This window comes from Vicia villosa, linkage group LG1 (genome assembly GCF_029867415.1).
Source record: "Vicia villosa cultivar HV-30 ecotype Madison, WI linkage group LG1, Vvil1.0, whole genome shotgun sequence".
In the NCBI taxonomy this organism is placed as follows: domain Eukaryota; kingdom Viridiplantae; phylum Streptophyta; class Magnoliopsida; order Fabales; family Fabaceae; genus Vicia; species Vicia villosa.
Window position 1 is genome coordinate 128013595 of NC_081180.1, and position 121103 is coordinate 128134697.

Here is a 121103-nt window from a genome sequence, read left to right on the forward strand (position 1 = left end):
TTTAATGGATATTTGTTAAGTTCTTCAGGAACTATATAACAAACACGTTATTTTGTAATCATTTAGAGAATATTGATAATCTAATAAGATATAATATCAAAATTCAACACGGATAATGAGAAAGAAAAATAATAAAATAATTACCTAATATTACCTCTAACACTTAGGACTTCAAAATTTTTTTCTTCCAAGTTTGGTAGAGCTTCGTGCTGATAACGTGTTATAAAATTAACCAAAACAATATAGAGATGAAGGAGAGAAAGAGTAGAGAAAATGTAATATTGTATTATCATCTTTCAAGTAGTTCTCTTTACATTGCAAAGTGGTATCTATTTATAGGATATTAGGAAGATGAAAAATCATAACCTTACTATACCACTTAATAAGGAATATGAAGATGAAAGATAAGAATATATATGGACATCCACAATATTTATTCATAACAGCTTCAATATTTTTTCATGATTTTTTGCGTGAACTTTATCATATTTTAATGATTTATCAAAAATAAAATAAAATAATGGACCCTCTAGATTAATAATTTAAATATATTTTTATATCATTTTATATTCATTAGTTAATGAGACCACTTAGTTTTCAAACATTTCAATTAACTTATTAAATATCAGTCATCAATCGTTAACTAATAACTATCAACTATAAACTACCAATATCAAATATTTATCAGCTAGTTTTTACTAGAGAGAGCTTAGGTCTTAAAATTTTGATTTTTTTAAATTAATAATAATAAGATAAATTAATACCCTAGGTTCTCTAAGCATGTTATCATTCATTTAAATGATAGATTAATGTCTAATAAGGAGATTATGAGCACTAATCTAATCATCCTAATCCATATTTAGTGAAAGTGGCATGGTTTAGTAATTACCCTTAAGAAGCAAAAGTGATAGTGGAAATTCCAAGACCAACTATAAAAGCCCGAAATAGGAAGGATTTTCTCATTTTCCAAAATCACTTCTCACTTTAAAGTTAAGAAATTTCTCAAAGAGATGAGAGAGATAGAGATAAAGAGACAAAGAGATAGAGATAGAGAGAGAGATAGGCCATATAGAGAGAGAAGAACGAGAGGAGGTTTTGGATACATGAACGAGTTTAATAGCATGTGAAGATTGATGGAACATTAAGAGTGCATACAAGCTAGTAAGAGGTTGTTTATCAAAGATCATCTCAACCTTCTTACCATCATCTCCAAATTTGATTTTGAAACTCTAAGGTGGGGTTCCCTTAAGGTTTCAATTTGGAATAACCATCTAGTTTATTGCATTTTAGAATTTAGGTTTTTAACCTTTATTTTAATGCATGTTTGATTAATTCCTTGACATGATTATGTGTTAAAACCTATTGTCATGTGAACTTGTGGGCTATATATGTGTTCTAGTTGATTGTTATGCATTTGGAGCTGAGTTGGATGATTAAGAATGATGTGGGAGGTTCTGAAAATGAGTTGTATGCAAAAACTAGGTATTTTTAGTTTGGGTGTTGTGATAATCAATTACCTGCATAAGAATAGGGTTTAGAGACCGTTTTGGGGGCTGGTAATCGATTACCACATATTGGAAATCAATTGCCACTTATTGACTTGGAAAATTTGAAGTAGAATTGGAATTAACGTATCTTGAGTTTCATAATTAAAAATGAGATGCAATCAGATGCATTGGAAAGCTAGTTTAAATCTCTATCCTATGGTGATGCTTTGATAATGCTTGCATGCATGTTGGTTCTTTGTGAGTTGACCATGCCTTTTCATGCTTATTTATGTGCTATGTTTCTATATAAAATAAATGAAAACAACATGTATTTGTGTATAACTCAGGCTGGCACGCCCGTGTTGGGATGCGCGACCTGACCATGTTGACCCCAAACTTAAGGAAACTTCTTGATTCATTCAAACAAAGTCATAACAGTCATCGTGCCTTGTTCCAATGGATTGAATCATATTGGTATAACATTCAAGAATTTAAATAAACATAGGGTAATCATTATAAGACCCAATCGTGTGTAATTCAAGTAACAAAGTAAAGTGAACAACTGAGGTGATAATAACCCTAGTAGGAAATGTGAAGTGTCGAGTCGTACTTTGATCGTATGAATATGTACCTATCCTGAATGAGTTTAATCGCACTCTTATAAGGGTGCGATAAGAAAATCTCACTTCGAAAGGGGGCGTAATGTGGGATCGCACTCCCAGACGGGATGTAATGCGATAATTGCACTTCCTGACAAGGGTGTAGTACGATGGGATGAATCTCAAATGAGACGATTTTACTATGTGAGATATGTATTCAACTTGCACTTCTATGTGGCACGTAATGTGATGCCCGCACTCCTTGATTTGGGCAAAATGCAGTTAGTTCTTTGGACAAAAAACCTTTCCTGGAATGGCCGTAAAGGTGAGTATGTTGGATACTCTCACATAGATAGTAGGAGGTTTTATACCTCAGTTGTATTTTATTACAGTTAATTCCGTAAGTATTATGACTAGAGAGTCGTGATAGTTTTAGGCAACCCTAGAGCCGAGTCGACTTATGATTTAATTGGAACTTCACGCTAAGATGTAACATCTCACCCTATTGTTGTTGATTATTTTCAGATAAGCAGGTGACGAGCAAAGGAAACGACAAAATGTCGTAGAAAGATGAATAACTTGTCTCATTTATATTTATTTTGCTATGTATTTTTATTATCAAACATCTTATACTATAAACGTACTTATGTTATGTATGCGCGATGTTCAAGTACTCATGGTGGATGCGTACTATTGTATTATGTCCAGTGTCAACATTAACACCTTAAACTTGATAATTCTAGATGTATGAATTTGGAGTGTTACATCTTTGAATTGGGTTATTTGTTTATGCAAAAGTAAATTTATTTTATTTTGAAAAACCTCATTATAAAAGTTTTTTTCTTCTAAATTTTCAGACAACATTAAATATATAAGAGGTTGTTTGTTTCACTTAAAAAAAGATTTTTTTGAATATTTTTAAAATATATTTTTTTTTTAAATTTGCATTTTATAAATTAAAAGATAAATTTTAATAATTTGTAACATAAATATGGACTATTAAAAATTAAAATATAGTTGAAATCATAATTTTTTTTTAAAATATATCTCAAAAATATTTTTTATAAAAAATTATTTGAAATAAATTAAAATGAAATATTTTAAAAAAAATTAAAAAGAATTATAATAAAAGATGAATAACTAAAATAACTAACGATAATTATTTAAACTAATTTTTTATGTAATTTTTTTTTTAAATTTATGTACAATTTCTAAATAAAAATATAAAACACTATAAAAACTATTAAAAAAAAATTAGAAGATAGGGAATTTTTTTTTTTGATCAAAGATAGGGAAATTTTTAGATAGACACAAACATAATATAACATATTTACACATAATAAATTACAATTTTTTATTAATTATAAAATAAAAATAAAATTTATAAGTAATTTTATCTGTAGCGCTTTAGAAACTTTTGCTTCCACGGTGATAATAACCGATAACGCTGGCAAAACCAAAAGCTACCTCAACTCAATTAGCTTCATCTCAACGCACGTTTAAACCCTCGTTTCTGTTTGTTTCCGCGCGCAGTGCACGGAACCTAGGTTTTCTACCTTCCCAAAATCGCAGCGAACCTTGATTCAATTCCTTTCCTTCACCAAAACCCTAAAAACGAAAATAACTCACCATATTTGAACCTCTTGCATCTTCTTCATCTTCCATCTTCTTCCTCAGTCGCTCGCATTTTCTTCCATCCACGACCTATTTCCTATGCTTCACACCGTCCGCACTGTGTCTTTAGGACACACTTCCACTTCATTCTTTCCCTTCAAACCTTCTCACCCTTCTTCTTCATTCGCATTCCACATGGAGCAAACTCCTATTTTATCTTTCAAGATAAAGCAGTCTAACCAACCCCGCATCACTTGTCAGGCATCATCACAAAAACACGAAGCTAATGCAGTTTCTCCGAGGTTCAATTTTGCATTAGTATTCACGGCATTTGTTTTATACTTGTCACAAATTAATGCAATGTTTACAATCTTAATGTTGTGTGTGTAGAAATGAAGAATCAGCTGTTCATGGACTATCAGAAACGATTGTTGGGGTTTTGGGTGGAGGTCAACTCGGTCGCATGCTTTGTCAAGCTGCGTCTAAGATGGCAATTAAGATCGTGGTTTTAGATCCTCAGGAGAATTGTCCGGCTAGCTCTTTGTCCTATCAACACATGGTTGGAAGTTTTGATGATAGTGCAACAGTAGAGGAATTTGCAAAGAGGTTCATGTTTTTTTTTGGGCGTGTTTTTGTAATATATGTTACTTTGAGACTTTAAGTTGTATGTCATTTGACTAGTATTGGATTGAAATGGTGTTCAGGTGTGGAGTTTTAACTTTTGAAATTGAACATGTCAATGTTGCCACGCTGGAAAAACTTGAGAAACAAGGAGTTGTATGTCAACCTAAAGCCTCTGCTATACGAATTATTCAGGTATTATATTGGTGGAGTTTTTGAAGTTTTGGTTTGCAGAGTTAGATGAGAAAATTACGGCTAGATGTTTTTATTTTTAGCCTTTATAGTGAAATCATTTCGTGCTCCTCATAGGCTTGTTAAGGCAAGAATAATGATGATGTCGAACTCTTAATTATTTCTTTGATGATACAGGATAAGTATCTACAAAAGGTTCACTTTTCAAAGCATGGCATTCCACTTCCTGAATTTATGCGGGTTTGTAATGTTTTTCTCAGTTCCAATAATATTTGAAAATTCATCTTTAGGATTCAAATTAATAGAATGAAAAATGCATGGAACAGTTAGATGATCTTGAAGGTGCTAAGAAAACAGGGGAACTTTTTGGCTATCCTCTTATGATCAAGAGTAGGAGACTAGCTTATGATGGACGAGGAAATGCAGTTGCAAAAAGTGAAGAGGAACTAGCTTCTGCTGTGGATGGTAATTAGTGTTTAGCTGTATGTTTATTCTTTCTTTAAGAAAGTGAGAAGAGGAAAAACTTTTCTTTGAGTTAATACAAGTTGTCTTTCAAGTAGTAGAAGAAAAACGTTTTCTGCCTATTTGATAGATGCAAATTTATTTTGTTTTAATTATTTAAATTCTGCCTATTTGATATATGCAAATTTATTTTATTTTAATTCTTTAAATTCCCCCCAAACTTTGCAGCACTTGGAGGATTTGATCGTGATTTATATGCTGAAAAATGGGCACCTTTTGTCAAGGTTTGTATCTAAATCTTGTTATTGACCGTGATAGTGAATTGGTTCCAATTCACGATTCACAATTTGTATGATGTAAAACAATATTTCTGGCATTAAGCCAACACATCTGAAATTTATGTATGCCGTGACCAATTTATTTGTGATGACTATGGTATTGGTTCTCAATCAGATAACCGTGCCTTCTTTTTTATTGTGTAATCTCTAGTGTTGACCTCCTATATCGGGTTTTCTTTCAATAAATGGGAATTGTTTTAGGATGTTACTTATTCAAATTCTATACAGTGCTTACACCACATGCTGAATGCTCTTATAAGTAAACATTCTTGTCATATTCTTGAGTGATTTAATGTATTTTCCTGTGTTTCTTTGTCCTAAATTAATGGCAGGAATTAGCTGTCATTGTTGCGAGAGGGATAGACAATACAATTTCATGCTATCCTGTTGTTGAAACTATTCACAGGTAATACGCAGAACAGGTACATGTTATTAATGTGGAACATTAAAAAAAAATGAACCAGATTCAAAACATAAATCATGATAAGACTAATAAAAAATGTACAATTTCAGCTTTCCTTATACATCTGTTTAAGGATTTTTTTGTTTGTTTTAGGGACAACATATGTCACATAGTTAAGGCTCCAGCAGATGTAAAATGGAAGATTAGGGAGCGTGCCACCGAAGTTGCTTTCAATGCTGTCAACTCTTTAGAAGGCGCTGGTGTGTTTGCTGTTGAATTGTTCTTGACTGGCGACGGACAGGTTGTGAATTTATTAGTTCATTAACTCTGAACGTGCCTCAATATTTTGTTCTTCTAAAATTCTATAATAGCTTCTTTATACTAGTAAATTTTTATGCTCCTGCAATTGTGTTATGTTGTCTGTTAATCCAAAAGTGATAATGATTGTGTGTGTTTCTCGGCAGATTTTATTAAATGAAGTTGCACCTAGACCTCACAACAGTGGGCATCACACAATTGAATCTTGCTACACCTCACAATATGAGCAACATTTGCGGGCTGTCGTTGGTCTTCCTCTTGGCAATCCATCTATGAAAACTCCAGCTGCGATCATGTACAATATATTAGGTGAAGAAGAGGTATTATTAGCATATAAGTTTTATCCAAATTCATTTCTTTAGGAGTCTCAATTGTAAGGTTAGCGGAAGTTTCATTTTCGCCCATTTTTGTGGGACACTAATATCATATTCACTTGGGATTGACAATATTTCATCATCATCATCACTAGGCACATTGTTTGAAGGGAATGGTGCAATTCCTAATGACTATTTAAAAATGAAAAGTAATTTAGTTATTTCTGTTATATTCATGCTAAAGGAATAACACAATTTCTAGTTAAATGCTTGTTAGAATGTAAGAACACTAAATCAGGTGTCAAATCTTTGTGCTAGAACCCAAGCAAAATATGTCGATTTCCCCCGTTTTTCTTTTGGTCCGGACTCCGGAGTTGGATGACAGTTGTATACTTGTAATCTTTAGTTTTAGTTCATTCATTACTTGTTTGAAGATCATTCTATTCATGTATCACTTTTTAAGACTCTTGTCCATCAAATCTTAATGATTTTAGGGGGAGCTTGGTTTTCAATTGGCTCATCAATTGATGACGAGGGCATTGACCATCCCTGGTGCTTCTATTCATTGGTATGATAAGCCAGGTAAATTTGTGGTTAAGTGGCAATTTTAGGTTGCTTAGTTCCCTCTGATTTGTTGCTGCTTGATATAACCTGTATGGCCAAATATACAATATTTTGTAATGATAATGTGTCAGAAATGAGAAAACAACGAAAAATGGGCCACATAACAGTTGTTGGGCCTTCCCTAAGCAATCTTGAAGGCAATCTTGCAACAATAATACAAGGGGAAAAATTAGATGACAAGACTGCAGGTTATTGACACAAACTCTTTATGTTAATATATTTGAATTTTAAAGTTAAAAACTTGTTATTCCCGCACATAACAATTTTTTTGTTTATTAAAATTAAATGTAGTAGCTCCACGCGTGGGGATTATAATGGGCTCTGATTCAGATCTGCCTGTTATGAAAGAAGCTGCTAAAATCTTGGAAATGTTTGGGGTGCCTCATGAGGTAAGATTGTTTAAATTTCCTCTGGGGAAGGGACCATCCTGTGTCAAGTTGTTTAGTGATACCTAGATGTTCATTTCATATATCAAATTTCAGGTAAGAATAGTTTCAGCACATCGAACTCCAGATCTGATGTTTCATTATGCCTCATCTGCTCATCAACGAGGCATTCAAGTTATAATTGCTGGTGCTGGTGGTGCAGCACACTTGCCTGGTAAATTGCTTCAAGTGTGTTTGTATAATTAACGCAAAGATCAACTGTCTTAATGGCATTTATTATTGATTAAGTTTCCAAATCTCAGGAATGGTGGCTGCTATGACCCCCTTGCCTGTAGTTGGTGTTCCTGTACGTGGTTCTACCCTCGACGGAGTTGATTCACTCTTGTCAATTGTCCAGGTACAGATTTCAGTGATCTTTACATATTCGATTCTTACTTTCTGCGCTCCATATAATTGCTTTTCTAATGAAATAAGATAATATTTAGTATTATACTTCTTTTTAAAAGATTACGATCAATGTTTTTTTTTTAACTGGGAATCCTCGTGAGTGAACGATTTTATGTCGTTTTTTTGTAAGTTGACAGAAAGACTAGTAGAATTTCTATAAAATTTGTACTATCTTTGAAGTCTCTATCACCACTAAGGAGTCTGGTAATTTTATGAAGGTTAATATTGTCGGTTATTGTATGTCAATGAAAGATGCCTTTATTCAAGATCAAGACTAAAAAATGATCAGTAGATGTTTTCTTTTAAAAGGTTGTATTTTTAAAAACAAAGTTGTGAGAAGCATAAACAGTTCCAAGAAATTGGTTAGTGATGAGTTTGGCAACACCTAAATCCTGAAGCACTTGAGAAGTTGTTTTGATAATCAGTTAATCCACATTTTAAGGCAGATTTTCAATCACTATACTTGCTAGATGCTAAAAACCAATCAAGACTTATCTTCACGTTTTCCCTTGCACCCCTTTTCTTACACATTTCTTGTAACAATATCCTCCCATCCCTTCGACACTACCCTTGTGTTGCCTTGCTTTGCTTTGTTTATGTTTATGCTTTGAGGAAGTGATTGCACGACGTGAATGAACCAAAGACGTGAGATCATTGCCATATATAGACTGATAAAATCTTCTAGCAGACTAATCAGGATTCATGTCCACTGTAGGAATGGTATTTTTGCAATTACTTATACTCTACATGTAATTGTTTCTTACAAAAAAATATGATTGTTGGGTGTGTAGATGCCAAGAGGTGTCCCTGTTGCCACCGTTGCTGTTAATAATGCAACAAATGCTGGGCTGTTGGCAGTGAGGATATTGAGTGTTGCAGATGAAAATCTAATGTCAAGGTCAGCCTCTCTCTGCCTCTCTTCCTTCATGTGAATCTGTGATCTAAAATTTGTATATTGAAATATAAAATTCACATAAAGGAAAAAGCGGAATTTTTTTTACACTTCCCACTTACATTGATGTAACATTTATATTGCTATGCAGGATGATCCAATATCAAGAGGACCAAAAAGAAAGCGTATTGAGGAAAGGAGAGAAGTTAGAAAAAATTGGTTGGGAATCCTACTTAAACCATAGTAATTAGTTGAACAACCCATTGATTTTGTGCTTCTTTTTGGTTTAGTCACATTTTTGGACAAGTACAGAGTTTTTAGACCCGGTGTATCAGTTAGTAGTTAGCAGGAGAGGAGAAAATATAGTCTAGTAGAATTAGTTTCCAGAGTCTTTGCATCTATTTGTTATTCCACTCATTGTTGTAATGTTGCTTTAAATGTTTTTGTTGGTTAACTGCAGAATTAAACACACCTAATTGAGGCTTAATTCAGGTTATTTACTTCCTGTAACTTTTTGTAGTGCTTGTTGTATTTCTGAGGTAGGTTTCTCAAATTTGCATGGCATTTAAAATGTCAAGCCAATGGCAACTGAGTATGCTGTACGGATACTAATGGAGAAGTTAAAAATATGTTATATTTTTTTGTACTTTTTTATCAAGCATGATGCTACCAATTTCAGAGTTATGGTAAAACTGCAATTCATATAAAACTGGATGTAACCTTTGTTGGTTATCCTAAATTATTATTTAAAAAAAAAACATTTCGCAAGGATCAAAACTAAACACAATATCGAATCTAAAGCTTACACATAGATACCTTATTTTCTCAGAAACTACTAGGTATATCATCAATCTTAACTACTTGATAAAGCTCTTGATACAATTATGCAATCTTTTACAAAAAAAATATTATGCTTTATTTATAAATTATTAATTTTATAATATAAAAAATGTATCTTACAAAAGCATCTAAAGTAATGAACACATTGGTAAAATCTACGGATAAATTATGTGCATCACATTTAAACATCAATTCATTTACACAGTTCAATTTAAATAAATAAACTATCATTGAATATTTTGAAAGGATTTTACACAGTCCCATAAAGCCTAAGAGTGTCGGGGTTCTGGCCAATTCAAAATTGTTTGAAATTTTTTCGGATCTGATGCAACATATCTAACAAAAATCACATGACCTAAGTAATTAACTTTATCCACTATAAAAACACACTTAGATAACTTGGCAGCATAAACATATGATTTTAATAAGTTAAAAACAACTTTCAAATTAACCTAAGTAATTAATTTTATCCATTATAAAAACACACTTAGATAACTTGACAGCAAAAGCATATGATTTTAATAAGTTAAAAACAACTTTCAAATGAACTAAGTGATCGCTCATGTTAGAACTGTAAATCAAGATGTTATAAAAAAACACTAAAACAAACCATCTTAAGTAAAGGTATAATAAATCGTTCATTGGTAATAGAAAAGTAGATAGGGCATTAGTGAGCCTGAACGACATCGCAAGCAATAAAGTTTATGTGTATGAGTTGACATATTTGGGGAAGGTTGTAAGATTTGGGTGATATTTTGGATCTCCCTTCAAGGTTACTGCAGTGTTGTTGTGGGTAATTGTGATGGATGTGATTGAAAAATATTCCTGAATTAGCCCAATAGGTAACAAGTAAAAAGGGAGGGCAAAAGGTTGATCTTGTAGAGTAATCTTAAAATTATTGCAGATGACTTTGACATTGTAAATGAGATCCATTACCAACAATCACGGAAAATTGTGGGATGGCGTAGCTATTATGTTGGGATGTTTTGCAATGTGGGGTGTCAAATATTATGAGTGCTTCCAGTGTCAACGAGGACCATCACTGACAATCCTCCGATTAGGCTTTGGAATTTAAGAGTTTTGGAGGGGGGGGGGGGGGAATTGACCAGTCAAAACTTGAGTTGAAACTTAAAAATAAGTATCACTATGATTCGCTTTAACAACTTCTGTTTTGATGTAAACCTCATTCAATTGGTCTGATTGTTGTGTGTCCTCCTCAACCAAGAGTAGGAGAAACCTACTAGAAGTAAACTTGTGTCTTGGAATAAAATTTTCAACACAATTATACCAAAGACCTTGGACGCGTTGTTCTTATAATTGAGCTTGTGATATGTGTTTAATGGCAAGTTTAGGTGGTTGGGATTAGGGTTAAGGTTTAGGATTTGGAGTATGTTGCGTAAAAATTAAGACTTGGGCTTTGGTGAGATGTGAGCTTTGGAGGGCAGGGTTTGTGCAGGTGAAATTTTTGGATCAATTGCCTATCACTACGGTAAAAGCAATTAATGTTAATAAGGATGCATCTATATTTTCTTATAGCAAATAGCCCTCAACAAGATGCGCGTAACATATCCTAGGCGCCATGAGTTGGGATCTTAAGCTCATTGAATCACATCAGTAAGGCTGGATAAATAAATCCAACAATCTCCCCTAGTGACAGTCGTGAGGATTAGAACCCATGCTCTTGCTCTGATACCAAAATTTGGATCAAACACATACCACAATGCTAAAAGAAATTATTGTTAGTGAGGGCACATCTATATTTTCTATAGCAAAGAGTCCTCAACGGGCTGCGTCTAACACATCCTAGGTGTCATGGGTTGGGGTGTTAAACCCATCAAATTACACCAGTGATGCTGGATAAATAAATCTAACATAAAAGAGGTGAGAAGGGTTTTTGGAATTTGAGCTTGATATCTTTTAGTTTGGACTTAATGAGTTTGGCAAGGCCAATTGCTTGTGAAATTGATGTTGGTTTATGAATGACCATTTCATTTCTAATTTCTCGTGCTAGACTGAATATAAAACAATTAAGAATGGCCTCTTAAGGCAAACCCACAACTTGATTTCCCAATCTTTCAAATTTAGTCTGATAATCAATAACGGAACCCTCTTGTTTCAACTTAAATAATTGACCTTGATGGTTAACATAAGTTGAGGGGCCAAATCGTAATTCTAAAGTTTTTTAAAGGAAAACTAATCTAACAAAAATTAATTCGGATGCATCCATTTAAACCAACATAACGCTTTTCCCTTCATATAAAAAGCACCTATTGATACATAATTTTCAATAGGTAATTGATAAAAATTAAAAAAACTGATCAGCTTGAAACAACCATTCTAAGGTGTATGAGCAATCAAATACAACAAGCTCCAACTTTGGGGTTCTAAATGGGGGTTGTTGTTGGGTATTTTGAAGGATAAGCAGTGAGGGATATTGATGAGGGGTGGCAATATTGTAAATTGATGTGTTTGAAAAGACATGACGGGGGATTGATATAGGTGGTTCCCATATAGGTGGGGGAATGTGGGTGGTGGTATTGTTGTGTTTCCCAATGTAGCAGTAGTATTAGGGTAAATGGGCTTGTTTGAGTGAGACACTATATGGGTAGGAATGAGAGTAGCATTAGTAAATATAGGGTAGTGGGGGAAACAATATATGTAATAACAAGTCAATAATCAGGAGGTTATGGAGAGATTGTAGATATACCTGTAGAAGTTGCAGTTGTGTGTGGTGGCTGATTGTTGCACTCCACTTTGAACCATCGATTTTGTGAGGAGAGTCCTAACAAATTCATGTTTAGAGTCAAGGATTGCTGCTGATTATCCATTCTTGTGTGAATATTCCTCAATTGCACTTCAAAATTTTGACTAGCAACTTGAAATCTCTCATCAATTTGATGATGAGAGTGGTTAATGACATCATCAATATGAAGATGTGCAGTTTGAATGACATCGTCCAACTCTTTTAAGGATGAATTTGCGAGTTTGGGAGGCATTGAATCAAGAAATGAAAGTACCAGTGATAGATTATACTAAGACTAAAATAGATCCAGGGTTGCAATAGGAAGAGAAAACATAAAACAAATTTTTGATCTTTCATTGCTTCACACAATTCAGTATATTATAATATACCACACTGTTTTTTATTATAATTCACTTTGAACTTTTCACACGTATTAAGAAAAATAATTATTGTTGTATGAAAAGGAGAAACTATGAAGGTTTTTACAAAATTGTCTTTCATTAATAACACGGGGAAGATAAATTTACATAATTGAAAAAGAGAGAATAATAAATATTCATTGGTATTGTAAAGTGACTTATATTGTGATACAAACATTTTTTTTTCAAAACGACTTATAATAAAAAACGGAGAGAGTAAATAGTTAGAGTTTTCTAACACATTGGACCAATGTCCTTTTTTTTAAACATAACAAAATTACTAGATAGAAAATTACTGAATATACCCCTTTTCTAATACAAATCTTTTAATAAGACAAATCTTTTCCGTTCTCTAATGTGTCTATTAGACATTAAAATGGACTGCTTTACAAGATGTTACCTGTAAGCGATACACCAAGAGCACCGATCAACTAAGGGTAGGAACATTTTAAAGAAATACGACAAATATCTTTATGTCATTTTAAATTGTGGAACTACGATTTAAAATGTACTAGTATGTTTTAATTTTAAAAGTTTCATTTACCATTTTATGTATTTAGTGCATCGAGAATAAAAAAAATCAACCTCTTTGACTTTTATTTAAATAGTAAAAATTACAATGAAATTATTTGTAAAATAGAATAAAAAAAAACTTCGAGAGGCATTTGTGGAGTGTTTGGTGTTGCAAATAGTTTTCACCTTTTCTCCCTTGTATGTTTCCTAAAAATCTTTTCCCTTTAGATTGGCCAAACCAAACTCCGTGGAAAACACAAGTTGATTCACAAGACTCAAGAAAGAAAAAAAAGAAAAAAAACAGAGTGAGAAGTATTTCCCCAGCTTATATTGCGGGGAAGAGTGACATGCGTTTGTCTTGGTTTGACATAGTCTATCACCTTGACAAATAAGCACGGCAAGTCAAAACGTATGAAAAGCTTCACAAAATAGATATATATCTTTGAACGTGAAATCAATATTATGAATTCTAAGACTCATTCAACTCTTAGCAATTGAAAGGAAACTTCACAAGTGTTTCATCCCCAAAATTTATTTTCAGTCAAACGTACTTTATCATCTCATTAATCCTACCTATAAATATAATTAACATTTCATCATAGTATCATATTCATACACTACATCACAAATAATGAGTTGCTACACCAAAATGTTAGTACTTGTGACAATAATTATGCTATTGAGTTCACAACAAATAACGGCAATAAGACCGTTATTGATAGAGAACCAAGTGTTATTGTTGTATAAGAGTGTAGCAATACAGTCACTACAACGAGGTCCTGTTCAAGGTTCCCAGAAAAATCCATGCTCCACCGTTCCTGGCCGCAGCCACGGAAATTGCACGTAGTGTCGCCGACGATGTTGCTCATCCACCACCACCATCATCACCACCGTGCTTTCCAGTTTAGGTGTAAAGTTTGGAACATATTCATTAAATTATAGTCTACTACTTGTACATAAACTTATAGGCAATAATTTTACAATTCAACTGAATAAATCAATTTCATTTTTTCTTTATAAAACAATCTCCATGGCTTTCTAATATATATTCAATTTGCCTTGGGAATTAATTAGGGTATTTTCGCTTGATTTTTGTTTATATACTATAGTATTTATATTTTATATTCAATTTATTAATAAATTACGGTGATGAGAGAGAAAGTCCCAAGTTCTCTGTCCTCTCTCTAGTTTTTTCTCTGGCTTTTGTACTTCCTTTTGCGTTTTTGGGTATGGCCGTTGAAGGATCTGTAGGAGCAGGTGGATGGAGGAAGGTGGATCATGGTAGGAAGGTGTCTTCAAGGTGGGATATTGCGGATGGTGGTAAGGGGAAGGTGAAGACGACGGACGCAACCTCTGTTACATCCTTCTTTGTGTCGGAGTTTGGTGTTAGATGGAAAGCTTTAGATCTGTTTTTCGAATTCAAGGCCTTCGGAGACATCGTGGAAGTTGTGGTTCCTCCCAAGAAGGATAGATATGGCAGGAGATATGGTTTTGTGAGGTTTGTTAACGTGCCTGATGTTAAAACTCTTGAGACCAAGCTAGACAACATGTTTCTCGATGGTAGGAAGCTGCATGTCAACTTGACGAGATTCCTTAGACCTGATATGGGGAAGTCAGCTCCTGTTCAGAAGGCTAGAAGGGAGTATGAGGGGAAACCGGCAAGAGAGAAGAGAGGCGTATGGTGCAATCAAGTGGGCGGTAGTAATCAGAGCCGATCCTTTTCAGATGTATTACAGAACAAGATCCCGTCTAGGGTTCATAGAACGTGGTCAAAACCTATAGTTTTTTCTCCTAATGCTGATGATCTTAGTCAGTGCTTAAGGGCATTTACAGGGGTAGTCAAGAACCCAGGTGCAGATGTAAATCTCAAAAAGCTCTTTTTAGAAGAAGGCATCTTTTCCATAAGAGTTACTCTATTAGGGCCTAATCTCTGTCTGTTGGAGGACCTGATAGAGGGCGAGATTTTAGAGTTCTTGGAGGAGAGAAAAGATTGGTGGCAGCTATGGTTCAGTTCCATCAGACCGTGGAACCCGTCTGATGTAGATTATGAGAGGTTGACATGGATCAGGGTCATGGGTGTCCCATGCCACGCATGGGGGGAGTCTTTCTTCAAGTTGCTTGTTAACTCGTTTGGTTGCTTCGTCAAATGTGATGAAGGTACCACTCTTAAAACCAGAATGGATGTCGCACGTATCTCCATTAGAACCAGAAGTTTCGCTTTTCTGGATGAATATGTTAAGGTGGAGATTGACGGTGCGGTTTATTCTATAACTATTTTAGAAGACGTTGACTGGGGGAGATCTAAGACTTTCGAGCCGAGAGATATGGATGGTGAGGATTCAGAACCGTCCCAGTCGGAGGAGGAGGAGTTTGCGGTGGGGGACGGAGGGGAGGAACAGGCGGCGCCGTTTGACCTTTCGCTTTATGGTAACAGTGATGGGATGGGGGACACTAGTTCCTCTGTAGCAGAAAGAAGCCTAGGGGTTGACAGAAACCTTTCTCCTAAAAGGTCTCAGTTTCAGCCTGGTGAGGAAAAGGCTGTTTTTGACTCTATTGATAGGGCTGGTGTTGTTTCTTCCGAGGCTGTCTTGTCTAAAGCTTTTAAGGATGACGTGGCTTGTGAGGACCTTAGTTGTGTGGGGGACTCGTTCGAGAACGCTTTTAGCAACGTGGGACCCCTTACAAGCTATGGTCCGAATCAGAAGCTAAAAGGGCCAGAAATTGCTGTAGACGAGTTGGGCCAAAAGGAACAGGTTGGGCCCATATCCTTTGATAAGGCTTGCAGAGACTTACGATCCAATTCCTCTTTTCCTCCTCCAAGGAATAATAGGAAAAAATCTGTGAAATTTAAAAAGGTGGCTGAGTTGGGAAACAAGGTTGAAGCGGCCCCATCCTATTTTACGTGCATCGCGCCCAGAAAACTTCCTTCGAAGGAGGCGAAGGTCGGTGGTGCCTCTGCGTGTGTGGAAGACGATTCAATTTCTTCAGGTGAGTTTTCTCCCTCTTCTAATCCTGGGGATTCTGACATTGGTCGTTGTAACGATAGAATTCGAGAGAATTCTCAGATTGGTATCAGGGTGTGGAATCCCATAGCTGGTTTGGGTGTAGTAATTTCAAAGAAGAATTCTGATGTTGTTAATTTTATCAATGTGTTAGAATTAAGAGATAAGGAGGGAATTTCTGGAGTGAAGGCGAAAACTACGGTGGTTCCATGAATCTGTTTTCATTAAATCTGAGGGGTGGAGGACTGTCTTCCAAAAGGAAGAGAGTCAGTTTTCTGATCAATTCTCACAAGATTGATATTTGTTTTCTGCAAGAAACTAAGATCAAAGCTTTTGATGAGTCATTGGCGCGTGAATTCTGGGGTTCTAAGGAGGTTGAGTGGACGGCTTGCAATTCTGTTGGAGCGGCGGGGGGCATGGTTATTTTGTGGAGGAGAGGTTCTCTTTCTCTTAACTATAGTTTTGTGGGAAAAGGTTTTGTGGGAATCAATATTGATTGGAAGGGAGTTGGGTACAATTTGGTGAATGTTTATGCAGCGTGCAATAGGACGGAAATGCTTTGTACTTGGAATTCTATCTTATCCTTGAAAGGTTATAGAGGGGGGGAGGAATGGTGTGTGGTGGGCGATTTCAACGAAGTTCTAAGGAAGGAAGAAAGAAAGGGTGAGGGAGTGTCTAGATGTACTAAAGGTATGGAGGAGTTTAGAAGCTTTGTGTATAGTATGGAGTTGATAGATGTAAATTGCGTTGGAGGTAAATTCACATGGTTTAAAGATAACGGTAAAGCTTTTAGTAGGATAGATAGATTTCTTCTTTCTAAAAAGCTTATTGAGGATTGGGAGGTTTGTGATCAAAGGATTGATAATAGAGACTTTTCGGACCACGCCCCTATTCGGTTAGGTGTGGGGAAGCTCGATTGGGGCCCGAAACCGTTTAGGTTTAATAATGCTTGGTTTAAACATGAAGGTTTCAAAGAATTTGTGGAGTTGGAATGGAAGAAGTTGTTTGTAACGGGAAGGGGTGATTTTATGCTCTATGAGAAAATGAAGAGTTTCAAAGTGATTCTCAAAGGGTGGAATAAGGAGATTTTTGGGTGGGTCGACCTTAAGATGGAAGAGGCAAGGGATAGCATAAACATGTGGGACAAGGTGTTAGAGGAGAACATAGGAGGAGATAATGAAGTGGAGGTTCAGGCTAGAAGAAATGCGTCGGCCGATCTTTGGAGCGGCATGCACTTAAAAGAATGTATGCTTAGACTTAAGTCGCGCAATCTATGGTTGAAGGAGGGGGATAGGAACTCTAAGTTTTTTCACAATTCCATAAAAGAGAGACAAAGACGCAATGCAATTACTTCTTTGGAAGGAGAGGAGGGTAGAGTTGAAGGAGTTTCTAACATCAAAGAGGAGATTCATGGCTATTTTCAAAACTTCTATAAAGAAGAAGATTTTGAAAGACCGGTTCCGGAAGCCCTTTTTTTGAATCGGTTGGAGGGTGATGATGTGGTTTGGTTGGAGCGGGAATTCTCCGAAGTTGAGATCAAGGAGGCGGTTTGGTCTTGTGGTGGTGACAAAAGCCCCGGTCCGGATGGATATATGTTGGAGTTCTTCAAACTTAATTGGGAGATTTTGAAGGAGGATGTGTTCAAGTGTGTTAGGGACTTTCATGAAAAAGGGAAACTCACCAAAGCTTGTACGTCCTCCTTTATTACCCTTGTCCCTAAAACCAAAAACCCTCAATCCTTGAAGGAATATCGTCCCATTTGTTTGGTGGGTAGTTTGTATAAGATATTGGCTAAATTGTTGGCTAATAGGCTTAGAAGTGTGGTGGGTAAGGTGGTTTCGTTTAATCAAACGGCTTTTATACCGGGTAGAAATATATCGGATGGTGTGCTTATTGCCAATGAGGTGTTAGATTTGGCTAAAAGAGAGAAGCGGAGTTGTATGGTTTTGAAGGTCGACTTTGAGAAGGCTTATGATAGGGTGAGTTGGAATTTCGTTAGATATGTTTTTAAAAGGATGGGGTTTGGGTGGAGATGGAGGAGATGGATGGAAGGTTGCATTTTTTCCAACACTACGTCCATTCTTGTTAATGGGAGCGCTACTAAAGACTTCGTTGTGGAGAAAGGTCTTCGGCAAGGAGATCCTTTGTCTCCTTTTGTGTTTGTCCTAGTGATGGAAGTTCTTTCGGCCCTTATGAAAAAAGCTAAAGAATTGGGAGATTTCCGTGGTTTCAAGATTAATCATTGTAAAGAGGTGGATTTACTCCAATTCGCGGACGATACGTTGATCTTTGCCGAGTGTGATTTGGCTAACCTATGGAGTCTAAAAGCGATCTTTAGAGGGTTTGAGATGATGTCCGGTATGAGGATCAACTTCCACAAAAGTAATTTATATGGGATTAATTCCAGTGATTGGTTTATGGAAGCCGCAGCGAGTTTCCTCTCTTGTAAGGTGGGGTTGCTTCCTTTTAAATTTCTTGGTGTCAAGGTGGGAGATAGTCCGAGGAAATTATCTATGTGGAGAGAGTTCATTTTGTCGTTCAAAAATAAATTATCGGTGTGGAAAGGTTCCAATCTTAGTATGGCGGGGAGGGTAACTCTCATTAACTCGGTTATTAACGCGTTACCTATTTATGCGCTATCCTTTTACAAGGCGCCTAAAAAGGTGTTGAATGAGGTGTGTTCTATTCGACGCAAATTCCTATGAGGAGGTGGAGAGATGAAACGTTCCATTAATTGGGTCAATTGGGATACGGTTTGTAAGTCCGGAAATGAAGGCGGTTTGGGTGTCAAAATATGGAGATCATGAATGTGGCCTTGCTTAGTAAGTGGAAGTGGAGAATTCTTAATGATAAAGAGGCGGTTTGGCATGATTTTTTGGAAGCCCGGTATGGTAATATTAAGCTCAAAGTTTTGGTTGGAGATTCTTCGGTGGTGCATAATAATGATTCTATTTGGTGGAGGGATTTAATCACATCGGACAATTATGATAATCTTCTCTTGGATAATTTTTCTAGTTCAGTCCGTGTTTGTGTGGGTAACGGGGAGTCTACTCCTTTTTGGTACGCGCATTGGATCAGACAGCACTCTTTGATGGCGAGTTTTCCGGATTTGTTTGCTAGGGCCTGTGACCATATTATTAATATTGCTTGTGCAGGTTCTTTTCACAACAGTGGCTGGAGGTGGGATGTGAATTCGATTTTCCAGCAAGCCAATTCTGTTTCATCGCTGGCTGATAACATGACTGTTGGGGCTGGTTTAGCTGATTGGATCAGTGTTGTTAATGAGCTGCAGCAGGGTGGCAGCAGTGGATGTTTGACAGCGGAAGAGGTTGGTTCCAGAACAGCCGCCGCTAGCAGTACTGAGCAGCAGCCTCCCACCGTTTTTGGGGAGCTCTTGCGTAATACGGAGTTGCTTAAGGATGTTCCAGATTCTTTCTCTTGGTCTTTAGGTCCAGATGGAATTTTCTCGGTTAAATCTTGCTATGAATTTCTAAAAGCTAAACTGTCGGGACCGGATTTGTTAGCGGACAAAGTTCGGGCTCCTTCCAAAGTCCTTTTCTTTTGCTGGAGATTTATACATAATCGTCTTGCAACTAGAGACCTCTTAGTGCGCCGAGGAATTTTAAATGAGGGTAGTGAATCTTTTTGTGTTCTTTGTATGAAGGAGGAAGAATCTCGGACTCACCTTTTTTCGAATTGTGACGTTTCAATTACAGTTTGGCGTCGGGTTTATATGTGGCTTGGAGTTGGGGATTTCTTGTCTTTAGAGGAATTCCAAGACTTTCTCTATCATTGTGACAAGATTTCTTGTCTTTCTAAGAGGGCTATTTTGTCGGTGGCTTGGTTGGCGACGATTTGGACTTTGTGGCTCAAGCGTAATGCTATCATCTTCAAAGAGGAATCTTTTAGCTTTCTAGAGTGTATGTCGGAGATTCTTATTATTTCGTGGAATTGGTTGGGCTCTTTTTATAAGAAGGCGCCTTTATGTAATTATTTTGGTTGGAATACCCAACCTCTCTTGTGTTTTACCTTGTAATTCTCTTTCTCGGGCGGAGCATCCCTTTTGCTCCTTTAATTCCATTGCTTATTGAAAAAAAAACGAACGTTCCGTTCATTACAACCGATGTCCCGTGATGTACACAATTGAGGATTTAAAATTTTCAATACTTTTATACTATAAATATTTACATTAAGAGTGCATCGATACTTAAAAATTAAAAACAATTATTTTCCGTCATAGAACCGAAAATGGAGTAATGATCAAAATTAGGGGTGACAAACGGGCATGTCCGTTCCGTTTATTCGCCTTGCAAAAGTTCGCAAAAAACAGGACAGAATGGGGCATGCATAGTTGACGGTGCAAACCTAAAATCTTACCCCGCCCCACAGAAAAGTGCGGGCGGGACGGGGAATGTCTGTAGGCACTACACCTTTTAGGCCTAAAAAAACATAAAATTGTGTTAATTCACATACCCGCAAAAGCCCGTAACAAAACGGGCCGAGGCGAGCAGTCACATTAAAGAGTGAGAGCCTAAATCTTTGACGCGTCCTACACTAAAGTGAGGGAAAAACAGGCATGCCCAACGGTCCGGGTGCGTTTTTCCACCCCTAATCAGAAGTGATGGTGGTTATGTTCTTCCGACGCAGTGTAGGGGAGTCTGCAAAGTTAACACTCCAATGCTCAAATCTATATGTGAGAAAAAATAGTGAAATTGAAATTGTGATTGAAACTTGTTATTTCAATTTGGCGTCTTCTTTAAATATAGAGATAGAAAATAATGAACTTACTATTTATTATGAATGGATTGCAAAGAGCTGTTGGATGCACTTGCAGATGAGATCTTTGTTAATGTCATGAGAACAATTCTCGTGTACTAAGAAGATTACGAAAGGGTTACTGCTCCCTCTAAGTGGTCGATAGAAGTAGATATGACCAGTCCAGAATAGTTTCCCTCGAGTTCGTGCCTATGCTTGGCAAAACATGAGTTTATTATTTCAACATCGGTTGCCAACCACTCTCACTTTTATGTTTGGGAGATCAAAAGAAAGTGTTTCGATTTTCTGGAGATTCATGATTTTAATGCTTCATACTTCAAACGTCTTTTTGGACGTACCATCATTACAACTATGGGGAACCAAATCACTTGAGTGTTACATGCAAATGATTTGACGCGTTTCATAGAGTTTATTTCCTTTTGCATGCTAAGATATAGTCTTCGGAGAGTCACCATTTGTTTTCTTTGAGTCATTTTCCCAGTTTAGCAGTTATCTTCCTCTTTGGTACTTCTCTTTCATGTATCTGAAAGTTATTGCATAATGGATAAGAAATTACATAAAAGTTCTCACAAATTCCAAAAGAGTGCTCAATCTTCTTCAGTGGATTCTGCATTCTCATATAGTGTTTCTATTTTTGCTAGAGTAGGCGGTCTTGATGACGTATTTACCGAAGTTGGTCCATCTTCCTACTAGGGAGTCTTGAGACCCACTGAAGATGAAAGGATATGCAACAAGTATGGAGATTTTATCATTCTCTTTTGCGAGTGAACTTCCTTTGTATTTGGTCTTTCCTTACCTTTCAATGTCTTTGAGATATAAGTCTTGAAACATCTCGTGATAACTCCTTTCGCAACTTCATCCTGCAAGTTAGGCACATGTCAAGACTAACCAGTATTGGTGTGAGTACTTGAAAGGAAAGCCTTTTGTAACTCTTTTCTTTCATCTCTTTAAATTTCGTTCTAGTCATGTGGCTCAAGGGCGTAGTAGAAGGTTAATTTCTTTGGATTCGACTGTGTGTGGCTTTGGGCCTCTTCCCAAGCTACAACTTTTTGAAGATCAGTTCTTTCTGTCACCCCATCGGCTCCGAAGCTCATGCCACAATTTACGTTGTTGGGGACGAAGTGGAGGATCTATGCTCTGAGTTGTTCCCCAAGTACTAGACTGAGAGTCACTTCCTTATGGGGAACAATGTGTATGTATATAAAGAGGAGGATATTTCTGATAAAGCTTTGTATCAGAAGAAACAAATGATGAGTTTTATTGGGAATCTCGGTTACTTTAGAGGAGGTACCCCATGGATGAATTCGACCAGAGACGCTTGTCGTGTCTCGTTAATGCTTAATTATTGCTAGATACTCATTCCCAAGAAGAAAGGAAAGTCATCTTTTGTAAGTTCCGGAAACTCATGGTTTCTTTTATTTTTAACATGCTTGTTCATGATGTATTTGTTGTGACACTAATTATGATGGTGTGAAGATCATATGAAAATGAAGTAGCTTTTTGTATTTTGAAGCAAGGGATATGTTTGACCACAAGTGATGATGCTGCTTCGAATAAGCTCCCGATGCTGTCGAATATTCCGGTCGTTGACAAGGCCAAGTTCTCATTCCTTAAAAGACCGAAAAACCCCTCCACTAAAGAAGATTACACTTATCGATCCAATTTATCCGCGCTCATCCTGAAGGAAAAACTGACTACTATGGCTCGGTATACCCAAATTGCTTCTGCTGGTTTGGCTCTAGGAGGAACTGAACATTAGGAGGCTTTTTGGTCTGACCCACACCGTCCTGAGAAGCAAAGCCTGGAGGAGAGCATTCGTGTTCTAAAGCTTCAAGGCGATAAATACCTACAAGGAATAGAGAAGGCTTATACCTATCTTACGTGTATGAGGGATGCTTTACTCCCCCTTCATCTTGCTGGATCTTTTGCCAACCAGGTGACCCGTTTGATGAGGACGGTGGCGAGGAAGAACCTGGCTTTGGTTTCTGCTCGGGGCATTTTTTTCATATGTTCAGCAGCACACCGAGTGTACGAGTGTTACTCTTGAGGGCGTCTTGTTGTCTTTTGAGTATGCTTTTGTAACAAATGGAGCATTTTCACTAGTTTTTGGTTTTCATGAGGGAGCGAATTCGGGTGGATCCAATGATCAAAGATGGAGAGTGTCATACCCCAATTTTTTCTTCGGAAAGGGACATTAAGAAACAACGAATTTACCGTACAAACGTATTTTTTGTTGCCTACTGATCAGGACTCTCCGTCGACGTTCCAGCATCCTTTTTGTAGGCATCATCATCTTGGCAATTTTCCTCTTCATAGTCCCCTTGGAGGGGAGATTTGCCATATGTGTTCCTCTACTGATGGTGGAGATGTATGGATGCTTCCCTATGTTGGTCTCTTTTCTCTTTCCGTTGGTCCTAACATCTACAGTCTTCAAGCGATATTTTCCTTTAGGAGACTATTCCCTGTTTCTTTTGCCTTCTTTCATGTACTCGCTTAGTTGGCCCCTCTTAATAAACCATTCAATCGCATCCTTCAGCTGGATGCAATTGTGAGTCCTATATGATAGTGAACCTTATGAAAACGGTAGTGTTTGGACTTGTCTGTTTGATATGTCTCTCTCAAAAGGTAAGTGAGACAGACTCCTCCTTTCCAGAACTCTGTGTTAATATAGTCATAATAGATATTTTCTCGAGAAACAGTCAGAGGAGTGTATTTATCGTACCGTACTTGCATACATTGGTCATAATCGTCCTTCCGTCAGTGGTACTCCTTCTCTGTCGTGCGGAAAGAGTTAGTGTCAACGGATACGGGGTTGTCAAAACGTGTGCTCGACTTCTCTTCCACTATTATTGCAAAGTAAAAAAATACCCGATTGAACAAATTCTCAAATGACAATAAAGTCGCCACCAAAGTTTATTTTTAAAGGGGATAACATTGATACAAACTTTAAAAACAAAATGTAGTCCTCGCAACCAAATTTGAGTTCGATAGTCGATTATACGCGAGGAACATATTACCATCCTGTCAGCATTGATTATGCTCTCAAGAAGAAAGTGTATGAGAAATCCATGAAGGAATAACTTTAGGCTATTGAAAGAAACATGATATAGGAATTGACTGCTTTGCAAAGAACAAGAAAGCCATCAGTGTGAGGTGGGTTTTGAAGATAAAGTTGAAGCCAAACGGGTCAATTTCCAAGCTTAAAGCAAGGTTAGTAGTTAGAGGATTTCTACAGAAATTTGGTTATGACTACTTTGAAGTATTTGCACCTGTAGCTAGACATGAAAAAATCTGACTGGTGATTGCTACAGCTGCAAATAGGAATTGCCCTCTGATATATTCAGATGTGAAGTCAGCATTTTTGAATGGTCCATTGTAGGAAGTGTGTGTGTGTGTGTGTTACAAACTCATAGATTTGTGATAGAGAACAAAGAAGTGAAGGTGTACAAGATGCATAAAGCTTTGTATGGACTTAAGCAAGCCCGAAGAGCTTAGAATCTAGAAATTGAATCATTTTTCAAGCATAAAGGATTCGTATATTGTGAAATGAAGTATGGTTTGTATGTGAAGCATACCTCTGACGGCAATGTGATTCGGGTGTGTTTTTATGTAGATGACATATTACTAACAAGAAGTTGTACTACTAAGATAAACAAGTTCAAAAAGGTGTTGATGAATGCATTTGATATGTCTGACCTTGGAAATATGGAATATTTTCTAGGGATGGAGATCCCGCGCTCTGAAAAAGGGAATCATTATGCATCAAGTGAAGTATGAACTTAAGTTATTGAAGAGATTTGATCCAATGAGTAGTAAGTTTGCAGTCACACCTGAAGAAACAAACCACAAATTGGACTTTGATCCAAATTGTGAGGATGTAGATGCTACAACCTTCAAACAATTGGTTGGCTCTCTGAAATATTTGTACAATACCAGACTTGATATATGTTATGCAATTAAAATGGTGAGTGGGTTTATGAGTAAACCAAAGTGACCACATTATCAAGCTACACTCAGAATCCTTAAGTATGTAAAGGGAACTCTGAAGCATAAAATTATGTTTCCATGTGGAGGGTCAGATGCTGCTGAACTAATTTGCTATTCACACTTTAACTGGTGTGGAGACATAGTTGATAAAAGAAGCACTACAGGTTACATATTTATGTATCTAGGTGCTCTCATTTCTTGATGTTACAAGAAGAAACCAGTGGTTGCATTGTCAACCTGTGAAGCATAATACATTGCTAGAGCATTGTCTGCGTGTCAAGTTATTTGGCTAATGAATTTGTTGCAGGAATTGAAGTTCAAGGTGAACAAACCAGTCAAGCTAATGATTGACAACAAATCTTCCATAAGTCTTGCTAAGAACCTAATGATGCATGAGACAAGCGAGCATATTGAAACAAAGTTCCATTTCCTACGCAATCAAGTTAAGAATGAAATGATAGAAGTTGGTCACTGTAGCACTCAGAAGCAACTTGCATATGTGTTAACCAAGGCGATGAAAACTGAACACTTCATCAATTTGAGGGATGAAATTGATGTTGTTGATTTTTAAACCTGAATATGGATTAGGGAATGGTGTTGAAATGTAATTCAAATTCATTCTAGCTTTAGTTTCATTTGCATTAGAGTTTAGTTTGTATTTGAATTTAATTTGGTTTGCATTTACATTTAGGTGTTAGTATATAAACTCATTGATAGTTGCATTTGTAAGAGAATTTAGTTTCCACATTTGAGATAGAAAGTTAGTTATAGTCTCTCTCTCTCTCTCTCTCTCTCTCTCTCTCTCTCTCTCTCTCTCTCTCTCTCTCTCTCTCTCTCTCTCTCTCTCTCTCTCTCCCCTCTCTCTCTCTCTCTCTCTCTCTCTCTCTCTCTCTCTCTCTCTCTCTCTCTCTCCAATTCTTTCATCTTCATTTTCTCTCTCTTGTGCTTCAATAGAGGTATTTTGCTATTAACACCAACAAATATTACAAACCGAGGTGATAATATTACTCTATTACCTTGGTTTACTTTCAAGTGAGAGCAAATTTTGAAAATAATAAAAATATAGTTGTTGGAGATTGAACAAATGTGCAAAAAACTTTACCCATCGATTAATAAAAAAACAGAGGGATAAAGTGACAAGTTTTCATGACGTCCTTCGTTATCTCACTTGGATAATCGAGATTAAATCTCCTTCGTGCCCAATAATCAAACTCAATGATATTTACACGATAATGCAACTATACGCAATATTTACATGATAACGAAATATAAACATATTTACATACAAGTTGAGAGTTATTTATTATATTTCAACAAAATAAGTCAATAAATGTCACAAATTAAAAAATTAATGTTCAAAATAACAAAAATATTGGCACTTATCACTTGTGTCTCAAAAGCACAAATTAAGAGATAAAAATAATAAAAAGTTTTTGAAAATTATATATTAAATTTAATAAAAATTTATAATTAATAATTTTATTTTTTTTAAATCTTTATTCGTGGGTTGTTTAGGACATAAGTTAGCATTAACTAAAAAAAATGTATGTAAATAATATTAGTTAATAGAGTTAAAAGAAGTGAAAATTAATATTATAATTGAAATTGAAAGAATAAGTCATTCTAATTTTTTTATAAAAAAATTAAGTATCTATTCCAATTTTCATTCCACAACAATGCATTTCTTTTACAAAGATTTGATGGAAAAAAATAGTGGGATGAAAGATAACATGCATATGGGTCCCATGTAAAGAGTTATGTTTTTGTATTGGGTGCTGAAGTCATGTGAATAAAACCAAGATAGTATGTAAAATTAAAATGATGTCAGTATATATTTAATTTTGTTATATATGCAGATATATGCAAAGTGTTATAAATAAATAAGTAAAATATGGTATGTTCGAATTTATTCTTCTACGACTAGATATTTTTTCACAACAACTATCAATTTAATTAATTTGACGGAATTCATTTTTTAATAGGTGTATATTTGATTCAGAAATAATTTTGTCCTATCAAAGACATGACTAAACCCCAATTTACTGTTGATGATCCAATGGCATAGCATGGCATGGTACAGTAAGTATTATGTGTAAAGATGGGAAGAAAATTACAAAGTTATGTAGGGCATTTACAATAGGTCACATGGGTAAGAACAGAGAGATAAGAGAGAAAAACAATAGTACTGAACATAAAGGCCAAATTGAGTGCAAAATAGTTTGGTCTTTGGTCTCAGAACTGGACCATGCATGATGTGGTGTATACAAAGTACGTTGCTGTAGTAACTAATGCAAAAGCAAGCAACTGTGGTGTATATTGTTCACATTGCAACCAACACCACACGCATTTAAGCATCTTGTATTCACCTACACTGATGATTTTTCTTGATTGTTTTGTCCTGGGTGAAGATGTGAGGTGAGCGCGTGAGTTATATGGATTTGTGATGAAGGGATGAGACCCTACGTAGAAAGGCAACATATGGCTGAAAAGACAGGATTGGAATTTATGCACACAAATCAATTGACACACCCTAACCATCCATCATGTTTTAGGACCACATATCTTGCTTTTTTTGGATTTGACTCCATTTCTATTCTTACATAACCAACACAGTGTTTTATGTCTACTTTCAATAGTAATATTGGTATACATACACATCCATACCTTTGTTATTTATATTCTCGTAATTATGATTAAAATAAGTCGAGTCGAGTCGAACTCGTCTCAGCTCAGTTCGACTCGTTAAAAATTGATCGAATTCAAATTTAAATTTATAATGATTTTTTTTTTTCAACTCAAATTCAACTCGCTAAGAATTTGTCGAGTTCGAGTTCATCACGAACTTTTTTTCAGCTCAAACTCACTTGTTAGAAGTTCACGAAAATCTCGGTTCAACTCGTTATATTTATCTTATCAGGTTCAACTCGCTTATTTCACGGACTTAAAAGTAATTTTTTAAAGTCTACTTATATATATATATATATATATATATATATATATATATATATATATATATATATATATATATATATATATATATATATATATATATATATATATATATATATATATATATATATATGACATTTTAAACTAATATTTTTTAAATAAAAAATATAGAAATAAAATAAAGTTATAAGATTTAAATTTATACGGTGTTAATTTTATTTGTAGAAATATTTTGGCAAAATACTCTTTTTAGTCCTTAATGTTAACATCGGGGTTCATTTTGGTCCCTTAACTTCAAAAACTATCATATAGATCCCTTAACTCTTCAAAAGGTGTCATGTTAGTCCTTTTTATCATATTAGCGACCGATTTTTGAGTTTTTCCGTCGCTAATGTGACAAAAAGACTAAAATGAGACCTTTTGAAGAGTTAAGGGACCAATATGACACTTTTTGAAGTTAAGAGACCAAAATGAACCCCGAGGTTAACATAAGAGACCAAAAAGAGTATTTTGCCAAATATTTTGCTCACTTGAAAATATAAATTATCATTTAAAACGGTTAGATTAAAAGAAAATATGATACTAAAATTTAGAAGAAATCTTTAAAACTACTCTTAAAAACAATATAATCTATCTCATATATAATGAAATTGACTCTTGAATCTAACGAACCGAACTATGTATAGTTCAAGTTCAGCTCATTTAGTTAATGAATTTAGTTTTTAAACTCATTTTCAGCTCATTTGGTTCATGAATCTAGTTCAACGATTTAATTTTTTAATCGAGTTTCGAACTATTTTTTAGTTAATTTTGTTCATTATCGGCCCTACTCTCAGAAAACTGTCATATTAGATAGATGTGTGATTCTTATAAAATGATTAAATATATTAATTTTAATGATAAAATTAATACAACATCATTTATTAGAATATCTTTATTAATTAAGTTGAATAAAGTGAAAGTTAATAAATATGAATATAGTAAGAAAAATAATAATAAATACTGCATTAATATTGTAAAGATAATTATTTTGAGTAAAAAAAGGTGTCAATGAGACACTTTTTATAAGAAAAAGATAGTATTTAAAAGTTATTATTTATACTGCATTCAATTAAGACTAGTTAAGTGATCTACTAACAATATATTGGTGAAAACTTAGGTTTTGAGGGTGTGCTTCGAATTCTGTTAGGTGTTAACAATTTTTTGTGTTTGATCAGTTCATAATTCATTCATAGTGTTGCTCTGGCTTTAAATGGAGCTTTCATTAGTGGACAATAAAATTGATTCTTTTGAATTAGTCGGTCGCAAAGTCAAATACTAAGATTTTAAAATAATAATAATAATAATAATAATAATAATAATATAAATAATAATAATAATAATAATAATAATATAAATAATAATAATAATAATAATAATAATAATAATAATAATAATAATAATAATAATAATAATAATAATAATAATAATATAAAAAAGTTGATTAACTAGTTCACATATACCCGGTTGTAATTAGAACGTAACCTTGTTTCTAATGATTAGTATTTAAAGATAAATTTGTTCTACATATGTTAAGTGAAAAATATATTTCTAATATTTTTTATAATAATCAATTTTGCACTATAACGTCAAAAAAAGAATTATTAATAAAAATAATAATATAGATATAACAAATAACAATATTTTATATATTTGTCACACCAAAGGTATTATTACAATAAAATCATTATAAATTACACTTAATCTCAATACAAAACAAATTTCGGTACTCAATGGTGTTAGGAGATTTACATAAAGATGAAGAAAAAATGGAGTTGTGTGAATGACTTCAATCTTCAAGATTGATGAGCTCCATTTTGATCAAAAACTTCATCTTCTTGTCTCCGAACTTTTCTTTCTTCAAAATATGTGATATCTCTAAAATTCAGACCATGACTTCTATTTTTATGGAAGCAACTCTTGAACACATCACCATTAACAACTTTACCAACTATATGTGCACCTTCCTCTATTATCAGTTTCTTTTGCAAATTGTCTCAATTGTATTTTCAGTTTTTTTTATGGAAGCATTAGTATTATTTCGGTAGGCCATGTATGCTTGCATGATCTGATTTAATGTTTTCTCAAGCTTTGAAATTTTCTTAAGATGAGAATTTTGGTTATATGGTCAGTACGATACGAGGATTGCCTCTAAAAAATTTATTTGTTTCTCCTATAAAAGTTGTTTTTTGCATTGATTAGCTAGTTATGGTATTGGTCTTATCTTTGTCCATATTGATTGCTTAATTTGACATCTTCCTTCGTTTGATATAAATGATCATCACTACATTCTTGGTGTAAGTTTTAAAGGTCGATAGTAAGTTTTAAAGGTCGATAATTTAATTATATTTTGATATTTTTTTGAATTATCTATTTGTTAAAGTATGTCTTAAAATTTTAAGTGATGAAGAGAATAAAATATATTTGAAGATTACATAAACTATAAAGTCGAAAATTTATCCAAAAAGTCGTCAGAACGAGTCGTTATTGTAAGAGAGTTTTTCATCAAAGGTGACTAACAGCTGGAAATTATACAAAAATTGGAAGGCCAGACTCCCAGAGCTTCGGCGGCAGGCTAGCGCCGACGAGTCGTGGCAGAAGATCGGCGGCAGCAGAGTCGCAAGTTGGTGGTGGCGAAGGTTAGCGCGACGGAGGAGGCGGCGTAGGTTGGCGCAACGACGAAACCGGTAGCAAAGGTTGGTGCGGAGGCGGGTTGGGGACGGCCCGCAAGTTGTCTGAGTTTTTTTTAGATTATCTTGCTAGTTTTCTTGGTTCGCGTGTTTGGGACTTTTAGGTTCTGTTCATGAATTCATATGTTAATGGGTTGTGTTTTGGGCTTTGTTATCAATCTGTTGGATTTTAACAATTATATATATATATATATATATATATATATATATATATATATATATATATATATATATATATATATATATATTGTAACAATCTTGAAAACTTTAGGACTGAAGAGAGAAATAATGGTTTAGGGTTTTGGAAAACTTTTGAAGTTATCTAAGGGGATTAGGAAATCTCGTGTAACAACTTTTGGAGTATAGTGAATTGGAGAGTTGCTCTCTCCCCTTGACGTTGATCATTTGATCAAACTCAGTAAACAAACATTTTGTGTTTCTTGCCTTATTTTATCTTCTTCTACCAAGTTAATTCATTATCTTATCTCATTGGAAGTTATTATTGTTGAATGTCATTTATTTTGTTTGTCATTTTTCTTTGTGCCACACGTAAAAAAATTTATTGTGATTGAACTCTGAATACTTCAAGTGATTTTAAATATTGCATCAATTTCACAATAATCATGTCTTGGAGGTTCTATGTGACACATCAATTTCATATTTTAAAAAATCAAATATTTGGAAAACCCGCAGGAAATTTCTTATGAGTAAATTTTTGCAAGAAAATCCACAGAAAATTAACAAATAACTAAAAAATAACATAGAACTTCCAAGACATTGGGCGGGTCCTATTACATTTTTAAAGAGTTATCCAAAGCATTTAGCAGATATTTAGTAACAAAAACAATTTTGTTTTAAAATATGGTAGTTTGGTAATGAGAGGGGAAAGTATGATATCATGAAGAATAAATTGGGAAATAATGGTATTTGGTGCGAAATTCCCTAACGCAAATTTTCCACTATTCGTAAGTGCCACCATAGTCAATCATTCGGTGTCAAGGATCCTCATTGACGATGGAAGTTCGTGCTACCTAACGTATCTTGAAATCTTCAGGAAGTTATGGTTACACATGTAAGATCTAAAGTCGTGTGAAGGATAAAGTCTCTTAGTGTGTAACAATTCTTCAAGTCGACCATGCAGAACAGTAGGCCTATCGATTTCCTTCGTAGAAGGGAAAGACAAGAGGAATGTGAACATGTTTTTCTTCCTGATTCCTTGTGAAAATGTCTACAACGGCATTCTTGGGAGATCATTCTTAGTTACGTTGGACGTAGTGGCCTCTACGACCCATTTAAAGATGAAATACCATAATGATTCGGATCAGTCAATCCTTGTTACACGAGGCAATGCTAAAGAACTTTCTACCATTCTCCTTCGTCCTAGAGGAAATGAGGAAAAAGTTTGATGAAATCACCAACATAGTAAATCTCAACATACAGGAGGATACAACATTACAAGAGAACGAGCTAAGCATTTCGACCAGGAGCATGACGAATAGCTTTAGGCCAATTCTTGAAGGTGAGTTCAAATTCGTTCAACCATAAAGACTGTTTAGGACTTACTCGATGTTAGCTTCATCTATGAAGTTAGATATACTAAATGTCTCTCCAATATCGTGTTGGTCAAGAATACATTGGGGAAGTGGAGAATATGTGTCGATTAAACAGATCTCAATCGAGCATGTCCTAAAAACTCATATCCACTTTTTAATATAGATAAACTAGTAGACAATTCAATTAAATACAAACTTTTTTCATTCATGAATGCATATTTTGATTAATTTTATATATCCAAATACGAGCTGAATAGGGAAAAAACAACTTTCATGCCGAGTGACAAAAATAATATAAATTTTTTAAAATGCTAAGTGACTAAGCAAAACAGAATGAAAGAAAAATGGAGGGTAAAATTTTTTAATACCACTGTTGATCTTCTTGATAGCCAAAAATTCATTTAAACTTTATAAAAAGAAGAATACATTTATTTAATATTGAAATTAAAATAATTAGGTAGATAAAGTGTTTGGCTACGCCGACAAAAAACAGAATCCTTTTTATATTATTTTAAATAATTTTATAAGTCTATAATCTATATATAATCTAATCATAAACAGACTATACCATAGGTACTTTTTTTTTAAAAGGAAATTTATACCTTAGATACTTGTACATGTTTTATTCGTGAACAGGGTAGTATATTCCCTGAACTATTATTTTATATTCTCTGAACTATAAATTTTATTCGGAAACACATGTAACTAAATGGAATATAAAAATTATGACTAGTTAAATTATAGTATATAAAAGATAAAATATAAAAAAGTTGCAAGTGCCGTCAAAAGATTCTTACATTCTTTTGAAATATAAAATAAGTTAAATATTTGTTGGAGAGATAATATTTGTTACATCGTCTACTTCTTTTAACAAAGGTTTAATGGCAACTTTGATCTCATTATTTTGTGTTTTTTATTTTTATTTAGTCTTCCTATTTTTAAAATTACAATTTTGGTCTCTCTTTTAAGTTTTTTGTGCAATTTTTATTTCACTGCTTTACTTTTTTTCAGCAAAATTAATCCTTATTTTTATTTATTTTTTAACATAAAACTCAAAAGAGGACCAAAGTCGTGGTTTTAAAAATGAATGACTAAAATTAAAAAAAAAACAAAATAAAAGGATCAAAATTACAATTAAATCTTTAAAAAATATTTATTTTTATGATTCATTTTTAAAGTTTAAAATAATACCAATTATTATTTTGTTAAAACAATCTCTAACTAATAATCTCTCCTATGCTAACTTAGTTATGCATAGTCTCAAATAAAATGACGGAGTTGTGTTAGACAATCGACAACAAATATAAAATTCAATCAAAAACTTTGCGGGCATTTTTGTCCATCACTTCATCATTTTGCGGATATTTTGTGTTAAATTTTTTTTTTATAATTAAATTGTATTTTTGGTTTTAAATTGTACTTTTGCAATTAATTGTACTTTTGATTCTAAATTGTATTATTTTGGAAGTATTTTGTGTCTAAAATTTACTTTTTATATGTGTAAAATAATTTTACACTGTCGGTGCATGAGTATTATTCTTTTTTTAATTCACAAGTAAATTAGTTTCTAAAATATATGTTATTAGTCTAATTACGTGTCTAATGTTTGTTATGTGTCAAAATCAAATTCTATTATTAATATAAATATTTTTATAAATGATGCCCAAAAAATAATATTTGTGTACATGGTAAAATATATTTAATTCATGTATTTTTATTAATGGTGTTATTTATATATGGTAAAAAATATATTATTGATTTAAATATTTTTATATACGAAAATTTATTATTGATCCAAATATTTTTGTAAATGATAATTAAACATAAAAAATATTTGTATACGAGAAAAAATTTATTATTGATCTAAATATTTTTATATTGATCTAAATATTTTTATATACAAAAGATGGTATTTATGATCTAAACATTTATGATTTAAAAATGATATACGGAAAAAGATTTATTATTGATTTAAATATTTTTATTTAAAAAAAAAATTATTAATTTAAATATTTTATTTTTTTAATTTTCTATTTAAAATAAATATATTATGTAAATAAATACGCGTGTCAAACTAGAACACGTGGACATACACAAATTTGTTAGTTATTACTATTGAGATGTGTAATTAAATTTAAAGTGACCATAAACTTATCTAAAGTTAAAGACTCAATTTATCTTACATGTTAGTACCTCTATAATAATTTGAAGATGTAAAATGTTGATTAGATGAAAATAAAACGTATAGAAAGAGCATGATTGTGAATGAAACGGACTACTAGCATTCTAGCATTAGCAAATTAGCATGTGCCTGCATGGAATCAAATATCTAAAAACACAAGAGTAATCTGCACGAAGGTCAAGGAAGGTGAGAGCGCGTGATACGATGCAGCCATGGGTGCAGTACAGTACTGTGCAGCGACTGAGAATCTCTTACACAAATCCAACGTCATCATCTAACATTAATAAGTGAGACCTACGCTTTTCCAAAACATATAATAAGTGACACCTAGGCTACAACCTCTCTTCTTTGTCCTCTTCATTTCTTTGTCGTCTTTAATTTAACTAGGAGGAGTGTAAATTTTTTTATCAATTTACTACACTATTTGAAAATATAGAAGTACCGGTAACACTCTCTCAAACACTCATTTTTTTATTGGATGAAACGTATGTAGGTCTTTCACTTTGAAAATAGGTGCAATATAAAGTGGTAGGATCCACACATGTTTCAACTAATAAAAGAGTGAGTGTTTGAGAGTAGGGGTAGCAAAATAGACTACGGCCCGCCGGACCGACCCGCTCACCCGCCATAAAATGGCAGGTTGGGTTGGGATTTTCCTTCCTCTGCCGACCAAAGTCCGCCCCGCCAAAACCCTCCGCCCGCCAATGCTCGCCTTGCCTAAACCCGCCAAAACCCGCATCGCCTATTCTTTCATCCTATTCAGCCTTAAGTCCGCATTTTTTAGTTAATTCTAATACTTGATAGTTTAATTTATACATGTATACATATGCAACATTTTTTTAAGTAAAATTTGTTAAAGAAATATTTTATAAAAAAAATTATTTTAAAAAATAAGTGTAAAATTTAATTAAAATATAAAAAGTCTATTAATTTATTAAAAAATTAAAAGTAAATTAATAAAAAAATAGGCGGGCAAGCCCGCCGCCGCCTACCCGCCATCTTGGCAGGGCAGACATGAATTTAAGGCCCATTTTGATATGGCGGACTTGTCTGCCCCGCTCTTTTTTTTGGCGGGCATAAGGTAGGGCGGCCGGCCCGGTTTGCCACCCCTATTTGAGAGAGTGTTGAAAAGAGAATGTTCTTAGCATTTCTCTTAAAAATAATATATCAAAATATCACACTTAAAAAAAAAAGTCACTTTTTCTTCTTAGGTTTGTTTGTTAATTGGCTGAATTAATACTAATTTTTTTTCTTTATAGATTCGTCCATGTATTGGACGAACGTTTGAAAAATTGTAAAAATTGCAAAAAAATTGTTAAATCAGATAAATAGGATACCTAATTTAACAAGTGCAGAATCTAAAATTTTCACTTGTTAAGTCAGGTATCGTGTTTAATCGACTTAACAAGTTTTATGTAATTTTTCAAGCGTATATCCAATACATGGATGAACCTGTTGGGAAAATAACAAACATAGAGAAAAAAGATGAACACTATAACAACACAAGAGATTAACGTGGAAACTCCAAAACCGGAGAAAAAATCACGGTCATTGTCAATAGATAACCAGAGAATAACACTATGTGAAAATTGTTACAACACATAATATACCCTCAAATACCCCAGGCCCCCAGTACACTCACATCCTCCAAAACAAATATTTAATTGCATCTCACAACACTCTAATACAAGAGCATAAGAGAAAAAAGAAAGTCAAATAGAAGCTTAAAGTGATTTTGACTGGTGCATCTTGTAAACAAAAACTTGAATCCTATATATAGCCTTGGATTCCCACTTCCATCATTAAACTAAGTAATGTGGAACTAAGAAGAACTTTTAATCCTGTATATAGCCTTGGATTCCCTTTTCCTTCACAAAATTAAGCGACGTGGGACTTCTTCAAACATGTATATTTTCGACCAACCCAACAATCTCCACCTTGATTGAAAATAATACATAAGCTTTCATTGTCTTCGCCGACAATCATACTCCACCATAAATAGTATAGTCACTTGAAGCTACATCACTCCAAGAATTTTCACATTGTCTTAACCAACAATCATAGTTTTAAAAACTATCATACTCTCTCATGAAATATATATTTCACTTGAAGCTAAACCACTCCGAGAATTTCACATTGTCATCACCAACAATCATATACTTTATCATGAAGAATAAAATCCAGTTGAAGTTAAACCACTCCAAGAATTTCACATGCCGAAAACCAGGTTGAAAACTTATGGTGTAACTTCCTTGTTGGCAGGAAGCTCTTCAACCACCGACATAATCTTGCACCTTGTGTAATCTTAATTGTATCAACACATCTTTGACTTGAACTTTCCATAAGTCAAAAAAATCCTTCCAATTTTCTTTAATTCAAACTGCACAGCGGAACTTGCATTACGCCAAATTTGTCTTTTAGCAGCACCCCTACGAAAGCGCTTTTAGGAAAAAGCGCTGCTATAGGTTTCGCTAAAAACAAAACTAAAAATGAAAGGAAAAAAGCGCTGCTATAGGGGGGCCTACGAAAGCGCTTTTTAAAAGCGCTGGTATAGGGCTGGTTACCAAAGCGCTTTAAAGAAGCGCTGTTATAGGGCAGGTTACCAAAGCGCTTTTAGAAGCGCTGGTAAAGGGGTATGTTACCAAAGCGCTTTCTATCTAAAAAGCGCTGGTATAGGGCTGGGTACCAAAGCGCTTTTTAAAAGCGCTCTCGTAGGGTATTTACAATTATATTTTTTAAAACAAAACATTCCCAGGTTATTACGTTTTTCAGAAATCAGAATACCATTCTTCTTCCCCAAACGTAAACCTAGCATATCTCCATGAAAATATCTGCCTTCCACGATATTGAATCACCATTCCATCCTTGAATTTCGTTTGGGGCTGAATTTCAATACTGAATCTCTGAATTTCGTCTTCTCCTTCCGCCTTCGCAAAGCTCTTCGTCTCCTCCTTCACTTTCGGATGAATCTTCGTCTCAGTCAAAGGAACCTTATTGCTGAAACACTCTCTCCGACAAAGAAACCTCTTGCACGCATTCACAACTCATAACTGAGTCCGTTACTCGAGAATTGCTGACCACCATTGTAAGTCTCTAAAACCATCTCTCTATGCATCTCTTGCTGACCACCATTATGCTTCTATATGTGGTGCTCATCTTGCCCGCAACTGCTTGTGTTAGGATGTGCTTTTTGTTGCTCTTTATCTGTTTGAAGAAATACCCAAATGTAAAAAAAAAGATTTTTTTTTTGTTAGTTTGTCTGTGATTTGTGATTTTCTGCATTTTGGGGTTTCTGATTTGGGAGTTTATGTACCTTAATTTTGTGCTTTTAGCTTAGGAATAGATTAATGGTATTTAAATTGATTGGTACTTCAGAATAATAAAACAGTATTTGAAAAACTAAGAATTTTAAGATTACTCTAAAGTAGGATATTGATGATAAAGATGATTCATTGTTCCACTTCATGTGGCTGGAAGGATTTGCAATTGTTTCATACGATTTATGTTATGAGAGAAAGACAGAAATTTTTTGTTGCATGTATCTTTCATCATCTGTGCAAAGGTTCATCAACTCTGCCTAGAAATAGAATGTGTGCTTATGTTTCTGCCACATTTTGTTTTAGTAGCCATATGGCGCATTTTGATATAAAATAGATAGGCAAATTGTTGAAGTTGGTTCTGTAAGGGAATAGCAAGAAACAGAAAGTGTAACACCCCAGACTGCTTTCGGGATGATCGACTGACCCCACAAACCAACACGGGTCTTTTCAGCATGCTTTGACCTCACTCGCACGCTTTCCGGGAAACTTCCCAGAAGGTCACCCATCCCAATACTACTCCAAGTCAAGCACGCTTAACTGTGAAGTTCTTACGGAACGGGCTCCCGAAAAGAAGATGCATCTTGTTGGTATAGGTAATACCCATCAATCCTTATAAGCTTTCCTTCAACCATGCAGTCCCATACCTGCACAGCCTTAGGATCCCTCTCATTCCGATGTGGCGACCACCCTTGCCATCTCAGGCCTCATGTGTTCCATGCGGTGCAACCACCCCTCGCCTTCTTCGGCCTCGGGTGTTACATGCCCACCAGCTTCCGCATGGTTCGTCCTCGAACCACATCGTACTGGTAGTGGGAATGGAATGAACATGTACTTGAACCCCAGGGTACAGGGTTCGATTCCCACGAAAGGCAAAAACTCTACTAGTGAGGGGGGTAGAGAAGATCGTGAGGTGACAGTGCCGGGAACGCCGAAGGCTTGGGCTGTTACATAAAAAGGCGCCTTTTTAATGTAACACCCCGATATCCGCTGCACGCATCAACCGTGTCGGCCAACCGAGCATGTTACCCGGCTTAATCAATAATCCCCCCTAGGTCCGCTTATCGGCTGCCCAGGAAATATTGTTTTTGCCTCCCGCAGGAATCGAACCATGTACCTAGGGGTTAAGTACATATTCATAGCAATTCCTGCTACCAATTGACCATATGGTCAAGTGGTAGCAGGAATTGCTATGAATATGTACTTAACCCCTAGGTACATGGTTCGATTCCTGCGGGAGGCAAAAACAATATTTCCTGGGCAGCCGATAAGCGGACCTAGGGGGGATTATTGATTAAGCCGGTAACATGCTCGGTTGGCCGACACGGTTGATGCGTGCAGCGGATATCGGGGTGTTACAGAAAGAGTTCCTGTTAGCTGAACCTTGTTATATTTGGATTTATTCCATAGATTCTCCATTTGAAAAAACATTAACTATTGAGATTTGAGTGTTTATTCTGTGTAGATCATTTTCTTCAATCATTGCTTGTGTAGATCATATATGCGATTCGATGAAAATTCTATATGACATCTCAATTTTCTGCAATCATTTACAGATTTTGTTTTTAATTTCTTGCGTGGATTTTGTTTGGCTTGTTTTGTTACTGTACGACTTAGTTAATGATTTGAGATTATGTTTTATTGTGTTACAATCAGTGTCTCAGAATTTTTATTACTGTGAAATTTGTGAGTCTTTATCAGAATTGTTTATTCTGTGATTGTAGTTGGCTTTTAGTATTTTCAATTTTAATGGTGTTAACTTTTCATGATCTTAGATTTGGTTATAAAATAATATTGTATTAAAGAATTCAACACAAGTTTTTCCTCAAATGTTTTGGTTGTTGTGTTAACTTTTATGTAGTTGTTTTTCTTTTGTTTTTGTTTTGTTTTTATATTTTAATTTTTTCAATCGATTATACATATAAATTTATTTTTAATTGATTGAAAATTAAAAGGAAAGTTAGTATTTCAAATTTCTTTCAATCGATTTTGTCTTGGTGGTTACTAACTTTGTGAATTTGCTATAGGGGTAACTTGTGTAGAGTGAAAGTTTGATCGTTTCCCGGCCTAGTTCGACGTTTGGCGTTTTCTTGAGTTCGGTAACATCCAAGGTAAATTTCTTTCTCAAATTACTGGTATTATGATGAATTATTTTGAAATTGTGTAATTAAGACATGAGTGATAGATTCTAAACTGTGTTAATATTTTAATGTATTGAAGTTTTAACATGAGTGATAGATTCTAAACTGTTTTAATATTGTTTTAATAGATAGATATAAGAGAGGTTTATGTTATAATATATTTGTGGTAGACTAGAGAGGTTGCATGTTAAATCTAATAGTTCTGTAACATAATTTTTCCCTACCAGCCTGTGGCTTATTTTCTCTGATTCCAGACTATAAACAAAACAAAACACTAACAATTGAAGTGCCATGTCCCTTTGTGTCATTCTCATTTATGCTACTTGATAAAATAAGACAACTATAAAATCTTATTTGTCTTTCTATGTAGTGTCTGATACAGCGAAACAGTTCAGATTGCGGATACTATGTTTTGAGGTTTATGAAAGAAATCATTCAAACGAATCAATTAGAGATTCCAATCACGGTATGGATTTATAACTTAAGATAATTTCTTATAATTTATTACATTTAACTAAATCATTCATATTATGTTTATGTTATGTAGTACTTTGATGACTTCTATGCTGCTTTTTACACGAGACTTAAGTTGGAAGAAATCAAAGAGGAATTGTGTCAATTTTATATTCAGCAACTATTCATATAGGTATGAATACATTATTGTGTGAACAGTTTTATGACTACATTATTTTGTTATGTAGTACTTTGGTGGATTGATTTGAAACTGATAGTTTGTTTCATGTTTGTTTTTGTTGTTGTTGAGCCTTTTAATTAACTGTGTTGTTCTGTTCATACTTTGCAGGACCAGGCCGAGAAACGATCAAACTTTTGAAGTATAATATTATAGTAGTCTAGGGTGGTTACTACCTTTGTTCATACCGTTGCCAATATTTGAAGTATAATATTGTTGATGTTACTGATTTAATTTGTTTGACATGAGTTAGTTACATGTGAAACTTTCTGTATATATATATATCATACTTTACATGATTTAGTTTGTTTGACAGGAACTATAATGATGTATATATATAATTTTGGGTATTATAATGGTATTATATTAATATATATATATATATATATATATATATATATATATATATTGTCCTACCTATGGTTGAAAATATATCGCCGAAAATATATTACAGGTCAAAAATATTACAGGTTGAAAATATATTACAGGTCGAAAATATTACAGGTCGAACTGGGAGGCTTAAATTACAGGTTGCACTTTAAAATACCTCATATAGCAACGACAGCGCTTTTAAAAAACGCTCTTAAAGGGCCACCTACTAAAGCGCTTTATTACTAAAAGCGCTGCCTAAGATTAAAAAAAAGCATAAAAAAAAAACGCAACCTACGAAAGCGCTTTTGGAAAAGCGCTCTTATAGGGGGGCTACCAGAGCGCTTTTTTCAGAAAAAGCGCTCTGATAGGGGGGGTTACCAGAGCGCTTTTTCTGGAAAAAGCGCTCTTATAGTGGGGCTACCAAAGCGCTTTTCTGGAAAAAGTGCTCTTATAGGGGGGGCTACCAGAGCGCTTTTCTGGAAAAAGCGCTCTTATAGAGGGGGATACCATAGCGCTTTCAAAAGTGCTTTCATTACCTACGGCAGCGCTGGCTTTGGCAGCGCTTTAAAGCGCTTTAGTAGCCCAAAAAAAGCGCTTTGGTAGCCCTTTTCCGTAGTAGTGTTGTGACTGTAGCTCAACAACTCTTTCACAACATCACCTATCTTTTCTAATGTGGAAGATCAGACAAAACTGCAACCACAAAGCATACTAAGAAATTCTATCCCCAGATCAAACCAAAAGCTTTGATACCACTGTTGTAGAGTCCGGGAGAGTCGGGAACACCAACGAGATCAATGCTCCAGGAGCACAAGACAGGGAGACACCACATCTCAACCCAAAACCTACCTATGAATGGGTGGAATGTTGGTGGGGAAGCGAGAGCTGAATCTGGTGTAGGATCCTGTTATAGGATGTGGGGACTCACACTTGTGGTGGAGAATGTTGGGTGCAAGTGTGAGTGATTAAAGTCCCACATTATCTATGAATGGGTGGAATATTTGATTTATAAGAGAGATGACTCATTTACCTAACACCTTAAGGTTTTGGGTTGAGATGTTGTGTTTCCCTCTCTTGTGGTCCTGGAGCATTAGTCCCGTTGGTGCTCCCGACTCTTCTGAACTCCACAATAGTGGTATCAGATCCGTGGTTCAGCTTGGTGGGGGTGCGGGAGCTGGATCCGATGTAGAATTCTGTTATAGGATATGGGGACTTACAGTTGTGGTGGAGAATTTTGGGTGCAAGTGTGAGTGGTTAAAGTCCCACATTGCCTATGAATGGGTGAAATATTGGTGGGGGAGACGGAGCTAGATTCGGTGTAGGATCCTGTTATAGGATATGGGGACTCACACTTGTGGTGGAGAATGTTGGGTGCAAGTGTGAGTGATTAAGGTCCCACATTGCCTATGAATGGGTGGAATGTTGGATTTATAAGAGAGAGGACCCATTTACCTAACATCTTAAGATTTTGGGTTAAGATGTGGTGTCTCCCTCTCTTGTGGTCCTGGATTATTGGTCCCGTAAGTGCTCTTGACTCTTCCGAACTCCCCAACTCTGGTATCAAATCCGTGGTTCGGATGGGTGGGGGAGCGGGAGCTGGATCCTGTGTAGGATCCTGTTATAGGATGTGGGGACTCACACTTGTGGTGGAGAATGTTGGGTGCAAGTGTGAGCGTTTAAAGTCCCACATTGCCTATGAATGGGTGTAATGTTGGATTTATAAGAGAGATGACTCATTTACCTAACACCTTAAGGTTTTGGGTTGAGATGTGGTATCTCCCTCTCTTGTGGTCCTGGAGCATTAGTTTTGTTGGTGCTCCTGACTCTCCCGTTCTACCCAACAGAACCTATGAAGGAACAAATTTTTGGTATCGGTTCAGCCAATGAATGGACGAACCTATGAAGAGAAAGTGACATTTTGGATTTTTTTCTTCAAAGAGTGGCATTTTGGTGAATTATTTTCAATAGTGTGGCATATTGGTAAAAAACTCGTAAAAACCAGTAAAAAGTACAAACTTATTCAAGTTGTGGAAATCAATATAAATCAATTAAAAATTTGAGCACATTGAAATGGTTAATTTATGATATTTTTGTATATTTTAGGTGTTATTGTTTTTTTAAAATCTTTTAGATATCGAGTTTTTCTATTCAACTAAATTTAATATTTATACAACTTTGTTATTAGTATCAAATTATGTGATCGAATCATGTGATTTTATTTGACTGAGTCATGTGATTCAACCATTACTCTTTCATCTCAATGATTCTGTGGGATTGATGGCCAAACTAGTTTTAAAATATTGAGTAAGCGTACTTTATTTTTACTCTGGTAACAATAGAACATACAAATATTGAGTAAGAGTACTTTGTTTAATTTAATAAAAATATAATTAATTAATACCTATAATTGAAAAAAATCTTCAGTAAAATAAATAATTTAAAAATTTAAAGTAATTTATTTTTTTAATTATAGTAATAATTTAGTATTATTATTAGAATAAAAAAATATTAAAGCTTGTAGATAAGTAAGATAAGTTTGGCCCTAGAGATGTCATGGTTTTGATAATGACAACATCTGATGGCAATGAGTTTGAAGATTGAAGCGATTAAAGATGCAAAGGATGATTGATCTAGCTATTCCTCATAATCAAGCTAAAGAATTAGGGTTTATGGTTAAGAAACGGTATTTTTTGGTGATGACATCTAACTTAAAAATATCTCAAGCCTCATCCATGAGAAGATTCAGGTCAAGTGTTTTTATGCATTGTACATCCAACAAAAGGACTTGAAGTTTTAGAGTATGAAAGAGAGGAAATTTGAAGCTCGTCTGATCGTGTCTAGTGGAGTGATCAATGGTTTGTAAAAACATAGTGACGTTTTTGAAAGCATCATGGCTAAATCACATATACACTAAAACTATTTTTGAAACCTTTATTTTTTAAATAAAATCACCTAAAATATTTTTAAAGCCTAGTCAGATGAATTAAAAACTATAAAATTGACTTGGACAAGTTTTTGAATTCTCTAATAGATTTAAACAAATGCCTAATCGATTATACAAAGGCGACTTAAGTTCATAAAAGATCATGGCAGTGTTTTAATGAATGGTAATATATATATATATATATATATATATATATATATGAAAACCTTCCAATTTGGACATTAATAATCAATTATTGTATGTTCCTAATCGATTATGTCATTAATTTTGCTCATGGATTATTTCCTAAAATGAATCATTCTTTGACCTATAAATAGATGTATTCCTCTTTATTTCTAACATTCAGAAAATGTGAGATATCTCACTTTCCTCTTTCTCAATCTCTCTCTAAATTGTTTATCTTTCTCTCACATATTTTTTAGCTGTAGTGCTTTAAGAAACATTCTTGAGTTTAGTGAGGAAGTTGTTCTAGGTAAGAGAATTATTGTAATTTTACCAAGAGTTCTTTTTTATCCTGAGTAAAGTATTATTACTTAAGAAGTAGTTGTTTACGTTTGGAGTTCAATCTATTAAAATCTATTTTGGGAAATTATTGTAAATATCTGTTTGGTTCGTGAGCTCCGCCATTTGAAGAAAAGTTCACCTTTTAGGTTCGTGAAGAATGCAACAACAACAATAACTTATCCCACTAAATGGGGTCGACTACATGGATCAACTTTCAATATAATATACTATCAAGGGTCATGCTTTTATCCAAATTGTTAATCTCGAGATCTTTCTAAATAACTTCTCTTATAGTTTCATAGGTCTTCCTCTACCTTTAACTATTTGCATCCTGTCCGCCTGATATACTCTCATTACCATAGAGTCTACATGTCTTCTCTCTACATGCCCAAACCACCAAAGTCTATTTCCATTATTTTTTTACTACAGGTTCTAGGCCAACACTTTATCATTGGCTTCGTGAAGAATAACTAGTGACAATTTTTCACACCAGTTGTTAAGCTCAACCCTGTATAAAAGCTCAATCGATTCGAGATCGGCCTGGTATAAAATCTTGGTTCAATTTGTGGTCAACACGTGTAAAACATCAGTTCAGTTATGATGATAGCCAACTTAAAACACCAACTTAGTTTAAGAATAGAGAGTGTAAAATCTCACTTTGGCTTAGAGACTAACCGTTCGAAGTTGTGCTTGCTATTCGGGGTGAATACTAACTGTTTCATTTCTTTGTTTGTTATTTGGTTAGAAGTTAACTTGAAACTTCATTTTCATTGTGTAAGGGGGTTTATGGGCTTAGCCTGTAGGTAGAGAAAAACATAAGAAACAGGGGTTTGAATTGGGTTTTCAAAACTTTGCCCCTTTAGAAAAATATTCGTTTAAGATAAACAATAACATATGCAATAAAGAGAAAGATGACACATTCATTTCCTTATGTCAGATTTAATTCTTTTAATTTTTCCATAGTTAATATTTTAAGGGATAATTCTAAACTATTAGAGACTTGTCTTTATTTTTATCGCTACTCATTTGTTTCATCTTGATATTCTTTTTTTCTCGTTTCTTTCTCATTTTTTATGGGTACCACGTTTTCACCATTTTTTCCCAAGTCTCTTTATTTAGCATTTTATTTTAAGAACGCCACCCTAAATTTAAAATGTTATTTCATGAGCCACCTCAAACTTACAATTTTCTCTTGGTTAGAATTTTTCTCATTACTATCTAACTCCGTGGAGATAAAGACAAACATAAGTATTTAAGGCAAAAGCATACAATTTAGTTTGTAACACAGAGAGAGGGATAAGGCTCAACGGAGTTAGCAAGAGATATTAAATAATAAAATACAGGAGTAGTCCTAAGGGGTACAAGGTACCCAAAAACGTTGCCTCGTGTGTGGATAATTTGACAATTAACTATAGAGAAAAGATGGAAGTTCTAGAAAAACTCAAATTGCATGGATACTCTCATATTTAAAACAATAAGTAAACAATAAATATATAATACAAACCTCACTTGTTTAGGTATTTGAAAGTTGAGCCGAAGTTGTGCAAGACTTTAGTCTTTATCATTCCCTTGGTTATTTTTAATTTTCATAGGTACTAATGCAGTCACATCTCGAACCTAATTTATTTCATTATCAAATTCTTATTTATCATTTATAGAGCATAGAGAGCTATATAACTATCAAGTATAAAAAATAAACAAGTTCATAAATCCAACAAGCTCATTAATTAATAAGAAAAATATTTAAAATTTATGGTGATGTGAGTACTACTTAGTCAATTACTTAAAAATAAAAACAATGAAACAAAAATAAAATAGCAAAAATTAAAATGCACAAAATAGAGAAGAACAAACAAGCCTGACTTTGATGGATTGTCTCTCATCAAACGCTCCTTTAACATCATTAGCTTGATATCTCATTACCCATGTTAAGGTGATATATATGACATAAAGATGTATTTTCTTCTTATTTTTGTTTGGTAGGAATCTCATAAACTTGAGATTTAGATGATGATGATTCTTCCACATCCTCTTCAATTTGATATTGGTGAAGATGACATAAATGAAATAGTTTTTTTATTAACTTATTCTCTTTCCTTTACCTTGTTGTAAAAAGATTGAAATATTTTTTCTCGGATGATTTTCTTATTTGATATCTAAACCTTGACAAATTTGTGAATTTGGAGTTTTGTTTTAAACTAGATTGTCCTCGACTTGGATTCTTTCTCTTTTCTTATATTTATTTTTTACCTTAGATTCTTCTATTCAAGATTTGTCTTGTTCTTCTAAGACTTGTACCTTTCTTTTTCTTTGCCATTTTTCTCTTTAAACTCATACTTTCACAAAAAATCTATGGACTCTTCTTGCTCAATATTTTTAATAAGGTATTTGATTTCTCTCTTATATGCTTTACATTTTTTAGTCGCCTATTCCAAAGTGATTCCTAAATCATGTGACCAACATATGGTAAATGAAGGTGGTAATGATTTAAAATAGCTACAAATCTCAAACACTCTATTAGTAGTAAAATATGACATAGAATAATTCATGAAAAAACTAAAACTAAAAATAAAAATGAAACTTACCAAAAAAATTTAAAATAATAATAAAATTAACTTAAATTAATTTTTTTAATAATTTTTTTTTAAATGGTTGCAGAGCAAAATGTTTCAACAAATATACATAAATTAAAATTCTATAAATAATTGGTCGTCAGTGACAACAACGTTAAAAAATTGATTGTGAATTTGTGATGTTAGAATTGTACAAAATCATTGAAAGTATTAAAAAAGAGAAATGCTAAAAAGATACTCAAATTTGACATCACACTGTATTTATTATTTTTTACTTTTTCTTTTATTTTATTATTTTTTATGCATTGGAATTTGAGTCACAGTGAAAATAATGTTTATGGCTACGGTGTAAAACAAATACAGTGTCATAGTTTGGTGTAACTATAGCATTTCTCATTAAAAATGGTAAAATTACCTAGTGTCAAACTCATAGATTGATAAATTTATAGTATTTTTTATTCCCTTAATTAGTTGAACAACACATTTTTAATGTATGAGAATCGATAGATGAAGAATTAAAGAGGAAAATAAAAAATAATAATAAAATTCTACGATAAAAAATGTCAAAGATGAGATTGACTTTGTTTATTCCAAATATTTTAAAATATCTTCGCAATGAATTTTCTTACTCTGTATGATTATCGATTCCTTATATTATTTATCCATACTTTCATGTTTAAATTTCGGTTCTTCTGCATGGCGATTTTAGTCCAAACAGTCCGGTTAAAGTTTTGGTTCTCTGTCCGACCAATCGAATCGGTCAGTCCGGCCCGATTTGATTATCATAGTATTTTTACTCGCTATTTTCTATCCTTTTACATTTTGAATTAAACTTTGACTTATGTATGAAATTTATAATTTCATATATTATCTTTCCTTTTTTTCACCTCAACAGGACTTACAAAAGTCAATATATGGTTAGGATACTACACATAGGCAAAATCTGAATTGCACAAACAAGTCACATTCTTACTCCAACACGTTGTGTTTTGGGCAAATGTGCTAACATGGTAGATGTGATGATTGCACAATGAACCACACTCCCTTTTCTTGTGTGTCGCGTTGTGTCAGTTACATTGATGTGGCAACTATGAAGATTACACAACACAACAAGTTGTGTTGCCCTGCGCCCCACATTTTTTCAACTCAAGAAATTTTGCCAATGACTCAGTTTTTCCTATTTTATTCCAATTCCCCTGTCCAAGTCTTCTCCAATATTTGTCATCGTAAATTCTTTAGTAAAAACACTATAAAATTTTGGTGGTTAAGATGATTTTGTCGCATATTGAGATTTTTCACAAATCTTTGATATTTTAATTAAAAACTTTTTAAAACATAAACGATTAAAAGCAAACACAATCAAAATTAATATAAAAGATGCTAAAACAATATGCAATGACCGCTTGTCATCAATCCTCTTTAAAAATAATTTGAAGAGTGAAAACACAACGAAGATGTCTTAAAATTAATATGCCTTCTTGTCAAAATTTATATCAAGTGCATTAATCTTAAGTGTGCGTTCTCTTGTATAATTGGGGATATAACTTTCCAAAAAGATCTCATTGATATTGATTGCAATGTAAGTGTAATGCCTTTACTTCTTTCGAGAAGCTAAGTAATGGAATATTTAGAGACACAAGGTTCCGCTTCAGTCTGTTGACAACTCCATCAAACGATCATATGGTATAAAAAAGATATGCTAGTAAAGGTACACAAGTTCACTTTTCCAGTAAAATTTGTGGTATTAGACATAGGAGAAAATGAATACATTCTATTGATAATTGGTCGGTCGTTATTACTAATAAGTATATTCAGTATCGACTTAAAAGAAGGCACACTCACTCTAAAGGTATGCAACGAGGTATTAACATTAAATATGCTCAATATCAAGAAGCAGAAAAAATTTAAAAAAAATGTGATTTTTATGAAGTCATCATGATCAACTTGTGTGTTGAAAGCCAATTTAAAAAACGGTCACCTTAAAGAGTCGCAAGTATACCATTCAAAGTTGTCCAAGAAAATCACGAAGATGCAATAGACATTCTTAAGGTTATAAAATTTTATGGACCACGAACTCTTCCGCAGAACACAGTCCAAGCAATGACTCGTGGTAACAAGCGAGAAAAAGAAAAAATGACATCAAAGAAGTCATATCGAAAACAATCAACATGTGACAAACAATGTCCCTTTTCGCTTTAATGAACAACACCATCATCTCAAATAAAGTCAATTTCACATGAAAGATTAAGTACCCACCCTAATTTGGGTGATGAGTCGTTTAGCTAATAACATTAAACAAAATCAACGAATAGTAGATAACCCATTAAATTTTTATTATATTTTTTAATTTTGATATTTGATTTTGACATTTTCTTTTGGTTTTGTAGCTAAAAGAGGTGGGTAAATCAAAATGCGAATGTAGTGCACCCTATGTGGACAATGTATGTTCCCTCAATGGTATACAAACATAATGTGCCAAAGGGAAACACAATGTGTTCGCCAATAGTTTCAGGTCGTAGTACATTTTCACAGTTTCAATAAACAGTGAATTCAGTGCGTTTATTCACCATACCTTTCATTTTCAACCTTTCTTAATCATATATATATATATAAATATATATATATATATATATATATATATATATATATATATATATATATATATATATATATATATATATATATATAAAAATAAAATTTTATAGTGTATATATCCAAATGAATACACATCTTAGAGCTACTAAAGCTTCCTCAAGTGGTCACCAGTCATTCGACCCACATTATTTTATCGATTTTCAACATTATGAGAGATCAGGGCAATTGATAAAATGAAAGTTTAATGATGAGATGACATTTGATTTTGGATTCTCTCAATGTATATAAATCATCAGACTTTCATAAAAAACTTGATTTAAAATTTCTAACTTGCGATTTAGGCTACACTCAACATATTATCCAAATTGCTTAGGCTAAAAACACACTGCCAAGGGTCCAAAATTACTTTATTGAATGTAAGGGTATTTGAAAGGTACACATCTAATCGAATAATCAAAATAAACAAATTACAATTAAGCGATAAATCAAATTATACACTGATCAAATTTAAATAGAACATCAAAATAAAAATGATAGCGGCTGCAACTTCAGAAGCATCATAATTTCAACTTGTTCATACTAGTAGGGAGAAGGATCTTCACGAGTGGAAACGAGGATCGACACAACAAATGACGTTGCCATGATCGGCTGAATGAGTTACTTTGAAAGCTACCATTCTTAGTTCAGAAAACCGAAAACCGGCTGTGATCTGATTAGTTAACAAGAATGGTCGCAACAACATAACCGAGAAAATTAGAAGAGTTCGATGTGGATTTTTTTTAGAATCAAGATTTGATTCCCACATACGCTGCCATTATTCCGACATGGAATAGGAAAATAGTCATATGTTGATGAAATTCACTGTAGAATCTCTTTAGTACGACGATAAAGTCTTTACCAATGTCCAAGTCAATGAGGTCATAAAGATGGTAACTTGCAAAATAAAAATTAGTAGATCGTACGGTATGACGCGCAATCACGCTCCTTATGAGTAAGACATGAAATTCAAAAGATCACTATATTAATACCAATGGCTGAATTTATCACATTGTCTGAGTGACATGAAATCTTATAATAAGAATCTAGTTGTTTGTCAATCTTAAAAAACGGTTTTAGATTGAACTATTTGAATTGAATCGATCTTTATTGACCTCCTTGGATGACTAAATCATTGCATCAATTATTTTTATACAGTAATGATTAAGCATTTTAATTAAAATTCTATTAGTATAGATTTTGATTTCTATGAAATAAAAATTACATAACTTAGAATCTTATATCATCTCAAGACATGAATATTACAAATTACTAACAAATCAACCATTTTTAAATTAAAAATAAGGCATTGAGAAGTTGAAAGCATTTTCCAATAAAAAACGACAAGAAAATGTATATGTATGATATGACGAGGGCATCACGTGAGTTGGACAGTTTTGGGAATTTGGAGAGGGAGAAAAAGACACGCAGCTCCTTCTAGTTCTTCTACTTGTAGAGGCACACCTCAATCTCATTGCCATTGCAGATAAGAAAGAGTTTCTTCTCACTTCACCGCCTCAAACCATTCCCTTCATATTCTCTCTCTTTCTTGTCTCTGATAACAACTAATAACAGTGTAGTTTAGTAGCATCATCATTCATCAGGACAGAGAAAAACAGAGTCCTCTGTAGTGTTGTGTTCTGTTTCCTGCTCTCTCAGGTCACTCACAGTCACAGGCTCACCTTTGTTTGGATTAGCTGATATTTGAAAAATGCAGCAACAGCACCTGATGCAGATGCAGCCTATGATGGCAGCTTACTATCCCAACAACGTCACCACTGATCATATTCAACAGGTTTTTCTCATTCACCTTCTGTTCAAACTCCATTGGACACTCTTTCTCTTTCTCTGTCACACCTATGGCACTTTTTTGACTTTTTTTTCTTCTTTTTTCAAACAGTACCTGGATGAAAACAAGTCCTTGATACTCAAGATTGTTGAAAGCCAGAACTCTGGCAAACTCACCGAATGTGCCGAGTAAGAACTCTTTTCTCATATGTGACTTTCTATATTTTGCAGCCTTTTTCTAAGATGTGAGATACATTATACATAGTCATACCCCACAAACCTTATAAAAAATTGATTTTGACAGTTCTATAATCATTGACAAGAGTTTCAAAGAAAAAAAGTTGCAACTTTAGGACAACCCTTTTGGAAACTGGATCTTCAAGTTTTACAAAAACTCTTGTGTGTGGGGGAGGGAGGTTTTATAGAAATCAAAAAATCTTGGATTTTTCCCTAAACATAACAATGATTTTTTTGCTACAATTTCAGGAACCAATCAAGGCTGCAGAGAAACCTCATGTACCTAGCTGCAATAGCTGATTCTCAACCCCAACCACCTACCATGCCTGGTCAGGTACATACATACATACCTAGCTATTTCCAGAATGTTGATACAAGTACATGTGGTCACTAATAAACCACTTAACCTAGCGACGCAGTTTGCTGTCCGTTTGTCTGCTATTTCTGTATAATCTGTATCCAAAAAGAAAATATTTAGGCTCACAATGATTTGAACAACACTGCAGTATCCTTCAAGTGGAATGATGCAGCAGGGAGGGCACTACATGCAGGCTCAACAAGCTCAACAGATGACACAGCAGCAACTAATGGCAGCACGTTCCTCCCTATTGTATGCTCAACAACTTCAACAGCAACATGCTTTGCAAAGCCAGCTTGGTATGAATTCCAGTGGAAGTCAAGGTCTTCACATGATGCATAATGAAGGCACTACTAATGTAGGAGGTTTTCCTGACTTCGGTCGCCTCTCGACCGGGGACGGTATGCACGGTAGTGGGAAGCAAGACATTGGAAGCGCGGGCGATGGACGCGGCGGAAGCTCTAGTGGTCACTCGGGCGACGGCGGCGAAACCCTTTACCTGAAATCTTCGGGTGATGGGAATTAAGGAAGTAATGATAAGATTAATTAGGTAAATGCCTTTTAGTTAGGAGAATTATTAGGCAATTAATGAAGGATAAACTTGGTTGTTAGGGTTAATTAAGATGTTATGTTTTGTTTGTTTTATGTTTTTAATTAAAAGACAATGTTTCAAAACATTGCCTAATGCCTATGTTTGTGTACTAGTACTAGTAACTTTATGCATGTTCTGTTTTCTTGTGTAAAGGTTAACAATTTTTCTTCCCCTCTTTCCCCTTCTGTTTTTTTATGTTCACTGTCAAGTTACTTTCTCCAATTTTGTACTATGTTGTGGTTTTGGTTTCAATTTCAAATTGAGTTCTGATTTGGTGTTGTATTTCCTATGCATGCATGTTCATCTGTCTCGTGACGTGTGTGTGAGATTTAGGTTTCAATTTACGATGTATGCTTGTCTGAGAATTTTATGTTTTGTGTTGTTTGTATACAAATTGTTTAATGATTAAGTGTTCTTGGTTCTATTTGAGTAGGTTATTTAATCTTAAGTGTTTAATAGTGGTCCATGTTTTGTTTCATGTTTGTTTATTAGTGGTCCCTAATATACTTATTTGATTTTTTTTAAGGGGTTCTGTGGTCCATTTCAATTTCCCTTTTTGCTTCCTTTTCAATTTCGTATAAAACATGTTTATTGCTTTTTTTTAATCGATGATACTCACTCATGTCATGTAGTCTATATAAGAGACAAATATATATATATATTTTTTTATCCTTATTAAAACAAAGATAGCTAAATTGTTTTTTAACCTGTATTAATTTTACACTAACAACTAATTCAAGTCCAATTTCTGATTTTTTTCTTATTTCCTCAAAAAAATACTATTGGTTAGCTTTAGCATATCCATTTTTCGTGTCATCTCGCACATTAAATTCAAATCTCTAAACTGCTCAATTAAATTCAATTCTTTAGCCATTGCTTCTGACATATGTAAAGACTTCATACTCAATGCATCTTCCAGTACATTCAGATGATAACTCAATTTAAAATCATAATTTTTAAAAAATTCTAGTTATCTTCTCTGTCTCATATTTATCTCTTTCTGATCGAATAAATATTTCAAACTCTTATGGTCGCTAAACACCTCGAACAAAACAAGTAATGTCTTCGTATCTTAAGTACAAACACGACATCTACCAACTCTAAATCACGGATAGGATAATTCTTCTCATGACTTTTAAGTTGTCTCAAAGTATAAGCAACAACATACCCATTCCGCATAAGCACACCACTCAAACCCATCTTCGAAACATTACAATACACAATAAAAGATTCTTTCGCACCTAGTAAAATCAAAATTGGCGTTAAAGTCAACCTTTTCTTCATCTCTTAAAAATTATCTTCGCACTGAAACTGAACACTCCACACATAAGCTTGCCTTTTTCGAGTCAACTAAGTCAAAGGCAGAGCTAACAATGAAAAACCTTCAATAAATCTTCTATATTAACCAACTAAATCCAAAAACTTCTAATCTCAGTAACTGACTTAAGAGTATTCAACTACAACGCCGTGTTTACCTTTGACGGATCGACATCTATCCCATCATTAGAAATAACATACCAAAGAAACTCATTTCCTTCAACCAGAACTTACACTTAGACAACTTAGTATATAACTTCTTGTCTCATAAGGTACTCAACACAATCCTTAGATGTTCTGCATGTTCTTCATCTGTCTTCGAATATACCAAACTGTCGTTGATGAATACCACAACGAATTGATCCAAGTACGGATGAAAGATCCTATTCATGTACTCCATGAATACTCCTCGCGCATTAGATACTCTGAACAACATTACCAAATACTCATAATGATCATATCATGTTCTAAACGCAGTCTTCGATATATCTCCAGCCTTCAACAAAATCTGATGATAACCTAATCTCAAGTCAATCTTGCTGAACACACTAGATCCAACTAACTGATCCACTAAGTCATCAATTCTGAGAAGAAGATACTTATTCCTGATAGTAACTTTATTCAGTTGTCGATAGTTAACACACAACCTCATGCTACAATTTTTCTTATTAAATAACACTCGCGTTCCAAAGAGTGAAACACTAGATCTGACAAACTTATTTTCTAACATGTCTTCTAACTGTTTCTTCAGCTCACCCAACTCTGACGCAAACATTCGATATGGTGCCATTGATACAAGTCTAGCACGAGATACTAAATCCATCACGAACTCAACTTTACGCTTCAACAATAAATCACTAATATCCTCAGAAAAACACCAAGAAACTCACACACAATAAACAGCTCAACACTTGCAGCCTCACTCTCTACTCTCAAGGAAGCAAACATTATAAGCACCTGATCATTCTCCTCCAATGACATATCCACTTGACGCGCAGACATGAATCTCAAATCCACACTCTCTTCGAATTCGAGAAACAACACAACCTCAACAACGCCTGCACTCTTGCAATCAATGGTACACAGAACCAACTCTCCACACCTGAAATACCTTAGAGAAGGAAAAGTTTTCCCCCGTTTGTTTCAATCCCGCTTTTGTTCACAAGCGATTAGGAATGAAAACCAAACATCGCAATATTTACACACATGTCGTATGCTAGAGAAATAAACAAATAAAAAAATTATAACCTTGTCTCCTCACACCCTCACTACCCACCACACCCTCACCCACTTTATTTTATTTAATTTTTAATAAAATTATAATTTTAATTTCCAATCTCTTCAAATTTTAATATTCAATTAAATTAATAAATTCTAATTTTTCTAACATCCAAATCAAATAATTATCTTAATTCAATTAATTTTATCTAATTAATCTAATTAAATTACTCGTACCTCCCCAATTAATAAATAAATAAAAATTGAAATAAAATAACACCAAAACACCCAATACATAAATAAAAGAAATTCTAACTTGATTAAAATAGAAATACGAAAGACGGTGTATTACATTCTACCTCTGATTTATGGTTTAATCGATATGACCGACCAAAATGATATGGGTTTTCATAATATATATAACTTAATTTTATTTAATTTAATATGACCGTTGAATCAATTATTTTAATGGTTGAAATTTGATGTCAAATTAAACTTTGACATCTTGATGTCATTTGATATCTCTCTCTCTCTCTATATATATATATATATATATATATATATATATATATATATATATATATATATATATATATATATATATATATATATATATATATATATATATATATATATATATATATATATATATATATTAAAAATTTTATAATATATATTTAGAAATATTTAAATTAATTAAAATTACATAGAATATGAGCAGATATGGTATGAATTCTTTTCTATTTTATCATTTATTATTATATTTCTTTCCTTTCAATTTGAGCACAATGAAAATTTTGTCTTCCTCTATCATAAAATACTTAAACAATATAATAAAATTTTCATTCCGAGTTCCATTTATTTTTTCATAACTTCAATGTTTATGATTAAGATTAATTTTTAACCTATTTTTTCATTCAATTATATAGTTTATGAGAATAATTTAAAAACTCGATTTTTTTCAAAAAAAAAAATTTGAATTTCACTATTTGTGTAACAAATTAAGAAAAGAATAATTTAAGAAGTGTGTAACTATTTATTCATTCATAATAAAAGAATGCGAAATTAATTTTTATAAAAAATGGTGAGAAATTGGGTTAATAGTAGCCACGAGATGGCGCGAAAGCAAAGGGGAAGAAGAAGAAGGTGCCGAAGTTGTAGAATGTCCCTTCACGCCACGGAGCTACTGCACCTCCATTCTTTCTCTCCAAAAATTCATCAACAGTGGCGATTACCGATCAAATCCCTAACTAGTCCATTCTTCAATTCATGAACCCACTCTCTCGCACAAACCTCCCAACTTAAACCTCTACAATGGTACCGTACCGTACCCTAATTTTCAATTTCAATGCTTTCTTTGATTCAAATTAATTATGTCAATCATGAAAGGGAACTATGAATCATCTTTTAAGGTGTTAGTTAGGAGATGATTTATCATTTACGAGTTTGTTTTAAGTTTTAACTTAAGATTTATTCGATTCTTTGTAATGCTGATCCTCCTTGATCAATGTGCATTGTTTGAAATTTCAAAAGAGTAAGAAATAAGGGTTTTGGGAGTTCATAGTATTTGTGTGTGTAATGTGGAAGACGTTGCATTGAGATCAAATTTGCCTTATGTTTGGTTTAGCTTTGAAATAGGCAAAAACAATTCTAGAGGTGTAGAATTGATTTTGGAATGATTTTGAGATGTTTCATTCTTCTAAAGTAGAATTGTTCTACCTCCATAATTGATTATACTTGAAGATAGAATTTATAGCTTTTAAATGTAAACGTGATTTTTACATTGAAACTTACTGTTCAACTTAATTTTTTTGCATAAAGTTATTCAAGCATAAATCACTTTACATTTAAATCACTTTTAGCTAGAATTAATTTTACAAAACAATTCACTCCAAATCATTTTTTTCACCGTAAAACCAAATATACGTATAGTAATGCCAGAGGATGATGGTGCCCCAAATTTGAAACAAAAAAGAAAGTGATAATCATTTCATGCAAAGTAGACAAATCACATTTGCTTCTTAATGAAGTGGATGGACATACATAATTAGGGAAACAGATTTTTTCCTCTACTTTTCTTTTTCTTTTAGTGATAGGTAGAAGAGATATTTATTTTGCTGCGGCATTAAGATTCTAAATAACATTGACTTCAAGATTCCAAATTGTGACCTGTGGTGGTTTATTTGAACACGAACTTCCACTTTTGATTAGCATTGTTAAACTAGTGGATTCTGATTTGCGGTGGTAGTGCATATATATTTGTGGGGCTTTCAAGATTGAAAGACTCAAATTATCTCGCGATAATATGCAGTAAAGGATGGATTGGGAAATAAGTATCTATCAGTTAACACACTGCTGGTAAATTGTGATAGAACTGACTTTTTTATAAGTGTGGTTTCCAGTTGGTTTTCATTAAGCTACACTGTTTGTAGGAACTGTGGTGTAGATTCTCATATTTTTTATTTTGACTTCAGTATAAGGGCTCTTTCTTATTAGAAAGCAGAAAATACAAGGCATATTTTGTACATATTTTACTTTAGTTTGGAATTTATTAATCTTGAACATGTGTAAACTTTTTGTTAGCTTTTCTTGCTGACAAAGTGGTGTTAAAATCAATATCTAGAACAAAAGTGAGATCTTAAAACAAATTGTAATGGGAAAAAATAATGATTCTTCATCTCCATCTGCAGGGGACTCCAGAGAATATTATTGTGGGTTCTCATGTCTGGATTGAAGACCCAGAGGTAGCTTATATTGACGGACAGGTATTAAAAATCAATGGAAAGGATGCTGAAATTGAAACTTCCGATGGAAAAAAGGTTTGTAGGTTGCCAGTAACATGTTTCCTGTTTATATTTCCCGCCCTTTTGAGGACCGATTTATTTTAAGAAACATCTGTAGGCTTACTGCAGATTTTAGTCAATGATAATCTTGTTAAATTAAATCAGGGTTGCCCTCTGGAGTCAATTTATGCTGCACTGACTGGCTAAGTATTTCACATAGGCACATTGTACGACAACAATTGCAACAAAAGAAAGATAGACTAATATTGGCATGAACGATTTAACTTTCCTTTAGGAAGGGAAAAATGCTACTGAAGGGAGCCTTGGGTTGGGCCCTTCCCTTTTCTTCTTTGCGAAACAATGGCTTTTTTTTGTCTGTATAATTTAATTCCAAAAATTAAAATTAATTAGACTCCATATCTATTTGAGTTTGGCCTAACTTGTCCTTACAAAACCGGCTTTTAAGGTGAGGAGTGTCACTCTATGTAAACTCTTTCAATACTCTATCTCCAACCAATGTGGGACTTGGAATATTTCCAATAATATCTTCCTTACGCTCAACCTAGGTTTATACTTAACAAATGCTTTCATGGCCAAGTAAATAAAACAATGCAAGTCAACTGTATTTGAGTTTCAAGCTTATCATGGAAAGAGTAAAGAAGGGGAAAAGAAACACCCAAAAGGGACTGGGGAAGAGATGCACAAGGAAACATTCTTTATTTCTTTCACTGTCGACCTTCCGAACTCAGTATTCTGAGGCTCGTTATTATATATGGAAAAATTATTTAACTATATTTTCCACTCTATCCTTGTCTAGCATATTCCTGTTTTTTCTTTACTAGCTGAACTCTACAATAGGGAAATATAGTTCTTTCTCATGCTTGTATTGCCGACTGGTAAAGGTGAAAAGTATTGCAGTAATTTATCAAATCAAAGATTACATCTGAAATATATAACCTGTACTACTATTTTGTCTATTTCAAGGTTGTTGCAAATTTATCAAAAATATTTCCCAAGGATACGGAAGCTCTTCCTGGTGGAGTGGATGATATGACTAAACTTTCCTATTTGCACGGGCCTGGAGTCCTGCAGAACTTAAAGGCTAGATATGAATTGAATAAAATATATGTAAGGATTCGTCCCATTGATGCGATAAGATTCAGGAGTTTATCAATAAGACATTGTTACCTATATTCTTAACTTCTATGGCAGACTTATACAGGAAATGTTTTGATTGCAATAAATCCATTTCAAAAACTGCCTCATATTTATGGTGCACAAATGATGCAACAATACAAAGGAGTGCCAATTGGAGAATTAAGCCCTCATGTATTTGCAATTGCTGGTGTTGCCTATAGGTAATCTTTGAACTTTCTTATTATGATTCAAATCTCATTTCTACCATTGAAGCAAATATTAGTTGATGAATATATTTAATATCAGGGCAATGGTTAAGGAAGGGAAAAGCAATTCCATTCTGGTCAGTGGGGAAAGTGGAGCTGGTAAAACGGAAACTACAAAACTGCTTATGCAATTCCTGGCTTTCTTAGGGGGTAGAGCTGTAACTGAAGGCAGAACAGTTGAACAACAAATTCTTGAAGTATGATTCAAATAATGACACTCATAATTGAACTCATAACAAAATATCTATTCTTGTTTTCTTTTTACAAATAACATTTTATTTACTTTGGGTATAATTTATAAAGAATTTTAAATTTGAATGCAGTCAAATCCAGTTCTGGAAGCATTTGGCAATGCTAAAACTGTCAGGAATAACAATTCCAGGTGAGATTTTCTTGTATCCGGGCAATAAGGATTCCGTCAGTTTCAGTTTGTGATTGTCTGGTACATGTAACCTAACTTTCTTGTCTGTCTTTTTGATAAGTGGGTGATAAAGGGTTTCCTGATAGTCTGATGTTATAAATTAACTTGATCTTCAGTTTTGTTTCATTTCACTCCATTAGCATTTCCAAAAGGTAGTTTGAAGTCAGTATGGACTGTTAGTATGATGACTTTTGAATAGTTTTATCATATTGTCTTTCAAAAAAGGAAATGTTTTTGCCATATAAACAGATACATGCTATTAGTGTCTAAGCTGTTACCTAAGTTCTTAATGATGCAGTCGTTTTGGTAAATTTGTTGAGATCCAATTTGACAAGAGTGGAAGAATCTCAGGAGCAGCCATCCGAACATACCTTCTAGAGAGATCTCGGGTCTGTCAAGTTAATGATCCTGAACGAAACTACCACTGCTTTTATCTTCTTTGTGCCGCACCACAGGAGGTAGCCCTCCGTTTACAATATACTTCTTGTTGATTCATTCAGTAATGTAAACTCATTGTAAATTTTGCTAACAGGAAATTGAAAAATACAAATTAGGAAATCCGAAATTGTTCCACTACCTTAATCAGTCACAATGCTATGAACTGGCTGATGTAAATGATGCTCATGAGTATCTTGCCACCTGTAGAGCGATGGGCATTGTTGGAATAAGTCAAAAAGATCAGGTATTTCTTTCCCAAGCACGAATTTAGCTTTGTTCTTGCGAGAATAGAGAATGATTGCTTTTTTACTTTTCTGCTTTCATGTGCCGTCTTTTTTCAGGAAGCCATTTTCAGAGTTGTTGCTGCAATTCTTCATCTTGGTAATATTGATTTTGCCAAAGGAAAGGAAATTGACTCATCAATTCCAAAAGACGACAAAGCCAAATTCCACTTGAAAACAGCTGCTGAACTTCTGATGTATGGATGCTTTTCGTATTATTACTTCTGTCCATATGATATTCAACTGCCTTTCAATATGATTTCTAACATTGAATCAGGTGTGATGCTGATGCCTTGGAAGATGCATTATGTAAGCGTGTCATGATCACTCCTGAAGAAGTTATAAAGCGGAGCCTTGATCCGGGAAGTGCTACTGTCAGTAGAGATGGACTGGCAAAAACAATTTATTCTCGGCTATTTGACTGGTAGGATACTGGAAATGGGAACTGACCAATTTCTTAAAACCTCTATATTATCTAATTAGTACAAAAAGCCCTTAAGATAAGGATACAGAGTTCTGATTTTGATTCATGCTGCATTTGTGTGTGCTGTAGGCTGGTGGACAAGATCAATAATTCAATTGGACAAGATCCCAATTCTGAATGTTTGATTGGGGTCCTTGATATCTATGGTTTTGAAAGCTTTAAATTGAACAGGTACTATTATATTTTAGAAGTGTAAATATACCTATCTGTAAAGTACATTCACAAGATTGCATTACTGAAGATAATGAAAGCATCCATATATGCTTGTTTTCAAATTTCATTGTTTTGTAACTTATTTTCAGTTTGTCATGCTCTGCAGTTTTGAGCAGTTCTGCATTAATTTCTCAAATGAAAAATTGCAGCAACACTTCAATCAGGCAATGTTTCGGACTAAATTATGCACTTCAAGTTCCTTTTCGTATTTCCCTATTTAATATGGTTTTGATGACGAATTTCAGCACATGTTCAAAACGGAACAAGAAGAATACACAAAGGAGCAGATCGATTGGAGCTACATTGAATTTGAGGACAACCAAGATGTTTTGGACCTTATTGAAAAGGTTTTCTTTCCCCTTTTTCACTTTCTCTAAGGCATTGAGCATACTTAATTCATTTTGATTTGGAACTCTTTGTTAGAATATATGAAAAAGATCTTTTAATATCTTGAATTATCTCCTGAGATTAATTTCTTATCTTAGTATCTCTTAATATTAGCTTCCATAGTAATTAGTTAGTATCACATTTTGTTTCTCTATTTAATTAGGATTTGGAGATTTGTATTAGGGTCAATGCTTAATCTATATGTATCATCAAATTATTAATCATAATCATATTTTAGTCTTTATTCTTTCTCTCTATATATCTGAAACCTCATAACTTCAACTTGGTGTCAGAGTGGTACTATTTTCCGTAACTTGTCATATGATATTATGTTGCTGAGTTCTCCAAAGTATGAAAGATTTCACACCATCTTCTCAACCATACACAAATTCTACAGGTTTTTTAGTTTTTCCTTCATCGTGCCATCCTTCTAGCGTGTTTAGAATACCAAGTGTAGATGTTTCAAGAATTTATTCTATGTTGTGTCATCTTTCTGGCGTGTTCAAAAAGTTAATAACCATGTTTAGAATAGTAACATGTTGCTTTCTAAACAATATGGGGTAGGATGAGATATACGAGGAACATAAAATCATTTGATCAGCAACACGAGAATCAAGTGTCTAAATATCTTCAGGCATAGTACTAATGGCATTAAGAGAACTCAAGACTAAAACATCAACAGATATGTCCTCTGACATAGTGGAGAATGGCCACGAGCCCGCTACATCGTCTTGCTGAAAACGGCATAAATAGGGCTTTCAAACAACCATAAAAGCAGTCAATATTAGGGCGAAGCAACCCCTGAAATAAGACTAGAAAGGCCCGCAATCAAGTTTGTCCAAGTGGTGTTGAGAACAACACCTGAAATAAGACTAGAAAAGGCCCACAATCAAGTTTGTCCAAGCGGTATTGAGAACAGAGCACGAGAACATGCTCATGACTTTCACACACCAAAAAACAACAACATTTGTATTGATGCGTGAAAGCATACGCCTAGGTAGATGGGCACAAGGTTTTGAGCTTTGGAAGATCAACGGATGTTGCTTCAATTGAGCATGGTTTATTTGGAAAAATTGGTAGGAAAATATTTCTGGAGAAAGTAGGCATGGTTGCTTGGTAGAGATAGACAAAATTGGTTTTGGGCACAATGAAGGTACAAGGGAGCAATGAAGACACAAGGAAGCAGTGAAGACTGAAAGTTGTTTAGGACGACTACAATGAAGGCAGTTAAGATATTTGCATTGAAGGCGACAACGTTTTTTGATGTGGAAGTAGAGTCCCCCCAAGAACTAGAAGTTTGATACCAAGTGAAAATATAAAGATCTGAATATTGTTTGACATTTTGAGGTACAAGCTATAATTTAAAAAATTTGGATTGAGCCTAACTTAATTTTTTAAAATTGTCTTGTAAGGCTGGAGATATCTCTCCGTTATAAACATCTTGTGAGAATTGGATCGAACTCTTGTGGGTCAAAGAGTAGCTTCTTGTTTCGACAGAGAATGTGTCGAAGACTTTCATACTGTAGTCGAAGTGTGTTCTAGTATGTGGGTGTCGAAATGCTAGGGTTGTTAGTATTTTGAATTGGACCTGTTTGTTATGTCTAATTGTTTAAGTTAACTTGTCCCCTAAGTTGGCTTGTAATGAGTATTTGTGAAAAACCCCATCAGTTTAGTATGTTAGGTTTATTATAAATAGCATATTAGTCTCTCATCATTGCATACTGCAAATCCTAATTTAGGGTGAGAGGGTTATTTGTTATTCTTGTAACACTTGTAATCTTGAATAAAGAGAAAGTAAAGAATAGCAGTTATAACCAATCCTTGTTGTTCTTCTTGCCTTTCTATTGTGTTCCCTATTATACTCTGTTCTTGGCATCTTTTTCCCAACACATCTTTTAGGCCATACCATCTAGAGCTTGCCCATAGGTGGTGGATGGCACTACAGATCTATGATAGGCTCCAATACCTTGTTGAAGTTATGACTTTTAGATAAGAGAAGAATAATAAGAAATATAACTGGTGAAAATGATTGATAAGGATTTGATACAAAAGACTAGCACTAACCCTTATATATAGTTATAGGGATACAAGACTCCTAATCCTAAATAAGTAGGGTAATCGGAAAACAATTCATCATAATAACCTAATAATATATAGAAATTAATCTTACTGGAGATACTATGATACTCACTTAATATCCAGATATGCTATGATACCCACATTAGAGCAATCACATATTCACAACATAAGCTCTATTTTTGAGTAGTCTGATAGAAATCTATACCAAAATACAAATTAATAGTAGAAATTGACTTTTATTTATAGCAGAATATGTTTACAGTAGACACATAATTACAAACACTAGAGAATGCATAATACACATATAAACTAATCTAAGAAATTTGAGAGTCTCGGTGTCTCCCTCCAAGCTCTCCCATCCAAAACCATTCAATAACTATACCCTAATTTATTTCTCTTTTTCTTTCTCTATTTATTCTAAAACAGAAACCCACATAACCCATAACTTCCACTCATAACTGACATCAATAAAAATAACTATCCATAACTGCTCATCAATAAAAATAACTACCCATAATAAGAAGTTTATCAATACTTCCTCCCCAAAAGAATCACCTTGTCATCAAAGTGAAATGAAGGAAATTACTCCATTGATGGTTGCAACCGGTTCTCAAGTGGCTTCAAAATCTGAAAAATTTCTATTTCCTCCACCTTTCTTTTGGGTTTCTAAAATCGAATAGAAGCATTGTCCAAATATGTGATACACTTCCTCTACGTTCTCGTTCAGACTTGTGGAACAAAAAATTCTGTATGCTGTTTCAGCCATGGTTTATAACTGTTTTCGTGTTTCCAAGCGCTCCTTGCATTCCCTCATATTCAGTTCCAGATTTGTCGCATAGCAAGCAAACCTTCAAAGCCACACTCTAAAGCATCAATGTATGATTCTGTTCACCTTAATAATACCACCATTTCCCCTTGATCTTACTGCTCTGATACCAGTGATAGAAACCGGTACTAAAATACAAATTTATGATAGAAACTGACTTTTATTTATGGCAAAATATATTTACAACAGACATAATTGCAAACAGTGTAGAGAATGCATAATACACACATAAACTAATCCAACAAATTTGAGAGTCTTGGTCTCTCCCTCCAAGAATTAGAAAGTCTGGTCTCTCCCTCCAAGAATTAGAGAGCTTGGTCTCTCCCACCCAAAACCATTCAATAACTATACCATAATTTGTTTCTCTTTTCTTTTCTCTATATATGCTAAAACAGAATCACACGTAATCCATAACTTCCACACAGAACTGACATCAATTAAAATAACTACCCATAACTGCTCGCCGATAAATAACTACCTATAATAAGAAGTCTATCATTGTCTTCCACTAGGTTATTGCTTTTGGCTTATTTCATTGTCTTATTTGATCCTTGGCGAGGCTTTTCTTTCCTTTTGCTCTCCTCCCTTCTTTTACTATTCTTTTACCTTGATTGTGCTTTTGCAGAAACCCGGAGGAATCATTGCTCTTCTCGATGAAGCATGGTAAAATATTGTTACTTTCCAAAAACTACTTCCTTTTAATTACTCGCTAAATGGTTTTAAATTTTCTTCTTTTTTTACTTTAGTTTGGTTAATTTAGACTTGATCCAGATTTGTGTGATTTTGTTGAATCTAAAGCTTCTTGTTACATAACATTCCGAATCTACATTTGTTACTCTCTTTTTGTTATCTCCTTTTTCTTTCAGCATGTTTCCAAAGTCAACACATGAAATGTTTGCAAACAAACTTTATCAAATATTTAAGTATAACAAGCGCTTTATTAAGCCAAAATTTTCGCAAGCAGATTTTACTATTGCTCATTATGCTGGAGAGGTATGCCTAGCTCTCTTCAAATTGGTTCATACAACTTTTTTTACTGCTTATTTATTCATTTTTTCCGTCAAAAATATGCAGGTGACATACCAATCTGACCAATTTTTAGACAAAAACAAGGATTATGTGGTTCCTGAACATTCAGATTTATTGATTGCTTCCAAATGTCCTTTTGTATCCGACCTTTTTCCACCACTCCCTGAAGAGACATCCAAATCTTCCAAATTTTCTTCAATAGGTTCTCGTTTTAAGGTATCTTTCTTTTCCTAAACTTCACTGGTAAACTTGTGGAGTTTGCCTCAAGTAACAATTGACAAATTTGATAGAAGCTCTTGTCAAAAAAATTTATCTGCGTCCTTTTCATCAGGAAGCTAACAAAATTTGAATGGTGCAGCTACAACTACAGCAACTAATGGAAACATTAAGTTCTACAGAACCCCATTACATTAGATGTGTGAAACCAAACAACCTCCACAAGCCTGCAATTTTTGAGAACGTCAACATTAGGCATCAACTTCACTGTGGTGTGAGTATACTTTTATGCTCTAACTATATTTTATTCTTTGTATAGTATCTTGAAGCACGGATTCTGACACAGACAACTGACACGACACAAATAGGTGGACACTGCTAATTAAAAAATATAGGACATTATCTATATTTTTAAATTATGAACATTATCTATAAAAGATCTATAGATAATTAAAATATATATGTGCATCTAAATTGAGTAATTTGTTTCATTACCAAAAATTTCTTAAACAAAATACAATAGTTTTTCATCTTCATTCATCCATCAAATGTTCCGGAAAGTTAAAAATTATTTAATCAAATTTAATGTCTTTAACTCTTTTACTGTTTATTACTACTTTGACATATCCTTAACTCTTCTAAAAGTGAATGAGAAGTCCCAAGAAGTATCCCAGGTGTGTCAAAGCAAAGAAAGCAAGTTTTTTTGGAACACTTGTCTGACACAGCGAGACGCTAAATCCCATAGGTGTCCATGCTTCGGAGATAGTGTTTTATACAAAACTATAGTTTATGCAAGTCTTCTACCCTTCTTCAGCTGTCCCTAAGTCTTTCCTCTACAGGGTGTGTTGGAGGCTATCAGAATCAGTTGTGCTGGCTACCCTACACGTCGCCCTTTTGTTGAATTTGCAAACAGATTTGGTCTCTTTGCCACAGAGGCCACGAAAGCAAAGTAAGTATAGTTTTAGTGTATATTTTATGCGCGGCAGGAAGTAAGCTTTGATTTGACATGCCAAATATTTTGGGCCAAACTTGGGCATACTCTAATTTGGCTCGTTATTTCACTTATGAGCAGCTGTGATGAAAAGTATGTTTGCCAAAAGATTTTGGAAAAGACAGGGCTTAAAGGATATCAGGTAATTTGAAATGTTTCAGCAGAATAATTACTGATTTTGTGTTCTAGTGCATAGTTTTATTATAAAGCTCTTAACACCTTAGCAACAACTATAACTCATGCTCATTGTAGCATTCATTTATAATACCTTTTTTAGATTTAGCTACAAATATCAACAGGAATCTTGTAGTCTTATAACATGCATCTGTGTATAATATTTATTCACATAATTTGTTCGACTGGCTGTTCAATGTTGTAGATTGGAAAAACAAAAGTATTCTTGAGAGCTGGTCAGATGGCTGAACTAGATGCTCGGAGAGCTCAAGTACTTGGTAATGCAGCAAAAGTTATCCAACAGAACATACGGACCCATCAAGCTCGGAAACGTTATCTTGCATTGCAAAAGAAGACCATATATTTGCAGTCTCGATGGAGAGGTAAGATATTTTAAAAGTGGAACAGCCTAATTCATTTCTGAGGATAGATGTATTTTTATTTTAAAAAAGTATAGACGTCTTTAATTAGAACAGTGTAGCTCAGTGAATCATTCTCCCTTCTCTACATAATATAATTTAATACGCACAACGTACTTTTTTGTAGGAAGACAGGCATTAAAACTCTATGAGAAAATGAGAAGGGAGGCTGCTGCTGTGAAAATTCAAAAGAACATACGCAGTTATGAAGCTAGGAAGGCATATAAAGAACTTCATATGTCAGTACTTACTATGCAAACAGCTTTAAGAGCCATTGCTGCTCGCAGGGAGTTCAGATTTGGGATACAGACCAAAGCTTCCATCATTATTCAGGTTTTGGTTAAGAACTAATTTAGATTCTAGTAGTGTACGTTATTTCAAGTTCTCTTTCCCAATAAAATGCAGGCTCGGTGGCGGTGCCACAAAGCGGCTTTATATTATAAGAGGCTCAAAAAAGGTTCAATAGTTACACAATGTAGATGGAGAGGACGTTTAGCTACGGGAGAACTTACGAAACTGAAAATGGTATATTTCTATATTTACCATGATTCTTATACATTAACTAGAACCTTAAAAAAAAAGTAGAACTTTCATAAATATATGACTGAATATGTATTGTACTCAACCTGCATAACTTTTTTTTTTAATAAGCAATGATTATAAGAAATCGCACTAGGGGTGCAACCCTTACAACAAGAATACACTAGTAAATGTTGTTACAACATAATGGTAATTTATATCAATCATAAAAATTAATCCTACGTGATGGTTCCCTAATACAAACCCATCTCCAAGAGTAATACATGATGTTAGAAATCACCTCATCAAAGCTAAAACGAACGTTATCAAAAGTGACGGTGTTTCTCATAGTCCAAATGCACCCTATTGTAGCCAACCAAATTGTATTTAGATTAGCTTTAATATTGGTATTTTTCACCTTGTCTTGGATACACCCAAAGCTCTTGAACTCTTCCAACGAAAGAGCAACCTCATTACCCAACCAAATAAAAATTCTATTCCATACCGCATTTGAAACGTGGCATTGGTAGAAAAGATGCTCCAAGGATTCCGGATGGCTATTGCAAAAAGAACAATCAATGGACGGAAAGTTAGACACACCTCTATTTGCTAGAAGAACTTTTAGCGGTAGTCTTTTTATGAAAAATCTTCAAGAAAAAATCTTGATTTTTGCCAGAATGGTTGTCTTCCAAATAACATCCAACAACATGATGGTTGGAATTGGCCAAGCTAGGTTCTTTGCATTAGACACCAAATGCGATACACTAGACACCGAGAAAGTTCCGTTAGAGGTTAGATTCCATTGGAATTCATCCGTTGCCGAATTGTCCAACACCACTCCATCTAGAAGCTCCTTTAAATCCCTCAATTCATTCCCAAGAACCGAGCCCGTGCCAAGAATATTAAAAGAAGAAAAGTTCGGAACCGGGGTAGTCAAAAGATCATTACCAAAAATAGCTTCCAAGTTCCAAGAAATGGCACCGTTGTTCCAAATGATAAGATCACCCACCGCACCTAGTTTATTGGTTGTCCGATCAAACAAATACGGAAAGGAAGCTCGGAGAGTTTGATCACCCAACCAACAACTATGCCAAAAGGGAATGTTATTACCATTCTTTAACTCACATTTTACCCAATTGGTAAAACCATCTTCCGATTCATCCTCTTTGAAATCGTTAAGAATTATGTCTCTCCACCATCTAGAATCATCCCGGTTTAAAGAGTCCTTGCAAGAAGCTAACACTTTAAGTTTCGGGTTAAGGTATCTCAAAATTAATAATCGACTCCATATAGCCTTGTCTTCCTTCAAAATTCTCCACTTCCATTTAAGAAGAAAAGATTTGTTCATTTCTCCCACATCTCTTAAACCTAACCCTCCTTTCCCTTTTGCCTTGCAAACATTCTCCCATTTTACCCAATGAATGCATCTTGTTTTCATATTCCCACACCACAAAAAAGTTTCTAAGAATACCTCTTATTTCATGAACAATTTTACTCGGAGCTTTATAGAAAGATAGAGTAAAAATAGGGATAGCGTTAAGAACGGATCCAATGAGAGTCACCCTTCCACCAATGGATATGTTTCTACCTTTCCATTTTGAAAGTCTTGATTTGATGTTGTCAACCACTTCCTTCCACACCCTTTTCTTGTTAGCCCCCTCACCCACCCAAATACCAAGGAATTTAAACGGAAAGGATCCTTTTTTGCAAACGAGGAAAGTTGTGGCCGATTTAAAAAACCAATCTCCTATGTGAGTTCCGAAGAGGTTACTTTTGTGGAAATTGATTTTCAAACCGGAGACAAACTCAAAACCTCTCAACAACACTTTCAAGCTCCAAAGATTATCATAAGTGGGTTCGCCTATAATGATGGTATCATCCGCAAATTGAAGGATGTCCACAAAGTCATTTTCTCCGTACTTGAAAGGTTTAAAGTCTCCCACCTCCACCGATTTCTTAGTTAAAGCGGTTAAACCTTCCATAGCAAGAACAAATAAAAAAGGAGATAAAGGATCACCTTGGCGTAATCCTCTTTGAACCTTGAAGTCTTTTGTTGCGCTACCGTTGACCAACACGGACATGTAACTAGTAAAAATGCAAGACTCCATCCATTTCATCCATCTTTTGCCAAATCCCATTTTCACCAAAATCCACCTAAGATAATTCCAAGAAATCGAATCATACGCCTTTTCGAAATCTACTTTGAGTAATAAGCACCCCTTCTTTTTCTTTTTAGCCCAATCAAGAATCTCATTAACCATTAAAACCCCGTCCATCATGCTTCTACCCGGAACAAAAGCGGTTTGGTTGGAAGAGACCAACTTGTCCACTACTCCTCTCAATCTTGCCGCTAACATCTTAGCAATAATCTTGTAAATGCTCCCCATTAACAAATGGGACGGTATTCAAACAAATCTTGCGGATTCTTCTTTTTAGGTATAAGAGCAAGAAAAGAAGAAGTAATGGATTTTACAAGAGTACCTTTAAGGTAGAAGTCATTGCAACACTTCATCAAATCTACTTTGAGGAGAAGCCAAAACCTTTTGTAAAACTCCAATGAGAATCCGTCCAGCCCCGGACTTTTGTTACCATCGCACGACCAAATGACTTCCTTCACTTCACCTTCGGAGAAAGGTTTCTCAAGGTCCAAAGAATCATCATAAGTTAGAGAATTCAAATCGATCCCGGTAGGCTCCGGCCTTAAGAGGGTTTCTTCTTTAAAGAAGTTTTCAAAATGTTTGAAAGTGAACTCTTTTATTTCATTGACCCCTTCCATTCTTCCCTCTAAAGTCTCAATGGAGCAAATAGAATTCCTTCTTCTTCTTTCTTTTAGAGAGTTGTGAAAGTATCTAGTATTATCATCTCCTTCGGAAAGCCAAAGTTGCCTCGACTTTAATCTTAGAAGTCCTTCTCTCTTGTTAATGTTATCCCAAAAATCCTCCACCACTTTTATTCTTTCCATGACCACTTCTTCCGGAACGTCACCTGCAAAATGAACAAACTTGTTATCTAAAGAGTGCATCTTTTTTCCATCTATGTCTATTTTTAGATCTATCCACCCATAGACCGTTTTGTTCCACCAAGAGATCCGGTTTTTGAGAATTTTCATCTTTTCGACCATGCAATAGTCACCCCTCCCTTTGACATCAATCTTTCCCCACTCCTCCTTCATGAAATTATCGAACTCCTCATGTTTGAACCACATATTATTGAATTTAAAGGGTTTAGGGCCCCAATCCTTTCTATTATCTTTCAACCAAATTGGGGCATGGTCGGACACATCCCTCTCACCAATGTGTTGGCCATCCACTTTTCAATCTTCAACACAACTTTCCGATAGAAGGAATCTATCTAGCCTACTCATAGTCCTGCCATTACTTTTCATCCAAGTAAACTTGCCTCCTATAATAGGTAGATCCACCAACTCCATATCCTCTATGAACTCTTTGAAAATCGTTATCTCCCTCCTATAACTTCGAGATGACGTCCCAACTCTTTCTTCAGAAGAGGAGATAGAATTGAAATCTCCTCCGATGCACCAAGATCCTTTAAAGTTGTTGTTTTTGAATGCACATAACCTATCCCATGTTCTTTTTCGAATGGCTAAGTCACAAGAAGCGTATACATTCACAAAATAAATGAGTTTGCCATCCTTCTCCACACATAGACCCAAGAAGCCTTCCCCTCTAAAGCTGAAATTTAGGGTGAAGAAGTCCTTTCTCCACATCGTAAGAATGCCTCCTGACGCCCCGATGGCATCCAAATACGACCACTCAACATGAACATCTCCCCACATATCTTTTACTACATTAAAATCTATGCCACTTAACTTTGTTTCTTGAATAAAGCAAATATCAACATCCCCTTTTTGAATGTGGTAACCGACTCTCTTCCTCTTGGCCCGGCTACCTCCACCTCTCAAGTTTAAGGAAAAAATAATCATGGAGGTGCATGATTATTGGTCCCCGTCGTCACCAACTTCCCTTTGTGGTCCCTGGATTCCATTTCCTTCAGTTTTGTTATAGGATCAAAATTGTCAGAAATGTTCTTGATGCCCAACTTAACCATTGAATTCCATAACCCCTCAGCCGCCTTGTTCAGCACTCCATTAGATAGTCTCTTATTACAGTTTGTGATATCACTAGAGATTGAATCACAAGATAAGGGAAGGTCTCCTGATAAGTAATTCGACTTTGCGAAACGCTTGTTCTACTTAGATGGAGGAGAAGCTCCCTTCAGAGTCGATTCCATCCCATCCTGTAGTCGAGTCTCTACTGGATAAATGAAGTCTTCTGTTGGTTCCCCAAGATCCAACACCTCTCTTATCTTTCTCCTAGCTTTTTTTGAATTCTTCACCTTTTGACAATGATCATCAAAACAAATATTCTGGTTCCCATTATTACTCACTTCCTTCTTCTTTTTAGTTTTGATCGCTTTCTTCATTGGAACAACAATTCTTTTTGTGACTTTCGTTCTGTTATATGAAATATGATTCTTCCCGAAAATGCATGCACCATGTTCCTCCTTAGAAATATTAACGTCCCTCTCTCCTTGGCTCACATTATTATCATAGTGGGCCACCTTCTCTATTAATGGTACTTGAAAAAATGTATCACATTTTGTCCTATCTGCATCTCTAATGGGCTCCACTTCCGCTACTTTAGCTTTCCCCACTAAAAGACCGCTTTCTCTCACCTTGACTTCTTCCATCTTTTTCTCCACCGCCAGCTCATTTAAGTTAGAATGGGAAATAAAGGAATTATTGTGAATAAATAAACCAGCGGGCCCCACTATCTCAACTTTGTTATTTGTTTTACTCTTCACGCAAACCTGTTGCGGCTCTTCCCCTGCTCTGCTTAAAGTTTTCAAAGAAATAGGATCTGAGTAGCTGATAAGATTTGAAAGGCTGTTAGTTTTATCCTCAAAATGCTCATTGCAATTAATGGTAGATTCATCCCCGAACCCTTCCGTATACCCTCTTTCGCAGCTTTCAGGGTAACCTCTCCCTTGTCAACATCACCATTAATGCTTCGGTACAGATTCCCAGGTTTCCTAGGGCTATGCTTCGATTGGTGCCGTTGCGGTTCATCATCTCCGCCGTGCGATCCCTGAGAAGACGGGAGGCTTTCCCCATCCGACGAGAAGCTGGTGTTAGAGATGGATTCTTCTGGTTCTTCCGATTCCAAGAAGGGTTCCTCGATGATAAGAATGTTATACCAAGTGCCATCAACACAGACACTCACTCTGTTTTTGATGGAATCCAGGTGATTAGTGTAGATCATAACTTTAGTTACATCCAATCTTTTGCTTTTAGTATTCAAAATCTGGGGATTCATGAGTTTGCCGATGTCCGCTAACAAGATATCCATGAATCTTTCATTCCTGATGAAACAGGGAACCCCAAAGATGGAGATATAAGCCACTCTTGCGCATTCTACATCCGATAACCTCCAATCCCTAACTTCCTCAAACCAAAAGGATGACCATTCCCCCCCTTGTAGCAAAGTCTCCAATTCTCCTTCTATGCTCTCCTCTAATAGACACAGGTTAGGACCCAGAGCAGTAGCAAAGATGGTGAATATACCTTCAACCATTAAACTGTTAGCTACTGCAAATGCATCTCCCGCTCTTTTTGTAACACCCACCTTAGCTTTCTTGTATTTCTGCTTCTCCGCTTCATTGGATGTGTAGAACAGCGATTTGCAAGCCTCCATGGCCACCTCTGAAGTCTTCGACCTTTCCCCTTTGATGGCTTCCGCGTAAGATTTCGAAGAACCTACTCCCCCCCAGTCCCAGCAGCCGCCAGAGGTTTTCTTCTTAACATGTGATCTGTGGATACATGTTTCTCGTAAGTTTTTGTCTGAACTAGGTTGTTGATTTTCTTCTGCTCCTTCCTTTTTATCTTTGAGATATTCGCGCTTAGCTTATTACCTTCAAGCCAAATGTTGTCCATTTTTACCTCCAGATTCTTCTCATCATTCACATTAAGAACCTAACAAACCCAAATCTTTGACCTCTCCAATCTCTTTTTGGCGGTATCACGATTTCTTCAATCATTCCCAACTCCTTGAACTCAATGAACAGATCCCTGGCGCTTCATTTGTCCCCAAAATCAGTGATGAAGATGGTTACCACATCCCTCCTAGACACCTCATTCTCCTTCCTCAAAATGTCCCATTTAGCTCCTACTGTTTTCCTGTTATGCTTCCCTGCAACTTTGTGCCAAACCCCTTCCATGACTATGCAGTTGAAAAGGTAGAAAATTCTCTGTGTAAACCGGATGCTGGTGGAACACTCTCTCTCTCTCTCTTGTTTCTCTCTCATCTCTCTAAAATTTTTACTTTGTAAGATCAATGGTAATAAGAAGTTGTTGTATATTTTTACTCAACCTGCATAACTTCCGGCACAATAAGTGAAAGATCCTATCTAATGATTTGTTTTTAATAATAAAGTTATGTTTATCATGTAAAATTACATTCAAATTTTATCATTTTGGGAAGGGAACAACAACGGAATAAAATAGAAATAGTCTTCTGATCTGAAAAATTGAAAATGGCTTTAACTTTTCTCATGTGATTACAAAAGCCAAAAGATTTGTGTTTTTAATTTGGATTTTTTAAACCATTGTCAAATCTCAATTTTGAAAGAAGTGATGCTGATAGAACAAAAACCCTTGGAGAGAACTACAAACACTAATATCCCATTTGTACTTATCCTGAATTAATTCATGCAAAAGTTCTGTCCCTGATCTTTCATTCTTATTTTTGGTGGTTATAACTTATATCAAGAATCTAATCTAAAACTGTCCTCACCTTGTTCTAACTGATCAAGTTGTTTATTTATGACACATTCTTAGTATTTAAGTAGCACGAACCTTATTTTCAATTTTCATTTTTCATTATATTATTTCGTGATTTCTTTTTTATCTCATCTAAGTTGACAGCTGTTTCCATTTGCTTTAGGCTGCAAGACATACTGGTGCACTTCTAGAAGCAAATAGTAAGCTTGAAAAACAAGTAAAGGAACTTACTAGGTGTCTCCAACAGGAAAAAGGTTTAAGGGTAAGATATATCTTTTTTTAGATAGATATAACTCGGAAGGACGTTGTTTTGATCTCTATTACAATTGCCATTTCAAAAAGAAAACATTAAAAAATATCTATATTATTATATTAGAGTATATTTAGTTATTTCCTAGGATAGTTTGAAATCTTATAGTATAAGTATATCTTTGGATCGAACTTTATATTACTTATTAGACTAATATGTAATTTGTTCCGACATATATATCACCTTTTGGTTTTAGTCTTTGTAATCTTGTTTGGTTTTCGTCTTGTTAATATTTTTTATTTTGATTTTGATCTTTGTTCTTTTGTTTTAGTCCTTGCAAAGTTGGTTAAAATTAGTCTCTGTAATATGCAAACAATTTGATTTTAGTCTTTATGTCACTAATATTGGAGGGACTAAAACCAAATATTCTATCTATTACAAAGATCAATTTCAACATAAATCAATTTCGCAAAGACTAAAAACCAAATATTCTACCTATTACAAAGATCAATTTCAACATAAATCAATTTCGCAAAGACTAAAAACAAAAAAACAAAGACCAAAAACAAAAGAACAGACTAACCAACATAAAAAATATTTGCAAGGATCAAAGCCAAAAAAAAAAAATACAGGATCAAAACCGGAAAATAATATTATTTGTTCTTGATTTCCTACTTATTTAGGTTCAAGTCTATGTATTTTATAAATAAAGATTAATATTTATTTTTGTGTATCAAGTTATTATCAATAATATTCAAGGTCTTTTTGTTTTCTTTTCTGATTTTATCTAAAATCCCATAACTTCAAGCCGGTATCTGAAGTCTCATTTGATCCTCCTTGATCTGTCACTAATTGGAGTAGAGATCCTCTCCATTTCCTAGAAGAAATATACATCTCCATTACTATGATTTTTTGTGTATAAATGTCTAATTAATATCACAATTTTAAAAAATGTATGCATTTATGTAATTAATTTTGTCCAAAATTATAGTAATGAACATCTTCATTTCTTAGGAAAATGGAGAGGATCTCAACCCCACTAATTCGAGACCACTCTTAAAGTTTTTTACTTGTATTTTCTGAAACCTCCTTTCTATATATTTTTGGGAATGTTCCCCTTTTCTGGCTGTCATCACTTTTAGCAACTACCACTGCCGTTGCCACCATCAAATTTTTTTGCAGGCAGAATCTTTCAATCTACGCAGCCCAGAAAATTTTAGACCTAGAAACTTTCCCATACGAGTGCACACGCTTCCAACAACCTCTGCGTTCAATTCACACTCTGTCGCAGACGTGCATGCAGGCACGTTTGGTGTTCTTCCGACGAATATCTTCAGAGGCTTGGATCAATTTTCCATCCCAGTTCTAGATCTATCTGTTGAGAATCAAGTGTGAGGAAGAAGTCCCACACTTTATAAGTGAGAGAACCCACACACCTATCACCTTAAGATTTTAGGTGAACAAGTGGTGTGTCTCTCACAAAGGTGTGTTCCAAGTTAAAATGCTCCCTCGTTGACCCCCGTGTTGCCTCTAACACTGTCATCAGTTTTCCATTTCACACCATGTTAACATAGGTTCTAGTTCAAACCGTCTGTGTATCAGTTTTGGATGCATTTTCTCTCTCCTTTGACTTATCATGACTTCCTGTTGAGATGTTAGCGCTGTCTCCTCTTCAATGTTTGTCCAGCAATTCTCTTCTCAGTGCTATGAGATGATTTGAATTGCTTGAGATAAATTACTCTCAGCTTTGTTATTTCTAACCAAGTGATTACAATCAAATCTATATCTAAATCCTATATCTAAATCCTTTGATTATAGGGATAAAGTAAAACTGACAAACCTAATCATAGAGATATTTATTCAACAAACTATAATTTAAATCTTATACATATCTTAACACTCCCCTTCAAACTGAAACTTACTAATCTTTAAGCTTGTTACAAATTTATCATTTAAAAGAAAGAGAAGATCTAACCAAATCAACCAATATTAGAACCATAATGAACTTTCCCGAAGTGCATCCAAACAAAGTTCCAATGATATTGGGTTAGGTGTTGTCCCTTTTTTGAAATAACAAACTTAAGTGTGATTAGTACAGGTGAATCAACATTGAGGGTAGCTGGACAACTTAGATTATTGAGTGCAAGGTTGTCAAGCACAAGATCTTAAGTAACATTTGACGGCATGTGAAAGATCGTAAAAGTAGAATCGTAGCACAACACTTAAGATCTTACCAAAGGGCAAAATGGTAAATTCACATAGACAAAGGCATGAAAATTATAATACATGAACAAGAGAACCTATAAATCGCAACATTCAACTAATTTAATTAATAACTCATAACCATCAATCCCTAATTTAAGTTTAAAATAAGTAGCTCAAAATGGGGATGATAACATAGGGAAGTTGATGAAGCACTTTCAGCAGTTGATGAAGCATTTTGTGATCCTATATTTGAAGTCACTACAGAGGAAAAAATCGTGGGAGGAAGAAGATGAACACGAAATGGAGATGATAACAGAGGAAGAAGAACAAAGATGATAGCAGGGGGAGAAGAATGATGAAGATGATGGTGAAAAGTTTCTGTTTTTCGTGGAAGGAGGAAAGTATCGTATGAGGAAGATGCTGCAGCCGTTTTGCGTTTTTAATTTTAGGGTTAGGAAAGACAGAACTTAAGTAAGACAAAAAACCGGTTCACTTAAAAAATACGACCCGGTTAGAAAGCCTAACAAAACAGGCCCATCACTATGGTTTTTACAATCTTACTTAAAAGATCTTGATCTTGACTACAAAAGCACACGAAAAAGATTTCTGCAAGATCTTAACACTAAAAGGCAATAAAAGATCGTAAAATCTTACGATCCTACGACCTAGATCTCGATCTTGACAACCCAGATTGAGTGTGCTGAGTCCAATGAGTGAAGAGCCTTCCATTAGATACAGTATTACAGTGGCAATGACCAATGACCAATGGCAGTGTGCAGTGACAATAGTGACTTGAACAAATGATCAAGGAACAACTTGAAACTGAGCGTAAGGCTTAACATGTGACCACATACCGGACATAAATGTTGCTAATAAACAACCTCAGATTTAAAAGATGTGCAAAACTGGACCAAAGAGAAATGTGCTAACAAGACATATTGAAACACTTAAAACGCATTGTGCATGGATATAAACGGTGGGCGATCTGAATGAATTGATAACTATGAAAGACGGACACCTAGGGGTCTCACGGTGTCCGACACTTGTATGACACCCGTACGGCACGTGTCGGAAAAGTCTTACCAAGTGTCAGAAAAGTCAAATAAGTGCTCTCCCAAAAAAATGGTTTATTTCTTTGTTTTGACACTCTTTGAATCAGTGTCCGACACCTGTATGACACTCACTAGGCATGGCAATAAAACTCATACCCGCGGGTATCCATCAGAACCCGCCCCGAAGTTGACGGGAAAAACCTGTTTTGACTTTCCCCAATTACAAAATATGGGGACGAGTCGGGTAATGGGGACACTAGTACCCACCCCAAACCCGCCCCATTTATTTCATTGTGTATATTATTATATATTTTTTATAATTTTAGAATATTAAATACGTGGCCAAAGTTTTAATATTTTGATTTGTATTTATCATTTAAAATATTTGAAATGTATGTATGTATGAATTTTTTTGAAATTGTTTCATTTTATTATTTATAAAGTAATTTAATTTTGGAAAAAATAAATATTTCTATTAAAAAAAATTGATTTCACTAAATGGATGGTGGCAGGGCGGGGATACCCGAACCCGTTTGGGTCAGGTTTGGGTTTTAGTTCTCCATCTCCGTTTGGGCGGGGAACGGGGATTGTTTGCAGATTCGGGTTTGGGTTTGGGGGAGGTAATAACCGTCCCCGCCCCGTTGTCATCCCTACACACACAACACGTGTCGGACAATTTATACACGTGAAAAATTTGTTTTTTTTTCTTTTGCTTCAACATACCCTATACATTTTTTTTTACAAATTTCTTACACATCTAAAATGCTTAAACATGATTGCCACAATGTTATCAATGCACAATTAAAGACATTAATTTTGATTATAATATTCTTAACTTTTTTAATAATAGATGGATAAATGAATGTTAAATACTATCATATATGTAACGGTATCGATGTCCTATATTTTTGACATAATTGGTGTCAAAGTGTCTGGGTCGTGTTCTGGAGTCCGTGTTGGAGTTTGTACTTCATAAATTGATAGGTTCTAATATCATATGAGAATTAGAATTTGGTCAACTCATTCCTACAAAATCATTTTACAAAGTGAGGGGTGGTCCTCTATATAACTCTTTTTAGACTCTATCTTTAATCAATAATCAATGTGTGATTTGGTTTGATTTCCAATAGTATCCTATAAACAAAGATTAGTATTTAATTGTTTGTATCAAGTTTATATCGAGTTACTAACAATAATATTCAAGGCTCTTTTTATTTTATTTCCTCCTTTTATTTAACATCCTGCAAGTGCAACTTTTAACAATGGCTTTAACTTTTCTCCTGTAATTATTACAGAAGCCAAAAGGTTTGTGTTTTAAATTTGAATTTCTTAAATCATTGTCAAATCTTAATTGTGAAAGAAGTGATGCTGATAAAATAAAAAATCTTGGAGAGAACTACAAACATGAATATCCCATTTGGTATTGACCCTGAATTAATTCTTGCAAAAGCTCTCTGTCCTATCTTTCTTTCTTCTTTTTGGTGGTTATATGAAAAATCAAATCCAAAGCTATCCTCACCTTATTCTAGCCGATACGTTTCTTATTTATGAGTCATTCTTATTGTTTAAGTAGCATAAACCTTAATTTCAATTTTCATTATATCATTCCCTTATTTTATTTTGATTTAAATATATTTGTAGTTCCAATAAAATTTAAACATTAGGTTTTTAGTCCATGTAAATTTTCTTCAATATTTATTCCTTTCAAAATTACTTTGCAAGTGTAGTTTTAGTCTGCACTGAAATGGAACGCGATTACTTATCCTTCAACTTTTAAATTTTTGAATGAATTTTTACACATGTTTAGAATATTATAAAAAGTTTCGCCATAAAAATTTAGAGTTTTGTAACACAAGATGGATTAAATATAAATTTTTTAAGTACCAAAAGCTCAAGAACAAAGCATCAAATTTTGAATACCAAAAAGTAACAATAATTTAGACCTAGAAATTGAATGTTGAACTCATTTTTTGTGTAGGAACTTTTATGTCGTTCTAAAATTCATGCAAAAAATCATTCAAAAATTTAAGCGAGACTTAACAACATTAAGGACTAAAAGTTCAAGGGGTTGTTTTGTAGAGTCTAAAAATCGAAGAAATTCTTTTATGGTACTAAAACTGAAATGTTGAAATTTTATAGGATTAAAGAGATATTTAACCCTTTTATTTTAAGCCCATTTAAGTTGACAGTTGTTTGCATTTTTGCTTTAGGCTGCAAGAGATACTAGCCCACTTCAAGAAGGCGCACTTCAAGAAGCAAAGTGTAAGCTTGAAAAACAAGTGGAGGAACTTAATTGGCGTCTCCATCTGGAAAAAGGTTTAAGGGTGAGGATGTTGTTCTGATCTCTTACAAAATTGTCATTTCTAAAAACAAATTTGCACAAATTATAAATAAAATGTAGTGTAAAAGGCTAAATATTTGAAAGTTCCCAACCCTGAAGAAAACCATTTGGTATTGTGTGCAGACAAATCTAGAAGAATACAAAGCACAGGAGATAGCAAAACTGAAGAATTCATTGCAGGAGATGAAGAAAGAGGTTGATGAAACTAATGCTCTTCTCCTCTTGGAGCGAGAAGAGAATGCAAGGAAAGCTATCGAAGTAGCATATCCTGTCAGTAAAGAAGCTAATGTTCTTGTTGAAGATCCTGAGAAGTTTAAGAAACTGAGAATGGAAGTTGAGAGCCTAAAGGTAAAGTTAGACATAATTTTCTATTAGGTGAACCTTATTTCAAGGATGCATCTCTCTCTGTAAACAATACTTCTTTTAAAATTGAATCATGTATGACTATATATTTTAGTTTGATGTGGATTTATATTTCTTAGAGTGATGCACCGATTCTCGGGTCTCTTAAAAAATCATTGGTTAATTGGAAAGAATAATTTTTATTAGAATTAGAAAGAATAATATAACAAATATATGACTTGATGTTATCAGATTGAGAGAAGAAAGAATTTCTATTTTAAGATGCTACTAAAATAGCATTTCTTTTATCCTGGCCAATATGTATACAATAATGTTTAACTTGGATAGTTATGTTAACAGAACTTAATATGCTCCTCATCAAAGATTTTTCTAACTCAATGAAATCTTTGCAGTATAATTCCAAGTATTTGTATGAGATGTTGTGTATAGACCTCAATATAAAGGGATGTAACATGGTGTGTTTCCTTCCTATTATTTTGAGAAACAGTTAGGTAAATTCGCACGATTATTCTTTCACCTTTAGCCAAAATAATGTATTCATAATTGATGGTTGTTAGAAAGCTATGCTAAGTCTGAACTCTTCATTTTCTATTTCTTTGATTCAATGAATAGTTAGTTACAAGAATCTAACAGATTGCATTTTATAGAAGCAATCCTATAACCTGCTGTAGCAGGTTACCTTACTCTAGCTACTGCCAGGTGTCAGTTACACTATACAGACTACTATCTACTAGTATATTCTAATACCCTCCCCACAAACTCATGGGGAGCTGGCAACCCTGAGTTTGTGCTTCAACTCTAGAAACTTGGTGGATGGAAGAGGCTTTGTCAACACATCTGCCAGTTGATCAACACTAGGGATATGAACAACATCAAGCTGCTTGGCTAGAACTTTTTCTCTGACAAAGAATAGGTCTATCTCCATGTGTTTGGTTCTTGTATGCATGATAGGATTGTGGGCCAGCAGCACTGCAGACTGATTGTCACACAAGATGATAGGAGGTTTGGTGGTAATAGACAACTCCTTGAGAAGAGTTTGCACCCATAACAGATCTGCAGTGGCTTGGGCAAGACTCCTGTACTCAGCTTCTGTGCTGGACCTTGCCACAACTGGCTGCTTCTTTGACCACCAAGATATGAGGTTTGTGCCAAAGAAGATTGCTGCACCTGAAGTGCTTCTCCTGTCATCTGGGTCAGAAGCCCAGTCAGCATCACAGTACACCTGTAAAGAAGGCACAGTATGAGGGGAGAGAGGGGATAAATGTAAGCCATGCTGAAGGGTCCCTTTGAGGTATCTGAGAATCCTTTTGACAGCCACCCAGTGGGATTCAAGAGGAGCTGACATGAATTGGCATACTTTATTCACAGCAAAGGAGATGTCAGGTCTGGTGATTGTAGCATACTGCAAAGCACCAACTACAGACCTGTAAAGAAAGGGATCAGGAAGGGGTGCTGAACCAGTTTTGGTGAGCTTACAGGTGGATTGCATAGGGGTGGCAACTGCTGCAGACTCATGCATATTAGTTTTATACAGCAAATCCCTAATATACTTAGACTGAGTTAACAAAAGAGAGCCATTGGAGGCAGACTTCACTTCAATTCCCAAAAAATAATCAAGGTTACCAAGATGTTTTAGGGAGAAGGCTAGATTGAGTTTGGAGATGATATCCAAAACTAGAGGTTTGGAATTGCCAGTGATAATGATGTCATCTACATAGACAAGAATGTAGATGATGTGATTTTTGGAGGAATAGATGAAGAGGGATGGATCACACTTGCTAGCTTGGAAGTGAAGTTTCAGGAGGGCTGCCTGCAGTTTTTCAAACCATTGCCTGGGGGCCTGTTAAAGGCCATATAAAGCCTTGTGAAGCTTGCAGACTAATGAAGAATCAGCACTGATAAACCCCGGGGGTTGTTCCATGTAAACCTCTTCAGTCAATGTGCCATTTAGAAAGGCATTGTTGACATCAATCTGTTGTATGGTCCAGTGATGAGTCAAGGCAATAGTGAGAATTATCCTAATGGTGATTGGTTTGACAACAGGAGAGAAAGTTTCCTGGAAGTCAAAGCCTTGCCTCTGGTGAAAACCTTTGGCAACCAACCTGGCCTTATACTTGTTGACAGTCCCATCAGGGTTTTCCTTAACCCTGAACACCCATTTACAACCTATGGCTCTTCTATGGGCAGGAAGAGAAACTAAGGACCAGGTCTGATTTTTCAGTAAAGCATCAAACTCAGACTGCATAGCAGATTTCCAATGAGAGTTCCCAAGGGCCTGCTTGACAGACTTGGGCTCAACAGTAGTAAGAAGAAGTCTGGGCTCAAGTCTGGGTCGAGTGAAGCCAAATTTCGCCCTAGTTTGCATGTGATGAGAATTAACAGGTACTTGGGAAACAGGTGCAGCATTGGGGGGAAGCACAGGATGAGAAGTAGTAGAGGATGAAGGAGAGGAGGAGGAGGCTGAGCCTGTCTCAGAAACATAATTAGAAGGGGAAGAGTGAACAGGTTCAGAAACAGAGTTGGAAATAGGTGCAGGGGAAGATATAAGAGGAGCAGAATTAGACACAGAATTAGGTTCAGAACTGGACACAGACTTAGTCTCAGAGGAAAGAGAAGGATTAGGCTGAGATTGGTGAGAAGTAATAGGTGAAGAGTGTGCAGAAACAGAGGTAGTAGGTTGAAAAGCAGACAAAGGCAGAGGAGAAAGAGGGACAGGCTTGGATAGAGAAAGGCTTTTAGAGGAAGAAGGAAAAAGATCAGGATAAGGGAACCTGGTCTCATTGAACAGAACATCCTTAGAGATGAATAACCTGCCAGAGGGAGACAAACATCTATATCCCTTATGAGAGGTGGAGTAGCCAAGAAATAAGCACTCATGAGACCTAAACTCAAGCTTGTGAGCATTGTAAGGTCTTAAAAGTGGAAAGCAGGCACAACCAAACACTTTCAAGAACTTGTAATCAGGTTTGGTGTGAAATAAGGCAGTGTAGGGAACCTGGAAATTAATGGAGGCAGAGGGAAGTCTATTTATGAGGTCGACAGCAGTGGAGAAGGCATAATCCCAATAAACAAGAGGAAGAGAAGCTTGGCTAAGCAGTGTGAGGCCAAGGTCAACAATGTGTCTGTGCTTCCTCTCAATTACACCATTCTGATGGTGAGTATGAGGACAAATAATTCTGTGTTGAATGCCTAGTTCAGAGAGGAATTTTGTAAAGGGCCTAAACTCAACTCCCCAATCTGACTGAACAAATTTGATAGGATATCCATGCTGAAGTTCAACCATAGCCTTGAATTGCTTAAAGGTACTAAGTGCCTCAGCCTTAGTTTTGAGCAGATATAGCCAAGTGAATCTAGTGTGTGCATCTACTAAAGACATATAATAGGAATGGCCAGAAGTAGAAGTATTAGGAGAAGGCCCCCATAAGTCACAGTAAATCAACTCTAGAGGTGCAGTGTGTGGAGTGTGAGATAGAGTAGATGGCAATCTATGAGCTTTTCCCATACAACAGGCAGTGCAGAATAAACTTTCATCTTTGAATTGAAAAGGGATATTACAAGATTGGAGGACAAGCCTCAATGTATTTATACTAGGATGTCCTAGTCTCATATGCCAAATATTGGGCAGTTGTAATCCTATGCAAGCAGAATTTGTACTATATACAACATTATTTGGAGAAGATACACCTGACACACACAGGTTGGAAGAAGGAGGAGAAGCTGTCAAAGCAATAGAGGGAAACTCATATAGGCCATCAGCACCAACATGTCCTTGAAGAAGCACTGCATCAGAACCCTGTGATTTTACCAGACACTTATCAGCAGTAAACAAGAAGTAAACATTATTATCCTTGCAGAACTGACTCACACTGAGCAGATTCTTTGTGATAGAAGGAACAAGTAAGAGATGATTTAATTTAAGCTGTGAGTGTGTGTGACTATGAGAGGAAAAGGTGCTGGAACCAATTGAAGAAATGGGCAAACCTTGGCCATTTCCAATAAAGACTTGCTCATGCCCTTTATAAGGTGTGCTCTGCTGCAGATTCTTAGCATCACTAGTCACATGGTAAGAAGCTCCAGAATCAGGAAACCATGAATTGGACGAGGAGGGTGCTGAGTTTGCTATGAATGTGCTGGGAGGAACTTGTAGCACTGTGGGAACTTGAACCACTGAAGTAGGTCTCATCGCAGCAGGTTGCCTGTTCCAAACCTGATTGGCAAAAGCATAAGTAGGCCATTGTTGCTGAGGAGTGCCATAGGAATTGGAATTGGCTGTAGGCTGAAAGTTCTGATTAAACCTATGCCAGCAGTTAAGAGCAGAGTGACCAAACTTCATGCATAATTGACATTGAATGTTGGAATTGGAGGATCTACCACCACGACCTCGACCAGTTCTGCCTCTTCCACGACCATAACTGCCACGAAGAGCTTGATAGTCAGGCTCAGAACTAGTAGGAGGAGGAGCCGGAGTAGACTCTGAACTAGCAGTATTCCCTTCATCAGTAGTGGAGTTGGCATTGTTTGTGAGTAAGATTGAGGGACACAACTTCAGGCACAGGAGTTTTCTTGAATTTGTTGAGGCGTAATTCATGAGCAACAAGAAGGATCTCTACTTCATCAAGATCCATGATACCAAACTTGCTCTCAACAACAGAGACAACTGGAGCATACTCAGCAGGTAAACCTTCAAGAATCACATCAATGTGATGTGAAGTAGGAATAGGATCCCCAATCGAAGCAAGAGCATCAACAATTGTGCGAATTTGAAGCAGATAATCTTGCACAGACAGATTATCCAAGGTAAGAGCACGCAATTCAACTCGCAATTGACGTGCCCTAGCACGCGTCTGCTTCTGGAAATAGTTGAACAACCGATCCCATAGTTGATGTGCGTGAGTGCAACCAAGAACACGAGAGAGAATCTCGCTCGAAAGAGTAGATTGAAGCCACGAAAGAAGCATCTGATCCTTTTGAAGCCAAACAGAATAAGCAGGATTGATCGTACCTGAGACGCGAGCAGCATCATCAACGAACTGCGGAGGAACACGAGTACAAACCACGAACTCAGTGAGATTGTGAGCGTTGATATAAGGCTCCACTTGTTGACGCCATAGATGGAAGTTCTTCTCATCAAGTTTCGATGCGATCTTGAGAGAGAAATTGAGATGACGAAGATCGCCAGGAGAAGACGACGCGATTGGCGTCGCTGTGTTGGAGATACGAGCGGAAGACGGTGAACCAGGTGGCGACGACGGCGGCGGCGTCGCCGGAGAAGTAGTCATGGCCGAAGATCGATTAGTCTATTGATAATTTCCGGGACATTCCTTTGAGCAACACACCTTTGTGGGAGAGACACCACTTCTCCACCTAAAACCTTAAGGTGATAGGTGAGTGGGTTCTCCCACTTATATATGCTCAAGTCGCCACACACACATTTCCAATGTGGGACTATTATCCACACTCATACTTGATTCTCAACACTCCCCCTCAAGTGTGAGTCTTACACAATGCTCCCCCTCATGTGGAAGCTTCTCTTCCATATACACTTGTATCCGTTGACTTCAACTACATGTATCTGTTGATTCTCTTCAACTACATGTATCCGTTGACTTTCAATTACAAGTTTTTTTTTAGCCGGTCCCTTTTTTCTCGAAACAAAGGCTCATGATACCATGTAGAAAGCTATGCTAAGTCTGAACTCTTCATTTTCTATTTCTTTGATTCAATGAATAGTTAGTTACAAGAATCTAACAGATTGCATTTTATAGAAGCAATCCTGTAACCTGCTGTAGCAGGTTACCTTACTCTAGCTACTGCCAGGTGTCAGTTACACTATACAGACTACTATCTACTAGTATATTCTAATAATGGTAAATAAATGAAAATAAAGATATTCAACTATAGTTGATGTCGATTTATGTTTTAATAAAGATAGCTGATGTCCATCAATGAAACATGGATACAAAACAAACATTACGTCCAAAATATAAGACATCGTCACCAACGTGGACACAACTAAACCCAGGATGCTTGGTGCTTCACATATATTGGTTATGAACAATTATGAAGAATGAGTAATCAAGATGTGTCGCAGGGATAATTTCTTTTATTGAACGCTTTTTTAAGGTGCTTGACATGTATCTTCTGGTGTCATGTGCCGTGTCCAACGTGTGTTGAACACGTGGATACACCTAAGCCCAGGATGCTTGGTGCTTCACAGATGACTGTTGGTATCCATTCTGAACAATTAGCCCTATGATACGTAGGCCCCGATAACATGTAGGCGTGTTAGGAACAAATCATTTTAAAATTAAGAGGCTAGATAGAGGAACATGAATGGTTTTATATCTCCAATAATTTTCATCTGCATGATATACTTTAATTCGACATATTATTAACGTGTAATGATTCAAGTAAAATGTTTTGTTTTTGAATATGCTGTTGGAGTAGTTTATCACAAAACTGACTAACAGGCACAACTTCCTTCTAAGCTTATAGTGACATGCCTATGCTATTGTTAGCAGTATATCATGATGATATATTTGTATGTGATATTTTCTTGTCATTATCTTCTCAGACTTCGCTCAAGTTAGAGAAACAGAAAGCCCATCACTATGAAAGGAAATATAATGAAGCTAAAATTTGTTGTGAAGAAAGAGGTAAAAGATTAGAGGACACGGAGAAGAAGCTTCGCCAGCTCCAAGAATCAATGACCAAGTAATATATATATAATAATCCCTGATTTACATCTACTCATGATAATAAATAATTGATTTTATGAAAATATTAAATGGAATGTTTAACATTCTTGAGTTGTTGTTAAGGTTTTCTTTCTCGTGAAGTGTGGGATAATCTTATTTGGTAACTTACCTTCAGTTTATCTTTCTTTAACTTAGGTTTACTTCTCGGAAGACTTTATAGCTAATTACAAAAGTCATCTCAAGTTATGTCCGAGAATCAGATCAAAAGAGAATATAACAAATGTAGAATCAGATAACCAGGTTCTACGTCAACAAGCTCTGTCCATGGCACCTAATAAGTTTCCTTCACGATGGTCCAGATCAATTGTTCCTCATATTGAATACTAAGTGCATGAAAACAAATTAAAGCTTGACATGGTTTAAAAGAGTTTCTTGTCTCTGTTGGGAGAGAACTGCTGAAAGTGGTCATACTGCCATGGGTGCAAAGAAATCTTTGGTAACAATCTGTTTTAAGTCATCTGTGATTGGTTTGGGTATTTTCTATATAAATTTTACTTTTTTCTTATTAACCTAATGGATTTAGCAGGAACTGCATATCTCATCAACGAACCAGAGGGAATCCTCTGAGTTAGAGGCTAAAGCCCTGATGTCACTAAAGGAGAAACAAACAATGGGAGAATCAAGAGTTACTCAATAGATGTATTGCGCAGTCTGTAGGCTTTGCTGGGAACAGACCAATTGCTGCTTGTGTCATATACAAATGTCTTTTGGATTGGCAAGCATCTGAAGTTGAGGGTACTGGTACTTGTGTTTTTTATCGTATCATCCACTATTGTCCATGCAGTTGAGGTGTGAAAAATATAATTTCCTCGTGCTAATGCTCTTATTCTGAACATTTTACTTTCAAGTCACTGATATTTCCATTTGACTTTAGACTCGGGATAACAATGATGTTTTGGCCTATCCAATGCCTCTACTCTTCTCTTGTTACTCCATAACATAAAGCAAGCGGTTTTGCTTGAATGGCTCCACAACACTGCCGTTCTTCATCAGCAACCCTGTTTTGGAGGATGACTCAAGTAAACATAGCTTCTGTTTACAGTGTTTGCACTGTTAGCATTTTCATTTAGCTAGTCATTCAACCTGGTAATGTGCTGAGTTGGCAAGTTGTTAGAATATTCTCCTAATTGTAACTTGTAAAGGGTTATGCCAAAATTATTATCAAGAATCTACTTAATGAATCAACACTTTTCTATCAAAAGATTATTCTCATCTCTGTGAATGCTTTCTATGGTTATCTTCTTCAACCTTTAAGGAATCAATAAATTTGGATGATTCCAGGTACCATAGAAAGTATTTAGAGAGATGAGAATAATATTTCTATTGAAATATGTTGATTCATTCAATAGATCCTTGATAATAATATAAGCATGAACCTTTACCACTACGCATTTGCCAACTCATTGTTCAGATAATGTGAAATGATAAAACCTGAAATGAGATCTGAATAATTATCATTTTATTGAAAGGATAGTGGACAACAATCTTTCCCTAATCAATGGTAGCACAAGCAGGGGAGAAGATATTGACAAGTTGAAGCTGAGTACCCAGCTCTACTTTTCAAACAGCAGCTTACAACCTATGTGGAAAAGATATATGGAATCATTTGTGATAACTTGAAGAAAGAAATTTATCCCTCTTGGATTATGCATTCAGGTATGCATAAATGATAATTTTTCCCTATACATACATTTCCCTTGAAATCCAGTCAGTTTTATTTTTTTTAAGGTAATCAGTTGAAACATTACTGTTTTTTTTCTTCTAGTCACGCCTCTTAGAATTCAAATTACACTACCTCTATTTTAAATAAAATTTACAAAACTCATTTTCTTCCCACATTTCCTCTCACCGTATCTCTCTCCACTTCCATTCCTATCCACCATCTTCTTCCTTCATTCCATACCATTTTCACAAACAATTTTCGTGGGCAAACTTGCAGCCATTCCACTCCATTTATGTAGAGCAAGGTTTCTCTCATTTCAAAAGTAAGAAATTCATAAACCCTCACTTCCATTCATCCATTTTTTGTGATTTCAAGCTCTATTTAGGAGATTTCATACTTCCTTTTGTTGATTCTGTGTTCGATTTCGAGTTGAAAAGTGGCGTTTTTTGTTATCTACATTCCAGGGATGTACGTGAATAGGTTTAGGTTCTTTCAGTTCCCGCAGGCTGTGTACGTAAACTCAGTTAACATAGGTTCATTATTAATTATTTAATTTCCTTTATGTGCAGACATGCTGCAGATATTTACTACTGACAGTGAAAGGGGTGTTAGATCGACTGCGTCTGCATGTCGACGGGGCGGCAGACATGCTACTTCTTGTGAACAACAAACAGTGGAGGAACCATATATTGGAGGTGGAGGAGCTACATCTAGATGTTCAGGATATAGGAGCTGATGATGCAGAGGTAAATGGATTTCCAAAGGCCACACTGTCACTTCTGTTCTTAAGACATATGAGGACTATGTGGCCGGCTTCCTTTGGGAGGAAGTAGTGATGTATTAAAATTCTCGTTGATTTTTTTGTTAAAATAACTTTTAACATATATATTTCCTTTTATTTCAAGATCGAGGGGAGTTGAGGATCTCCAGCAACCAAAAAAAAAGATGAAGGAGGTTATCCTTTATATGACCAGTCAGACTGTGTTGACGCGTATTTGGAGTGGTTTTGATGATCTCCCATTCTTACAAGTTACATCATTCGACTAGATCCAGAACCAACTATTGCAAGTCTGTCTAAAGATCCATCATCATTGGTAAATTAGTTAGACTTTATTAACTTTCATTTTCTATGTTCATTAAATTTTCCTTACAAATTGTTTCATTTCAATCAAAGGTCATACGAATTGTCAGTTCTCTACTCAACAAACAATATTTTGCACCTGATGGGATTCCACTCGCAAATGAGCCTAATGAATTTGCTAGTTGTAGAGAGTAGTGATAGATATTGGTCAAATATGTAGAGACATACGTGAGGAGGAAGTAGAGTTAGACAGCGTCAGCGACTACATTTATGTATTTGATCGAGCCAGGATTGAGAGATTTTAGTTATTGGTAACTTCCACTATAATCTCACTTTAAATCAATCTTTCTCTCTTAATAAATAATTTATTTTAATTATGCATTCATCTTTTAAATACATTAAAGTTACAGTCACAACAACAGTAAAGTCACTGAATCCTCTTCTGTATTTGATCAAGTATTTAACTTTATGTATTTTGGCGGGAAAGTGCAATTGTTTAAGTATTTTGATGTTATTTTGATAATATGAAGTCGATTACATACAAGGTCCATAAAATTCATCACAAAGTTTATACCATGTTCACGTGTATTTGAAAATAATGTCAACTAAGATTGTATGCATGTAAGATATGCAATTATCCCTGTGCAAATTTATTCTATAAAATACATTTTCCATTAATTTATCGGTGCAATAATAGAATTGACATTCAAGCAGCAAACTTATTAAAAATCATAGATTAATGAATTTGTTTATATAAATAATTATAGTGAAATAATTAAAAAGAAACTATTATGTTGCAATGACAATAGTTCATGAAAGCAATTACAACGAGATCAAATGACTGTGACATGTGATTGTGACCTTCTAAAGAAAAAATTCAATTGCTATGTTCAGTTAAGATCATAAATTATAAATTATAGAAATGATTCTAACTTATACTACCTCTGTCCCAAAATAAATATCTTCATACTATTTTAAATGAAAAGGGAATGTTGTATATAGCATTTTTCACATACTATGCCTCTGATCTTTCCAAACCAAAATATCCTAGGAGTATATTGGAAATTGAAAAAGTTAGTTGTGCTAAATGAGTTAAAATGCCTCTGATCTTTCCAAACCAAAATATTCTAGGAGTATATTGGAAATTATTTACATCCAGGCCATTCACGTTGCCAATTCCTGCAAAGATACTCCAACACCTAAGTCAATAGTTAATTAAGGTAAGAGGTGGAATTTTTTTCCGAGCGTGTACCTGATTTGATGTATGTTATACCTTTTTATAACAATTCGATTAGGGTTTTTACTGACCTTCATTATGTAATTTCCATCTAGACCGTTCACGTTGCCATATGGTGAGATATGAGTCAATTTATGATTCAACGATCTAGAATTTACTTTTATACTCGAACTTGGTGTTCTCTAGGGCAGGTTCATGCCCGTTCTTCAGGTTCTAAAACCTTTCGCTTGATGACATATTCGTGACTTCCCTACCTTAACCTTTGATTATTTCTTTATCCACCCCCCTGTCTTCTTGGTGACCCCTGGTGAAAACCCCAAAATGCCCATTGTTTCGGAAATGCATTTCCGAAGTGCAAAAAAATACTGTTTTCGGAGATGCATCTCCGAAAACGCCTTTTTTATTCAAAATTTGTCTTATTTCGGGAATGCATTTCCGAAAACAGGATTTCGGAAGTGCATTTCCGAAATACTGCGCGTTTTGCATATTAAGCAAAACAGCCCCTCCCCCCAATTCATTCACCCTAAATCAATTTCAAAATCAACCTCAAAGAGATTTTTTGCAAACCAACTTCCAAGGCTACATCAAAGGCTGTTTCTACTTGCTCTACTACATTCAAAAGCTTCTCAATCACTTCAATTTGTAAGTTCCTTAATCTTTAGATCCATGATTGAAATGCATGTTAGGGTTGTTAGAAATTACAAAAATGATATAGCCGGGGTAGGTTGTTAGTAGTATTTAGGTTGTTTAGAAGCATTATAACATGTTTGAACTACTGATTTTGGGGTCTGCCAGTAAAGCTACAGAAATGGAGTTCGCAGGGGTGTTTCGGAAGTTCATTTCCGAAAATACCTCCCTCACCAGTTTCGGAAATGAACTTCCGAAATGTGTCCAGAAGTGGTTTTTTTTAATTGATTCGCATTTTTATGGATTTCAATTGTTTCAGGAATATGGCAGGCAACCCAACACGTATCAGACAGGGGAGAGAAACACAAACAGCGTCGGCTAGACGCGAGCGTGCAACGCAGCTTGCATTGACGCGGGGACGGGTTGGAGTACGAGCACCCGTACATACTAATGAGTCCGGTTCCTCGTCTGGATCGAGGAGTCGGCTGGCTAGGGTATCTTCTTCCCGTCAGGAGGAGGTACGGGAGGAGGAGGAGGAGGCAGTTAGATACTAGGAGGCGGAGGAGGAGGTATCAGATGTTGACCCTCCGCACGGGGAGGAGGAGGAGGAGGGCTACCCGCGAGGGCCAAGTGACACGTCCGTGCTGAGTTCCTACCACGAGCACGTCGCTCGACGTATTTGGGAGGGAGAGGTATTTTTTATAATTTGTCCGACTTTATTATTTTAATCGTTTTTATTTAGCTTTTTATTCCTTTTTAATAATTAACAATGTTGTTTTATTTTGTTTTTGTTGTAACAGGAAAGGGTGACTTTAAAAATGGTGAACCACGCCCGAAAGATTTTTGGTCTCTTTAAACCAGAGGTGCAGTGGTTCAATGATGTAGTGACAGCTTCAGGGCTAGGTGGGTTGTGCATGACCGGGTATACCACCATCGGCCACGACATGCAGGGGGCCTTTGTGGAGCGGTGGCATAGGGAGATGTCTTCGTTCCACTTACCGGTTGGGGAGATGACGATCACCTTGCACGATGTGTAGTGTCTTCTCCACTTGCCGATTAGGGGGATGCTGCTGAACCATTCCCGAATCTAGAGGGTTGATGCGATTGACTGAATGGCGGTCTATCTGGGTATGAAGCCAGATATGGCTGATTTTGAGTGTCGGACGACAAATGGGCCTCATATCCGATTCTCCACATTGAGCGATTATTACGAGCACCACTTGGTGGCGGCGGCCGAATCCGAGGATGCAGAGAACGGCCTATTTATGGAGTATCACCGTGCCTGCGCTCTCCGGTGCTGGTTCATGTTTTTGGTAGGCACTGCACTCTTTGTGGACAAGAGTGCAAGATACGTCGACGTGACTTACCTCCGCTACTTCATGGACTTGACTTCTGTTCACCAGTGGAACTGGGGGTCAGCTATTCTGGTATACCTATACTAGAAGCTGAATGAGGCCTCCAACTAGAGGACCAGGCAGTTGACTGGATCCGCCACACTCCTGACGGTACGTTTCATTTAAATTGTTTCACATTTATTTATGGTTCGTATTTATTTTTAATACATTATCGTGTTTGTGTTTCAGGGCTGGATCATCTCCTACTTCCCCCGCATCCGCGGCTTCCACATTGATCCGGCGTACGAGGACGCCATGCCCAGCGCCGCCCGATACGTTCTCCAAAGGGGGAACAACGCAGTGGGACCATATCGTGGGTACCTCGACCGCACAACTCACGATGACATTAGTTGGAGGCCATTCAGTGACTACACTGCTGTTGTCGCCTTTGACCGCATCTCGTTATGTTTTGGCTGGTTGGCATGCGGGACCAACACCATGGTGAGGTATCTCCCTGAGCGGTGCATGCGGCAGTTTGGATTTGTGCAGATGATACCCAGGTTACCTTTTGAGGCTGCTCCCGACACAATTACCCGAGTGGAGCTCATTGGCATATTTGCGGATTGGGAGCGTCATGTGGTCTCGGAGGAGTATCGTCGCATGCAGGTCACCCAGGACTGCCACAGTGTGGAGGGGTATGTCACATGGTTCTATCGGGTGTTACATCCTCTAATGACAATCGACGCTCCCGGCACTCCTAGGCCAGCATACGAGGAGCTCCTGGAGAACCAGCAGGCCGAGGATGACCATGTCAATGATCTCCTGCCGATATGCCAGCGGATAGAGATGCTTGGGCGGGACGCGTTGGAGCGAGGTATCATTGATCAGGGCGGTCCAGAGGCAGTCGCCGTGGTGGAGAGGATGGTCAGTGATGCGGACCGTGCGGCGGCATATAGGAGGCAGAGGAGGTCCCAGGGAGTGAGGGTTAGGCATACCCAGTAGGGGTTTGGATTTATTTTTCTTGTATTCGAATTGTATTTCGCACACTATTACTCGTTTTGTATATATATATATTATTTGGATTTTATTTATCATATTAGTATTTTATGTTGATATGTCGTTTATTATGTTTGGCGTTTTCGTTTAATTAAAAATACGGGACTGTTAAAAAAAACATAAAAAAAACACAATTTCTGCATAATTCGGAAGTGCATTTCCGAAACCCCCCAAAATGTGAAAAAAGGTATTTTCGGAAGTGCATCTCCGAAAACACCCCCCATTTGTTATTTTCGGAAATGCACTTCCGAAGTCTGGGAAAATTTAGAAAAAAAAAACTTCAGAGATGCATCTCCGAAGCAGGGGCATATAGGTGTTCATTGGTTCGGGTAAATCCGAACCAAACCAGAATCCGAACCAACCCATAGTATTTGGGTTGGACATTTTTTTAGTTCGGCCAAGAACCGAACCAAACCAATGAAATCCAATGACAATCGGTTCGGGCATCGGATTTTCAATTTTCTACCCGCAAGCCCAACCCAAACCAACCATAATTAATTCTCATGAAAATTACTACCAAACATTCAACTTCAATAAGAAAAAAATAAAATGTTGTGTGTGGACAAATTATGCTATTTTAATTTGTTATTAGAAAATTGATAGTGTAATATGATAAATGAACATAAAGTTATGAAACACATTTATTATCATATTAGTTATAGATTCAAAAGTCTTAATCTTAGATATTTTTCTTGTTAGATATTTTTGAATCTATTAGATAAAAATTTCTAATATAATATTTAAATTTGAACACTATTAATACTATATTTTTTAGAATATTATGAAAAATTAATTTTTGTAAATAAGTTATTTTTTAAAAATATATTTTTATTTTTTTTATCTACCCGATCAATATAACCCAAACCAATCCGCTGTTTCTCGGATCGGTTCGGTTTGGGCTTTATCGCAAAAATTTGTAAATCCAATTCAAACCAATCCATTTAATTTTAATCAGTTTGAGTATCAGATTCTCTCAAAACCGAACCAAACTGGCCCGCGAACACCCTGACAGGGGCAAGTTGGGGTTTTCGCTGGGGGTCACCCCCATAGGGAGGTGGATAAAGAAATGTTCTAACCTCTCCCTTAAGGTCTATTTTCTTACCTTTTAGTTTACCACGATTTTTCTCTTGTGGGACCGAGACTAGGATTAATCTTGATCCAAATCCTTGAATAAGTAGGCTAATAGACAAATTTCAGCTCTTCCTTGGTCCAGATAGGAATACTTTGTATAATAGATGCCAACATGATGCAAAACTAAAAAATTCTAATATTACAAGAGTGAAATTGAAAAGAAAAAAAAACAAAATTCACTCAAATGGTTGGATATAAAATCACATTTAACCTTTAATATTTAAATGTTTTAATATGTCATTAGTTCATGAAAATTGATTAAATGTTTTAATATTGTCTAAATTTAAAAATGACGTAGTGGTACAATTTTGCGTGATTAAAAGTGATCCTTATTAAACAATTAACTTTCGTGCTCAATCGATTAAATAATTAATGCAAACACATTTGTCACATTTAAAAAGGAAATATAAAGAAAAAAGATCAAATGCAAGCTTATTGTGTGCAATGCATTATACGAAATGAGAAGTTTCTTTGTACTGCATGCTTTAGTGTTTCCCTTTATGCCAACATGCAAATAACTAGCATGTGGTGTTTCTTTCTTGGTATTAGACACACTCTATGTTTTACTTAATGTTAATTGACAATAAATACCATATGATTACTACCTATTCTGAGTAACATGTTATGTGTTGTACTTATTATCAATAAATATTAACTATTAAACAATCGCTCTTTGATAGATAAAATATGAGCCCTAACAGATCTTATCTCTACCTTTTTTTGACTTTGCTTGATATGATATAAATATCTGCATACTTAAGCAAATGTCAAATGTTAAATTATTCTCTTATATTGTTATCATTGGAACATCTTAAGAATTATATACATACCAATTTGATTCAAATAAGCACGTCTAACATCAATTGGGATGCTTCATCCCAACATTTTATGCCTTCTTATTGTGTGAATTAATTTCTAATTTGGGACAACATGCATCTCGTGAGAGTCTTCTTTGATATTATCAGGGAAATTAAGTACTTGGATTTACTTCTCACTTGGAAACGTGGTTTGTGGTGGAACCATAACTTTAGAGATTCTATCGCAATCTTAAGATATGTTGGAGTAAAGTTTTATGTCTCATAATTGTTTATAATGATTCTAAGAATGTTGCGAGTTTATGTTCCATAACTCATTCATGCTTTTTTTCTGGTGGTCGCGAGTCATCATACTTACTTTTCAAAATAGAGACTTGTATAGAGACATGTTTTTTGAGAAGCAAATCAAGCGACAGATATTCTTGTTAAATATAGTTAGCCCTACATAGACATCTTATAACTAAAGAAAAAATAAAAAAATATTTATGAAAGATTCAAAGCAAACATTACATATTTGAAATAGAAATAATGAGTAATCAATATTTTATACTTCAAAATTTATACTTTCAGATAGTATTTTAAACGGTGCATATTTAGCAAGTGTACATTAACAAATATCAGTAACTAATAAGTATCGTAGAATTATAATTCTTTTGTTTACACACAATTTCTTCAAAAATAATTAAAAATTTAGGGCATTACTTCTCCCATCCTAAGTAGTGCTCACACACCCTTGTGAAAAACTAAAAATATCATTGAAATTCAGAAGCGCACTTTCGGACGCACCTCATATAAACAACATCCCTTCGTAAGTGAGTCATACTCTCAATTTTTCAAAAGAAATAGTCTATAAATATATGTCTGAAAAAAATCCAGAAGTATATTCTCGTAAGAGACCCAAAACTTCAATACATTTAATACTATATAGCCTTTTTTGTAACATCTATTGACTCGTAAGTAACAAAGCTAAATCCTCTACAATTGAAAATAAAATAAAAAAGTTACTAGAAAAACCAGATAGAAAAGTTACCAATGATAAATATATATCCAATTGAAATATGTTACTACTTTTCCATGCTTCACTTGGATTCTTGTTATATCACTACTACGAAAAACACATATAACAACGGTCGTGAAAGACCTATAATAACGGTTGAACAACAATTGTAAGGTAAAGTGTGGTTGTAAGTGGGGTATTTAAAATCATGGTCTACTGCTCGTGGTAGTAAACTGGATAGCGCGCTACATATAACCACTGTTATATTAAACAACTGTTGTTGTATGTCTTTTAATAAAATTAAAAAAACAGCATTAAAACAACAACAAGAATAACAAGAACAACAAAAACAAGAATAATAATAATAATAAGAAGAACAACAATAATAAGAACAACAATAAGACAACAATAACAATAAGAACAACAAAAACAATAGTAACAAAAAAAAAACAACAAAAACAACAATTAACATTGCTAACTCGAATCCATATTTTCATTGTCTCATTCAAGTTGGAGAAGAGATGATAGAGTTTTGAAATTTGTTAATGAAAGAAATGATGTTTTTCAAGTTTTGTTTATGAAAGAAATGATGTTTTCGAGTTTGGTTTATTGGAGAAATTGAGTGTCGTAAATGAAAGATGACATTTGGAGGTAGAAGATGCAATTCGTTTAAGTTTTAGGTTTCACGCGGATCACTAATAGTAGTGTCCTAAGCGTTGATAATCATTTAATGGATGACCAAGATTTGTGTTTAGGACACTGAAGAAACTCAATAAACGCGCTACATACAACAAAGGTTGTATTAAATAACTATTATTGTAGGTCTTTTAATAAAATATAAAAAAATACACCAGTAAAACAACAAGATTCGAACTCATGACAACACGCTACATGCAAAAATTATATTAAGCAACCGTTGTTGTATGTCTTTTGATAAAATATAAAAAAATGCAACAGTAGAACAACAACGGCAAGATTCAAGCTCATGACCAGACGTCACTTTTCACCATGATTAGAAGTTCCAACTGTGGTGAAAAGTGGGATTAAATATGAAAATAAAAGAAAACCTCCTAATTGAATAGATTCTACCACGGTGGATCCTTTAACCGTGGTGAAATAAAATTCGATGGTGTTACGAAAGATAAATTTTGTAGTAGTGAATGCAACAACTTCCTTTATTCCACCATGCATTCAAAATTCATTGTATAGGTTTTCATTTGTAATTGGGTAAGTTTCCAATATAAAGCTTTATGAGGGAAACTCGTTGGCCATCACTAGATCAACGACGAACAACCGAGTCTCTCTAAAAGCAAAAAACTAGTATTCATATTTTCATGCACAATGTCAGTCTTGTCAATTTCGCAGAGTATATCAGTTTTTTCAAATTCTACTACACAACATAATCACTATAACTTACATCAATAAACTTTCTAGGTTCTCTCAGTTTATTATTAGCTGATTCAATATCTTTGTAAGTGACAAATCCATAACCTTTGGATTTTTCCGTAGCTTTATCACTAATCACAACCGCGCGCTTTCTCAATTTCTCATACTTTTGAAATTTTTGTGATAGAAAAATACCATACGAAGAAGCAATCTAGAAAGGAGAAAGACTTATAGATCTTTTAGAATATTTGATTCTTAAGATTGCAATAAGATGCACTCACATGATACAAAGTAAATGTGTTATTGAAAATGTGAGTCTCTACGAAATATTCTTTCAGATTTATTTTAGAAGTATATTTATGAACTATTTTTTTACAAAATATGGGTGTTAGTTCAACTAGATTGTTGGCCCGTGCAATGCACGGGTACCTTAGAATTGAAAATTATAATATTTGACTATTATTATTATTATTATTATTATTATTATTTTAATATTAATGTTAATTTAAAATAATTATATAAATATATTATTATGTTATTCTTTAAATCGAATTTAGTGTTTTTTTTATTTTAATAGTTTTTTTAATGACATATTATTTTCACTAAAATATTTATTATCTAATTAAAATTGTCACTTAAATATTAATATATTCTCATATATTTTTAGTATTTCTTAAAATGATGTGGTCATCATTTAAATAAATAAATAATCTACATAAAAGAAAATATATTATTAATGGTATGTATACATAATTATGCAAATTTTAAACTATTGAGATATTATTGTCATTGAAAATTTAGTATTAGATGACAAATATGAGAAATTCAATAAAAATAATTAATTTATATATATATATATATATATATATATATATATATATATATATATATATATATATATATATATATATATATATATATATATATATATATGAAAATACATGGAAAAATGGGATAGACACAAATTTTTAAACAATTTTTTTATAAGTTGACCTATAAATATAAAATATGTATATTTTGTTCTCCTACACAAAAAGAAAGAAAAAAAAATGATTAGCCACATATTTTTTAGACAAACCTTCTATAAGTTTAACTATAACTCTAAAACATGTATATTTCATTCTCATGCACAAAAAATAAAAATAAAAATCAACAATTATGAAGACACATGTCAATTAAAAATATAAAATATAAAAATAATAAAGATTTATATTTTGGGTGTGGATAATGATATACATCTATTAGAGAAAATGAATTTAAAAAAAAAGATGGTATGAATATATGTGAATTAAGAGGAAAAAAAACATCATATCACAAAAATAACAATACATCATGTAATAGAAATAGAAAGATAAGTAATACAATGTTAAACTATTTAAAGTAAGAAATAGTTTTAAGAAAAACTTAAATTATAATAATGTAAATAAATTTCTTTCGCTTAGTTATGTTCTCAATGATTTGTGAGATCATTATATTTTTATGATTTGCTAATTTAATCTCAATCATTTGTGATATCATTGAGAAAAGATAGGACTCTAATCATTTGAGTTATTTTGGTGTTAAAAATGAAAGAATATAAATTAATTTGATCGATTAAGAAGAGATAAGGGGAAAAAATCTTACTCGTATGATATTGTGCCAATTTTAAAAAAATGAATTTGTGAAATAGACGACCAAAGTATAAAAGTGGTGAGCAAATAATATATTTAGGATTAGTCGTAGTTATAATAATTAATAATTATTATTAGGTATTAATATCGATTTAATTTAATAATAATGGAATAAAAATTGCAGAAATATATATATAAATTACTTGTGTTGATTTGTAATTACACGACAATTTACAAACAAATTTTTCCAAGCTCATATCCATTTTCAAGCTAACCACCACCATATATCCCATGGTCTCTAAATTTCTTAGAACTGTGAAATTGTTTTAGCCTACAGATGTTTGGACATTCAACTGCCTATAAAATCCTAATTTAAAGCCAACTTCTTAAAATTAGAAGAAATAATAGTTAGATTAAAAGATAGAAAGAAATCATTTAGAAGCTGAAAGGTTGACAACAATATCAATAGATGACATATTTTAAGGAGCGGAGAAAGGATTATAGAACCTAGACTATTAAATTATCAAAACAAAATTATTCATGCATAAATGATGACTTTTTTCTTGATGTAGCTCTCACTTTTAGTGGAAAGTATTAAACATATCAGTGACCTTATTTGTCTTGCGATTACATTGTTTTCATTTTTTATATACCAGTACTACACTTCCACATTGAATAATGAAATAATGACAACATTATTGTGGTAGCTCCAAAAATCAATTAAACTTATCTTTGATTATTAAAAGATAATTTGTAGTTATAAAAGTATGAATAACGATGAGTTAAAGAAGAGTCTCATAGTAATTATAAATTAAAGAAATTAGAGGTTAGAGATTTCTAATAGCAGAGATTAAAATATGAATTGGTTATTAAAATTTCATATTAATAAAGCTATTAGGTGAGTTGTTGAAAGATTGGTAAAGTTGTTTGTATAAATATAAAACGAAAATTATAATTATAATTATTATTATTATTATTATAATTATTATTATTATTATTATTATTATTATTATTTGTAAATTAAATATTTTTTATAAAAAGAATTAGAATTAGGATAATAAGATATAATAGTGTTAATTGTATATATTATTATTTATAATTGTGGTAGTTCGTTAGTTATTATTATTATTATTAGGTAGATATTATATTATTATTATTATGAATAGTGAATGTTTAATATTATATTATTATTATTATTATTTATAAATTAAAAATTTGTTGTCATAAAAAAAATGAGAATTAGGATATTAAGATATAATAGTATTAATTGAATATATTATGATTATTAATATTATTTATAATTGTGATAGTTAATTATATTATTATTATTATTATTATTATTATTATTATTATTGTTTATTAGTTAGATCTTACATTATTATTAATAATAATGATTTATTATTGTTATTATTATTATTATTTATTATTGTTAGTTACATATTATATTATTATTAATAATGACTTATTATTATTATTAATTATTATTATTATTATTTAAATGTTATTATTAATTGCAGTATTAAATTGGAGTTGGTGTGAATAATTAAAAAAATAATAAAATTAAGAATAACGTATAAAACAATGACAGTAGAATAATAATATAACTGATATGAAATTTAGTCTAATTTTTTATGGACTCTTTATGATATAATAACTACATTGAAAAATTATTAATTAAGTGTAACATATATATGAAGTAATTGCAATAGAATAGCAAGAAAAGACCAAATAAATTAAGAAGTTGAATAAATAACAGTAGATGTTTTTGACACTTAAAAGATTTTTTCCATATAATTAAATCGCACATAAAGTGATGATGTAATATTACATTATTAAGTCATAATGTTTTAAAATTAAAAATTATGATAACTATTTATATATAAATATTATATACAATAGAATAAGAAATATTGTAATTTATTCTTATTAAAAAATATTAATATTATTATTTCTTCTCTAATAGAAAATATTTATATAAATGACTAACGAAATATTGTTAGTGATAAAAAAAATTGGTATGTCAAAATATTTTTAATATTATTTTTTATTCGACAAAATTAGTTATATATTTTCAATTTATTTAATATTTATATTTAAAATAAATATTTATAATTTTTATTATTATTATTAAGAGTATTATTATTATTATTATTATTATTATTATTATTATTATTATTAAAATTTTGAGAATTTTTTTTAGATTAAGTAGATTTTTTATTTAAGTATGAAACATTTTATGAGTTTTATTTTTTGATTTATAATTGTAATTGGAATATGAATATAAATATGAAGAGTATTATATTATAACTCATAAATTATATCAACTTTAATATATTATATAATAATTATATCAATTTTATTATTTTTTTAAAATTTAAAATAAGATTGGATTTTTGTGAGATTGACACATAAGCTTAGATTGTTGTGAGATTGACACATAAGCTAGAGTTTGCTAGGGTTATCATCATTACTTCTTTACATTTATATTAAGTAGATTATGAGTAAATGAAGTACGTTACGAAATACATTTTCGAATCTGAAGAGTATGCCTCTCCACCGCTATGGGTGGCTGAAGTAATTCCCTAAAAGTTGTAGCCTATGTCCATCTTAAATCGGGCTTGGCCCAAATGAAAAGCCCGTACGAAAGCCCATAAACGAAAAGACTACCCAGCAGTTGCACCAGCAACAACCGTCTATTCTCTCTCTCTCTCTCTCTCTCTGTAAATTCCAAGACTCACCAAGAAAGAGAACAAGAGAGTTACAGTGAGAGAATCATCGCCACCGTGTGTTTTATCCCCTCGATGCGCATGCGGTGGTTGCTCCCAAACCCTATCAAAACCCTTTCAAGTATCAACAACCTCCGTTCAATCTCATTTCCAAGTTTCGCTCCTCACTCGCTTTCTTTCCGTTCAAGATCGTCGGTTACAATCCAAATCCCAATGGCAGCTATCCATAACCTCACCGAAGCTGGACTTGCGAAGCGTTTCTGGATCAAGTTCAACCGTGAATCAATCTTCGCTCTGTTCACTCCTTTTGTCATCTCTTTAGCCTCCGGTAACCTCAAGACCGATTCCTTCCGTCATTACATCGCACAAGATGTTCATTTTCTTCGTTCTTTTGCTAAAGCGTAAGTCTCTTTCATGATTGAAATATATAAATGGTGTTTGATTTTGATTTTTGATCTCTGTAGGCAACTATATAGATATATTAGAATCAATGTTGTTAAATAGCTTAGCGGAATGAACAAATTGTTGTTGTTCTGAGATACTCTATTTAGTACAAGATATGGTTAAATTGCGGCGCTAATAGATAGACAAAACTCTAATTAGAATATCTTCCTTATATATATATAAATGGTGTTTGATTTTAATTCTTGATCTCTTAGACAACTGTATAGATATATACTAGAATCGGTGTTGTTAAATAGTTTAGTGGAATGAACAAATTGTTATTGTTCTGAGATACTCTATTTAGTACAAGATATCGGAAAATTTAGGCTATACGGCGCCATAAATTGCTTAGCAAGATTTGAACCAACTTCTATTTTCTGTTATCCGCGATAGATAAAACACTAATAGAATATCTTGGTTGGTGGAAATGAATTTATCTCGCAACTGGAATAATATGATTTTAAATTAAGTGCAGTTGAACTTGAGGATTTTGGAAATGAGTGCAACTGAAAGATCATGCTAATGAAATTTTATTTTATGTCCCCCCCACACACTCTCCTCTTTTTTATCTTTTTTTAAGAGAAGATGAAACTAGTCAAAGGTTATGGTAAGTAACTTGGCTGTTTAAGTTTATTCCTTGAAATTTTTATGATATCATAGTTATGAGTCAGCGGAAGAGTGTGCTGACGATGATGACGATAAGCTCGGACTTTCTCAGTTAAGGAAGGAAGTCTTAGAGGAGCTGAAGATGCACGACTCTCTGGTAAAGGTAAGACATTTTTCCCGGTAACACGAACCTGAATTGGGCCAGGGTTTTTCATCTTGATTATTATAATTCTACCACAAATAAGATATGACATTTTTTCTGGTAACACGGGCCTCAATTGGGCCAGGGTTTTTCATCCTGCTCATTATAATTCTACCACTTTTGTTTTGAAAAACTTGAAACAATTTTTATGCTTAGTAGTGAAGATTTATGTGGTTGGAGGAGTATAACGCTCACGGACATCCATTCCAGTGGAACAATGAAAGAGTACTAAACATTTATTTATCTAGAGGAGAATTGGGTTTTGCCTAAATGCTATATGCTGTTGTTTTTGTTGTTTATAGTGTTTATTTCATGTTTAAGATGAAGTCAACATTTTAAGTTTTAATAAACAAATGTCTCATTTCGTGCTTGCTTCATGAAATTTTCAAACACTATATGCTTGTAATTTTCTCCCCCATTTTCCACCCATACAGCCTATATTATTGTGATTTATATGATAATGGTGTATAGGAATGGGGATTGGACCTTGCCAAAGAGCACAGTATTAACTCTGCAACAGTTAAGTATACAGACTTCCTGTTGGCTACTGCCTCTGGAAAGATTGAAGGATTGAAGAGTTCTGGGAAACTCGCAACACCATTTGAGAAAACCAAAATTGCTGCTTATACTTTAGGTGCCATGAGTCCTTGCATGAGACTTTATGCCTTTCTTGGTGAAAAGATCAAGGAACTTCCGGACTCCAACGGAAGTACTCACCCATATAGCAAATGGATTAACAACTATTCCTCTGATGGTTTCCAGGTTTGTTACATTGACAATAGAACCATACCGTATGGCCTTTGTGGTCAAATATACATTTAGTCATGGTATTCTTGTGCTGCATCTACTCAGTTATTCTTATATTTGAATTCAGGCATCTGCTTTGCGAACTGAAGATTTGCTTGACAAACTAAGTATCTCTTTGACTGGTGAAGAACTCGACGTCATTGAAAAGCTTTATCATCAGGCAATGAAGCTTGAAATAGACTTCTTCAATGCTCAACCACTCTTTCAGTCAACTATAGTACCATTGACTAAAGGACATAACCCTGAAGCAGATCATCTCATGATTTTTTCCGATTTTGATTTAACATGCACCGTTGTTGATTCATCTGCCATTTTGGCAGAAATTGCTATAGTGACAGCACCAAAATCTGACAATCAGCCTGAAGATCAACCAGCTCGAATGTTGTCTTCTGATCTCAGAAATACATGGGGTGTTCTATCCAAACAGTATACAGAAGAATATGAGCAATGTATTGAAAGCATTATGCCAACTAATAGATGTATGGTGTTTTTCTTTATTGTCTCTATGGTCTTTACTGCTTTAGGAAGAATGTGTATTATGCTTAGATTTTATTAGTTTTTTTCTTTGACATTGTATGGTTTGCAGTGGAAAATTTTGATTATAAAGGACTGTCTACGGCACTTCAGCAACTCTCAAAATTCGAGAACTCGGCAAATAATAGGGTTGTTGAGTCAGGGGTTCTCAAGGGTATAAATATAGAAGATATAAAGCGCGCTGGAGAGCGTTTGATCCTTCAAGATGGTTGCACTGACTTTTTTAAGAAAGTTGTTAAGAATGAAAATTTGAATGCCAATGTGCATGTTCTTTCATACTGCTGGTGCGCTGACCTCATTAGATCTGCTTTCTCTTCAGGTACATATTCCTTACCATGTGTTTTGATTTATTTCTCTCTGATGATACTATATTATAAATATTTATTTTTACCTTTAGCTTGTAGAATCAAATAATAGGATACTTTAATCTGAATCAATTGTTTCCTTTTTGCACTCTTGGAGGGTCTAACAAAAACCTGTTTGGGGCTTGGATTAATTGTGAACACATGTTTCCTTTCGCAAGCCAGCTAATTCTGATGTGACCTTATTTTGAATTTTTAATCCATAAATTTGTCATGGATAGAATCTTTTAACTTGTTTCTACTCTACCCATGGTTGTTATAATGGGGTTTTTGCTACTGTGATGCAAAGAAATTGGGGAAATTTTTTTTTTTTTTTAATTTAGCCATCATTAGTTCTTCTTTCATGTTTGCCTTGTTTTTTTTTTTTTTTTTAGTTATCTGTTTGGAACTTATCATATGATTTTCTGTTGAAGTAATTGTTCCATTGTTTCCTAGCTTAGTTGGTCAAATCCTTGCTATCAAATTGAGTGAAGTTGTCAATTGATGATATTTAGTTTTATGTTGTCTTATAATAATTTATTATTGGCAGCTGATTTAAATGAGATGGATGTTCATGCTAATGAGTTCTGTTATGAGGGTTCTATTTCCACTGGTGATATTATTAAGAAAGTGGAGTCTCCCATTGACAAGGTCCAAGCTTTTCGTAATATCTTGAAAAGTTGCAAGAATGATAAGATGAAAATAACCATTTACATTGGAGATTCGGTGGGTGATTTACTTTGTCTACTTGAAGCTGATGTAGGAATTGTGGTTGGTTCAAGCTCAAGCCTTAGGACGATAGGGACACAGTTTGGTGTTTCGTTTGTCCCGTTGTTTTCTGGCTTGGTTAAGAAACAGAAAGAACATAATGAAGGAAGCTCCTCCAATTGGAAGGGTTTATCTGGCATTCTTTACACAGTCTCTAGTTGGGCTGAAGTGCATGCTTTTATTTTGGGTTGCTAGTGTTATTTTGTCTCATGCACCCAAATTCATGCTAGGTTAAAAGAAAGAAACATATATACAGTGCAATACGAATACACAAGCAGGTGGCTAATTTTATAAGTGGCCACAAATTTTCTGCTGTCTCTCTTATTTCTCTTTTAGGATGATGCAATTCAGAGATATGGTGCTGTTCTGATTAATGGATACACTGTAATCAGGGTATCTACAATTTCCTGGAATTTTCTCTAGAGCTTCTTTGACGCATCTGGTTGCAAGTTATTGTTGATATTTCAGACAGCAATCTTTCAAATGCTTGTTAGATCAGGACACAATTCACACTTTGAAATGTTGTACTGGTAATTAGTAGCCTACTGCTGTTCCATAATTTTAAGGATTCAGCAGAAAGATCCTGTGTATTTTAGTTAACTCCTTGGAATGCTTATGCATAAATGTTCATTTTTTGGGTACACTTTTCATTCTTTTTAAATGATTTTTGATTGCTTGATTAGTATAAACCAATGGTTCTAATTAATTCCAGTAGATTAGGTGGACTTCTATGCATGTTCCCAACTCTTGGTACATTAAAAAGTCAATCATAAATAAAAGTCTACGCAGAGAAAATAATGGAATGGTATAATTATTAATGCGTATTATTGATGAAGGAAATTTAATACTTTCAATATAAACTTTCTATAAACTAGGCTAATTATATCATTTTCTATAAATTTTAATGACAATCTTTTCAATTATATTTTGTCTCCTCTTAGATTTTATATCTCTACGTGTATATACTTAAGCAAAATTTGTTTTTCTCTCTTAAAATGCCCAAGAACATAATCATAGTTATAGTTATGATGAAAAAGGTGCACAGTATATAGATTATTATAGCTTATTCAATTCAAATTAGGTGTTTGATTTAGTTTTTGAAAGAGGCAAAAGTAATTATATAGATATGGAGTAGATTTTGGGATGATTTTGAATGTAAATTGTGTATGTTAGATTTTGTTTTTAGAAGGGACAACAGTATTTTAGAGATATAGAATAGATTTTGGAATGATTTTGAGTTGTTAGGATCATATAATTGATTCTTCCTCTAAACTTGATTTTAATAACTTGATTTTAATTGAAGTTAAAATTTCTTTTTCAACTGCATGAAGTCAACCAAAACCTTATTGAGTTGCTTGTTTGAATGAGCAGCGTCAGCAGGGCCGATCCAACCTGTTTAGAGGTCTAAAATAAATTTTAAAGTGAGGTCTTTAAAATGTATTTTAAAACATTAATTTTGTGGTTGTTAAGAGTTGAACTCAAGACCAAAAAGAAAAAAGACCTATATTTTACTAACTCAACTACATTAATATATGCAACTTTAGTGTCATTGTATATTTTTATAACTAAATCAAAAAATATTTAAAATATTTTTTAAATCTAAATTTTTGAGGCGTAAAACCCTAGCTTTGGTAGTTTGACCCTTGGACCGGTTCCGAGCATCAGCATGCCGTAAGTGATATACCATCCACCTTCTTAACTATTTGCATTTTCAGTTTTTTCGATATGCTCTATTAGAGAAAACAAAATTCCACGTAAATGATTCGAGGCAAAGTTTTTGGTAAAATAAAATTGACAAAGAATTCTTTTAAGAAATATGGACGAATCTATTCAATTCTATAAAACTGATTTATAAGATAAATACTACAAAACTGATTTATAAGATAAAGAATATTTTTTATTTTTAAGAATATTTCAGATCATATATTACTTAGTAGCCTCTTAAAAAATCCATAACTTTAAAGTTGTATATTTTATAGTCATTGATAATGCAACATGTGTTGTTGTCCGTACAGTTTTTGTTGTTGTATATATGTTGTCCGTTTTGTAGTCGCACCAATGGTGCCTCTGGTTTGTGATTGATGGCTATAATTTTATATTTACACGTGTTGAGTGCTCCATAGTACAGTTGGATAATGGGCAATTAGCACTATAAAGAGATTTTATCCTTTCACTTTTAAAATCTGACTGGACAAATCTGAATTAAATATGAATCTGATTGGATTGAGTATTTTTTCAGTTTGGACAAGAACCGAACTAAACTAATAAAATTTGATGACAATTGATTTGAGCATCGAATTTTAAAATTTGACTAGAGTTTTAGGATATAATTAAAATCAGATCTTCTCAGTGCTCTACCAAGGAGAGGGACACCCAGATATTTGCCAAGTGATTGTGTTTCATTGAAGCCAGAGATATCAGCCAATTTACGACGAACAAACACATAAGTTTTTGTAGAGAAAAAAATGCTTGTTTTATCAATACTCATTTGTTGACCAGACAGAAGATAAAATTGATTAACCATATCAAGCACACACTGCATTTGAACTTCAGTAGCTTGACCGAACAATAAGAGATCATTTGCAAACATATCATGAGATATGAGAGGACCATTTCTACCCGCTTTCATAGTTTTCCAAAAGCATTGCTCCACACTATGAAAAATAAGATGGGACCATTTATCCATATAAAAAAATAAAGAGGTATAGAGAAACAATGTCTCCTTGTCTGATACCTCTCTAAGGTTAAATTTTTTTTGTTCTAGTTCCATTCCATTTTACATTAGTAGTCACAGTTATAATAGAGATCTTAATAATAGTGATTAGCTCCAAAGCTTTATCCTATCATAGTGGTATATAGAGTTGCTCCAACAGGACATCCCAACCTTAGACCGCCTATTAAGCAATACCGAATGTACACAAACACACAACTACTCAAAGTAGGTCGTAGAAGATGAGAAGAAATAACTATTTATTCGCATAAAAAAGGCTTCCCTCAAAAGTACTAAACAAACCATAACTCAACATTGTCGGTCATTGCTTAGGAGGAAAGTGTTCCAGTATATTCCAAAAGTCTAACCCATTTTTACCATTATCATGTAACGTCTATCAAGGACTCTTGAATAGACTTTCAAATCCATCCAAATTCCAAAACCCCTAGAAGGCATCCTAGAAAATTCATGTTCGAAAAATGACCCAAAAAACAAGAGATCCACGAGATGGTCTCGCCCTAGTACCGTAGCAGCTCATAGCCTATCGAACTTCCTACGGACTCTCAAATCATATGCAAAGATATACTAGCATCACTCGGCTGACGTCATAAAAAAAAAACAAAAGTCGTTAAAGCAAGTATATACAAAAAAAAGTTGATTTAGGAGGTAGAGATTTTTCATTGTGTATTCAGGCGGAAGTATCCCTTATTAATAGTTTCATTGTCTACTAAAAAAAATATTGAGGAACCTTAAGATTAGATCTTTCCTAAAAACATACTTGATCAAAGCTGGCAATACTGTGGAAAACTAAGGATTTCAAGTCTTTGAAAACCTAAAGATCCTACTATAAAGGAGGATATGACTAGTAAATTAGAAGCACACAATATTCTAACTCTAAAATTTCACACTTACATGTAAATCGCGTGAATCAAAAAGGTCTGTTTCTGAATCAAAATAATGAATTCAATTTTGATCTAAAGTTATGGCTGGTCAATTAGGAAACTTGAAATCATCTATCAAAACCAACACCAATCCTGCTTTCATATTCATACATACTTTCTATAAAGCTTTACTTTCTCATGAAAGAGAAAACCACTTTACTTGAGAAGAAGGATTAATCTATGGTTTTTGTCCAAATTTTTCATTCTTTTTATCAAGGTCCATAAAAGTGACTTTATAAATTATACTTTAAATTTTTTAGGAGATTATCAAATTTCACCCAACAGAATGCACTTGAGTCCAACAGCTGGTGAGTGAGGTCCACCATGTTATAAACACAAATTTGTCTGTCCAACATCCTTGGTCCAAACCAAATTAAATCATTCTTCAACATTAATAATTTGGTTTTTTTTTTTCCTATAATTAATATTTAACATGACTCAAAGATGATTATCTATCTCAAAAAAAAAAAAAAAAAAGAATCTATATAAAGAAAAAAAAGAAGAGATTCCAACTAGCTATCAGTGTAAAAGATATACATAATAGAATATTCCTTCTATGTTTGTACTAGAATAATTCCATACACATGGAGATCACTACATTACATACACAAACACAAACACAACAAACCACTCCTTATATAATACTATAATAATAATGACATTTGTGTATTCACACATAGAATATTATTAAGTCCATTGATTCATCCTTATTTCTCTACCTTATATACTCAGCTCTCAGAAATATATCACATCCTTTTCTCTTCTTGTTCTTCTTCTAACTAGTGCAGCAGAAAAACATCATGATGATGATCTTAGGGTTGAGGAGAGCAACAAAGCTTTGGTTGAAGATGTTGTTGGATCCATGGCCAGATGATGAAACAAGAAAGTGATGAGATAAGAAGTATGCCCTCTAGGCAAGTCTGATGCTTGGCTTTTCATCTATCTTGGTTGGTTTAATTTGATGAGCAAATCAACTAAGGCATGGAGTTGATTAATGTTTATTGTTGTATTGTAGTATATATATCATGTTATATATATATATATATATATATATATATATATATATATATATATATATATATATATATATATATATATATATATATATATATATATATAATATGATATTATTATAAGTTATCTATTTCACTATGTATTTGAAACAGCACTTCTCCCTTTCACTGTTGGGATGATGATTTATATTTTATGTAGCCTTCTCTGTCTGCTATGCCATAGATGCATTTTTATATTAATATTTTGTATAAATAATCAGAAATCAGTTTAATTTCTTGTTTCTGTTCTTAATTTGCCACAATTGTGTATCTACATAAAATCTTTCTTTGTATCTTTTTGAAGCCAAAGGAAGATATTATGGTTTAGAGTGTGAGTGCTGGTACTGTTTTGAAGCTGGATCAAGATGTGTTTCTAAACAATCCAATAGAAAAAAAAAAGAAAAAGTAAAAGTGAATCAATGAAGTTTTGATTTTGAAAAAGAAAATATAGCGCAATAATTATCATTATGGTGTTATATTACTAAAAAACATGTAAGCACTAAGCACTATCATAGGATAACATAACAGAGTTTATACATGCAGTGTTTTGATGAATAATATTTTAGTTTTTAAGAGATAATTTTTTTAAAAATTAATATTTAAAGATAAACATATGTCAATTTTATACTTGAAAATTTTCACACAAAAAGTTTTTTTTTTTATAACTAATGATAGAGTATTAGGGATATTCTAATCCCATATAGAAAAGAAGTTAATTAAGAGTGCACTATAGATTGTTCACTTTTTATATCCAACAACCATGGCGCGTCCGAATTGTATTTTGCATTTTAAGTTAAGAAAATTAATTATAAAGAAATGAATGATCTTTATCATTATTTTTCTTCTTTTTGATTCAATAATAATATAATTTTATTCATGTATTTGTTCTTAGTAATATAGTAGAGATTTTGTGTAACTCTTCTTCCGAGCATATTTATTTGAGATAATTTATTTTTGGGTAACGTTAACATGTGTTCTTAGGACAATAGGACACATGATAAGAACTAGTAAATAAAGAAAATTTATCTTGGAAATTGTGTATTAAATTTATTACAATTATATAATTATTTATTTTTATTATATTTTTTAAGATAAACTTTCTATTTGTAGGTTTCTTAATATATGCCCTAAAGGCAAATGTTAGCATTACCCTTTACTTTTTAGATTCATTTATCAATTGATGTAGTACATTAATTATTCAATGAATCTAAAAAGTATCTGTCTCTTAGAAATTGGACCGGAGGGTGTATAAGTCAAGCAAAAGTCATAAGTAAGTAATTTGTAAAGAACACGATGCTTAACCCAACCCTAGGTTGATATATATAGTCCTTCATGACTAAACAAAAAATGTCGAGTCTTGAGGTTATTTCCTCGACTATGATCAATGTGACACTACTTCAAGGGTAACGTGGTGGATGACTAAATTTCGAATTTATCCCAAGACGCGGCAATTTCACTCATGTGCCGCGCTCATGACCTAGATCGTCTAACCTGCTAAAGTCTCTTGTACTTCACATGTGGATGTAAGTGATTATGTCAAGTGAGATAACGTTAAATGGACCGGAGCTATAATATTTGTGACAGTCCACAACCCCCCAAACATAAAACATGTAAAGGCGAAATGGCTAAAGAGAAACAATGGTCCACAACCCCCAATCACAAAGCTTGTAAGGGCGAAGTGGTTCAAGAGAGAAATAATGGTCCATAACCCATAAAGCATGACGCTTGTAAGAGATAAGTGGTTAAATAGAAACATAACAATCCACAAATCCTCAAACATGAGGCATGTAGAAGCGGCATGGTTAAATACATGGAGTTGTAGATGTTCACTTTTCGCATGTTTGATGTAGAGATAACCATAACCATGTGATTAAGATCATTTTAGACTTCCAAATCGGATGGCTCTTAATGAAGACCTTTCATTTTTCCTTTTAAAATGGTTATGACTGATTAAGCTTCTTGAGATCCATTTAGGCGAATCCCTTCATTGAGTGCATGCTTGTAAGCATATCCCTTAATCTTCTGACAAAACAATAATGGATATTTGTTTCGAGGACCCATTCACTCCTTGAAGGTGTTTCTATATTGGCAGTATTTTGTGATAAAACATTCATGATGCATGTATGTGGAATTATGCAGGATCGTGTGTTTGAACCAGTAAAACTTTTCAAATGGATGTCATGCTTGATGTCTTGACATTGGAATCTGACAGAAGTAGCTGTCATCTTTTAGTTGTGAGGTTTCCTTTTCTGTCTCAGGACTCTTTAGGAAACTATATATTGTGCGATGTTTGTCTTATGCTAAAATTGATTGAATCACAACGTATGTGATCATCCTGACGATGTGGAAATTAGTTTTACATGGGTAACCCTAATTTATGTATGAAAGGCCCATGGCCCAAGTTCTTCTGCCAGCTGACTATATATCGACTGCAAATCCTACTTTCAGTGGCAGAGTTTCAGAGCATAAAAAATTAGTAAACTCTCTGTGTTTCCATCGTGGGTGTTCCTTGTGATCCAAACAATTATCATGTTGATAATTGTTGTGGAGTAGTGTATCCATAACTAGGGATTGTGAAGAACTGTTGTTCTGTTTTTTGTTTCTTGTGATCCACGATTTTATCTTTGATGATTGCGTTGGAATGAGTTTGTGTTTTTGTTGTGTCACTCTAAGCTTTTAAGCACGAGTGTGTGTCTCTTGATTGAAGCTTTTAAGTAGATTAAGGTGTGTTTTTGAAGAGTGTCTTCTATCTGTAATTGTTTATTGTGTTGTGTATCACTGCTGTGATTGAGGGGGAGTGGAATGGAGATATTCCATATCTAGGTAGAACCTAGGTAGAAGGGTCATTGGGTAGTGATTAAGTGAGGAGTTGTAAACTGGGAGTTTAGATCTGAATTGATACTGCTAATAGTGGACTTCATCCCTGGCTTGGTAGCCCCCAGAGTAGGTTGTTTGAACCGAATTGGGTAAACAATTATGTGTGTTATTTACTGTTTTATGCTGTTTATTATTAGTCTGTACTGCGTAATTGTGGATGTCATAACATCCAGTTTGACATCGAGCGTGTGTTACTAGAATTTTCAATTGGCATCAGAGCAGGCACCCTGCCTGTTTACATCTAGGTGAGATCTAGGGATAACAAAATTCTGGTACTATGAACAAGAATAAAGAGGACATTGCACAATATGTCACAACACTAACGAGTGCTTGTGAATCTGATGATGATTCCAGTGAAGATGAATTAACCTTTGATGAGCTTGCAACCTCCTACAAAGAGCTATATGCTAAAAGTACTGAAGTATGTAAGCAAGTGGAGAAGCAAAAGAGGCTAATAAAGGAGTTAGAAACTGAAAAGAAAGAACATCTTGCAACCATAGAGTCACTCAATAATGAGATCAGCATGCTAAACTCCAAGATAGATCAAATGTCAAAATCTGTCAGAATGTTAAACTCTGGAACTGACCCTCTGGAAGAGATAATGCAAATTGGACAGAGATCAGGAGACATGTCTGGAATAGGATTTGTGGGAAGATCAGAATCCATCTTAGGTCTCAAAAGTCCAAAACCTGAAGTTCTCATTCCAGGTCGGATGTATAGACCAATGTCACGACATCATAAGGACAGAAGGATAAATCATGGTAGGAGGAAATTTAATCAATGGAGATGTCATCACTGTGGAAGATTTGGTCACATAAAACCTTTTTGTTTTAGATTGTATGGCTATCCCAATCAGTTCCGTCAAAAGAAAACCAAGCAAAGCGGCCCAGTCAAGAAACAACAATGGGTTCCTAAAGGCATTGCCTTAATGGCTCACACTCCCCTGCGAGTATCATCAAAAGAAGACAGGTACTTTGATAGCGGCTGCACAAAACACATGACAGGTACAAGAAATCTGTTAATAGATGTCAATCCTCATTCCTCTAACTATGTCACGTTTGGAGATGGAGGAAAAGGAGAAATCCAATGGATTGGAACTCTAGAATATCCTAAAGGTCCAAACCTGAATAATGTTCTTCTGGTAAAAGGACTGACTGTGAATCTAATTAGCATCAGTCAACTGTGTGACCAAGGCTTCAATGTCAAATTCACTAAGAATGAATGCATTGTCACAAATGGAGACCATATGGAAGTCATGAGGGGCTCTAGGTCTAAAGAAAACTGCTACTTATGGGAACCTAGTATTTTAAACTGTTCCTCCAAAGACTCCATGACCAAGAAAGAGATCGAGGAAGATCAACAAGAAAGATCAGTTGAAAATATAGCTGAAAATTTGAGAGAATCAGATAAAGAAGCAACTTCCAACAATCTCACGGCAAGAGAACTTGCTACCATTCTCTCTGAAAACTATCTAAGAAATGAGAGATTATATGCAAGAATGTTAGGGGATAGAAGTACTTACACTCTCCTTCAAGAAGAAAACATAAGTCTTCGGTCAAACATTGATGCTCTGAAAGAGGAGTTGTTGAACAAATCTCACAACAAGGATGGAGAAGTAAGAAATCAGACTTACTTGATAGAATAAATGATGCCTAATCAAAGGATACAACATAAAAGGCAACATCAAGAAAGGAGTAAATATTTCCCATATAAGAGATGCTATCAATGTGGCAGGACAGATCACTTGAAGTCCACATGTCCTGAAGCCCATGATCTTACCAGAAGGATGATATATCAACAAAGGAATCCCTTAAAAGCTGAACCATTTCTCCTCGAGCTAAGTGATGAAACTGAGCATCCAAGTTTAAATACAAAGATTTCAGGAAGAAAAATAAACAGTGTAAAAAGGAGAAGACCGTATCAAACTTCTAAAACTCGGTATGAAAGAAAAACTGGAAACGGATACTAAGAAGAGATATTCAAAACCCTCTTTGTAAAAATTGAAGGTGAAAAACTGATGCTGTCTGAAAACAATATCACTCAGAATGTCATGAAATTGTACTATGAGAGGGGTAATAATGTGTCAAAGAAGATCACCCAACTCATCAGAACCAAGCACATGAAAACAACATGTCTCTCTCCTAGGAACCTTGCAGCTAACAAGGTTTATATCACAAAGCATGAAACTTCTAAGCTACCAAGTGGAGACATCCTTCCTGAGAATCTAAGCACCCCCCATGTTGAAGTCTTGAAGAACAAATTAGGTATTTACTCCTGTGAAGCGTTATAGCAATTAAAGTGTCTAGGGAACTATTTTTGGAACAAAGAAAATAACTCAGATTTAATGATTGGTCAAATTTTAAATTCCCTCCTCCATGTACAACCCTTCCCTCTATTCGTTTATTTCCACTTTGCTGGTCTCTTACACTTCTCCCATCTCTTGTCCGACACAAAAAACAACCAGACACTCAGATCGTCTCCCACATCTTCCTCAATGTCTCAACAATCTATTCCTCAGTCTTCGTCAAAAATTTCCACTTCTGCTACTCATGAACAAGACGCCTCCAATACTCCCATTAACCCTAGTGAGATTCTTGAAGTCACTCCTTTGCAGATGGTAACTCCTTTCGATCTCGTGACAAAACGACCCAGAACAATGCATGCACGAAGAACCAAAGAGACTGCAAGAAGACCTAGAAATCCCAACTCTGGTCAGACCTCTCAATCATCTGTTCCTTCCTCTAAGGAAGAGCCAACCAAAGAAGGCTCAAGGTCTAATCACATCGAGATTGTCAAAATTGTTACCCAAATCCTAAATGAGGAGAATGTTTCATCCAAGATCCCTGGTCCTGAGAATCCTGTGCTTCCTAAGTCAAATGTCATTGGGCATGTTAGTGACACCGTTGACACCTGTGTTCCAACAAATGATGAAATGAATGAAAATGTGCATGTGAGTGACAAGAAAAGAAATGATGTTAGTGTTGATCGCTTTGAAATTCCTGATGGTGCTGAATACAATGAAGAGATCCTCAACATTGTTTTTACTAGCACGTGTGTAAATCACACTGAAAAGGGCCAAACTGAAGACAAAGAACCAGAGAAAACTCAGACTGACAAAGTAATCAATCTTGATGATCTCTCTGATGATGACCTGGTTGCTTCCATCAATCCAAGCATAGCCAGAAGGCTAATGAGGAGGAAATAAAAGCAAGTTGTAGCTGAGGTCTCTCAGAAAAAGAAGGCAGTAGCTAAGTGTGTTTCTGTTGGACCAAAGAAGGCATGGAGAAAAGTGGTGCCTAAGAAGAGAAAGGCCACAAGCAGTTCTGAGAATGAGTCAGATTCTGATGTTGCTGCGGATGTCAATGACATTCATCTTAAGAAGAAGGTCTCTAATAGAAAGCTGGCTGCTAGTGTTCCTGAAGTTCCTATTGATAACATTTCCTTTCACTATCCCTCCAGTGTACTCAGATGGAAATTTGTCTATCAGAAAAGACTGGCCTTAGAGAGAGAACTTGCTCAGAATGCTCTTGAGTATGATGAGATTATGAATCTTATTCATGAAGATGGACTAATGAAGACTGTGACTCATCTATCTAAGTGTTATGAAATCCTGGTGAAGGAGTTCATTGTGAATCTTCATGAAAACTGCGGCAATAAGGAAACTGAGGAGTATTTAAAAGTGTTTGTTAGAGGAAAATGTATTAACTTCTCGCCCATTGTGATCAACAAATTTCTGGAAAGGTCTAATCAAGCTCATCCAGAACTTGAAGTGTCTGATAATCAAATGTGCAAAGAGATTACAGCTAGTCAGGTGAAGACATGGCCTTTCAAAGGGAAGTTGACGGTGAGCAAACTAAGTGTGAAATATGATGTGCTTCACAGGATTGGAGCTGCCAACTGGGTACCAACTCAACACAAGTCTACAATTTCTGCTCTCCTAGGTAAATTCATCTTTGCTATTGGTACTAAATCCAAAGTTGATTATGGAACTTATATTTTTAAGCAAACCTTAAAGCATGCTGGTAGCTATAGTGTCAAAGGTCCCATTGCTTTCCCTTCCCTCATCTGTGGAATCATCTTGAAACAATTTCCCAATATTTTGACTAACAAAGATTTTGTGTGCAAAAGAGCAAGTCCTTTAATCTTCCATCATAAGCTCTTCCAAGGAACTCATGTTCATGATGTTAACAAAACTTCGTCTGGACCATCAAATGAAAGCACCATTATGAGCAAAACTGCCATGATTGCTTTGCTCCGAGAGACCTGTAAGGAGCTGGAGTCCAAAAAATTGGCTCTTGAAAGATTGATCAGCTCTCTTGAAACGAGTGAAAGTGCTAAATCTGCATATACTGATGTGGCAGAACAGGGTGAAGATGATGGTGGATCAGACAGTGAGATTGAGCCAGAAGCCAGTCCTGAAGATGGCACTGATAACAGTGTAAAATTCAGTAGCTCTGAGTCTGAAGACTAAAGCAAGTGTGGATGGGAGTTCTAAGAATTCTTTGGCAACATTTCTGGTAAAAAGGGGGAGAAATGATATTGGTTTGGTTGATATTGTAATGATGGTACTATGTTTTTGTTTTGTGTTTTGTTTTGGACATCTAATTTGTGTAAGCTGGATGAATCTTTAGTTAACTGATATCTGCTGGTAAGCTGCTTTTAATTCCACAATCTTCTTTATTTGTGTGTTTTCTCTCTGCTGCAAAGAATCTCTGATATCATGGTAACATAATGTTTTAGCCAAAAATTTGCCAAAGGGGGAGATTGAAGGTATTTCTATATTGGCAGTATTTTGTGATAAAACATTCCTGGTGTATGTATGTGGAATTATGCAGGATCGTGTGTTTGAACCAGTAAAAATTTTCAAATGGATGTCATGCTTGATGTCTTGACATTGGAATCTGACAGAAGTAGCTGTCATCTTTTAGTTGTGAGGTTTCCTTTTCTGTCTCAGGACTCTTTAGGAAACTATAAATTGTGCGATATTTGTCTTATGCTAAAATTGATTGAATCACAACATATGTGATCATCCTGACGATGTGGAAATTAGGTTTACATGGGTAACCCTAATTTATGTATGAAAGGCCCATGACCCAAGTTCTTCTGCCAGCTGACTATATATCGACTGCAAATCCTACTTTCAGTGGCAGAGTTTCAGAGCATAAAAAATTAGTAAACTCTCTGTGTTTCCATCGTGGGTGTTCCTTGTGATCCAAACAATTATCATGTTGATAATTGTTGTGGAGTAGTGTATCCATAACTAGAGATTGTGAAGAACTGTTGTTCTGTTTTTTGTTTCTTGTGATCCACGCTTTTATCTTTGATGATTGCGTTGGAATGAGTTTGTGTTTTTATTGTGTCACTCTAAGCTTTTAAGCACGAGTGTGTGTCTCTTGATTGAAGCTTTTAAGCAGATCAAGGTGTGTTTTTGAAGAGTGTCTTCTATCTGTAATAGTTTATTGTGTTGTGTATCACTACTGTGATTGAGGGGGAGTGGAATGGATATATTCCATATCTAGGTAGAACCTAGGTATAAGGGTCATTGGGTAGTGATTAAGTGAGGAGTTGTAAACTGGGAGTTTAGCTCTGAATTGATATTGCTAATAGTGGACTTCATCCCTGGCTTGGTAGCCCCCAGAGTAGGTTGTTTGAACCGAACTGGGTAAACAATTCTGTGTGTTCTTTAATGTTTTATGCTGTTTATTATTATTGTCTGTACTGCGTAATTGTGGATGTCATAACATCCAGTTTGACATCGAGCGTGTGTTACTAGAATTTTCACTCCTATAAATCCTTGGACAAACCTTTTCCATTTTCATCACTTCTTATGCCTATCTTGTGAGTGTTTGTCCATCAACTTTGTTCCCTTGTTCAAACCCGCTGCATACATCCCACGACACCCTGGTGAAGGTATTTCCTCCTTCCCTTCCTACATTATTTTTTACTTTGTCTTAGAGACTGGTTATACTTAAGTAGTGCGAAGAGAAAATCATTTTGGTTGAACTAAAGACTCGCGAATAGAGATATGAATTATGACATCATTTAACTGAAATTTTGAGATGATAAAATGGAAAAGATAACTTGAAATTAGTTGAGAGGAAAATGTTTTGAAGTGACGATTTTAGTAGTTATAATATTAGTTCAGATAGAACTCATCTAACCACGTAACTTTGGTATCTTCTTTCTCATGAATAATGAGAAAGACAATGAGATCAATGATGTCCTTTATAGATGAAAGCTTGGGTCATTTATGCAATGAAGCGATGAACTCCAACTCCATATTTATTAATGAAGTAAGAGTGGAGGCATTTTGTGAGGATATGAAATTCTCTCATACTGGTAATTAAGAGGACGTTGTATTGTAGCCCTATGCGGAGGGTGAAAAAGTTTGTAAAAGGTAGCCATAGGGATGGGAAAGCAGGTACTTCCCAATATATGTTTGTTGTTTTTGTAGGATCTCGGGTTGAAAATCCCCTTCACCCTCTTTGAGGCCAAAGTTCTGAGAATGGTTAACACACACTCCCAACTTCACCCCAACAGTTGGGCCTTTATGAAGGGGTTTAAAATCCTTTGGTGCGGTATGAGGATTACACCTATTGTTGGTGGTTTATTTTTTTTCTATGGAACAAATGGGGTCCATAAGGGAAACATGGTATA

General features: G+C 34.5%; 6 protein-coding genes across 11 annotated transcripts; all 6 read left to right on the top strand.

The window, feature by feature from the left end:
* Window positions 1–3503: 3503 nt before the first annotated feature.
* LOC131644161 (phosphoribosylaminoimidazole carboxylase, chloroplastic) lies at window positions 3504–9193 on the top strand. Of its 2 annotated transcripts, none has more exons than XM_058914581.1 (16): window positions 3504–4002; window positions 4091–4306; window positions 4405–4516; window positions 4691–4753; window positions 4840–4978; window positions 5204–5259; window positions 5646–5719; window positions 5870–6017; window positions 6181–6354; window positions 6843–6930; window positions 7044–7160; window positions 7264–7361; window positions 7455–7572; window positions 7661–7755; window positions 8597–8703; window positions 8849–9193. In XM_058914581.1, exons 1-16 carry the CDS (start codon window positions 3800–3802, stop codon window positions 8946–8948), a joined length of 1908 nt encoding a protein of 635 aa, XP_058770564.1. In that variant the 5' UTR covers window positions 3504–3799; the 3' UTR covers window positions 8949–9193. The 2 variants fall into 2 exon arrangements, with proteins under 2 accessions (XP_058770564.1, XP_058770565.1); XM_058914582.1 differs by having other exon boundaries at window positions 3505–4002; window positions 7267–7361.
* A 9815-nt stretch (window positions 9194–19008) lies between these two features.
* LOC131653687 (uncharacterized) lies at window positions 19009–20250 on the top strand. The gene has a single exon (XM_058923950.1). It carries the CDS (start codon window positions 19009–19011, stop codon window positions 20248–20250), a length of 1242 nt encoding a protein of 413 aa, XP_058779933.1.
* Window positions 20251–51023: 30773 nt separating this feature from the next.
* On the top strand, window positions 51024–52705 carry LOC131616621 (GRF1-interacting factor 1-like). Its single transcript, XM_058887990.1, has 4 exons — window positions 51024–51355; window positions 51461–51537; window positions 51835–51919; window positions 52092–52705. The coding sequence occupies exons 1-4, from the start codon at window positions 51272–51274 to the stop codon at window positions 52467–52469; spliced, it is 624 nt and encodes a 207-aa protein (XP_058743973.1). The 5' UTR covers window positions 51024–51271; the 3' UTR covers window positions 52470–52705.
* Window positions 52706–56162: 3457 nt separating this feature from the next.
* Window positions 56163–90963, top strand: LOC131644162 (myosin-9-like). 5 transcript variants are annotated; one of them, XM_058914585.1, is made up of 33 exons: window positions 56163–56387; window positions 57761–57889; window positions 58838–58981; window positions 59066–59211; window positions 59297–59453; window positions 59580–59638; window positions 59976–60135; window positions 60210–60359; window positions 60457–60593; window positions 60674–60820; window positions 60950–61051; window positions 61200–61257; window positions 61339–61440; window positions 65011–65048; window positions 65252–65378; window positions 65460–65630; window positions 65773–65904; window positions 66470–66579; window positions 66703–66763; window positions 67001–67178; window positions 67342–67547; window positions 67620–67739; window positions 74696–74794; window positions 80250–80363; window positions 80504–80728; window positions 87318–87457; window positions 87637–87937; window positions 88025–88290; window positions 88376–88520; window positions 88971–89157; window positions 89734–89910; window positions 90070–90258; window positions 90339–90963. In XM_058914585.1, the coding sequence occupies exons 1-27, from the start codon at window positions 56385–56387 to the stop codon at window positions 87659–87661; spliced, it is 3240 nt and encodes a 1079-aa protein (XP_058770568.1). In that variant the 5' UTR covers window positions 56163–56384; the 3' UTR covers window positions 87662–87937; window positions 88025–88290; window positions 88376–88520; window positions 88971–89157; window positions 89734–89910; window positions 90070–90258; window positions 90339–90963. The 5 variants fall into 5 exon arrangements, with proteins under 5 accessions (XP_058770568.1, XP_058770570.1, XP_058770566.1 ...); XM_058914587.1 differs by having other exon boundaries at window positions 88028–88290; window positions 90070–90232; XM_058914583.1 differs by having other exon boundaries at window positions 88028–88290; window positions 90339–90962.
* Window positions 90964–103118: 12155 nt separating this feature from the next.
* LOC131644163 (bifunctional TH2 protein, mitochondrial) lies at window positions 103119–107509 on the top strand. The gene is made up of 6 exons (XM_058914588.1): window positions 103119–103565; window positions 104269–104377; window positions 104888–105178; window positions 105291–105702; window positions 105810–106076; window positions 106649–107509. The coding sequence occupies exons 1-6, from the start codon at window positions 103240–103242 to the stop codon at window positions 107059–107061; spliced, it is 1818 nt and encodes a 605-aa protein (XP_058770571.1). The 5' UTR covers window positions 103119–103239; the 3' UTR covers window positions 107062–107509.
* A 9431-nt stretch (window positions 107510–116940) lies between these two features.
* LOC131653697 (uncharacterized) lies at window positions 116941–118917 on the top strand. The gene is made up of 2 exons (XM_058923961.1): window positions 116941–117564; window positions 117679–118917. The coding sequence occupies exons 1-2, from the start codon at window positions 116941–116943 to the stop codon at window positions 118915–118917; spliced, it is 1863 nt and encodes a 620-aa protein (XP_058779944.1).
* Window positions 118918–121103: the final 2186 nt, after the last annotated feature.

Bases quoted from the DNA above. Each gene is read 5' to 3' on its own strand.
- LOC131644161 (XM_058914581.1), top strand. From the start codon at position 3,800: ATGCTTCACACCGTCCGCACTGTGTCTTTAGGACACACTTCCACTTCA. The intron at 6,355-6,842 runs GTATTATTAGCA...TAATGATTTTAG, and splicing joins ATATATTAGGTGAAGAAGAG to GGGGAGCTTGGTTTTCAATT. The intron at 7,573-7,660 runs GTAAATTGCTTC...TCCAAATCTCAG, and splicing joins TGGTGCAGCACACTTGCCTG to GAATGGTGGCTGCTATGACC.
- LOC131653687 (XM_058923950.1), top strand. From the start codon at position 19,009: ATGGAGATCATGAATGTGGCCTTGCTTAGTAAGTGGAAGTGGAGAATT.
- LOC131616621 (XM_058887990.1), top strand. From the start codon at position 51,272: ATGCAGCAACAGCACCTGATGCAGATGCAGCCTATGATGGCAGCTTAC. The intron at 51,356-51,460 runs GTTTTTCTCATT...TTTTTCAAACAG, and splicing joins CCACTGATCATATTCAACAG to TACCTGGATGAAAACAAGTC. The intron at 51,920-52,091 runs GTACATACATAC...ACAACACTGCAG, and splicing joins CACCTACCATGCCTGGTCAG to TATCCTTCAAGTGGAATGAT.
- LOC131644162 (XM_058914585.1), top strand. The intron at 65,049-65,251 runs GTAAAATATTGT...TTTTTCTTTCAG, and splicing joins GCTCTTCTCGATGAAGCATG to CATGTTTCCAAAGTCAACAC. The intron at 87,458-87,636 runs GTAATATATATA...TCTTTAACTTAG, and splicing joins CTCCAAGAATCAATGACCAA to GTTTACTTCTCGGAAGACTT.
- LOC131644163 (XM_058914588.1), top strand. From the start codon at position 103,240: ATGCGCATGCGGTGGTTGCTCCCAAACCCTATCAAAACCCTTTCAAGT. The intron at 104,378-104,887 runs GTAAGACATTTT...AATGGTGTATAG, and splicing joins TGCACGACTCTCTGGTAAAG to GAATGGGGATTGGACCTTGC. The intron at 105,179-105,290 runs GTTTGTTACATT...ATTTGAATTCAG, and splicing joins ATTCCTCTGATGGTTTCCAG to GCATCTGCTTTGCGAACTGA.
- LOC131653697 (XM_058923961.1), top strand. From the start codon at position 116,941: ATGTCTCAACAATCTATTCCTCAGTCTTCGTCAAAAATTTCCACTTCT. The intron at 117,565-117,678 runs GTAATCAATCTT...GAGGTCTCTCAG, and splicing joins AGAAAACTCAGACTGACAAA to AAAAAGAAGGCAGTAGCTAA.